General features: G+C 35.7%; 11 protein-coding genes, 2 long non-coding RNA genes and 3 other non-coding genes across 26 annotated transcripts; 8 read left to right on the forward strand and 8 right to left on the reverse strand.

The window, feature by feature from the left end:
• Positions 1-19,955: 19,955 nt before the first annotated feature.
• LOC112749864 (uncharacterized) lies at positions 19,956-24,433 on the forward strand. Of its 4 annotated transcripts, none has more exons than XM_025798281.3 (9): positions 19,956-20,408; positions 21,595-21,703; positions 21,922-22,025; positions 22,302-22,443; positions 22,586-22,688; positions 22,762-22,806; positions 22,889-22,997; positions 23,173-23,461; positions 23,909-24,433. In XM_025798281.3, the coding sequence occupies exons 4-9, from the start codon at positions 22,396-22,398 to the stop codon at positions 24,098-24,100; spliced, it is 786 nt and encodes a 261-aa protein (XP_025654066.1). In that variant the 5' UTR covers positions 19,956-20,408; positions 21,595-21,703; positions 21,922-22,025; positions 22,302-22,395; the 3' UTR covers positions 24,101-24,433. The 4 variants fall into 4 exon arrangements, with proteins under 4 accessions (XP_025654066.1, XP_025654069.1, XP_025654068.1 ...); XM_025798284.3 differs by having other exon boundaries at positions 19,987-20,408; positions 21,613-21,703; positions 22,268-22,443; XM_025798283.3 differs by having other exon boundaries at positions 19,987-20,408; positions 21,613-21,703.
• Positions 24,434-25,718: 1,285 nt separating this feature from the next.
• On the forward strand, positions 25,719-26,757 carry LOC112749867 (uncharacterized). Its single transcript, XM_025798285.3, has one exon. It carries the CDS (start codon positions 26,078-26,080, stop codon positions 26,576-26,578), a length of 501 nt encoding a protein of 166 aa, XP_025654070.1. The 5' UTR covers positions 25,719-26,077; the 3' UTR covers positions 26,579-26,757.
• Positions 26,758-27,730: 973 nt separating this feature from the next.
• Positions 27,731-30,282, reverse strand: LOC112749868 (uncharacterized). 4 transcript variants are annotated; one of them, XM_025798289.3, is made up of 4 exons: positions 29,667-30,282; positions 28,604-29,163; positions 28,443-28,509; positions 27,731-28,319 (listed from the first exon to the last, which is right to left on the reverse strand). In XM_025798289.3, exons 1-4 carry the CDS (start codon positions 30,016-30,018, stop codon positions 27,904-27,906), a joined length of 1,395 nt encoding a protein of 464 aa, XP_025654074.1. In that variant the 5' UTR covers positions 30,019-30,282; the 3' UTR covers positions 27,731-27,903. The 4 variants fall into 4 exon arrangements, with proteins under 4 accessions (XP_025654074.1, XP_025654072.1, XP_025654073.1 ...); XM_025798287.3 differs by having other exon boundaries at positions 27,731-28,328; XM_025798288.3 differs by having other exon boundaries at positions 28,443-28,518.
• A 968-nt stretch (positions 30,283-31,250) lies between these two features.
• LOC112749869 (uncharacterized) lies at positions 31,251-35,756 on the reverse strand. The gene is made up of 5 exons (XR_011873263.1): positions 35,359-35,756; positions 35,183-35,274; positions 34,892-35,015; positions 32,189-32,267; positions 31,251-31,853 (listed from the first exon to the last, which is right to left on the reverse strand). It is a non-coding gene; the product is annotated as an uncharacterized protein (transcript).
• Positions 35,757-37,080: 1,324 nt separating this feature from the next.
• Positions 37,081-37,953, forward strand: LOC112749870 (glyoxylase I 4). The gene is made up of 3 exons (XM_025798292.3): positions 37,081-37,327; positions 37,400-37,633; positions 37,706-37,953. Exons 1-3 carry the CDS (start codon positions 37,244-37,246, stop codon positions 37,820-37,822), a joined length of 435 nt encoding a protein of 144 aa, XP_025654077.1. The 5' UTR covers positions 37,081-37,243; the 3' UTR covers positions 37,823-37,953.
• A 197-nt stretch (positions 37,954-38,150) lies between these two features.
• Positions 38,151-39,649, reverse strand: LOC112749872 (uncharacterized). Its single transcript, XR_003175246.3, has 3 exons — positions 39,128-39,649; positions 38,502-38,590; positions 38,151-38,393 (listed from the first exon to the last, which is right to left on the reverse strand). It is a non-coding gene; the product is annotated as an uncharacterized lncRNA (long non-coding RNA).
• Positions 39,650-40,762: 1,113 nt separating this feature from the next.
• LOC112749871 (uncharacterized) lies at positions 40,763-43,559 on the reverse strand. Its single transcript, XR_003175244.2, has 3 exons — positions 43,469-43,559; positions 42,251-42,533; positions 40,763-41,456 (listed from the first exon to the last, which is right to left on the reverse strand). It is a non-coding gene; the product is annotated as an uncharacterized lncRNA (long non-coding RNA).
• A 9,479-nt stretch (positions 43,560-53,038) lies between these two features.
• On the reverse strand, positions 53,039-55,911 carry LOC112749873 (cysteine synthase). Of its 4 annotated transcripts, XM_025798295.3 has the most exons (12): positions 55,854-55,897; positions 55,693-55,762; positions 55,257-55,315; positions 55,046-55,155; positions 54,905-54,962; positions 54,456-54,719; positions 54,238-54,375; positions 54,090-54,141; positions 53,861-53,940; positions 53,648-53,707; positions 53,416-53,496; positions 53,039-53,301 (listed from the first exon to the last, which is right to left on the reverse strand). In XM_025798295.3, exons 3-12 carry the CDS (start codon positions 55,296-55,298, stop codon positions 53,209-53,211), a joined length of 978 nt encoding a protein of 325 aa, XP_025654080.1. In that variant the 5' UTR covers positions 55,299-55,315; positions 55,693-55,762; positions 55,854-55,897; the 3' UTR covers positions 53,039-53,208. The 4 variants fall into 4 exon arrangements, with proteins under 4 accessions (XP_025654080.1, XP_025654081.1, XP_025654079.1 ...); XM_025798296.2 differs by lacking the exon at positions 55,693-55,762 and having other exon boundaries at positions 55,854-55,911; XM_025798294.3 differs by lacking the exon at positions 55,854-55,897 and having other exon boundaries at positions 55,693-55,834.
• A 24,554-nt stretch (positions 55,912-80,465) lies between these two features.
• LOC112748062 (uncharacterized) lies at positions 80,466-81,281 on the reverse strand. The gene has a single exon (XM_025796264.1). The coding sequence runs from the start codon at positions 81,279-81,281 to the stop codon at positions 80,466-80,468; it is 816 nt and encodes a 271-aa protein (XP_025652049.1).
• Positions 81,282-82,588: 1,307 nt separating this feature from the next.
• Positions 82,589-82,692, forward strand: LOC112753572 (small nucleolar RNA R71). The gene has a single exon (XR_003177954.1). It is a non-coding gene; the product is annotated as a small nucleolar RNA R71 (small nucleolar RNA).
• Positions 82,693-87,339: 4,647 nt separating this feature from the next.
• On the forward strand, positions 87,340-87,861 carry LOC112749876 (ferredoxin C 1, chloroplastic). The gene has a single exon (XM_025798300.3). The coding sequence runs from the start codon at positions 87,340-87,342 to the stop codon at positions 87,781-87,783; it is 444 nt and encodes a 147-aa protein (XP_025654085.1). The 3' UTR covers positions 87,784-87,861.
• Positions 87,862-87,959: 98 nt separating this feature from the next.
• Positions 87,960-89,155, reverse strand: LOC112749874 (uncharacterized). Its single transcript, XM_025798298.3, has one exon. The coding sequence runs from the start codon at positions 89,153-89,155 to the stop codon at positions 88,106-88,108; it is 1,050 nt and encodes a 349-aa protein (XP_025654083.1). The 3' UTR covers positions 87,960-88,105.
• A 636-nt stretch (positions 89,156-89,791) lies between these two features.
• On the forward strand, positions 89,792-92,465 carry LOC112749875 (uncharacterized). Its single transcript, XM_025798299.3, has 9 exons — positions 89,792-89,933; positions 90,021-90,115; positions 90,197-90,261; positions 90,358-90,401; positions 90,746-90,823; positions 91,065-91,218; positions 91,607-91,780; positions 91,957-92,016; positions 92,106-92,465. Exons 1-9 carry the CDS (start codon positions 89,803-89,805, stop codon positions 92,214-92,216), a joined length of 912 nt encoding a protein of 303 aa, XP_025654084.1. The 5' UTR covers positions 89,792-89,802; the 3' UTR covers positions 92,217-92,465.
• Positions 92,466-106,858: 14,393 nt separating this feature from the next.
• On the forward strand, positions 106,859-109,661 carry LOC112749878 (uncharacterized). Of its 2 annotated transcripts, XM_025798301.3 has the most exons (9): positions 106,859-106,971; positions 107,063-107,165; positions 107,241-107,358; positions 107,624-107,712; positions 107,797-107,843; positions 107,932-108,020; positions 108,198-108,331; positions 108,600-109,369; positions 109,585-109,661. In XM_025798301.3, the coding sequence occupies exons 2-8, from the start codon at positions 107,067-107,069 to the stop codon at positions 109,299-109,301; spliced, it is 1,278 nt and encodes a 425-aa protein (XP_025654086.1). In that variant the 5' UTR covers positions 106,859-106,971; positions 107,063-107,066; the 3' UTR covers positions 109,302-109,369; positions 109,585-109,661. The 2 variants fall into 2 exon arrangements, with proteins under 2 accessions (XP_025654086.1, XP_072074928.1); XM_072218827.1 differs by having other exon boundaries at positions 106,881-107,165; positions 108,600-109,374; positions 109,592-109,661.
• A 2,680-nt stretch (positions 109,662-112,341) lies between these two features.
• On the reverse strand, positions 112,342-114,951 carry LOC112749879 (heat shock 70 kDa protein 8). Its single transcript, XM_025798302.3, has 2 exons — positions 114,811-114,951; positions 112,342-114,315 (listed from the first exon to the last, which is right to left on the reverse strand). The coding sequence occupies exon 2, from the start codon at positions 114,312-114,314 to the stop codon at positions 112,599-112,601; it is 1,716 nt and encodes a 571-aa protein (XP_025654087.1). The 5' UTR covers position 114,315; positions 114,811-114,951; the 3' UTR covers positions 112,342-112,598.
• A 25,204-nt stretch (positions 114,952-140,155) lies between these two features.
• Positions 140,156-140,262, forward strand: LOC112752659 (small nucleolar RNA R71). The gene has a single exon (XR_003177084.1). It is a non-coding gene; the product is annotated as a small nucleolar RNA R71 (small nucleolar RNA).
• The last annotated feature ends 2,963 nt before the right edge of the window (positions 140,263-143,225 follow it).

Genomic DNA, 143,225 nt, shown 5'->3' on the forward strand with positions numbered 1-143,225 from the left:
TATCTCATTAAATGAGAAATGAGTTTTATAAAAATAAAAATGTTAATATTACAAATTTATAAACTTGGTTTAGTGGCTATGAATTTTTTGCATATGCCAAAGGTCCTTGGTTCAACTCCATACGTAACATTTTTAAACATACACATAACACATATATACGGGGGGTGGGGGTAAGGTTTAAACATACACATAACACATATACATGGGGGTGCGGGTAAGGTTGAGGCTCAATCCGCAGCGGATCGGGTTGGGTACTAGCGGGTAGGGTCCATGCTGCCAGGCCTACCTTATAGCCTCAGCAACTGTGTCCAAGTCCAACTTGGAATGATCTTGTGAAATCGTTCCCATGGTGCACGTGGGTCTACCGTTGTATCTCTATATCTCCCAACAATCTTTTTTCTGTATCAAGCTGGCTCGGATAAACCAATTGCACCCACTCCCATATATCTTGCATTTTGCATAGAACGTTTGTGGCTCAGACTTATAAACATTATAGTCGACTCCTCTAGAGATAGTGTAACTTCTAATTGCTGTGACGACAGACTTTCTAGAACTATATTCTATTCCGATCCTGAACTCCTAGTCCTCAGGATCAGCAACATCTACACAAAACAGAAATCGTCACTCATTGATCCATCCAAAATATAAATTAAGAAAAACGTATTATTCACTCATCACATACTTATGTTTGCATATTCGGAGAATTTTGGTACATGCATGATGTCAAGATCTAAGTTACGCATAAAAAGTGAAACGTTCATCAGTTGACTAACTGCAGGTAAACCACTACATTCTCCACTGCTGCCTCACCTCCCATACCATTATCCTTGTCTTCGTCACCGGCTTCATAAGTAGCTTTGAAGTCCTTTTCGCTATCACTGTTCATTCATTCGTACACTTCAACTCTATCATCCTCTATATTTGAATCATGTTAGATCTCATCTTCTTCTACATTTTCAAACTCAACATATAGCTCAATATTTGGCTGTCGCACTTGAGTCTACCGGTGAATATGGAACATATTCTGCATACTTGTTTCGTCAATGATAGGCATAATATCAAACTGTATTAGACTACCAAAAACTATAATGGAATTCCAGTACAGAATATTGCTCACTCTCCTGAACATATCGTTCTCTATGCTTTGATAGAGACCGAGCTCTATGAATGTCATGGTACATGGAACCACAAACAAAAATAGACTCTCACACACAAAGCTCACTCCCTCATGAGTATTCCGAATAATCTCACCATTTTAATATATCACCAAATTTGCGGTACCCTCCATCACACCAGAAACACACTCAAATAACTCGCCTCTTCGCAATGAAATGGCACCGAACTTTGCCTTATATAAAGAGAGCACTCAACACGCAGATCATGTGTTGCATCACCAACGAATCAGAGTGCAACACGTGTCATCACGCCCCACGTGCTGACTCAGTACGCCCCCGTGTTGGCAGCACGCCCCACACATGTTGAAGCTGTTCTACTGACACGTCCATCAATTTGTAAATACATCAAATGCACCCATTTCTATTAAAAACACCAATAATGTTTCCATATTATAAAAAATGGCAACTACTCCCATGAAGATGGCAAAAACATCTTCTCATGATGATCCTTGTTCAAAAAGTGTAACTTATTTATTTAGCAACATTTTAAATAAAAGTAACACTTTTACTTCAAATCAAATCAAGCCCTACAATCTATCATCCAATGGTCAAAATGATGTATCTTCACATGATGATAATCATTAAATCTTCATTGGAGTAGCCACCATAAAAAATAGCCATCCATGAATAATGTAATAATAATCCATCTTCTGTGTGATTCTTGCATTGCAAACTTGATTGGCATATGTAGTAATAAGATCACTGTAGTAAAATTGAGATAATAAAGAGCACACATTCGTACATCATTGAAACATTTACATTCGCATATATAGTCATGATTAATGTCTTACATGGCTGATTATATGCTCGTGAACCATGCATCATGTGGCCATTACATTTATAGCAGATAGATAGCAGGCAAAATCATATGTCAAACCTCTTCTATGAACCATCATCAAACCCAAAAAAAAAAAAAAAAAAAAAAAAAAAAAAAAAAAAACTTACACTCTCTCTCAGTCCTGTTACCTCAAAGTTTTGCATTCTCATCCTTATAACACTTCTTTCCGGGGAAGCTACAAAAGATATAGAGATTGAATCAGCCAAGTGCGAATGCTGTGGCCTGAAAGAGGATTGCACCCAATATTATATCAACCAAGTGAAAGCCAAATTTGATGGGAAATGGCTGTGTGGATTGTGCTCAGAAGCAGTAAGAGATGAAGTGAGCAGAAGGAAAAAGCCCTCCCAGTCAGCCATGGAAGAAGCTGTGAAAGCTCACATGTCATTCTGTGGTAAGATCAAAGCCAATCCGGCAGTTTGCGTTGCCGATGGCATGAGGCAGATGCTGAGGAGAAGGTCAACTACTCCATTGCCGGTGGTAAGGTCAAGCAGCACTTCTCAAGTGGATGGTTCATGACAACAGAGGAAACAGGGCTCATAGCACACTCACTCTCTCTGCTTTGCTTGTAATAAAATTTTATAGATAGCTTCTTTTGTGTCACATTTTATCTTTGTCTTAGATAAACAAGTGTCTTGTCCATGTCGTCTTATTCTTTTGGTATCCATATTTTTCTCCACTCTCTTCGTTTTCCTTCCTTGGCAGTTGGCAGCATAGAATTAGCCATTATCTTCCAAAGGGACTAAAATCTGTTTTGCATGATGATAAAAGAATGAGTTTTAATGCTCTAGATTCAGTAGGCATAACTCCACCTACAGGCATTATAGAAACCATATCTTTGAAACCCTTCAAAGAAACGGAATCTTCTTTGAAATGGATCACATGCAAACAGGAAATTATGCATCCCTTGTTCTACTCGTGATTAAGATCTAGATGAAGATGACATTTTTGCATTAGAAGAAAGTTAACTATTCGATTTATGGTGCGGTTTTAGAGCTATTCTCAACTAAGTTATAATACTGAAATACATTTGGTCAACTTCTGACATCATCATAACTAGTCAGGCTTATGCCTTAACTCGCAATCTTCAAGCACAACTTGCCTTTGGGGTAATGATGATGATTCCAATTTCTCTTCCTTTCGATCCTAAAACAATGTGGCTAATGATCGTTTCCTTGAAGGTGGGGAATGATTAAAATTGAGATTTGTTTGACTTTGGTTTGCCTCGGATAATACTTTTTAGGTGTCATGCTGAATTATATCCTCCACTTCCATCAAATACTCCCATCTAAAAATTTTGGCATGATCAAAATATAATTTTATGCATAATCCAAGTTAGCACATGTTAATAAAGCATTTAATTTGTTCTCCTCTTTAAAATGCCCTTTAGGAATTAGGAATACTGTTGTTCAAAATTTTTAAAACTTAATATTTTACAAAGACATTCTCTACACCAAAATAGAGTGGAAGTATATCGCTGGAGCCTGGAGGCACAATGATTACATTAAAAGTTTTTAAAATATCAGTTTCTTAATTTAGCAAAATTTAGAGGGAAAAAAACAGGGGCAGCAATTAAGATAAATAATTCAAAATGACCAATAATTAAAGCATCATATTTATAAAGAATAAAAAATATTTTAACAATATTTTCTTATAAAAAATATTTTAACAATATTTTCTTATAAAAAATAAGATAACGCATTAGTGGCATTTTAAAAGAATTTTGGTCACGCTTTACGTGTTATAAGCTCATAAAAAGTAGTTATGAAATTCAAAATTTGTTTGGATATTATTAAGTTGTTAAAAAAATATTTTTTTTCGTTAACTCAAATATATGTTATTTGATTTAATTTATTGTCACGTTAATGTTTGAGCCGTTGTTTATCAAAAGTTTCTCCTTATTTTCTTTCTTGATCTTAAATATTTTGATTTTAAATTTTAAATTTTTATTTATTATTTATATTTTATTTTAATATTAAATCTAATATTTTTATTAATATTTTCTTGTAATTTTTTGTCTAATAATTATATGTCCACCATTAATTGTATAGTCGTTAATATTTCTTTAATTTATTAAAAAAAACTATTTTATTTATTCATTTTCTATTTTACTTGTTTATGTATTTCATAACTTATTTATGGTAAAAAATCATATATATTAGAAGAAAATCTCATTTTTTTACTAATTGTTCTTTCATTCGGGAATATTTTTTTTTTTCATATGATGCATTATTTTTACACTTTATTTTTATATAAATTATAAAATATTATTATTAACACATAACAAAGATTTGTTTTTTGGAAAAAAAAAATAGTTGTATTAGACGAGCAAATCGACTTTGATTATTGAATAAACAATATCACTTTTGTCTCTATTGTAATAAACGATTTCCTTTTTTGTGGAAAGGAACTGTATCAATAATTATTATTTTGCGTATGGATAATTCAAGACTTTAGACACAAATTCTTTGAGTAAAGTACCAATCCGATCCCTGTCCATTTCTTCGAATGACAACGCGATCCTTAACTAAAAATACGATCCATTTCGGTCCCTGACCCTGTGTTCCGTCTGCCAACGCAGTCCTTCTGTCACTTTCACGGTGAAAACTTGACAGAAATTGCTGACGTGTCAGGTTCAAAAATGGACAGGGACCTAATTGTCTCTAAATTTAAATTGGTTAGGGGTTTATTTGTCCTTATTATTCTTTAAGCAATATTTTTTAATTATTTTTTATTCATTATATTAATATTATTTTTTAATAAATTATTAAATATATGGTATAATAAGTACAAACTAATTAATAAATTATTCAAATTTAAAAATATCATTTATTATGAAACCAAATAAATAATTTTCAAATATAATTTTTAAATATATAAATAATAAACATTAAAATTCAGTTGATACATTAATAATAATAACCCTATGATATACTATTAGTATTATAACTAATGAACATATTATTTCATATATAGTAAATTTTTTTGGACTAATAACAAATTTAATTTTTTATCTCTTTAAACTAAATTAATAATTCTATTATGTTTTATTTTATTTAGTATTAATAACCTACTTATAGTGTATTTTAGTGCAAAGATATCAAATAGAATTATTAATTTAGTTTAAAGAGATAAAAAATTAAATTTGTTATTAGTCAAAAAAAATTTACTATATATCAAATAATGTGTTCATTTATTTTCACTTTATTCTGAAAATTAGCTAGATTATAATACTAATAGTATATCATAGGGTTATTATTATTAATGTATTAACTGAATTTTAATGTTTATTATTTATATATTTAAAAATTATATTTAAAAATTATTTATTTGGTTTCATAATAAATGATATTTTTAAATTTGAATAATTTATTAATTAGTTTGTACTTATTATACCATATATTTAATAATTTATTAAAAAAAGAATATTAATATAATGAATAAAAAATAATTAAAAATATTGTTTAAAAAATAATAAGGACAAATAAACTCCTAACCAATTTAAATTTAGAGACAATTAAGTCCCTGTCCATTTTTGAACCTGACACGTCAGCAATTTCCGTCGAGTTTTCGCCGTAAAATTGACAGAAAGACCACGTTGGCAGACGGGACACAAGGTCAAAGACCGAAATGGATCGTGTTTTTTGTTAAGGATTGCGTTGTCATTCGAAAAAATGGACAGAGACCGGATTGGTACTTTACTCCAAATTCTTTCTATCATTCTACAAGTGTTAAGATTATATATTATGTATTTAATTATGCATTCATTTTATCTTTAGCAGTTTTGATAGGTATTGAAACTAAAAAAAAAAAAAAGAATAAAATCATTTCTAGGTATAAATACAGTTACTTAAACTTAAGAATAGACAAAATATGTTGTTAAATTTTAACATATAATAACAGTAATCATATTATTTTAATTCCAAAAAAAATATAATACTAGAATATGAAACAATTTAAATAAATTTTAACAAAAATAAATCTCCATAATAATTTCTTTTTCTATGATAATAAAAAAAGTAATTTAGGGATAAAATTATTTCATATTAAATTGTACTTATACAAATCAGTATTAACATAAGAGTAAAAGTGTTTGAAAATTTTACTCATAAATCACCAGAAAATATCTATAAATTTAACTACTAATATTATTTAAAGAAAAACTTTTGAAAATAAAAGATTCTAATGTATTATTACAATTTAATCACAAACTATATATTACTATTAACGAGTAATTGTTATATTTTGAAAACAAGTAAAATTATTAATCATTGATTTTATTATTTTTAATATTGAAATAGTTAAAATTTAAATTTAATTAATTTATAAAATTTTTATAACAAAAATTATTACAATATTTTCATTTAAAAAATTTAAAATTTTTTTATATATTTTTATATATTATCTTATACAGAATATGAATACATATACTAATACATTTTAAGAATAGACTAATCAAACATATTTTTATTATTTTTAATATTTGAAAATGAATTTTATTTCACAAATCAATCGCATTTTTAAGATGTAAAACGTTAAAAAAATTACTTTTAAAAATAAAAATAAAAATAAAAAATATTTTTCACAAATTAATCAGTCCTTTTAAGTTTAGTTTGTATTTTTATTTTTATTTTTATTTTCAGTATTTTTATTATTAGACTTTTATTGTTTTTATATTTTTTCACAAAAATAAAATCACATATAATTTGTCTTTATATAAAGTTAAGAGTTGAGATCTATTTTAAATAATAATTTAATAAAAAATATCAAATTATTTAATAATTTTCAATGAGTAACTTTATATAAAAATAACTATATAAAGTTGTATTAATTTAAAAAACAAAAAATACTAAAAATAAAAATAAAAAATATAAACACAAACCAAAGCTAGGCAGTGTTTCTCACTATTTTTTTTATTAACACACTCAAAACTTAAAAAAATCAAAAATAAAGTGACAATTATATATTTATATCCTTAAGAATTTTAATTTTAGATTAATTAATCTTTAAAAGAAAAAAATATCAATTACGTTTTTTACGATAGTAAATAGTGAAAATATATGTCCTTTTATTAATAGATAATGCGAAATAAAATAAAATTGTTCATGTATTTATTTACATTTGTATATTTTGTTGTTGCCACATAAACATAGAAACGATATAATTTTGTATAGTAAAATATTCATTGTCTTTTGGATTTTTATATAATTTTTATCAATTATTCTTTATTTATCACGAATCCTACCAAAACAGGTAGAATTTTATTTCAAAAACTATTAAATAGATACGTCACCGTAGTTAATGCTATACATAAATATCATCTTTAATACTATACCTAAATATCATCTTTAAATTATATACGATGAATTGATAAAAATGTTGTAAAATAAATAAAAAAATGCACTAAATATAAAATAAAAATGTATAAATAGAAAAATCTAGTATTAAAATTCACCAATATTATTATCTCACTATAAGTAATTTATATATATATAATCTCACTATAAGTAATATATATATATATATATATATATATATATATATATATATAGAAAAATTCGTATATATAGTTGAAATGTTTATATCTTTTGTTAAGCTCTTTCTATATATACGAATTTTTCTTATTCATTTGAATATATGAATATAAATATATATTCAAGTGAATAAATAATTTAATTTCTAATAATTTTTCTAAAAAAAAAAACAAAGAAAAAAAAAGAAATAATTAGAATACAATTCTTTTGTTTTTTTAATATCTCTTTTATTTTGTGATTTTATTCTATAAATTTAATTATATTAAATTGATAAATTTTGAAAGTTGAATTCAATTTCTATTTTTAGATTTGTTTTTAAGTTTTACAATATACCATAACAATATACCCTTCCTATATATAAATATAAGATGATATAAATATTAAGTATAGAAGATTTAGCACTGATGGTACGTAAATGTAACTCGTTGTTCAAGTAACTATTCAGCGTTCCCGGAGCTCCTTGTAAGGCTTGTCGGAGGAACCCTTAGATTTTCGAGGCATTGAATTCTCACCAACGTTTGCGTTACTCAAGCCGACATTCTCGCTTCCACTTCGTCCACCACTGCTCGCGCGGGTCCTTTCCTCTAAGGCGGAACGCTCCCCTACCCCTAGCCTTCCAAGCTAACGATGCGGGTTCGATTCCCGCTACCCGCTTTTATCTTATTTCTATATTAGATTAGAATCTTTTTTTTTTTTTTAGATTAGAATAAAATGTGGAATAAAATAAATACATTTTTTTAGTAAATTTTTTATCATTTCTGTATTTTGTTTTTAGTTATTTTATTCAATTTTATCAATTAATACAATATTCAATTTTCCAATTTGAATATAAGATTTTTGAATATAATATTCATTATATTATATATATTTATATATATAGTATATATATCTATATATTATATATTAGTATTTGTAGATATTATTCCATTTTTTCTTCTAACTTTTCACTAAATTAAATAGAATAGTATTGAATAGTATTCAATTTGAGAAGAGAATCTTTATAGAGGATTTCGAATAGATTCGAAATTTAATAGATTAATAAAATCTATAAATCTGAATATATTACTCCTATTGAATATTCAAATTCATTTTTCTATTACTATCTCTTTTATTTTGTGATTTTATTCTATAAATTTAATTATATTAAATTGATAAATTTTGAAAGTTGAATTCAATTTCTATTTTTAGATTTGTTTTTAAGTTTTACAATATACCATAACAATATACCCTCCCTATATATAAATATAAGATGATATAAATATTAAGTATAGAAGATTTTTCCAATAGAAAAAAAAGTTTGACCCCTCCCTCCCTATAATGTCTTAGTTTTCTTTGTTTTTTTTTTTCAAACTTTTTTTTCTATTGGAAAAATCTTCTATACTTAATATTTATATCATCTTATATTTATATATAGGGAGGGTATATTGTTATGGTATATTGTAAAACTTAAAAACAAATCTAAAAATAGAAATTGAATTCAACTTTCAAAATTTATCAATTTAATATAATTAAATTTATAGAATAAAATCACAAAATAAAAGAGATAGTAATAGAAAAATGAATTTGAATATTCAATAGGAGTAATATATTCAGATTTATAGATTTTATTAATCTATTAAATTTCGAATCTATTCGAAATCCTCTATAAAGATTCTCTTCTCTTTGTCCAAGTTACTTCCTTTTTTGTCCAAGTTTCTTCTCTTTTTGTCTAACTCACTTCCTTTTTTCTTTGTGAGTTTCGGGAGTATCCCCATTCATAGGTCCGAGATCCACATCTATGAATTGAAAGGTCCGAATGATCATCCGCAGTTTTTTTGTCTTTCCATATCTTATTTAAAAAGAAAACTCTATCAACCGAAATGCATCAATCTGCAATATTAGTACCCGCTTTACAATCTCATTGGTTAATGATGCACGTAAGTATGATGATATTTGGCTATGCAGCTCTTTTATGTGGATCGTTATTATCTGTAGGAATCTTAGTTATTACATTTGGAGAAGTCATACAAATTTTGGGTAAAAGCAATAATTTGTATTTTTTAAATGAATCCTTTTTTTTTGTTGAGATCCAATACATGAATAGGAATGAAAGGAACAATGTTTTACAAAAAACTTTTTTTTCTTCTTCTAGAAATTATTACAGGTCTCAGTTTATTCAACAACTCGATCGTTGGAGTTATCGTATTATTAGTCTGGATTTTCTCTTTTTAAACTCATGTTTTTATAATCAATTCGATCCCCCGATTGGATCGAGGTATATATATATATATATATATATATATATATATATATATATATATATATATCAACTCAACAACTCACGAAGAGAAATAGAAAGAAAGAGACTTGTATATGCTATTGCAATATAAGTAAGACTAGAGAAAGAGATAGAGAAGTATTTTGTATTTGTATTGTTGTGTCCTTATTGCCTCAAGGTATACCCTTATTTATATATGTGCAATATTAATTTTTCAAATTTTGGAAAACTTGCACCATTTTCTATTCAATGTTTATACCGTCCAAAAAGCATTTGATTGGAAGGACAAAGTCATGCTGAGTAGATACTTAGTAGACATTTATATTGTAATTTATGATATCACGATCTAATGATCCGTATAAGTAGGCTGTTACCACATCCATTAGATGCATATGTAGTTTATGATATGCAGATAAACTGATCAAATAACGCAATGTTATTGCATCCACTGCAGGGGAATATGTTTCTTCATAATCTATACCGAACCTTTGTGAAAAACCTTGTGTCACAAGTCAAGCTTTGTAGCGTATAACTTCATTTTTCTCATTTCATTTTCTCACAAATATCCATCTGTATCCAACAGGTTTTACATCTTCTGGTGTACGGACTACAGGTCCAAAGACTTCACGTTTTGCAAGTGAGTCTAACTCATCCTTTATAGCTTCTTCTCATTTTGGTCAATCATTCTTTTGTCGACATTCTTCGACTGTTCGTGCCTCAAGATCCTTACTTTCATGCATGATATTTAATACCACATTATATGCAAATATTTTATTAAAAATTGTCTTATTTCGGACCCATTTTACTCATGTAAAGACATAATTTATTGAGATCTCGTCATTTTTACAATTTTCAAGTACCTGAACGTCTTCTAGCGTCAAAATTATATCAGAATTTTGGACAACTGCAGGTGTCTTTATTATATCTTTTTTAACAAGAATAGTATTTACCTCTTTCTTTTTTCGAGAATTTTTGTCTTTGGAACCAACCGGTCTACCACGCTTCTAGCGTGAATTTGTTTCAGTGGGCACTTGTCCTACTGGGACATCAATTCGAATTGGAGCATTTTTCGCTGGTATATAAGATTTGGTTATCCTCTTTGTATCATAAAATGTATCAGGCAATTCATTTGCTATTCTTTGCAAATGTATAATCTTTTGAACTTCTAGTTCACATTGCCTAATCGAGAATCTAAATGCATCAATGATGATGCATTCCAATTAAGTTCCTTTTTAGGAAGCTTATTCTCTCCCCCTAATGTTAGAAATTTTGATTCATCCTTTTTAGGAAGCTTATTCTCTCCCCCTAATGTTAGAAATTTTGATTCATCAAAATGACAATCCGCAAATCGGGCTTTAAATACATCTCCATTTTGTATCTCAAGATACCTCACTATAGAGGGAGAATCATATCCAACATATATCCCCAATCTTCTTTGGGATCCCATTTTGGTGCGAGAAAGTGGTGCAATGGGAATATATATTGCATATCTGAATATTCTTAAATAGGAAACATTTGACTGCTAGCCAAAAGCTAATTGCATAGGAGAGAACTGATGGTAACTTATTGGCTTCAAACGAATAAGTGTTGCGGCATGTAAAATAGCATGCCCAAAGCCGAGGTTGAGAGATTTGTTCTCATAAGTAAGGGTCTAGCAATTAATTGGAGGCGTTTAATAAGTGATTCTGCTAACCCATTTTGTGTGTGAACATGAGTTACTGAATGTTTAACGCTTATTCCGTTAGCCATACAATAAGCATCAAAAGCTTGGGAAGTAAATTTATCAGCATTATCAAGACGAATTGCTTTGATTGGATTTTTTGGAAACTGTACTTTTAATCAAATAATTTGAGCAAGTAATCTCGCAAATTTCAGGTTGCGAGAAAACAATAAGCACATATGTGACCATCTCGAAGATGCGTCTATTAGGACCATAATATATCTAAAAGATCCACATGGTGGATAAATAGGTCACATATATCGCCTTGAATCCTTTCTAGGAATTCAGGAGACTCAAATCCAATCTTTACTAGTGATAACCTTAAAATTAGCTTTCCTTGAGAACATGCATCATAACAAAATTTACTAAATTTAAAAATCTTCTGATTCTTTAGTGAATGTCAATGGGAGTTTTCAATAATTCTTCGCATCATGGTTGTTTTCGGATGACCCAATTGATCATGCCAAGTTATGAATTCATTTGGGCTAGTAAACTTCTGGTTTACAGTGACATGTGATTCAATTGCACTAATTCTAGTATAATACAACCCAGATGAGAGTGAGGGTAACTTTTCTAATATGACCTTTTTATTTAAATCATGAATTGTGATACATAAGTACTCATGATTTTTCTCATTCATTGTTTCAATATAATATCCATTTCGGCGAATATCTTTGAAGTTCAATAAGTTCCTTAGAGACTTAGTAGACAATAGTACATTATTTATTATGAATTTTGTTCCTCCAGAAAACAAAATTATAGTTCTTTCGGAGCCTTCTATCACATTGCCTGAGCCAATAATAGTATTAACATATTCTTCTTTTGGTACAAGATGAGTAAAATATATATTACTTTTGAGAATAATATGCAAACTTGCACTATCCGCAAGATAAATATCTTCATTATATGTCTTTGTCATTTTCTTCAAAGACAAATAATAATAATAATAATAATAATAATAATAATAATAATAATATGAGTAGAAGTATATGCGCAGTAAAATTATCTTGTTTTTCTAAGAAATATTGTATATAGTATCATATACTAAAAATTTTATTATTATTATTTTTGAACTTGGCATATTTAGTAATTTTGAAATTCATAAATATTTTGTTAAACATTATTTATATACATCATACTTAAAATTCAGATGCATAGAAAATAAAACTTAACAATAAGTTTCTTACATTATTTATTTACATGAATACTTAACAATCCCACATATTAAACTACTCCATCATTGATCAAATGACTAATATTTCCTTCAGGATCCTCAAAAAATCAGATACATCATAATGAGTGGTGGAATTTTTAGTATCATTTGAAACAAAATTTGTCTTCTTTCTTTTGTTGTCCTTTTTTAAATATACTTGATAAAGATCGACTAAGTGCCTTGGGGTATGACAGGTATGCGATCAATGGCTCTTTCCACCACAACGGAAATATTTATCCTCGATTGATTTATTTTGCCTAGTGTTTCTTTCTTTATCCCAGTTCTGATGAGATCCTTTCTTGTGAACATAATTCTTTTTCCTTCCATAATTTTTCTTGTTACTAAAACCTTGTCATTTACCTCTTCGGGGGTAATGATTTGCCGCATTTGCTTCAAAAAAGGGGCGGCGCCAGTTGGGCGCGCTTCATATTTTTTTAAAAGCAACTCATTGTTGTGTTCCGTCAGCAACAAAAAGGCAAGAAATTAACTCATAATATTTTTTAAATCATTTTTCTCGATACTACTGCTGCAGGAGAACATTCGAGGCATGGAAGATCAAGAAAATTTTCTCTAGCATGTAATTATCAGTTATCTTTTTCCCACATAATTTCATTCATGAGGTGATTCGAAACATTACTAAATTATATTCATTTTTGGATTTAAAATCCTGTAGACGCAAGTACGTCCATTCATATTGGGCTTGAGGAAGTATCACCGTCTTTTGATGATTATACCTTTTTTCAACGTCTTTCCACATATCTGCAAGATCTTTTAATGTGAGATATTCATTTTTCAATCCTTCGTCAAGATGATGACGAAGGAAGATCATGACTTTGGTTTTATCCTTTTGGGATGCATTATTTTCAGCCTTAATGGTATCTCCAAGATCCATTGAATCAAGATGGATTTCAGCATCTAGTATCCATGATAAATAGTTGTTTCTAAATATATCAAGAGCATTAAATTCAAGATGAAAAGTTTCGACATAATGAAAATTTGTTACTTGGGTCTTCCTAATTTGATCAAAGTCTCGTGCTGAAAACGTGTTGTAAAATAAATAAGAAAGATATACTAAATATAAAATAAAAATGTATAAATAGAAGACTCTAGTATTAAAGTTTACCAATATTATTATCTCACTATAAGTAATATATATATATTTGCCTCAATTTATACTCCTATTTATATATGTGCAATATTAACTTTTTCAAATTTTGAAAAACTTGCACCGTCTTCTATTCAATGTTTATACCGCCCAAAAAGCATTTGATTGGAGGGACAAAGTTATGCTGAGTAGATACTTAATAGACATTCATATTGTAACAAAACATACATAATGTGTATATTGTTTGTTATTTTAAAAAATCAAATTATTTTTTAAGACTAATTAATTAATCTGGAATCAAAATTTTTTTTTTTTGTGACTTAAAAGAAAATAAACAACAACTAAGAAAGAAAATATAAACAAGAAACTGCTTAAGAAAGACAGTTTCGCTGAATACTACTCTCAAACTCCTTCGAAGGCAACGGAAGCTCCACTTGGGGAAAAAGGGTCCTCATTGCAGTCTTTGCCATGATGTCTGCTACTGTATTTGCATCTCTCAAGATCAACCGAAGATTAGCATGCCATTTCCAAGACATGATATCTCAGATTTTTAATACCAAAGGATCAATAAACCCAGAGCAATCCTGTAGATTATTGATAATAGTAAAAACCTCCACACAGTCTGTCTCACATATAATGTCTCTTTGTCCCGAGTCCCATGCTAAAAGAAAGTCTCTCCGAATAGCAAACAACTCTCCTTGCAAAATGCTACGACTCTCAATTGTTCCCAGACAGCCTCGTTGCCATCTTCCCTTCCAATCTCTGCTAACACAAGTAAAACCAACTCGAGCACCATTACCAAGATAGCTAGCATCACAATTAATCTTAAAGGTACCCACTGAGGGGGGAATCCAAGAACCACTAATGGTAGAGGGGATAGACAGTCGTTGCAACTCAAAAATATTTCGGAGCTCCTTTTCCAAGGACAAAGCCATACCAATTACCTTGTCTGTGGTCCAATGCTCGTGAGGATAAAAGATCTCGTTATTCCTCGAACGCCAAATCCACCAGAGACCAGAAAAGAATCTAAAGGGGTGCTGTTTGCTGTTATGTAAGAACCAACTCATCAAATCCACTGGTTGATCGGAGATCCCTAAAGCTTGCCAAACTAGTTGGGCTTTTGGACAATACCGAATACAATGTAAAATCGATTCCTGACCTGAGAAACATCGTTGACAGCTATCCGTGTGCGAAATGCCACTCATAAAATGAAATGCAGCAGTAGGAAGAGCCTCCCGAAGACATAGCCAGGCAAAAAATTTGTGCTTTTCTAGAACATGTTGACGCCAAAGTCAAAGCCAATTACCCATATCCTCCCAACTAAACATCTTCTTACTGAGCCACAAATAACCACTACGAGCATCATAAATCTTTGAAGCCGCACCAGTCCAACACCAATCGACCTCTGAACCAGCTTGAACATCCGGATTGTAAGAGTTAATGTTGCTCTACAGAGACTGATTCAGAGGAGAATAGATATTCTCAAGGTTCCACTGTCCAGATGACCAAAGGTCCAAGATCCTGAGATCCGAATCAGAAATGTGAACATAATCCATCTCCTGATACAGTCGCCCCTCTCTTCTCCATTTAGAAAACTAAAAGTTTTGTTCCAAATCCCCAATGCACCAAATAAAATCTTCCTTCAGGATATCCCAGACTCGACATATACTCTTCCAAACATAAGATCCCCTTCCTCGAGACCGACTGAAATAATCATCCTGAGAAGAATGGTATTTCTCCGTCAACAGTTGAACTCATAGCTTGTTCAGATGGAGAAAAAGTTGCCAAACTAGCTTTCCAAGAATAGAAATATTAGCACAAAAAGGGTTTCTAATTCCCAGACCTCCAAACTTCTTAGGGGTGACCAGCACTTTCTAGTTAACTAGATTCAGGCCTCTACTATCAGCTTGACCCTTCCATAGAAAGTTTCGCATCATGGATTCTATCTTATTAGTTACCTCTTTAGGGAAGAGAGATACTTGCATGCGGTAAGTAGGAATCGCAGTCACTACCGAGTTGAGCAAACAGAGTCTTTCTGCCTTATTAAGCAATCTCCCTTTCCAGCTGGCTAGCCTTCCCCAAATTTTATCCAGAACATCGTTGAAAGTTGCACGTGTCACCCTAGAGTGATTAAGGTTCACCCCTAAATACTTGCCCAAGTTCTGGACGAATCTGATGGAGGACACTCCCGTGAAAATCTCTTTTCTTGTCGCTGAAACATCCCTGGAGCATAGCGCTTTAGATTTCTCCACATTAACCTTCATCCCAGAGGCTCTGCAGAAATTTTCCAAAGCTACCATTACAGTTTGAACTTGCCGTTTTTCGGCTTTACAGAAAAGAAGCAAATCATCGGCAAACATCAAATGAGAAATTCTTGGACCCCCTCTAGAAACCGCAACCGGCTTCCACAAGCCCTTATCAACTTGCTGATTAATAGAATAGGACAATCTCTCCATACACAACACAAACATATACGGTGATATAGGATCTCCTTGCCTAAGACCCCTGCTCGGAGTGAAGCTATTTAATCTATCCCCATTCCAGAGGATAGACAGTGAGGAAGCAGTGACACAACGCATAATCAGATTGACTGTCGGAGGAGGAAAGCCAAAACTCACAAGGGTTTGTTTCAGAAATTCCCAATCCACTCTATCGTATGCTTTCTCCAGATCAATCTTAAAGGCCAGGGTGCCTTTCTTTGACTTTGTCTTCTTCATAAAATGGAGAACCTCTTGTGCTACAATGATGTTGTCTGGAGTTCCTCTCCCCGGGATAAACTCTCCTTGAAGGGGCCCAACAATCTCTTTGAGATGGGGACGAAGTCTATTGACCAGGATGGACCTTCGTTATAACTTTGTAAACCACATTACAGAGACTAATAGGTCGAAAATCCTTCATGGAAACCGGGTTTTCTACCTTCGGAATAAGAACCACAAGAGTTTCCATCATCCTTGGATCCATATCCAAACCAGAGAACGCATGACGAACTATAGTCCAAACATCAAAACCAACAATCTCCTTCTTTAAAGAAGAAAGCTTGAAACCCATCAAGGACCGACGCCTTAAAAGAATGCAGACTGAAAACAGTCGACTTAACTTCTTCCAGGGTAACTGGCACTGTGAGGCTACAACAGGCTTCATCATTCAGGGAAGGCAGCGGCACATCACTGATGCGTGAGCATCTTTCCTATCTTTTCCTAGTGAATTTGCATCTAAATTGTTGAGTTTAATAAAGAATTAGTTATCTTTTAGCTAATATGGATGCTACTTTGAGTTTTGTACAATTCTATTTATTTTAGGTAGCATTCAGCTGGATTTAATGGAGTTTCTGCAGAAGAAGAGACGAAGGCGAATGATGCTGTCAATCCTGACCTCTCTGCACTCAAACCTGAATAACTCGAGCTACAAAGGTCCAATGGACGTGATTTCAGTGTCGTTGAAAAGCTAACTTCCAGAGCTTTCCAACGATATATAATAGTTCATACTTCTTCTCCGAACTCGCTGTCAAGGCTGCGCCTAACTTGAGATTTCTCAAGTTAGGCGCAAGACACAACAACAATACGCGAGATTGGTCCTGCCCACTTCAAGTTAGGCGCACTAAAGTCTAACTTGGGCTTTAGTGTGCCTAACTTGGGCTTTAGTGCGCCTAACTTGAAGTGGGCAGGACCAATCTCGCGTATTGTTGTTGTGTCTTGCGCCTAACTTGAGAAATCTCAAGTTAGGCGCAGCCTTGGCAGCGAGTTCGGAGAAGAAGTATGGACTATTATATTTCGTTGGAAAGATCTGTAAGTTAGCTTTCCAATGCCACTGGAATCATGTACATTGGACCTCTGTAGCTCGAGTTATTCAGGTTTGAGTGCAGAGAGGTCAGGATTGACAGCATCATTCGCCTTCATCTCTTCTTTTGCAGAAACTCCATCAAATCCAGCTGAATGCTACCTAAAATAAACAGAATTGCACAAGACTCAAAGTAGCATCCATATTGGCTAAAAGATAATTAATTCTTTATTAAAATCAACAATTTAGATGCAAATTCACTAGAAAAATATAGAAAAGATGTTCACGCATCACAACACCAAACTTGAACTGTTGCTTGTCCTCAAGCAACCAGAACTAATATAAGTTTGGGATGTGAATTTGCATGAGAATGAGAGTTCAATTAAGTTCATGTCTCTTCTTATAGTGGGGTTTACAACTGCAATCCTGAATAGTTTTGGTATCTCACTTTATCCTTTGAAGTTCAGAATGATTGGCATCCATAGGAACTCAGAATTCAGATAGTGTTATTGATTCTCCTATTTCAGTATGTTGATTCTTGAACACAGCTACTTTATGAGTCTTGGCCGTGACCCTAGGCATTTTGTTTTCCAGTATTACCACCGGATACATAAATGCCACAGACACATAATTGGGTGAACCTTTTTCAGATTGTGACTCAGCTTTGCTAGAGTCCCCAGTTAGAGGTGCCCAGAGTTCTTAAGCACACTCGTTTTGCTTTGGACCACGACTTTAACCGCTCAGTCTCAAGCTTTTCACTTGACACCTTCACGCCACAAACACATGGTTAAGGACAGCTTGATTTAGCCGCTAGGCCAGGATTTTATTCCTTTGGGCCCTCCTATCCATTAATGCTCAAAGTCTTGGATCCTTTTTACCATTTGTCTTTTAGTTTAAAAGATTATTGGTTTTTTCTGCTTGCCTTTTTTTTTTCTTTTTTAATTTTTTTCTCGCAAGCTTTGTGTTTTTCACTGCTTTTTCTTGCTTCAAGAATCAATTTTATGATTTTTCAGATTATCAATAACATTTCTCTTTTTTTCATCATTCTTTCAAAAGCCAACAATTTTAACATTCATAAACTTCAATATAAAAAATATGCACTATTCAAGCATTCATTCAGAAAACAAAAAATATTGCCACCACATCTAAGTAAATGAGACTACTCTTAAAATTAAACTCAAATTCTCATGCACTACATCTGTTCTTCTTTCTTTTTGATTTCAAGCTCAGTGGGCAATACATGAGACATCTTTCAGAATTAAAGCACTTAACAGAAAATTAAACTAGAACCTATGAATCTACTAATAAAGGATCATGCAATAAACCAAACAAAGTAGCAGGAAGCCAAAACATAACATAGTAAAAATGGGAAGGAATAAAAAATGAAAAGAACTCAACCACCTTAGTTATCCTAACGGTTGTTTTATTCTTCAGGTTGTGTTCCTCCGTGAAGATGATTCGCCTCCCTTTGGTGCCATTAAAAATAAACAGAAAATCCTTAAGCGAAGCGTCAATCACCAAGACAACCTAAGTCTACATCCTCCGACTGGCAGAATAGGCGTTTATAAAAGGATTCAGCTTCCCTTCTAAGGACCTCCGGGTCCGTTTCCCACACCCCATCTTGAAGAAAGAGACCATGAATCTTATTATGCTTTCTCCGCACAAGAGTCTGGACATGAAAGAACTTGGTATTTCTATCCCCAAATTTTACCTACTGCTCTCTGGATTTCTGAAACTATAGAAGTTCCTCTTGCACAAGCGTGTTATTAAATTCCTCAATCAGTTGTTGTTCTTTTTGCTGCATAGACAAATCTTCCATTACTTCTAGTCGCTTCTAAAGGAAATTAATCTGTCTCTCCAATTCGCATTTTCTAACGAAAATGTTACCGAACACTTTAGAATTAAACTCCAAAGAGTTTTTCTGCACTTCTAAAAGCTTGCCATGCATCTCTCTGTAGCCAACCTGCCATGACTGGTTCACAATATCTCTGTAACCCGGATGAGTTGCCCAAGCCGCAATAAACCGAAAATGTCTATTCTTTTTCGGTTGGGGACGACCTGTACAGCGCACTAGGATAGGACAATGATCAGATTGAAGTCTATTTAAAATTTCTACGTAAGTCTCTGGAAAGAGAGATAACCATCCACTGTTGATACAAACCCGGTCAAGTTTTTTTGCCACCTCAACACCATTTTTAACCCTTCTGTACCAAAAAAACCGTCTTCCAATAATTTTCAAGTCAAACAGATCACTATCTCCTAGAAAGGCAACAAGCTGATCTGTATGCGCGACTTGAGAAGAGGCAACCCTTAAATTCATGAGAGAATAGAACTTCATTAAAATCGCCAAAAATAAATCTGGAATCAAAATTTCTAGATACTTAATTGTCACTAAAGAAGAAAAAAAAAAAGAAAAAAAAAAAAACCTCAACAACGAATTAATCAACCTCGCCAAACTTTCCACGAAATTTTCCCAAAGCACTGTAACCCGCCGTAACCCCCTCGTCTCTACGATGACTACCCGAACCAATTCTTCTCACTACCACTCTTCGCTGGCTCTCCCTCTCTGAACCCTCACTGTCCCACGCAACCCCTTCCTCTCACTCTTCATCACTCGTCGCTGGCTCTGCCTCTCTCCCTCTCCGCCGTAATTGAAGCCTCGCTCTGTGATCTAGCACTCTCTCAACCCCCACTCTCCCAAACCCTCACTCATCGCTGCCTCTCCATCTCTCAACCCCTCACTGCCGCATCCCTCACCTCAATCGCGTTTAGCTCCCTCCCTGGAAAAAAAGGTTAAGCTCTTTTCACGGTTTTTTAATTGTTTCAGCATTTTTTTATATTAATAATAACTGTGTGGTTTTCTTTTGTTCAAATTCATGCGTGGTTTCACGATTTCATTGTTTTTTAGGGTTCAATTGTTAGTAGATAGTAGTTGTCTGTTGTTAACGTGTTATGGATTGGTGAGATTAGTACATTTTAGTGGGTCGGTTGAATTAGATTGTGGATGGGGCTTTGCTTCGGGTTGAATTTTTTGTGTTGTGTTTTTTTTTTTCGTTTTTTTCGTTTGTTTCGTCTTTTTTTTTTCTAAGTTAAATGCTGTGAATTTTGTTATTTGTTGAAAACTGCGTTTCCTGCTCTTGATTGTATATTGTGTGTCATTGGCATTAGTGGAGCATGGATACAAATACAATAGCTGTGAAGTTATTAAAATGTTTACAAGGATTGCTTTTAGAAATTGCTGATAGATTGCTTTTACAATATGTCAACGGGATAATGAGTGATGTCTTTTAGAATTTTGGTGTGATGGTTTTGTTGAATCATGTCATTTTAATGCCATGATCACTGCAAGGCTTGTGCATCTAGAATTTATGATGATCTGGTTGTTGATTACCTTATACTTTTTGTCCCTACAAATGCTATTAACTTATGACATATGTTGATGATATTTGGTATCTTGATTCTTGAATGAACTGATGGATAAATGTTAAAGTTACAATTGTAATTATATTGAGCACATGAACTTTAATTTTTGAATAGCTTCTATTGCAATGTTGGTTAGTAACTTGTACTGAAGTTTACTTTTGAATTTCTGAATTTTGATTTCCAAGTGTGTGCTGTACATACCTTGGACATTCTTTTGGAATATTGCAGTTTAGAACTGGATGAAGTTGAATACCTATAGTTTCTGTTTGGTAAAACTGGATGAAATTTAACACCTATAGTTTTTGTTTGGTTTGTGAAATTTTTCTGTGTTTTCATTTTCATAGATCTCTAATTTCAAAATTATGTGAAAGAAAAAGTAAAAATAAAATACATGAAAATTCTAAGATAAGATTGAAATTGAAAACACAAGCCATGCTTTTGATAAGCATAGATCACAGACTCACAGTAAAGCTTATTTTATTTCAGCTTTTGATAAGCATACATCATTCTACCCATAATATAAACTAACAATGATTTTATTTCATCTTTTGATAGTTCTTTGTTTACTTACAGCTCAGAACAAGTATAAGGCAAGGGATACACGAGACTGGTACTAGATTAGTAGATTTGGTGATCTTGCGGTTCCTCCAAATCATCCTGCTAGGTAAGATTTTATTGTTATTTTTGTTTTAATGGAGATTTTTTGAACTCAAAGTTTGCTATTCTATCTAGATGAAGTTTGTTGAACCCAAAAAGTTTGCTATTCATGCTAAGTCAAAGGATACCCAAAAAATTTCTTTGTTGTTGATTTTGTGTCTAATGTGAGTGTCTCTGGAAATTTGGTAATTGTTTAAACGGAATTGCATTCACTTATTTTGATAGTTCTTTGTTCGCTGCTGCCACCACACCTCTCATTCTGCTGCTGTGGTACTGCTCCGCTGCTACTCTGCCTAGCCATCTGCTGCATTCACTTATTTTCTCAGCAGGTTAATTACTCATCAGCTGCTTATTTTTATTTTTGTCCTTGTTTAGATTGAGCCTTGTACGTAAATTAAAGGAAATAATGTTACATCAAATATTATTGTGCTTGCTGGCTTAAAATATTCTGACAATACAAAATGTTCTTTTTTAACTTCTCTTTAACAAGTTGATCAAACCACTAATTATTTTTTTCTAAAAATTTAGATCACAAAATTGTTACTAATTTTTTATTTTTCTTTAATATCAGCTTATTGACAGTTCTCTGTTCACTTTCGCACCAGCTGATCCTCTTTGATTCTGCTGCTTTGCTGCTGAGACGCTGCTCTGCTGCTATACTTAGCCATTTGCCTAGAGTTATCAACCAATCTGTGGCTAATGCCGGACCCCTTAGTAGATCTCGAACAGGCTCTTCGCCTCAAAAGGGTACCTGTTTCTCTGTATCCCGTTTTGGCTTTGGTTGTGAAAAATGTAGTTAAATTAGGTTTTTTCTCTTAATTAGATCGCAGGGGGTATTCAGAATTCTTTGTTGTTGATGACATCTGCATTAATGCCTTGTTTCCACTAGGAAAAATTGACAGCTGAGGAGGCAAATTTTCTTGTATCATATAGATACAAAGCTCTGAATGAATTTGCTACTGCATTTGCTGGGGGTGCTGCTACCTGGGCAGGTCAGTCACACATGGGAATTTCTTCTTTCTCGAAGATGCATTCTTCCTCACTTTGTCTATTCCTTTATTGCAGCAACTTGGAAGCTCTGGAAACCATTTCGAGTCTACCTTTCAGCAGGTACAAGAAACCATCTCGTTGTAATTTTATCTAATAAGGCCTTTGTACCTTCTGCTTGTTTCATGTCTTGTAATCTTTGCAGGAGCAGGAGCTTTCTCAGGGATGTGGATGTTTTGGAGATCCTGGTATTCTTCTATAGATCAGATTCTTTCCATGGATGGCAGTATATTACAGAAGGAGTTAGCAAATATGTTGGTCTTCTCATCTCATTTAATGAACTATTTTTGTTTCTGCTATAAGCTTCTATTTGTATTACATTCTCTGGTATTCCTTAGTTGACATTATTGTTTTACATTCCTATTCTGTAGAGAAAAGGCATCCTGTGCGTTTTCCCATTCGTAAGTTGTGTTTGTTGCTTAATGACAGATTGCTAACAAAGTACCCGACTGATACTTATCCACTTCTAAAGCCAATTATGTCAAAGCACTTCTATGTAGAGAGGATTTTTGATGATTCAACCCCCAATACAGCCAAGTTAAGATGGCGATACCGGAATTTCTATAGTGATAATGCAGTCCATGGTCACAGGGCACACGATAATGATTCTAATGCTAAAACCGAAGGCAACTCTCCCAATGGTTCACATAATGATTCACGAGGAGATTCCAAAACTGTCAATGGCAGCAAAAGTCCAAATCTTGAGGCAAGATGTATTGTAAGTATTACTAGACTTCCTTGCCCCAGTTCTCGAATTAAATACTAGAGATACAACTTAACACTAAAGATTAAGGCCAAGGGTTGAATAATAAAGATGATGCCATAGCTTTGGAATGGTGGTCTTTACCATCAAATGTGCATCATATCCCTAAGCATAGTAATAAATATGTTGGTGAGGCCGAAATCGCTTTAACTCTGCTTCAAAAAGCTCGAGAAAGAAGCCAATGGAGACCAACTTCCTTTTTGCATTAGTAATGTGGTCCATGGAAAAACCTTTGAGCTTTTGTAATCTTTCAAACTTGATTAGTGCCTATTGCAAATATAGAGTTCAGAAATTAGTGTAAACAATAGTTGCTATATCAACGTATCATCTAGGCAATTATCAAAACTAGATTAGGATGAACCTTTTGGGTTTAAGATTAATTATTATTTTCACATATTGCAGGCAAAAGCTGTTCTTGATACCATGACAGAGCTAGACCCTCTTGATAGTCTTTTTGATGATGGTTCGCCCCAGGAGGAGATTCACCATCCCAACTCCCCCGACAAACCATCAGGAACACATAATCGAAGCCACAGAAGATCTCGCCGTAGGCGTCGTATGCGTAATCATGAAGACCTTTCAAAGATGGATTGATCGATATTTTCCTTTGCCTCTAGAATATTGCGTAGGGCTAAAGACAACAAAGATGGATTGTCTCTTTCATGGAACTAAGCCTCTAATTTTGCTGGTTCTTGTCACCTTTGGGACATAACTGTTTTCTATATAAAAATAAAATTTAACTCTTCATAACTGTTTCCTATATAAAAATAAAATTTAAGTCTTCAATATTGTGTCTGAGGAGACTTGATAACAAATTATCAGAGTTTGAGCATATTAATACTTATTGTTTTCTATGATACTACATAATCATGTAATAAATAAGGTGGATATTTCAATAAAATTTTTATAATTGTCTTTATATGAAAATACTTTCTTTGGACTATTGGATAATGAATTGTAGAATTTGATTTTGACGTATTATATAAGCGTCATTTTTATTTAAAAATGTTATTTTTTTTAAATCTTTAATTTTTCATATAAGTCACGGTTTAAAGTGTATCTTTAATTTTTCATATAAGTCACGTTTTAAAGTGTAGTTAAACAAATATATTTATGAGAAGATGTTTTGGACATCTTTATTGGAGTAGGTGTTAATAAATTATCATAATATTTTTTTTTAAAACTAAAGATAAAGAAATTCGAATCTGCAACTTTTAAGTGAGTATGAGAAGATTATGTTATTTGAGCTATAGCTCGTATTCAAATTATCAGAATGTTACTAAAATTAAAGATACACTTTTTATATGTTAAAAATAAATCCTCAGAATTTGTATGATGTTAATATAATCTGCTTACTCATATGAGCAACAATTTATATGGTATATATACAGATAAATTCTATAAGTTTTAACTAGATTTTTGTTTCGTATAATAGTATGTTATAATATATTTGTACTAGATATAAGTTTAATGTCCTCAACAGATTTAATTGAATTTTAAATAAATTTGGTAAAATATAGTTTCATTATCATTATATGTAAAAAGACATTGTTGGTGTTGGTAAAGAGAGTGTTACACGGACACCAGAGTTAGGCTGGATATGACACGGAAGGTAGTAAATTCTGTCCATTTCCCATTGATGAAGGGATGCCCTACAATCAGTGTGCCACACTAAGCGAAAATGAAAGATAAAATTACCTTCTTAATAATCTTTTGGAGGAAGGATCATGACACCTTCCCCCTCTGTCTTCATCTTATTGAATTTGCATGGGTTAAGAAGTAAAAAACCATCGTTTTCACTTTTAAACATCACTTGAACATAACTAGTGCAGGGGGTTCGACGCATGCATGAACTAATCTCATCATAAATATTAAATAATCATTCATGCATTGTTCGTCCTCATAAATCATGATTAATTTTTATTACTTGTTTGTGTAATCTATTTCTTCTACCATATAAATATGTAATGGTTGATATAGACAAGTTGGGTTTTATTCTACTGAGTAATTATTTATCACTTCAACAAAAACGTATTTTTCTATTTTAATTTCTAAAAACATAAATCGAAAAGAATGTCTCACCACTAGTGCATTTCATGGCCTGTATTGTTTTAAATTTAATTGGCTATGAATTTGCTTTTTCTCCTTAATTAATTTATTTTTATTTTTCAGTATTTATAGATACGTGGCCCCATTATTTAACACTAGACAAGAAAATGAAAACCAACATTTTAAATTTTTAATAATAGAAAAAAGATGAACCAAAACAGAAACAAAAATCTAAAATTAAATGACGAAAAAAATTAACTAGAACAAAAAGAAGGCATCATCTTTGTGTGTGTGAATCCGAACCCACTATATAACAGGAGAAAGAAAAGAAGAGAACTAGAAATAACAGAAAAGCATGGGAGTAAATAAGAACAAGTAGAAGGGCAATATGGAAAATGGTGGGAATGTTTATCTTATTCTTGGCAGCAAAAACACAAAATAAAGCAGAGATTCTCCATATCTACATACAAACAAATAAAAAAGGTAAATAAGAAGCAGCTTCTTCTTCATCAGACGAATACGATGACAAGGAAACGCAGCATCAGCATCCAATACGAAATCATGAACACGAACCCTCTCTCGGAAGCGGAGTTGCTCCTCGCTCTCACCCCCTCCGATTCCAAGAAGCTCAGGAGGCTCCCTCACGTGTTCAGCAAGGTGCTCCAGCTCCCACTCTGCTCCGATGCTGACGTGTCCGTTGAGGAATGGCCACACTGCTTCCGATTCGTGGCCGACGCACCGGCAGGCATCGCTACTGTTGAAGCTTCCACCTTCCGCCTGCACCCTGGGATTACCAAGCTTGTCGTCAGGGATTCTCAAACTGATTTCACGGAATTGTCCTTTGATGAGTTCGACCTCCACCTTGACGTGTGGCGGTTCCGACTACCAGAATCCACGTGTCCGGAGATGGCCACTGCTATCTTGCTTGATGGACAGCTCATCGTTACGGTGCCCAAACATCAACGTGGTGTTGATGACAATAGAGCCATGGTGGATGCTGGAACATTTGTGCTTGTAAACTGATTATTGGTACTTATTAGTTCGCTTTTTGTTGCTTTAAGACTCGACAACTGTTGTTGTTGTTGTTTTTTTTTTTTTTTTTTTTTTTTTCATTTTCGCATGCTGGAAAAATAAGAACCATATCTTTCTCCATTACTTTTTCTTATGTGATGTTTATTAGTTAACGATTGTGATTTTATGGAGATGGCTGGTACGTGAGAATTATGTGGTTTCATATTTTTATTGAAATTAGCATCTGCCTACACCTATTTGTTAGTTGCTGTGATTATCACATTAGCATTACTCCTTTGGAATTGTGCTGAAGCTAAAAGAACCCAATGTTCATTGGGAATAGCAATAAACATCGAATATGCTATAAAGACTCTCATAAAGACTCTAAAATCAGCCACTAAAATGGTGAATTCTACTATATTTTCTCTAAAATAAAGTGTAAATTATCTTTTGTGATATATACAGTGATAATTGATAATTATCTTTCTACCAGAATTTTAAGAAGATTCACGTTATCTTTTCTTTTCTTTTTCAATTGACACTGTTATTAAATTTCAAGAGAAAGAATAATTTATCAATAATTACTGTATATGTCACAAAGAATAATTTATCCTTTATTTTAGAGAGGATATAGTAGAATTCACCTTATAAAATAAATATTGAAATATAAATTCATATTGAAAATAAATTACTATACATATATTTATATATTAATATATAAATATATTAGTGACTAATTTTAGTATACGAATAACATTTTTTTATTAAACTATGAGAAATGCTAAGAGGGTCATCAGAATTCATTAGCCATCAGTTAGTCATCAATGTTTAAAAGTATGAGATAAAATATATTGTTAGAGTACTAGATTAAAAAAACTAAGTCAATGAGTTATAGCTCAAATGACATAGTCTCCCCATACTCAATTAAAAGGTTGCGGGTTCGAATCTCCTATGGTAAAAAAAAATTAAAAAACTAGATTAAAAGAATTAAGTTAATAACTAAATAAAGGCCTAAAACAATCAATTCAAGATATTAGTTATTGTTTTGATGAAAAAAAAAAAACATAAGGTATTGCTTGTGAAAATTTGTTTCCCGCAATACTAGAGTATGTGATCTTTTAATCTTAGGCTTCAACAATCTTCACAGAAAATAACATTGCTACATTATGGAGGAAAAGAGTATAACATTGCTATTTTATTTCAACAACACTTGAATTACAGATCTAATCTAACAAAGCATCCAAATGCCACCTGATTTTGCTCGGGAAAGTTAACCAGATTGGTGGCTCAATAAAATGAAGACTAATGGAAAAATTCAAATTAGAGAATTTACAAGTTTAATCTGTAATTTCTACATCAAAGTGTTCCTTTAAAATATCTTTGGATGTCTTACCAAAACCATTAGCTATCTTCTTCATAACTTTAAATTTGGCCACTTCCTCCCCAATTTGCTCCTTTCTTTTTCTGACAGTATGGGACAAGAGATACGAATTAGATGAATTCTTACATTCCAATTGAGACTTTTCGAGGTCTAATTGCTGATATAAATTTTGTAAATAAGTCTTGTGTGATTGGAGTCTCTCTTCTGCTAATTTGTACTCAAACTCTTGAGACTTTTTGAGAGCATAGAGAACTTGATCAACTTCCGCCTCAAATTTTAAAGACTGAGGTAGACAATCATAGGATTCCTCCCCTGTTGTAACATTTGATGGGCTTCCATGAACAGTAGCTTCCATTACATCACTGTCATGATCTGATAAGCCTGTTTATAGATTACCAAAAGAAAACATAGATGACACAACTACTGCTACGGTGGCAGGGAAAAGAAGCTGCCAGCCAGTGCTTTGACAATGAATTAATGGGAAACGATTCTTACCGGTAGAATAAGCAGTAAGAGAGTCATCAGGCATCCACGTATCTTCACGATTAGTCCCACACTTGAGCTGATGCAACTATTCAATTGGTCATGAGCTTTTACAAAGTGTTAAAGGATGACAAGGAAGATAATTAGTATCTCTTTCACCAAAGAGTCATTACCTTTGAGATGGCTAATTCAATATGTCTTAGCAATTCCTTTGCATCGGCCCTTTGTGAACCACGCAAGATACAAGCACCAAGATTCAAAATCTTTCTCTGAATTTCATCGTCCGAATCAATGGTGTCACACGTTTGGAGAAGCTTATTGACATAAGAAATTAGATCAGTCCTCACATCACACCTTCGGCAATGGTACTCTGCATCTAACCCAATACTTCTTCCAACAGTGCCAGCCAAGCGTGCTCGAAGAGCACATTCCATGTGAGCAACATGACCACAGACAGCCTCGTCGTTCTTTGCTTGGCACTTGATGAAACTATATCCACCATAAGCCGAACTAACCATTTTGCTACAAAGAATGCAGCAACAATCACGGCAAAAACCAGGTTCAGAACAGCAAATATCGCACGACATGGCTGGCGAATATTTTTCTACTTCTTCCAATATTAGGCTAGCACACTTCTTATTCCCAGCCTTACATCTAACAGCTTCAGTATCAGAATCTGACTGTTCAGCTGGGATCTGCTTAAGAGGCACAGCAGCTATAGGCAACATATTGCCTACAATGTAGAACATCAGGAGAAAAACATAGTAATTCACAGTATAAACTTTTTAACTGGCGCCAGTGCCAAAGGTAAGAAATAGAAAAGAAAAAAGAAAAGCATCATTTCATAACTAAGAGGAAATGGAATCCAATAGATTTTGTATAATTCTGGGGATTACCAATCAGTTTATCACACACAATGTTCCAATGATGTAGCAAAAATAGAACACCATTCATCACATGAAAAAGATAATCCACCTAATAAGGATGAAGAAATCCATCTTTGTTATTTAGTTTTTGCAATCTTACATCCTTTCTTCGTTCAAATTAAGAATCATCAGTTAAATGTGAGGAAGATAATTCAGCAAAGATCTGAATCCCGTTCACCTTTACACATACATGTTAATATTGCAGAATCACAAAACTTGATCCACTAGAGTCTTCGTGCATGAACTCAATAAAATGCAAAGCAATATATAAAAAACGAGAAAAAGTGAGCAGGAGAAAGGAAGAAGAGACCGTTTGTTGAAGGATAAGGAACGGCAGGGATTCTCCAGGTGAAGGAAGAGAAGAAGGCACCGAGATCAGCTTCGGGGAAATTAGCTTTGAGGTATCGCTCAACGGCAAGCTTGCTGGCGAAGATGTGCTGCTTGCGGGCGGATCCTGAATGGTTGTTGAGACGTTCCGGCAAATACAGGTAGCGATCCTGAAAGTATCCGGCGGGCGTGATCCTCCTCCCGGTCCTCCATCCCCAGTTGTCCCCTTTCTGCGGCCAGTTCTCTGGCGCATATGGCGCGCCTTCACCGGATTCTTCTGGCGCCACCGGCCGATTGTTGAAAGAACCATTCTCTGCTTTTCCATTCTCATTCATCTTACCCTCTTTCTTGCTCGTTAGGGTTTATGGTTTCAGTCAGCTGAGAATTCTATTAAAGGAATATGATTCAGTAAACGGATAAAGTTAGTAATTTGGAGTATTAATTAATAAAAGCGTTTGTTACTTGTTAGTTGAGAATGAGATGAGTGAGAGTGCAAAGTACAAAATTAAAATAGGGTTTTCTTTCCAAATCTTAACAGTAACATACGGAAAATGGTGCTGCCAAGGTCAAAACTCGAAACTAATTGCAAAACTCATGGCAAACAAAAGCAGTAAGTGTGTTTGGAAACTTTTTAATGGGATGAAGTTGAATTAAATTCCTGAAAGAATCTTAAATTTGGAATAAAAAGAATTAAATGAAAAAAAATAGTTGAAGTATATGTAATATTTATTACTATGTTATCCTTGATGAAAAAGAGAAATGAGTATATTTAAAAAATTAAATTATGTTAAGGTTAATTTAGATATTTTAATTTTAAATTCAAATTTTATTAGATTAGATTTGCAAATAAGACATATTTTGGTTTGATTTATTTTTTGACTTGAAAATGAGAATTAAAATTCTCAAAAGAGTTTAAATTGTAAAATTGATGTATTTTTGTGTTTTAAAGCAAGAAAAAAAATTTAATTCTAATGAGGGTTCTAATTCTAATTCTCAAGAAAATTGGACAAAGTGGATTTGAGTTTTTTAATTGAAAAAAAGGAGTATTTTATTTTATATCTTTTAACTAATAATCTAAATACAAAAAATATGAACATATTAGTGCTATTTTTTCCTCACCCACAATACACGATTAAAGGTTTTTTTAAAAATTCAATGCAAAATTTGTTTGCCACTCATGCAGAGTTTGTTACCATTGACAGGACAAAAATTACCAATAAGAGAAAAAACCAAACCATATCTGTAGGTAGAAAAGGAAAAAACCTCAATCACAAGTCACAACACAAGTACTGCTTTATTAAATACATATCTTATGCTCTCTATTCATTTGTGTAATTGTGTGTCAGGGTAGACAATTAGAAAATGCACAAAAGCAACAGAAGAAATTAAGAAAAAATTTAAATTTAACTTACTTATATTATGTAATATATTCTTTCGTTTTATGACGTCAATATGATATATGTTTATTTGAGCAAATGATTCCAGAATTTTTTGATTGACTCTAGAGTCATTCTTACATTGAATTTGGAAGATTATCTGTGTTACTTTTAGTATTTTGTAGCTGTAATTTATGCAGGGAAAGAACTTAATCCATAAAAGATATAGATAACAAAGTAACCACTCTTGCATATTCTTTTACATATATCAACTATAGCAGTCATCGGGATGGGAACCTCTAGAAGAGTATGATAAAATGTTAACCCCTTTATAAACTGATGAATCTTTCTTGTATCGCAGCTACACGCTTGGAACATTTGGCTTTCAACCTCTCCCATGTTGAACAATTGCTGGAATTGAGTTTGCAATCATTGCTTTAGCAGATTTCAGCTCCACTTTTCTAATGATGGATGGTTTCAAGGGCACGACAAATCTCTCTTCTTTTTAACTGAAGTTGCATGATTTGATCATCCATTGATTGTGTGTCTGAGCTACTTTGTCCTCCTTATGTTCTCTGTGATCTTTTTTGAGACAAGAAACCTTAAGCTTCTTTGCCTCAAGTTCTGCTAAGAAATTCTCTTCCACTTCAATGTTGACTATGGCCTCCTTGAAAACCTCACTCATTAATGAAATTTCCTTCACCAACTTCAACTTTATCAGGTGATCAGCACTGAATGCAGGGTTAAGTCCATAGCAAGAAGAGTGGAAAGCTTTGTTCTGCACTCCTTAGCCACTATCAATACCAAAAAAGAAAGCTAGTTAGCCACTGTAGTCCCCTGCAATTCACTAATTCAGCATCAAAGGTCTAAATCAACCATGTGAGATTCATTCCCCCTTTAAGACACTCCTTGTTGTAGAAACACTTCAGCAATAGAATAGTCAAATGAGAGTGACCATCCATTTCTTCCCATTCAAGTAACAAAATCTTACATGTGCATAAAAGAAAAAGTAATATGTTTGAGACTTTCCTGTTATTTTCACTGAAGTGAGAAAAAGTGAAGAATGATTTGCGACTGAATATTATATCTGAAACTGAAGAATGAAGAATGGATAAGGTGAAAGCTATACCTGGTGGGAATGTTGGAGGCGGTCTTGGAAGCCATGGATGTTAACAGCAAAGCACAAGTGACTGTATTGCTTGGTTGGACTTCACACAACAAGGAAAGGGATGAAATGAAACAGGCAAAGGTGGAGAAATGGATGAGATGAAAGAATAAAAATGGAGAGCGAGAATTTGTAACCAATTAAACAATGGTAAAGATTTCAATTCGCTGACAATCTTAAAGCATCCATTGTGCTTCTTTGCACAAGTTCTTTGAAGCTGCTCTCTTTCTAGTTCTCTAAAGTATTAAAACAAAAACAACCACACGCAATTTTGCAAGAAAAGGTTGGCAGTTTGCACAATCTGGATTCCATTTCACAAACCAAGATGATACGTGCTTCAAATGTTCGTGATATGAAGAGTTCAAGAGTTATTTAGAAGATATTTTAGTTTACATTTTTAGAATATTTTATTTAATGTATTTTGATTTTGTTTATTTAATTACTAGATTGGGCCTTATGTTTATGGGCTTTAGGGTTTTCTTTGTTTTAACCTAATAAGAGGTTATAAATACCTCCTTAGCTATTGTAGTCGTAGTATAGAATTTTTAGAGGTTTCAAAACCCCTTTTTGGTTTCGTGATGAAACCATGGTGTGGACAATTGAGGTTGATGAGTCCCTCTCTTGTTACATCGGGGAATTGAGTAGAAGGTTGAGGAGTCCCTTCGATTCAATTTCCAAATTATGGCGTTGGCAAGTTAGGTTGAGGAGTCCCTTTCTTGTTGCGTCAAGAAATTGGGTAGAAAGTAGAGTGATTCTCTTCGTATTCAATTTCAATCTATCAATTTTATTTCTATTTTCAATTTCAATGTATATTTTCTATTCAATTTCAATTCTTGTCTTGTTTATTTTATTATTTCTTTATCATTTGGTATCAGAGCTCAGGTATTAGATTAATTCTTATTAATCTATATTTGTTCTTCTTTTATCATAAAAAAAAAAGTCCAGTGTTTGTCGCGTCTTTCATTTTGTTCTTGTGTTCTTGTTTTCGTTTGCGTTTCATTATTAAAAAAAAAAGCATAAAGTGAAAAAAAAAACAAAAAAAGAAGAAAAAAACCAAAAAAAAAAAAAGAAATTATCTTTTTTATAATTATTGTCCTTTTCATATATTATTTTTTTTCCACCTACAAGATTCGAAGATGAATCTTTTTTGAAGAGGAGGAGAATGATACGTGCTTCAAATGTTCGTGATATGAAGAGTTCAAGAGTTATTTAGAAGATATTTTAGTTTACATTTTTAGAATATTTTATTTAATGTATTTTAATTTTTGTTTATTTAATTACTAGATTGGGCCTTATGTTTATGGGCTTTAGGGTTTTCTTTGTTTTAACCTAATAAGAGGTTATAAATACCTCCTTAGCTATTGTAGTCGTAGATAGAATTTTTAGAGGTTTCAAAACCCCTTTTTGGTTTCGTGATGAAACCATGGTGTGAACAATTGAGGTTGAGGAGTCCCTCTCTTGTTACATCGGGGAATTGAGTAGAAGGTTGAGGAGTCCCTTCGATTCAATTTCTAAACTATGGCGTTGACAAGTTAGGTTGAGGAGTCCCTTTCTTGTTGCGTCAAGAAATTGGGTAGAAAGTAGAGTGATTCTCTTTGTATTCAATTTCAACTTATCTTTTTTTGTTTCTATTTTAATTTCAATGTATCTTTTTATTCAGTTTGAATCCTTATTTTCTTATTTATCTTTTATTTCCGTATCATTGATAGTGATAAAGAAATAATAAAATAAACAAGACAAGAATTGAAATTGAATAGAAAATATACATTGAAATTGAAAATAGAAATAAAATTGATAGATTGAAATTGAATACGAAGAGAATCACTCTACTTTCTACCCAATTTCTTGACGCAACAAGAAAGGGACTCCTCAACCTAACTTGCCAACGCCATAATTTGGAAATTGAATCGAAGGGACTCCTCAACCTTCTACTCAATTCCCCGATGTAACAAGAGAGGGACTCATCAACCTCAATTGTCCACACCATGGTTTCATCACGAAACCAAAAAGGGGTTTTGAAACCTCTAAAAATTCTATACTACGACTACAATAGCTAATGAGGTATTTATAACCTCTTATTAGGTTAAAACAAAGAAAACCCTAAAGCCCATAAACATAAGGCCCAATCTAGTAATTAAATAAACAAAATCAAAATACATTAAATAAAATATTCTAAAAATGTAAACTAAAATATCTTCTAAATAACTCTTGAACTCTTCATATCACGAACATTTGAAGCACGTATCACAAGATAACTATGATTGCCTCTTAATTGGGCAGCATGACATAGTAAAATTATCTAGTAATTCCATTCAATTTCCTTAAATACTGCATGGTTCTTTTTCCAATAAGGTTAAACACTGCTCTCTCATATGAGAACTTTGATATCTATTCTACGATAGAATCCTATGACTAGACACAATTGCTATCTATCAACAGAGAAGCATATCCTGCAATGTGCAGAAATCATATGACCTGTTCTCTTGCAAAATTGAACGAAAGTAATATATATGTCACCTTGAAAGTCAATTTTCCCGTTTTAGTGAACATGGCAATAGATCAAACACCAAGACATGGAAATAAATGAAGAAACTTGTGCAAAATATTAAACTTTTCCCTTGTTTACCAGAAAAAGAGACTAATAGAACAATAAGACTTAGGATTTACCGTTTATAGCACAGAATAGCCACCTATGACTGCTGCTGCTTCTGAGTATAATGCTCTTTCAGATATGAAGAGATGACTGTCGTAACAAGTATTCTTCATGGATTCCCACCAACTGTTCTGCTACCTGGTTCCATCAATGAAAACAACAACACAGTTCCAAGGATGTCAATGAATCAAGAGTTGACAATATATGGGGTACATTTCTTAAAAACAGTTGTTTCCAATCTCAAAAATTAAGATACAAGCAGCAGGGAAATTAAAGCTGCAAATAGAAGAAATAAATATCCATACCTGTTCAATACTGCCATCTTCTATCTCTGTGTTAAATGTAAGCAACATGCATTCATGGAGCAGATTTTCCAAATCTTCAACAGGAACGGGTGCTGCAGAGCAATAGTGATTCAGAAAAAAATTATTAAAGGCATATAGTAAATCGAAAATTGAATGGATGAATGAAGAAATGATACCATAGGATTTGGATAAGGAAGAGAAAAGATGAGAAGCAAGGTGGTGGGATTTCTGGAGGGAGTCAGAGCCACCCCATTGGTTGTTGACGGCCATTTGAAGGGCATGCCAGCCAGAGAGAAGCATAAGGATACCCTCATTCAGGAAAGTAGTCGCACACTCTTGTTTCTGCTCTGTTCTTGTTTCTGTTCCCCCTTTCATGGAATCCATCATAACAAGCTCCTCTAATGTGTGTTGGAAGAAGGAAAGATCATTCAAACAACACACACAGAAGAAAGAGAAGGATGCGTGGGAGAACAAATTAAAAAGAGAGAGAAAGTCTTGTATAAATGTATGATGAAGGAAGGCCGAATATGTTGGTGACACTCCCTCGGATGCCATTGTTTCTTCCTTGTTAGCTATATGTGGAAGGGAAAAAAACAATTCATATATTTTTATTTTGTTTCTTCTGTTATAATATTTGTATGAGAAGTGCTACTGAGCCAGAAACTTTTGTATTTTGTAACCATTAATTGGCCATCAATAATTTTTTTAATAGTATGAGATTACATTTAATGATGGAAAATCACAAACTTTTCTTCTATAATTAAATACTGACCACAAAATACAAAAATTTTCTTCGTGAATCGAACAATAAGGAAAGCTTCGATTACTCCGATAAACATATGCGTATAATGCCATGAACTTTTAAGGATGAAAATTTAGAGATGAATGAAGGTAAAAATCATTATATTTTAAAATCTAAATTAAAACTCTGTATACAAATTCAAGAATCAAATTGAGTATTAACTTAATTATTTGCCTTATTTACAAGCTCTTACACCTCATGTTATAAGTTTCACTGTAGCAGAATATTATCTGATGTATTCCTGCAAATTTGAGATACAATTTTATGTTGCCCGTTATAATGCTCATTACATATCATGAATGGAATGAAATGAAATGAACCACCTCATGCAAAAATTTAACATAATCTGTGATCCAACAAATACTTCTAACTTCTGATCCTGAATGTATTGTTGGTTTGTTGTGGATGTGATTAGAAATATTGTGAGTTTGTGTTCAATACTTAGGTGTTGTTGATTAAAATTAATTAGAATTTTTTTTATTTTAAAAGTGAAACAATAAAAAGTACATTGTTTAGTTCAAAACTTCCTCGTTCATATATTTTGATGTTTTTGAATTTGTTTATAAATTTTTAATAATAAATTATAAATAAGCTATTAGGTGAAATTATAAAATTTTAGAATTTTATTAGTTTAAAAATTATTTAATTAAAATATTTAAAATTATATATTAAATTTTTAATAATTTTATTTTATATTTAATTAAACCAGTTCAATCACGATTCAATTTTTGTTGGATTATTAAACCAGTTTATAAAATCGATTCTACTCTCACAACTTTGATAAATGTTTTATCAAACCAAGTCTAACCATAGGGCTCCTAATTAAATTTACACAAAAAAATGAATAATTTTTTTTTTCAATCATGCTAAGTGTACACTAAAATCATTCATAAAAATTGACATTAGAGTAAAATACACATTAAAAATGAGTTAAATTATATATGTATTTCTACACAAATACTTGATAACTGATTTTAATATATAAATAGTATTTTTTATTTAACTTAACTTTTATTTTTTTACTAAAAAATCTTTGTGCATACTGCATAATATTTTCACTTTTATCAAATACAATTTTTTTATATTAAAATAAAGTTTTAATCTAACCTAATCTTTTGGATCTAGAAGGCGAGCGAATTGTCCATGCGGTGCATTTGTTAGCAATTGTAATTGTGTGGGAGTTAAGAAAGAAAACGGTACACGTATTTTAGTAAGTATAATCCGAAGCAGAAGCAGCGGCAGCAGCAGAAGAAGAAGAAATGGCGGCAGCTGAAGGAGTGAGCCTAAATCATATCTCTCGAGAGTCCTCTGACATTAGGCGCCTCGCCAATTTCTACCAACAGGTTAGCCGCTTCCTTCGTCTCTTCAATTACCAAGTAATTATATCAGCATCTGTAATTAACTTTACGGTGCAGATACTTGGGTTCGAGCAAGTGGAGACCCCCAACTTCGGAGACTTCGAGGTTATATGGCTCCGCCTCCCATCATCTTCTGTATACATCCATCTCATCGAGCGCGACCCAACCACCTCCCTCCCCGAGGGTCCATGGAGCGCCAGCTCTCCTGTCGCTGATCCCAAGAATCTCCCCAGAGGCCACCATATCTGCTTCTCCGTCTCCAACTTCGATTCCTTTGTCAACACCCTCAAGGTTTCCTTTTTACTTATTTATGTTATGCCTTTTGTTTCATTTTATTGAAACTTATCGTTTTGATATGTGCAGGACAAGGGTATCGAGACTTTTCAGAAATCCCTACCAAATGGCAAGATCAAGCAAGTTTTCTTTTTCGATCCAGATGGTAACGGTTTGGAGGTTGCAAGCCGGGAACAAGATTCCTAATTACTAGTATGTTTCTATGTATAACTATGAATCTATGACATGACGTATTGTGTTTGTGCCTTATCGTTTATCAACACTTGTAATCATGACCAATTTATATTATGCATGCTATCTTCGAGTTTCCAATCAAAGGCATTGATCAACACCCTAATACATCCTCTGCCAATGGCTAGCTTGAGTTCTTCTATCGCTTTTGTCATAACTTTTGGATTGCACAGTAATTCAATCGATGTAAATTTTAAACTCTAGTAAGAAATTTTACAAACCTTACTTAAACCCGGACAAGCGAATTAGCAAGTGAATTTTTACGAGTGTGATGGTGAATTGGTGATTATCAAAATAAGTCGAATATCGAAAGAATTGGTCACTGTCTCGGGTGATTTACAAATAATTTATAGATATAGTACAACTTTCTCGAGAATGAACATAACAAACAGGTTGCAGCAGTTACTGCTGCACTGCTGGTCACTTGGACTAGTGGCATCTGTTGAATACTTTATACAACAAATGCAGGTCCTCCAATACTTGAAGAGTGGTATCATAACATCTTAATAGCTTCGCTTCGCAGTACCTGGGCAGGAGAGGGGTAATGAAACTAAAAAGTTATAAGAAACTCAGCACAATGATATGATTAAATCATCTCTGCTCGTTAAAGACGACATCACTGATTCATTTCTACCTTGTGCAATTCAACCATACTGGTCCTCGCACTAAACAGATTCAAAAACTAATTAGTCTCGGGATCGGATATTGATTCCCATTCCACAACTGCAAACAAGCCACAAAAACAGTATTTAGAGGAAAACGGACAAAATCATGGAACTGCAATCTGAAAAGAAAGTTGAGAACTTGAGCAAAGGGTAATGGTTGAAGAATAATAAGAAAGACAGGGTAACCATTCACGAAACAAGAAGTGTGAAATAAATAAATAAATATAGGAATGTTTCCGTGTGGGTGTCCATGATTAATAAGAATGAAAGGTAGAAAGGTAAAGGAAAAGCGAAGAAGAATGAACTAGTGTTGGAATTGAAGGAGGAGGCTCAGATTCGCCTTTTGTCAGACAAGAATTGGGGGAAGGCATGCATGCATGGCTGCATCAACAGGCAGACAAACACTACACTGAGTCACCTTGCCACCACACACACCTGTCAACCCCCCAACTCATATGTCTGTTCCAATTGAAGAGATCATCATCACTGCCCCGTCATAATAAGAAGAAGAAGAAGAAAAAGAAGTAGTACTATATATATATATATGTATGATATGATTCCAAGCAGAAGCAGAAGCACATGCAATAACACTAACGTTGAACGGAAAGAGAGAGAGAGAGAAAGAGCGAGGAAATCATTGCGTGTGAATTTTGTTCTTCTTGTTGTTCTTTGTTGTTGCTGCTGCTTGTGGGTTGGGAAACGAGAGAGGGAAAGTAATCATAGGCATTGAGAAGTCAAGCCTCATACTTAAACTAATGATAGGAGTCAAAGGAGGCTCAGGTTGGCATTCACACTCAGAGGAGCAATACGACGAACAAGATGGCTGCGTCAACAAAAACAACGCCTCGCCACCATGCTCATCCTCGCTCGCCAATGCTCAAATGCACAACACCATCATCACTGCCTCATTCTGCGACAACATAGCATCAGATCACAATCAAATCAAAAGGAGATGTATACGTGCTTTCCGTTTACTCACTGGCCACCGCCCCATAAGTCACAGGGCACCTTTCAACCCTAATTAGCTTCACATTTCGCCTTCTCTTCTAGTTCCAGTTCACCTTTTAACCCCTTTTTTCTTTTCGGGTCAATGCTAACCAATTCTGTGTACTGGCCCAAAAATCATGGACCCTGTTTTCTATCCATCTAAATTTTGGGTTTTCTGAAAAAAATTCAAAGCAAACCATGAAAAGTCGATTTTTTTTAACTTGACGAATCGAACAATGTTACATGATTAATAAAAGAGTTAACCATCAAAAATGCCTTCGAATTATTTAAGTGCGAATAAAAATGCACTTGAATTTTACTATCAATAAAAATGTCTTTAAATAATTTAAAAACACAATAACAACACTCAATAGTAAATATATATTTTCAAAAAATATTTTAGAGATTGAATTTTAATGTGATTTTTTACAAGAATAATTAAAAAAATGAGATATTTTTATTCTTAAAATTTGGTAATTTTTTTAAGTATATATTTTTTATTAACAAAAAATTACAAGAAAAATATATGCTCAACGAAAAATTACCAAATTTTAAAAATAAGAATATCTCATTTTTTTAATTATGCTTGTAAAAAATTATATCAAAATTCAATCTCTAATATATCTTTTGAGAAATACATATTTAATGTTAGATAATTTTGCAAAAAAAACTAACATTAAATGTATTTCTCAAAAAATATACTAGAGATTGAATTTTGATGTAATGTTTTGCAAGCATGATTTAAAAAATGAGATGTTATTATTGTTAAAATTTGGTAATTTTTTGTTAAGTATATATTGTTTTGTGATTTTTTAAAAGTATTATTGGTTGTTAACAAAAAAAATTATAAAAAAATATATACTTAATAAAAAATTACCAATTTTTATGTATTATAATATTTTATTTTTATAATCATATTTGCAAAAAATTGCATCAAAATTCAATCTTAAGATATTTTTTTAAAAATATATATTTCCTGTTGGGTATTGTTGTTGTATTTTTAAATTATTTGAAGGCATTTTTGTCAATAGTAAAATTTAGGTGTATTTTTGTCAACGTTTAAATAATTCGGGGATATTTTTGGTGGTTAACCCTTAATAAAAGTTAGATTTAATTATTTTGCAGATCTTTATAGTTTTATCAAATTTTTAATTAAATCTTTATACTTTTTTTTCTTTTCAATTGGGTTCCTATATCATGTAATTTTTTTTCAATTTAGTCCTTATCTTGACGAAAAATTTGAGATAACAAAATATTATGTTAAAAAATGAATATTCTCACTATTAGGGTTGGAGACCTAATTAAGGACATCTTTATATTTCAAAAATTCTAAAATAACCCTTGACATTTTATTCCACACTCACACCTTGCCCTAAGTTCTTCAATGAGCTCCCGTTCACTACGTCTCCCCCAGTCGGTCTCCGTCGCGTTCTCGTCGTCCCTCGTAGGCTCGTCGGCCCTTGCCTTGTCCGTCGTAACCCTGGTGTGCTCCACTGCTCGCGTCTCGCTACGCCGCTCTTCCGTTTCTTCTTGTTTTATGAACTGTTGCTCGTCGTCCACGCTCTGCCTCTACAACATGTGATATTTTTTTTTTCATTTTTTTTAAGGTTAATTCTTTGATGTTATTGATGTGAATTTTATTGTTGATTAGTTTATGAGCTAATTATAAATAAATATGGTAGCGATTAAATTGAAATGTTGAATTGGCATATAAATTAGTTTCGCATATTATGAATTTTGTTGATTATTGATTGTTGTTGTTATAATGATGTTGGTTTACTAGATTTTTTTTTTCTTTCTTTTGGTATAGTAATAGAAATTTGGATTTAACCATAAACCTACATTATGGTGAAAATTTTCATGATACAGGGCAAGGTCTAGAGTATTTGGGGGGAAGGGTGTTGGAAGACTTGCAGCTTGAGCTCGATGAATAGAATCTGCAAGAAATAGTTATTGAGTTAAAGAAGTTAGGGTACAAAAGTTATGGTAAGATATAGTACAGTAAACTAGACTGCCAATTGAACTCAGGTCTTAGAGAATTGATGAGTGATGAAAATACAATGAGAAAGGATAAGTTATTAGTGACACAAACTGTTAAGCATTGCTATGATTATGTGCCAACTGAAGATGAGAATAGTAGCAGTAGTTTAATAGAAGTAGAGGTTGAAGGTGAGGATAAATTTGATGATAGTATTGATGATGGAGATCATGAGGACCATTTTGATTTTGAAGATGAAAATGATGATATAGCTTCAAATTCTTGGGGTGGGGGAGGGGAGGATTAATAGCTCATTAAATCAAGATGATAATAGCTCAAATTTTTAGCCCAATCTCACTTTTTTTTGGCAAGTTACGCCAATCGATTAAGCAAATTTTAAGTCTGTTTGCCAATCAATCCAGCAGATTTTAGATCTGTTTGTCACTCCTAGTTATAACACTCCTAGTTATAACAAGTTAATCCAATACAAAATTAATATATACAAATTTATAAATATTATATACTAAAATAATAAAATTTTATTTCTAAAAATTAAATTTAATAAATGTTATATAAAAATAATACTATGTAATATAAAAAATATTAATTAAAATATAAAAATATAATATAATATTACTAATTTCACTTTAAAAAATTATTTCGATTCAGATAAGTTAACCCAAGACATAACCTAAACCTAATCTAAAAATAATATCAAATAAAAATAACAAACCAAAAACAGGTCAAATATACCTTGAATCTGGGTGGGCCGGTCTTGAACATTAAATTAGTTGAACTTTATTTTATAGTTAAATTCATTAATAAATATTATAAACTCATCATGCTATATATATTTTATACATATTTTTCAACTAGTAGTTAGAAAATATGTATAGCATGATGTTTTTAAAATGTATATTGATGAATATTAACTATAAAATTGTCTTTTTGTGCAATCTAACCATACTGGTTCTCGCACTAAACAAATTCAAAAACTAATTAGTCTCAGGATCGGATATTTATTCCCATTCCACAACTGCAAACAAGCCACAAAAAAATATTTAGAGGAAAACGGAAAAATCAAAATCATGGAACTACACTGCAATCTGAAGAAAGTTGAGAACTTAAGCAAAGAGTAATAGTTGAAGAATAATAAGAAAGACAGAGTAACCATTCACGAAACAAGTAGTGTGAAATAAATAAATAAATATAGAAATGTTTCTGGGTGGGTGTCCATGATTAATAAGAATGAAAGGGAAAAAGGAAAAGAAAAAGCGCTGAAGAATGAACTAGTGTTGGAATTGAAGGAGGAGGCTCAGATTCGCCTTTTGTCAGACAAGAAATGGGGGAAGGCATGCATGCATGGCTGCATCAACAGGCAGACAGACACTACATTGAGTCACCTTGCCACAACACACACCTCTCAACCCCCAACTCATATGTCTGTTGCAATTGAAGAGATCATCATCACTGCCCCGCCGTCATAATAAGAAGAAGAAGAAGAAGTACTATATATATATATATGATATGATTCCAAGTAGAAGAAGCAGAAGCACTTGCAATAACACTAACATGCAATAACACTAAGGTTGAACGGAAAGAGAGAGAGAGACAGAAAGAGAAAAAGAGCAAGGAAATTATTGCATGTGAATTTTGTTTTTGTTGTTGTTTGTTGTTGCTAATGTTTGTAGGCTGCGAAACGGAGAGAGGGGAAGTAATAGTAATCATAGGCATTGAGAAGTCAAGCCTCATACTTAAACTAATGATAGGAGTCAAAGGAGGCTCAGGTTGGCATTCACACTGAGAGGGGCAATCCGACGAATAAGATGGCTGCGTCAACAGAAACAACGCCTCGCCACCATGCTCGTCCTCACTCACCACTCAATGCTCAAATGCACAACACCATCATCATTGCCTCATTCTATCAGAACATATCATCAGATCACAATCAAATCAAAAGGAGATGTATACCTGCACTGCGTTTACTCACTCGCCACGGCCCCATAAGTCGCAGGACGCAGGGCACTTTTCAACCCTAATTAGCTTCATTGTTCGCCTACTCTTCCAATTGCAGTTCCAGCTCACCTTTTAACTCCTTTTTCTTTTTGGGCCAATGCTAACCAATTCTGTGTACCGGCCCAAAAATCATGGACCCTGTTTTTTATCCAGTTAATTTTGGGTTTTTGGAAAAAAATTTCAAAGCAAACCATGGAAAGTCGTTTTTTTTTACTTGACAAAACGAACAATATTACATGATTAATAAAATTTAGGTTTAATTGTTCTGCAGATATTTATAGTTTTACGAATTTTTAATTAAGTTACTATATTTTTTTCTTTTTAATTGGGTTCTTAAATCATATAATTATTTTCAATTTAGTTTTTATGTTAACAAAATTGTTTGAAATAACAGAATATTTTGTTTAAAAAGATGAATATTCTCACTATTAGGGTTGGAGACCTAATTAAAGAGGAAAAAAATCCTCTAAAGTGATAATATTAGTAAAGTGATAAAGTGATACTTTAATATTAGTAAAGTGCCAAGGAGGGTTTTTCACGAGGGGATTTTTCAAATCCTACAAAGATCTCCTTTAGAGATAAAGTCATTGGGTCAGAGAAATCGAATGCGTTTGCACTTGCAGGATCTATATCTGGGGATAGTATAGCCACAGTGGTGGGCAAGCAGGGCGATTCCCAACCTCCATGTGTAAACTTCACTGAAGAAGCCAAGCTTTGTTTGACAGAGCCTTATCGAGAAGCTTTAGTGATTAAGGTTCTTGATAAAAATTATAGTTACACAGCTCTTTCACACAAGCTTCGGATGGTTTGGCGCATCAAAGGTGGCTTTGATCTGCTTGATGTGGGGTTTGGGTACTTCATGGTAAAATTCGATGCATGTGAAGATCGTGAGAAGGTCATGCTTGGTGGCTCGTGGTTGATTGAGGGGCACTATGTTGCTGTAAAACCGTGGGATATAGATTTTCGGCCATGTGAGCAATCCTTCGGGTCTACGCTTGTATGGGTTCAGATTTCGGGGCTCCCAATCTGGTGCTATCAAGAACAGGCCATGATGCGTATTGCTTCTGCAATAGGAGTTCCCATCAAAGTGGACTTAGCCACTAAGTTGGCTGAGAGGGGACGATATGCCCGAGTATGTGTTCAAATAAATTTAGGACTGCCAGTGATCAAGCATATCATTGTGGAAGGCGTAACTCATGTAGTGGAGTATGAAAGTTTAAATTTAATTTGTAACTCTTGTGCACGTTATGGTCACGATATGGCACAGTGCTTGGGTAGAGACTCTAGGGAAGGAAAGAGTGCTGATTCCGATGCCACCAAGCCATGGGACGGTATAAAGGCAGTGCCACATCCTGAGACCAAAATTCACAATTCAAATGAAGTAGAACCTAATGTGGTAGGTGGCGTTACTGGCAAGAATCCTGCATCGAATTTGCAAGAAGATTTGGAGGCTAATAATTTGGAAGGAAATAATGTTGAGGAGGCTTGCATGCATGATGAACCAGGCTGGGAGCAAGTTGTGAGGAAAGGTAAAACCAAGCTGGGTCAGAAGCAATTTAACAAGGTCCAAAGAGGCATTCAATCCAAAATCGATTCGAGTAGAGTAATCAGGCCCACCATTCACTTCTCTCACACGAATGGATCCAGCTCCTATCGCGCTAGGGTCGGGTCACGAGTCAAGGTCGGACACAGCGCTTCCCGTGTTGGTGAGACGTCGATCTCCTCAACCCGACACACCCCAGTGCCTTGCGGGTCCTCTCTCCGGAAACGACCAAGGCCGGGGTCCCTACAGAGCTCGCCAGTTGAGAAGAATGGAGGCACGGTGGTGGAAGCATCGTCATGTCTTCCTGCAACCGTGAAGGAAGGTGTTACCGTGGCGGTTCCATTGGAGAAGGAAGGCGCATTGCCGGCTGTTACTGCGTCGGTAGGCGGGATTAAGGAGATATTCCAGGGAGATTCGGCAAACCTGAAGGTCACGGGAGTCACTTCCGCTGGGCAAGCCTCGGTTTGAGGTTGGTGAAGCACTTTGATTTCCTTGTTTTATATTTTTATATTTTTATATTATGGATAGTTTAAATATAATAGCTTGGAATATTAGGGGTGCTTCTAATAAGTTAGCCCGGGTGAATTGTAAAGAGCTGGTTAGGAAATTTAAACCTGTAATTTTTATTGTGGTTGAAACTCACTGTCCTTTTCAACACTTGAAACTGTTCTGGGAAAGACTTGGTTATCACCCTATTGGTATAGTGGAGGCGTCAGGACACAAGGGGGGTATTTGGTTCCTTTCTGCAATACAGGGTGTTCACTGCAAATGGGTTGATGCTTTCGATCAGTGTGTTACAGTTGAGGTTCAGGTAAATACTGTGATTTGGAGGTGCAGTGGTATCTATGGTAGTCTTCAATTTAATACCAGAGTTCTGCTATGGGATTATCTTGTTACTCAGTCTTCGTCTTTCTGCGGGCCATGGATTGTTCTTGGTGATTTTAATGAAGTACTATTCTCTCATGAATCTAAGGGTTGCCTCTTCTCGAGTCGTCATGCAGATCGGCTTGCAGCCTCTCTAGGGAATAGTAATCTGTTTGACTTGAAGACTATTGGAAGACAGTTTCCTTGGTACAGAAGGGTTAAAAATGGTGTTGAGGTGGCGAAAAAACTTGACCGGGTTTGTATCAATAGTGGCTGGTTATCTCTCTTTCCAGAGGCTTACGCAGAAATTTTAAATAGGCTTCAGTCTGATCATTGTCCTATCCTAGTACGCTGTACAGGTCGTCCCCAACCGAAAAAGAATAGACCTTTTCGGTTTATTGTAGCTTGGACAACTCATCCGGGGTACATAAATATTGTGAACCAGTCATGGCAGGCTGGCTACAGAGAGATGCATGGCAAGCTTTCAGAAGTGCAGAAGAACTCTTTGGAGTTTAATTCTAAAGTGTTCGGCAACATTTTCGTTAGGAAATGCAAATTGGAGAGACAGATTAATTTCCTTCAGAAGCGACTTGAAGTAATGGAAGATTTGTCTATGCGGCAAAAAGAAAAACAGCTGATTGAGGAATTTAATAACACGCTTGTGCAGGAGGAACTTCTATGGTTTCAAAAATCCAGAGAGCAGTGGGTAAAATTTGGGGATAGAAATACCAAGTTCTTTCATGTCCAGACTCTTGTGCGGAGAAAGCATAATAAGATTCATGGTCTCTTTCTTCAAGATGGGGTGTGGGAAACGGACCCGGATGTCCTTAGAAAGGAAGCTGAATCCTTCTATAAATGCCTATTCTGCCAGTCGGAGGATGTAGACTTAGGTTGTCTTGGTGATGTGCCGCTGCCTTCCCTGAATGATGAAGCATGTTGTAGCCTCACAGCACCAGTTACTCTGGAAGAAGTTAAGTCGGCTGTTTTCAGTATGCATTCTTTTAAGGTGCCGGGCCCTGATGGGTTTCAGGCTTTCTTCTTTAAAGAATACTGGAAGATTGTTGGTTTTGATGTTTGGACTATGGTTCGTCATGCGTTCTCTGGTTTGGATATGGATCCAAGGATGATGGAAACTCTTGTGGTTCTTATTCCGAAGGTAGAAAACCCGGTTTCCATGAAGGATTTCCGACCAATTAGTCTATGTAATGTGGTTTACAAAGTTATAACGAAGGTCCTGGTCAATAGACTTCGTCCCCATCTCAAAGAGATTATTGGGCCCCTTCAAGGAGGGTTTATCCCGGGGAGAGGAACCCCTGACAACATCATTGTAGCACAAGAGGTTCTCCATTTTATGAAGAAGACAAAGTCAAAGAAAGGCACCCTGGCCTTTAAGATTGATTTGGAGAAAGCGTACGATAGAGTGGATTGGGGATTTCTGAAACAAACCCTGGTGAGTTTTGGCTTTCCTCCTCCGACAGTCAATCTGATTATGCGTTGTCTCACTGCTTCCTCACTATCTATCCTCTGGAATGGGGATAGATTAAATAGCTTTACTCCGAGCAGGGGTCTTAGGCAAGGAGATCCTATATCACCGTATCTGTTTGTATTGTGTATGGAGAGATTATCCTGTTCTATTAATCAGCAAGTTGATAAGGGCTTGTGGAAGCCAGTTGCGGTTTCTAGAGGGGGTCCAAGAATTTCTCATTTGATGTTTGCCGATGATTTGCTTCTTTTCTGTAAAGCTGAAAAACAACAAGTTCAAACTGTAATGGTAGCTTTGGAAAATTTCTGCAGAGCCTCTGGAATGAAGGTTAATGTGAAAAAATCTAAAGCGCTATGCTCCAGGAATGTTTCAGCGACAAGAAAAGAGATTTTCACTGGAGTCTCCTCCATCAGATTCGTCCAGAACTTGGGCAAGTATTTAGGGGTGAACCTTAATCACTCTCGGGTGACACGCGCAACTTTCAACGATGTTTTGGACAAGATTCGGGGAAGGCTAGCCAGCTGGAAAGGGAGATTGCTTAATAAGGCAGGCAGACTCTGTTTGCTCAACTCGGTAGTGACTGCGATTCCTACTTATCGCATGCAAGTATCTCTCTTCCCTAAAGGGGTAACTAATAAGATAGAATCCATGATGCGAAACTTTCTATGGAAGGGTCAAGCTGATGGTAGAGGCCTGAATCTAGTTAACTGGAAAGTGTTGGTCACTCCTAAGAAGTTTGGAGGTCTGGGAATTAGAGATCCTTTTTGTGCCAATATTGCTCTTCTTGGAAAACTAGTTTGGCAACTTTTTCACCATCCCGACAAGCTATGGGTTCAACTGTTGACGGAGAAATACCATTCTTCTAAGGCTGATTGTTTTAGTCGGTCTCGAGGAAGGGGATCTTATGTTTGGAAGAGTATATGTCGAGCTTGGGATATCCTGAAGGAAGGTTTTAGTTGGTGCATTGGGGATTTGGAACAGAACTTTTGGTTTTCTAAATGGAGAAGAGAGGGGCGACTATGTCAGGAGATGGATTATGTTCACATTTCTGATTCGGATCTCAGGATCTTGGACCTTTGGTCATCTGGACAGTGGAACCTTGAGAATATCTATTCTCATATGAATCAGTCTCTGCAGAGCAACATTAACTCTTACAACCCAGATGTTCAAGCTGGTTCAGAGGTCGGTTGGTGTTGGACTGGTGCGGCCTCAAAGGTTTATGATGCTCATAGTGGTTATTTGTGGCTCAGTAAGAAGATGTTTAGTTGGGAGGATAGGGGTAATTGGCTTTGGCTTTGGCGTCAACATGTTCCAGAAAAGCACAAATTTTTTGCCTGGCTATGTCTTCGGGAGGCTCTTCCTACTGCTGCATTTCATTTTAGGAGGGGCATTTCGCACACGGATAGTTGTCCACGATGTTTCTCAGGTCAGGAATCGGTTTTACATTGTATTCGGGATTGTCCAAAAGCCCAACTTGTTTGGCAAGCTTTAGGGATCTCCGATCAACCAGTGGATTTGATGAGTTGGTTCTTATATAATAGCAAACAGCGCCCTTTTAGATTCTTTTCTGGTCTCTGGTGGATTTGGTGTTCGAGAAATAACGAGATCTTTCATCCTCACGAGCATTGGACCACAGACAAGGTGATTGGTATGGCTTTGTCCTTAGAAAAGGAGCTCCGAAATATTTTTGAGTTGCAACGACTATCTATCCCCTCAACCATTAGTGGCTCTTGGATTCCCCCCTCAGTGGGTACCTTTAAGATTAATTGTGATGCTAGCTATCCTGGCAGTGGTTCTCGAGTTAGTTTTGCTTGTGTTAGCAGAGATTGGAAGGGAAGGTGGCAACGAGGCTGTCTGGGAACAATTGAGAGTCGTAGCATTTTGCAAGGAGAGTTGTTTGCTATTTGGAGAGGCTTTCTTTTAGCATGGGACTCGGGACAAAGAGACATTATATGTGAGACAGACTGTGTGGAGGCATTTACTATTGTCAATAATTTACAAAATTGCTCTGGGTTTATTAATCCTTTGGTGTTAAAAATCCGAGATATCATGTCTTGGAAATGGCGTGCTGATCTTCGGTTGATCTTGAGAGATGCAAATACAGTAGCAGACATCATGGCAAAGACTGCAATGAGGACTATTTCTCCCCAAGTGGAGCTTCCATTGCCTTGGAAGGAGTTTGAGAGTAGTATTCAGCGAGACTGCCTTTCTTAAGCAGTTTCTTGTTTTTTTTTCTTTCTTGGTTTTTGTTTATTTTCTTTTAAGTCACCAAAAAAAATCACCTTTAAATTTTTAACATTTATTATCTGTGACAATCTTAATTCAATAGTAATTAATAGTATACTTTTTCTCTAAAGTGACAATACAACTTTAGAGGAGTCCAATCCAATTGAGGACATCTGCATATTTTAAAAATTCTAAAATAACCCTTGTCATTTTATCCCACACTCACACATTGCCCTAAGTTCTTCAACGAGCTCCTGTTCGTGGCGTCTCCCCCAGTCGACCTCCGTCGCGTTCTCGTCTTCCCTCGCGTTCTTGTCGTCCCTGTCATTTTCGTCGTCCCTCGCGTGCTCGTCGCCCTTTGCCTCGTCCGCCATCCCTGCTCATCTGCCTTCATTGCTCGTCCGCCGTCATTGCTCGTAACCCTAGTGTGCTCCACTGCTCGCGTCTCGCTGCACCGGTCCTCCGTCCCTTTCTTGTTTTTTGAACTGCTGCTCGTTGTCCACGTTCTGCCTCTACAACAACAGGTGATAATTTATTTTTTTTTTTAGTTTTCTTTTCAAGGTTGATTCTTTTATGTTATTGATGTGGATTTTATTTTAATTAGTTTATGAGCTTATTATAAATAGATATAATATTGATTAAATTGAAATGTTGAATTGGTTTATGAATTGGTTTCGCAGATTATGAATTTTGTTTATTGTTGATTGTTGTTGCTGTAATGATGCTGGTTTATTAGTTTTTTTTTCTTTCTTTTTGGTGTAGTGATGGAAATTTGGATTTCACCATAAACCTACATCACGGTGAAAATTTCATGATACAGGACACGGTCTAGAATATTTGAAGGGAAAAGTGTTGGAAGACTTGCAATTTAAGCTTGATGAATAGAGTCTGCAAAAAATAGTTATTGAGCTGAAGAAGTTAGGGTACAAAGGTTATGCCAAGATATACTATAGTAAACCAAACTGCCAATTGAACTCAAATCTTAGAGTTGATGAGTGATGAAAATGCCATGAGAACAGCGGATAGATTACTAGTGTCACAAATTGTTAAGCACTGCTTGATGTATGTTGTTGATGGATGTCAAGAAGGTAATGGTGTTGAGATAACTTCAAACCGTAAGATTATATGTCAACTGAAAATGAGTAGAGTGGCAGTAGTCTAATAGAAGTAGAGGTTGAAGGTGAATTAGAACCATCTAGTGAGAAAGATAGATTTGATGATAATGTTGATAATGGAGATTACGAGGATCATTTTGGTTTTGAGGTTGAAGATGAAAATGATGGTGGAGCTTCAAATGCTTTGGAGGGGGAGGGTTAATGGCTCATTAAATCAAGATGATAATGGACAAGCTGTTGGTGAGGATGCTACTATTGGTGAGGATGTTGAAGTTTGAAAAATTTATGAGGATTTCAAAATGAAGATATTGATAACTACGAGGGAGATTCAGATGATATGATTATAAAGAGAAGGTACCTTAAATATAATGAGACTGAGATGAGCAAGGACTATGAGTTTAAGGTGGAGTTAGAGTTCAAATTACTCGCTCAATTTGAAGATGCTATTAGAGAACATGCTTTATTAAATAGAAAGTTAGGTATGTCAAGAATGATAAAGTTGGTGAGATATAGAGTGGGTTGCAGAAGAAAGAAAGAAAAGTATAAATGGATGACATTTGCATCCCAGGTTAGTGATTCTGATTGCTTTTGGCTGAAAACTCAAAATGTGAAGCGCACTTGTAGACCGAAGTAAAGAATATCTAATTTCACCGATATTTAAATAAACATAATTTCTAAAGACATAAAATAAATTATAATTTTTAAATTCACAAACGATAAAGTCTTTATAATTCTAAATATCTAATAAACATAATCATCAATTAAGTTTTTTGAAACAAAATAATAAAACTAAAATTGTCTAAAGGAAAACAATTATTTTTCATAACATATAATTAAATATTATCCAAGTCTCTAATCAATTAAGTATAGTCTAAATTATAGCTTAAAGTAAAGCGAACAAATATTCTAAATACAGGCACAAAAATAAGGTTTCAAATTTTTTTTGATAAAGTGAATTGGACAGCCTCCAATCCTAGGCATTACACCCGTGCAGCTCTATGTTTTTTGGTAAAGTGAATTGGACAGCCTCCAATCCTAGGCATTACACCCGTGCAGCTCTATGTGAGGCAAATAAAGTTGCCATCTGACCCAGGCCTCGACTACAATAACGTTTCAAATTCAATTATCATCTTAAACCCAAGACCCGTGGATTAGGCCGTATAGATTAGGTGGACTTTTTTTATTATGGCTGTCTCAAATTTTTAACTTGGCTCCGTCTTTTTTTAACAAGTTACCTAAGCTGGTCCAGCGAATTTTAGTCTATTTGTCACTCTTAGTTATAACAGGTCAACTCGATGCAAAATTAATATATACAAATTTATAAATTTTATATATTAAAGTAAAAAAAATTATTTTTCAAAATTAAATTTAATAAATATTATATCATATTTATACTAAAATAAATTATTTTAAAAATAAAAATAATACTATATAATATAAAAAATATTAATTAAAATATAAAAATAATATAATATTACTAATTTTATTTTAAAAAATAATTTTGAGATAAGTTGACCCAAAATATAACTTAAATCCAATCCAAAAATAGTATCGAATAAAAATGACAAACAAAAAACAGACAAAATATACCTCGAGTCCGGGTGGGCCGGTCTTGAACATGCCTAAGATGTACTACTACTTTTAAAGCAACTCAAGGAAGATGCTTGCAGCCGAGGCCTTGGATCAATGGCAGCATTACCTGCCTCGCTGGGAGCTGCACCCAGGCCTAGGATCCAATCCATCGACTTAAAAAAAAAAAAGGAAGATGCTTATTGCCTTATTCCCTCTACAAATCAGAAATGTGGAAGCTTTTCTCTTTCTCTAGACGCTTTCGCCTCTGCTTCACCAACATTCCTCAATGCCCATCAAGCATGGAGGTAGACGACGATGACTTGTTCTTATTCGTCTTTAGCAGACTCTGACACGTGTGATGATGAGTTACCACCTCACTTACCATCCGTGATCTCCACAAAGCGCTTCTTCTTCTCTTCAACACATGACCTCCTACTACCACTCTGTGGTCTCAATAATTGAGGGAGGAGTGGGAGTCTTCATGGATTTCCGACGTCCCATGAAGGAAATGAAGATTGGGATTTAGAAATGCTGACAAAAGGTAGGTGTTGGTGATCACAAAATCAAGAAAGACGTGCACGCATAAGAGAGGGACGCTGCTGTTCTACTGTCTCTATGCAATATGCATGCATGCTTCATCAATACAATATTACTTTTTATTTCTTAGCTTAGCTTGTTCCTTCTTATTTTTACTTATTTAATGAAAAATGAAAAACGACAGCTTAAAATAATAGTTCAAGATTCAAAATTTCCTTATTCAAGAATTTTGAAGCAAAATTTATTGCAGAATCACAGAAAATAGTTTTCTAGGATCACTAGCTACGTCTATTTGATCACTTGAAAATCTCCATCTGAAGACTGAAGCAACTTAAGAGCTTAGGCTGGATGGAATTCAGGGCTCAAAAGTCATGCTTTCAGCTTGCCGTTTAACCGATTCAAATAGAACAGAGGACAGGTACCTCTCTCCAAAGCTAGGGAAAACAACCTGCATCATAGAACCCCAATTCAGAAATGCCACAAACATGTCCCATCATCTCAGTCTTTCAAATAGAGATTTCTAAATACTTTCACCAAAACTTTAGGGGTACAATCAACTCACCACAATAAGCTTTCCAGCATATTCTGCCCTTTTTGCTATCTTCATGGCAGCAGCTGCTGCTGCTCCAGAAGATATTCCCACCTGCAACAACATCCAGAAAATTGGGAAAAAGAACAAATTTATAACCTGCTTCCACTTTAACTTCCGAAATTCGCTCAACATAGATTGATTCTAGTACAATAGACATTTTCAAGCTCGATCTTCTCAGTTTCAACAGATTTGGGGAACTTACAAATAGGCCTTCTTTAAGCATAAGTTGCTTTGCAGTTTCTATAGCTTCTTCACTTGATATCTGCCAATTTAAAAATATCTCAAGTGTTAACAAAACATAAAATGCATCATTTTTTTAGTCTTATTCCCAATTCGAACATATTGAATGCTCGTGTAACTTTCTAAAAGGTATTCATGAATCACAACATTTTATCAACTCTTGAATAAAGCTTACTTGAATGATTTCATCCAGAAGATTGACTTCCAATACACCGGGGACAAAGCCTGCACCAATCCCCTGAATCTTGTGTGGACCTACACATTAATAATGACAAATTGCAACTCACTGGGTACTACAAATGAAGTTGTGGACCTTAACCCCGAGGACTTCTAATAAATAAATAACTTTTTTTTAAAAACAAAAATACAAGAAAGTCATTGTCACAGAAGAGGTTGTAACTCACCAGGTTTTCCTCCTGAGAGCACTGGACTTTCAGTTGGTTCCACACCAATCAACTACAAAAAGTCAAAAGAAAAATGATAACATAAGAAAATAACACCATGATTATAGCAGAAATTATCTTCTGCAAATGTATCTAAAGAACAGCTAACCTTTAAGTTGGAATTCTGCTCTTTCAGATATTTCCCTGCACCAGTGATGGTACCACCAGTACCTATCCCGCATACAAGCATGTCGATTTTTCCTTCCGAACCTTTCCATATCTCTGGGCCAGTGGTTTCATAATGTATCTGCCACAAGAACAAAATTGATCACCCAAAGTTGGCAAGAATCAGTTGTACTAATTATAGAATAGATGTGTTTCTGGTACCTTGGGGTTGGCTGGGTTTTCAAATTGCTGAAGCATGTAGGAATTGGGAGTCTTAGCCACAATCTCTTCAGCCTTCTGAAGGGCTCCTTTCATTCCCTTTGCAGGGTCTGTCAGAACCAGCTCAGCCCCGAAAGCCAACAGAGTGATTCTTCTTTCGAGACTCATCGAAGCAGGCATTGTAATTATGAGCTTGTAACCCTTGGCTGCAGCCATGAAAGCTAATCCGATGCCAGTATTTCCACTTGTTGGTTCAATCAGAACACTCTTCAGCAAAATATGAGAAGAGCCACATGCAGATAAGAAACAAATCAGATCATACATCTAAATAACCAACACTATCTTCCATCAATCCACATTCTAGCTAGTTCTGCATCTCAGTTTTAACAGAAAGTAATAAACAGTAACACCATTCAACCAAAGTGTAAAATAACTTCCAAGAGTAAACCAACCTTTCCAGGTGATATTAGCCCCTTCTCTTCTGCATCAGCAATCATACTGTAGCCAATCCTGCATGCCACACACATATATTAAGAACTGAGACTCGTGACAATTAGAGAAAACAAAGAAAAGAAAAGAAAATGAGTATGTACCTGTCTTTGACACTAGAACATGGCTCCATCAATTCTAGTTTGGCAGCAATGCGGGCAACACAACCATCGGTAACTTTATTAAGATATACAAGTGGGGTTTTGCCAATCAACTATACAAAAGTTAGAATCTAATGAGAAAAACTACCAAGTGGGGCAAAGCAAAACCTTTAAGAACTTAGAAACATTAAACGGAAATGGACATCAAACTCACTTGTGTAACATCATTGGCGATTCCAGCCTTTTCGACAGCCATTATATCAGCTTATAACACTGAGAATCAAAGACACAACTATGAGCACATCGACAACAAATTCCATTAACCACAAATTTTTCTTAACAAAGAAAAAGCCAAATACGTATCTGGCTTTCGTGGGAGATAATAACAGAGAAGAATAATATTTAAAGAAAATTTTTGCATTGAAAACTCAGATCAGCAAAATACCAAAACCGAAAATTCAGCTATGGAAAAGTGTTATATCTCATTCTCAAAGTTTTGTCAACACCACTTGTATTGGAACCAAACATCACGATGAGGATCACAAGAATGAAAAGAAATCTAGAGACTTTTAGCATGAACACCAAACCAAGGATAACAGATTTACATTATAAAACTGCGATTAAAAAAACATGATAAGAAGGAACTTAACAAATAGTAGCAACTGATATGGATGCAGTGGCCAGGGACAGAGTCAGATCGGTAATAATGCGCAATGAAAGCTGATTAACAATATCGTGATTTGGAAAATTGATTAGAGAGGAAACATAGAATGTAATCTTTATTAATGAAATCTGTCAGTGTCAAACTTACGCATCACACAAGGGAAGCCAAGTACAAAGGACGTATCTGAAACACTCGCACTTCTTACACATTAATAAATATATATATATATATATATATATATATATATATATATATTGGATGTCTCTTTTTTTTATGAATTATTAAATTTTATTAAATAAAAATAAAAAATATTATAAAAAAAGAGTATTGATAAATTTTATAAATATAGAATTTATCAATGTATACATACATAAATATATTTTAATATATAATATTTTAAAATTAATAAATGTGACCTTTTGTTTTAAAATAAGTAAATATAAAAATGTGTAAATACATACAAAAATAACTTTTATTTATTAAGATTAATTATTATATAGTATTATTTTTAATTAAAAAATATTAAACAATTTAATTATTTTATATTACTTGAAAATAATTAAATTATTCATTAAAAAAATAAAAAATATTGTAATAGTTAATTTTGTTAAAATATATTGTTATATAATATATTTTTTTCAAATATGTATAAGCATGCATTTTATTCAAAATATTATATATTATATTATTTAAGAAAATTAACTATTATATAATAATATATTTTTTAATGTGCATACAGTTATCCTTTGAAATTAATAATGTTTTAAAATATTATATATAATACATAAAATTGTTGATTTTTTTAAATATAGGTTAGAAACAAAAATAGAAAATTAACAATGTGAATTTAAAAACAAACACATCAATTTTCTGGCCAAAAAATTATTTTAGTGTTATTTTTAAAGATAAAGATATATGGAGTTGAACTTTAGGATAGTGAACTTACCCTTCTCGCAATGTACAAGAGACCTTTTTTATTTTTCTTTTAAATTATTCTAAAAGTAACTGACTTATAGCGAGAATAATTTTTTCGATATTTTAAAAAATTCAAAAAAACATCTCGCTTTCACCGAGCATTTAATATATATATATATATATATATATATATATATATATATATATCCAATTCTTAATATTATATTTAATATTAATATATTTAGTTATGTAACTATATATAACAACGTATAATAATAAAATATACATTTAATAAAGATCGAGTTAAGCCCCATTTTGGTCCCTGAGATTGACGAGTTGTACTGATTTAGTCTTTCAGATCCCAATTGCACCAAATTAGTCCCCCAGATTCGAAAAAATGCATCACGTTAGTCCTTACCCTATTTTCCGTCACTGGAGGTCATATGCCATTAGTGACTTGGCAAATATTGCCACGCTGGACACACTAACGGTTATATGACGTGGCCTAATGTTTGAATTGCTCCAATTTAGTCCTTATCCCCCTTTTAAAACCTAAGTTCATCCTATGACCCCATCATCTTCTTCTTCTTTCCGTTTCTCTCTGGTTCTTCGTCTCCTGCTCCCTTCCGAGTTAACCAGCATGATTGCAAGTGGGAGCCAGAGTTCCATCCGGTCCAACAGTAGGAGTTCCAGTCGAAGTAGAGCGTCGGGTGTTCCGCAGTGGTGTGAGTGTGGGTGCCGCCCTGTTCTTTGGTGGTCCACAACAGAGGCTAACCCTAACAAGCCATTCTTTGGGTGCCCTAACTACAATGTTAATGGTAAGAAGTGGTGTGGTTTGTTTGTCTAGGCTGACATTGGAGAAGAAGACCTGAGAGGAAGGGTAATGTCTACTGTGGATGGTGACCAAGTTAGGGTGGATTTGGCTTGGAGAATTGGGAAGATAGAAGCTGAAGTTAGAACCCAAAAAATATACATTTTAGGTTTGGCTTTGTTTGTAGTTTTTGTTGTTGGTTTTATGTTGGTAGTTAAAGCTTCAAGATGAGTTTGTGTTACTGTATTCAGGGTGGAAGTGTATTAGAAGAAAGAAAAATTTTTCTTCTCAAATGTCATAGTTGTTTTCTGTCATTCAATGAAATTGCTGAAAGAAATTGCAAAAACAATGCATCTGAAGTAGCATAATTGAAGCTGGAAGAAATTGTAACAATAATAATATCCATATCAATAAGTTTTAACAAAAGTAACAATAATCCTGCCATACTAATGACAACTCTTAAGACAAAATACACCTTAGCCAAAGGACACAGAGTGCCATCATTGTCATATTCTATTCAAATATACTAAAAGTCTACTGCCATAAATTCAGGCCACAAAACAAAAAGCATCATTTACAAAAAGCTGCCAAGTTTCATCCAAAATAGGCAAAAACAAGATCAGGTACATCTTCATTTCTTCTTTCTTGGTGGCTTGAAGCCAGGTGTTGGGACAAATTTTAGGAAGTTGGCCAGTCTTGAAGATGTGGCTGAGCTTGCTCCTTGTAGTGGATCCACAGTAATCGATCCTGATGGTGGTGTGGAGGACCTCCTTCTTGTCTGCAACTTGGATGGTCTCGCAAGTGGATTCTGTTTCAGTAGGACATAAATTCAGTTGAACGTGGACAACAATTTTGAGTATGAGTTGTGAAACTAAATGCAACTACCTCTTGACTATGTTGGGACTGTTGTGCATCGGAGTAGTTTGGCTGGGAGAGGTCGATCTCAACTGGTGCAGGTGGCTGAGCAAGGGCTTCTGGAGCAGCTTGAGATGGTGCTTCTGGAGGAGCCTGAGCAGGTGCATCTGGAGGAGCTTGAGTAGGTGCTTGTTCAGTGGGCTTTGTCTTAGCAGCAGCTGCATCTGCAGCTGCAGTTGCATCAGCAAGAGCTTGAGCAACATCAGCTGCTCTCTTTTTTGGACAACCCCTCTTTGTGTGCCTCTTTTGTAGACAGTATTTGCAGGTAAACGGTTTTAGTTGTCTCTTTAGAGTCCCAGTTACCTTAGACTTCTTGCTTCCCTCATTACCCTCATCTGCATCATTTCTCCTTTTCTTTGTTACTGGTCCTGGCTTCTTCTTTTTCTTTGGAGCTTGTGATCTATTCTGGTCAAATTTTTTCCAAAGAGATTGTCCAGGCCATGGATTTATGTAATGTGCATAGGTGTCTCTATATGCGTCCATGGTAAGCCACTTATGACAGAAATCTTCAGGCCTCTTATTCACCCTTGCGAGGGCTGCACACGCATGCACACAGGACATTCCTAACCTTCTTCACTAACTTGCTAGTCAACTAGTTCCTATTTGCAGCTCGGTTGGTGGCCTCTCTAGCACATGTGTGGTCGTCATTGAAGGTTTTTATCTGCCAACATGTCTCCTCGTGATCTCGTGATGCATATACCACCCACTTGCACTCCTCAGCCTTACAAACAGCCCTGCATATCACAACATCGTTCTTAATAAACTGAATCATCCTACCTTCTTGAATTGTAAACTCTCTCACTGCCTCTCTAAACTCCCACTTTGTATTAAATTTCATCCCCACCTCAAGTTTTAAATCACCGAATCGAATACCATCTCTAAATACTGGGAATACATCATCTGACTCTTCTTCAGAAAATTCATCTTCCGAAGGAGGATGAGTCTTCATTTCCTCGGAGTGCCAAGAGTTTGCACCATCAGACTCTGCTCCAGGATCATATGAGTTGTCCAAATTTTCATCTCCTGTCACAGGGACTTCTAAGAAACTTAAGTCCACATCACACTCCTCATCACCCACCACCAATGCATCATCATCGTTAAGAAACTTCCTCTTAGACTTTGCTAGTCCATCAGCAGGTGCATGCTTCGACCCAGGCTCTCTCCTCTTGGTCTCACATTTTTTAACAACATCATCATCAGTTGAGCTATCATCTCTCCGAGGATCATATGAACTGTTCTCTGTGGTGTGTTCATCTTCAGAAGAAGACAACATTAGCACTTGTTTTTTCTTCTCATGTTGCTTCCTAGTCCTCACTTGTGAAGCAGACCTTGTGCAATAGGCTTTAGTTCTGATTTTGGGCTTTGGCTTTGGTTTGGGCTTAGACACAGAATTCTGGTTGGGCTTGGGCTTGGGCTTAGAGGCATTCTTCGGGTTGACAGTGGCCTTATGTGATGATGTAGTATTGAATTTCATATTTGGGTTGACATTTGAATTGGGTTTCATTTTTGGGAGAACTGGAGGAGTAGTGGTAACAGGCTTTGTAGTAGTAGCTTGGCTAGGATTAGAGTTGGGTGTGGTAGTAGGATTACTGTTTTGGGTTGTTGGGTTATTAGCACCAGGATCTGTTGGTTCTATGGTCTTGGGTGGTGAGGTATTATGCATTGGTTCAGTGTTCTTGGTGAATGGAGTCTCATCAGCAGGGGTAGTGGGTTTATTAGCTTGGTTTGGGGTTTTATCTTGTAGAGGTTCATTGTCAGCTTCATCACTAACCTCTCTCAAATCATCATGGTCACCCTCAACATACTCCACAATCTCATTTCCCTCAAGAATTTTTGGTGTTGAAACTGCATGCTCAAAGTAAACATCAACCAGCCCCTCATTCTTTTCACCCATGAAACACATCTCTCTCAACTCATCATCACAATTCAGAGCTCTTAACCCAATGTCTAAACTCCTCCCAGGCACATGCCACCAACATTCTCCTATCCTATCATATCCTAGTTCCTTATAATAATTTCTCACCCAAAAAACATCTAAAGTATCTACATCAATGTATCCAACGCATGCCTTCTTATCAGGAGAATATATGGTCATCCCGTTTTCATCTTTCTGAAACTTTCTCCCATAGTGGAACATTATATCTAAGTGCACATCCATCTGCATGATTCACAAAAATTTCTTTTCAGCACCAGTTCCACACAATGATCCCTTTAACATAGTTTTCATCAACTACATTCATACATTATAGAAACATATATCAAAATAAAACAAATTTATCCACCACCAGAACAGAGCATGAAGACAAACCCCAAAAAAATAGTTGCAGACAACATCCAAATAAAATCCTAGCCCAAATTTCATTACAAACCTTAGGAAAAAACAATATACAAAGCAATAAACTATGATCAACAACCATCAACGCATTCCCTAAAATTTGAAAATATAAATTTTTAAATTCTTCACTAACCTCGGTGACGGAACAGAAGCTCCTTGTTGCAGCAAAGTACCTCCTCAGACAACTGTTTAGTGTTCACTTGTGATCAAGCAGTCTCCGGAATCCTATTGCTTACTCGTTCCTGATTTCAGTGAGTAACGAAAGAGAGACGTTTTTCCTCTGTGTCAGTCATGGAGGGGTTGAAGACGAAGAGTGAAGACAAAAGAGGGAGAGGCTAACGTTTAGTTTTCCATCGCATAGAAACGACGTCGCTCAAAGGGGGATTTTAGCGCCAATCTAGAAATGACGCCGTTTTCACCGTGTCCAGTGTGGCAATATTTGCCAAGTCACTAATGGCGTCAGACCTCCGGTGACGGAAAATAGGGTAAGGACTAACGTGGTGCATTTTTTCGAATCTGGGGGACTAATTTGGTGCAATTAGAATCTGGAGGACTAAATCAGTGCAACTCGTCAATCTCAGGGACCAAAGTGGGGTTTAACTCAATAAAGATCATAACACACAAATAAATACATATACAACAAACAAATAAATGATTATAAGTAAATTAATAATTAAATTATAACGATAAAATTAATTATATTCAATGTTAATTATATACAACAAAAATAATAACATTAAAATATATCAAAAAATAATTCTTAAATTTATAAAAATTATAGGATAAATAACATTAATAAACTAAGTGGGATTTAATATTACATAAAAGCTTCAAATAAAAAAACCTTACGTGCATGTCTCTATGGGCCAATTTATGTAAATTGAATTGACCAAAATCGATTTAATTTTTCTGGTACTAAATCGAATCAGTATGATTCGAATTAGTAGGAATAAAGTCAAATCGAAATGGGTAATTTCGATTTATAAATGAATGAAATTTGATACGATGTAAATCGAATTAAGTTGTTTTAATTTAGCTTGGTCACTTAGCAAATTAAATTAATCTAATTCGATTTAGTACTATACAGCATACACATAGTAAATCGAATCAGTTTAATTTGATTTACTACTTATACAGCCTATTGACATTTACTACTTTTAAGTTAATATATTAATTTTAAAACATAAATGTTAATAAGAAAATACTCCCATTTGCCAATGAGTTATAACTCAAATGACATAGTCTCCCCATACTCAATTAAGAGGTTGCGGGTTCGAATCTCCTATCTTTGAAAAAAAAAAAAGAAAATACTCCCATTTGAATTCAAATAAAATATATAAAAAAATCAAAACGAAAAATAATAGAAATTCAAATTTTGTATTTTAGTTCAAATTCCAGAAAATTTACATTTTTACAAACTTATAAATTTAAAACGGAATCATAAACGATTTCTAAAAATTCGTTAGAAATAACAGATAGTTATACAATATAAAATGACCAACTATATTTATATAATATGTAATTTATGAAATAATTAAAATTATATACTAATTAAATTAAATCGAATGAAGCTGATTCGATTTACTATGTGTATATTGTATAATACTAAATCAAATCAGATTAATTCGTTTTACTAGGTGACCAAGCTAAATCAAAACAATCTAATTCGATTTATATTGTATCGAATTTTATTCGTTTATAGATCGAAGCTATCCGTTTCGATTTGACTTTATTTCTACTAACTCGAATTATACTGATTCGATTTAGTACCAAAAGCTAAATCGAATTTGATCAATTCAATTTAGATAAATTTATGCATAAAAATATGTACGTAACATTTTTTTATTTGAGACTTTTATGTAATATTGAATCTCACTTGATTTATTAATATTATTTACCCATAATTATAAAAAGTTATATTGTTATAAATACTATCTATGTCATAATATAATCATCTCTTCTTAAGATTTATTTTGACGTTATTATTAAATTTGTGTTAAAAAAAAACAATTTTATAGTTAATATCATCGATAAACACTACAAATACATCATGTTATACATATGTTCCAACTACTATAAATTTGTGTGGATATAGTAGTTGAAATATATATATATATATATATATATATATATATATATATATATAATGATGAGTTTATATACTATATTGTTTATTAATAAAATATTAACTATAAAATAAAGTTCAATTAACTTAATGTGAGATAAAAAATAAATTTTTTAAGTAATATCAATCAATTGAATAAAGTGGGATAACAAAATTACATACTATTTATCTTTTAATTTAAAATTTTATATTTTTAAATGAGAAAATGATAAATTGATTTCTGATTTTTTGGTTCGCGGATATTTAAGTCATTGACGATTTTAAAATATATTTAAGTCTCTGACCTTTTTAAAATCTAGACATATTGATTCCTGAGTCTAATTTGACCAATTTTAAAAACTCTCTCACGTGTGCGTCCGTATCAACGAGGTCAGTACAACGGAAGTCACGTTTGATTTTTCCGTTGAGTCTGGCAGACCCAAGTGAAGATGAGAGATCAATATGTCTAAGTTTTAAAAAGATTAGAAACTTAAATGTATTTTCAAATCATCGAGTATTTAAATGTCTATGGATCAAATGGTCAATGACCTATTTATTCTTTTCTCTTTTTAAAATTTAAAAATATTTTTTCTAATATTTAGATTTTAATATTTGAAATTATTTTCTTAATTTAGGTTTGTATTTAAATCTGGATAAAAAATTTAAATATTTTCGTAAGATTTACGTGTGAAAGTTATTTTTTTATAGACTGCTACAACCTATCAAGGATCTTCTCCTTCACATAAACCGCTACATACATGACTAGTTTACGTGATCATGATCTTTCGGTAGAGTTATATTTTGTACTATTTTAAAATTCTTTTTAAAAATATTTTTTTTATCCTTACTTCAAATATTTACACTTCACGAGTCTTTAAAATTAACACTAAATACGAGAAAGTATAGGAAAATAATGCTAATTGTGAACAATATAAATAATGAAGTAAAAAAGAAAGGTAAATTAAAATTAAAAATTAAATCATTAATTAATTATTTAATTTCAAATTTTAAAATTTGAAAAATTAGGATTAGTATTTAAACTCATTCACATTACGTACGATTATTCATAATCTCACCATAACCTTCAATATACGTCTAAAACTCGTCGTCATCTTCTCTGGTCCTCACATTGTGCCGCTGCACTCCCCGTCGACCATACCGACACTGCCGCAACCTCTCACCGACACTGCCTCCACCTCCGCCGGTCAGCCCGACGTGCCTTACCCTCCAGTGCTTAGCCCAATGCTGCTACCGCTGTTTTTGTGCCACTCTCCCGACAGCCATCATCGCGGACGACAAGTCCTTCCCATCACGCGTCCGTTGTGCTAGGCTCGTCTCTCTCTCCTGCGCCGGAAGCCAATCTCGGAGTCATTTTCAACCACCGCCGTCTCTCTCTTTTCTTACAGTCGTACTCCTCGCCGCTGAATTCATCGGCCCTCACACTGCTACGCCATGCCACCTATCTGTCGTCGTTGACAAAGGCGTGAAAATTTTTTTGAGAAATGTAGGACCCTTTAACTAAACTCTTTCGTGTATATATATATTTACGGTAGAGGTTCAATTTGCATGCTTCCTTCATTATCATTGCATGGAGGATATTTGGACTTTGGGATACTCAAAAGGCCACAGTCACAACTGAGCATATTATAGAATGGTCATTTCAGTAGGTATGCGGATGGTTATTTTAATTGTTATGTGGATGATTATTTTGATTGGATTGGGTTTAGTTATATATAATTAAAATATGTTGGATGTTCAATTTAGTAGGTATGCGAATGATTATTTTTATCCTTAAGTAGATGGTTATTTTCACTATGGGTGAACAATGCCAACGACAGCATGTGGCAAGCCAAGCAGCGACGGTGAAGCGGGATGATTATTGATAAAGGTGGGGATGGTAGCCGATTGGGAGAGAAGAGGGTATTAGAGTGAAATGTTTTGATAAATTAAGATTTGAGATTGTTATTTTTTTTAGAATAATTGAGCGAGTTTTTTTATTTAGGTAATTTGTGGAGTATTTTTTATTTTTTATATGTATTTGGGCTAAATTTGCATCCTATTGTTTATAGTGTTTAGATTCTGACGCGAGGATAAATGTTGGTATAGAATTTACTAAAAGAATTTCATTGTAAGCATAGTCTAAACCAACAATCTATCCTCTAATCAAAGTTAGAAAGTGTGTCACAACAATAAAATCAATAACCGGGAGTGGAATCCCAGATCATTTTTTCTAGGAGTTGTCATAGTATGCACATCATTGGTTAGGGTTCCTTGGGATGTTTCGAGTTGAAGGCAAGAGAAGTAAACAACTAGAAATCAAAGTAATTAACAATTAACAATCAAACAATGTAAAAACCTTGGCTAGGAGTGAGAATTGGAATTTTTATTCTCATTATCATCATCAATTGTGACAAGAATTGTCCATTACTCCCACTTAGTTAACCTCTAACAATGAAGGAAAGTCAAGTGGTATAATTCATAGTTGTCAGAACCGAACTGGTGATCGAACCGGTCAAGCTACTGGGTTATTGAGTCATTGGTTCAACCGGTGGGTCACTGGTTGAATCGATTAACCCGATCCTATGTAAATAAAAAATAAAAAATAGTCAAAATTTAAAATTAAAATTTAAAATACATATTTTTACTAACATTTTAAGAATATCCAGTTATTCTAAAATAATATGAAACAGGAATAATAAGTATTTTGTTAATTTTACTCTATCATAAATATTTTATTTTATTTTATTTTTATATTAAAATAATAATTATTTTCAAATTTTAATAATTTATTAATAAATTTATATCTATTATACTATTATATACTACAAGTATTTATTAAAAAATAATATTAATAGATATTATATAATTATAAAAAAATAAATGAATTTATAATTATTGTTAAATAAAATTATAATTAATTTAAAAATAAGTGAGTTTATAATTAAAATTAAAATAAATTAAATAAAAATAAATTATTTGATTATTTGATAAGATATATATATATATATATATATATATATATATATATATATATATATATATATATATATATTGTGACAGCCTGGTGGTTAGGACTTGTTACTTCCTCACTAAGGACAGGGTTCAAAACCCACCCCACACATTTTGACAAATTTTAACTTTTAGCAGTTCGATTGAACCGATTTTATCGAATTTGACCGATTTTTACCGGTTCACTCCGGGTTTGACCGATTCACACCGGTTCTCTACCTTGTTCGGTTCAATTAGCAGACTGGACCGTTTTAGGGTTCGGTTCACCGATTTTTCGATCGAGCCGGTCGATTCGGTCCGGTTTTAACAACACTGGTATAATTGACTCTAATCCACACATCTTAGTCAAATCCTAGTGAAAGACTAGCTTTGGTGGAACTCAAGTCAACTAGCAACTTCTAATTATCAACTAACAAAAGACTTTGACAATTCAAGAGTCTCCAATTGCTCAACCTCCAAGCCAAGAGTGGAAATCCACTCCATAGCCATAAGTGACATTTCCTCAAACACTTGGTGAGCAAGAATAAAAGACATTATAAAATTGAGAAAGCAATTCAAATTAAAGCTATCCACTACAAACAACTAACAATAACAAAGCAATTAACAACAATGAATATGAAATTCCTTAATGCATTAATAGAAGTCAATCTCAACAAGATCCAAATTCAAGATCCAAAATAACTAGAATAACAAGAACACTAAATGAAATTAGAGGATGGAAACTACAAATGAAAGCAATCTAAAATTGGAATTAACACAGATCTAACTAAAGGATCCAAGTAAAATTGAATTGAGAACACTAAAATCTAGAGAGTAGTGAGAGTTTCTCTCTCTAGAATTCAAACTAAAACTAAAACTAAAGTGTGTGGTGATTCATGCCATTCTCTTTCACTTCCAGCCTCTTATCCTCAAATTGGGCTTGAAAGTGGGCCAAAAATCAGCTCAGAAATCGCCCCCAGCGTTTTCTCTTTAATGAGGCACGTGACACTTGTCACACGTACGTGTCGCTTGGATAATGCACTGGCCACGAGTACGCATCAGTCATGTGTACGCGTCGGGTGGACGCTGCACTTAGTCACGCGCACGCGTTAGCCACGCATACGCGTCGTCACCAGCTTCTCAAATCTTTAATTCTTTGTGTTTCTTCCACTTTTGCACGCTTCCTTTCCATCCTCTAAGTCATTCCTGCCCTATAAATCTGAGATCACTCAACAAACACATCACGGCATCGAATGATAATAAGAGAGGATTAAGAATTAACATTTTTAAGGCCTAGGAAACATGTTTTCATTCTTAAGAACAAATTAGGAAGGAATCTCAAAACATGCAATTTACATGAATAAGTGTAAGAATAGTTGACAAAATCCACTCAATTCAATTCAAAATATACCATAAGATAGTGGTTTTTCAAGAGTTGTAATGGGGTTAGGGTTAATGTAGGATTGTATTTGGTCAAGTGGACTAAAGTTTGAATCCTTGATTAACCTAAACTTCCCATCTAACCTAAGACAATCCATGTAATCAAAATACAAAACCTAACTACCCATTGACTATTGACGTTGGGATTTTTGCTAGTAAAGAATATCATAAAAATAGTCGTGTTGTAGATATAGTCTCTAAACCAACAAAAATCCCTTCGTACAAACGTTTTGGGTGTCACAAGTAACAAACCCCTTTAGAAATTGTTAACCGAGTATTCAAACCTCGGGTCGTCTTCTCAAGGAACTGCGAGGAAGTGTGTTCTTATTATTGGCTATAAAGGTTGTAATCGGGGTTTAGAAGATGAGAAGCAAGTAATTTAAATGACAAGTAAAGTAAATGGCAATTAAAATAAATAAATACTATAAAGTAAACTTTTGGCAAGGTAAGAGAAGTCGGAGGTCCAACGTAGTTATCTCTCTCAACTATAATGAAAGTTGAATCTAAACTCCACTTGGTCAACCTTTACTAGGGCAAAGGAAAGTCAGGGGACTAATTAAATTGACCTTTGAATCCTATTTATTTCCTTAAGAAAAGGTTGGGATTGCTTAAGTTCAGCTCAATTAGCAAGATAACGATTATCAATTATGTTGAGTTTAATAACTGTTGAGTTACTAAATTCTTAACCAGAACCAAAAGGAGAAAAAGTAAAATTGCTGGAATAATAAAAATATCCTTAGATAGGAAGCAATGGTGACTTAAATAAAAGAGAACAATCATAAACTGAAAATACCTCAATTATCATTAATTCAAATAACTGTCTGTAACATGGAATAATTCGTAAATCAAATTATAATAATCAATTCAAATGTTGGAATAAATAAATAAAAGTAAAACTAAATTAAAAGAACATTAAACCTGAGATCCAGAGTTACTCTTAAAACAAGAAGAAATCCTAAATCCTAAAAGAGAGAGAGAAGATCTCCCTCTCAACTAAATCTAAATCATTGAAAGGTAAAATATGCGAGCTCTCCCTGAATGGATGCATTCCCACACTTTATAACCTCTGGTCTATGCTGTCTGTACTTGGATCTGGGCCAAAAAGGGCTTCAGAATTCGCTGGGGGCGTATTCTGTAATTTCTGGTGCGTGGCCTCTGTCACGCGTCCGCGTGGGTCACGCGTCCGCGTGGGTCACGCGGTCGCGTCATTTAGAGCTTTTCCTTTCCACGCGGTCGCGTCAGTCATGCGACCGCATCATGTGCGTTCTGCTTAAGGCGCGCGGTCGCGTCAGTCATGCGGTCGCGTCACTGCTGATTCGTGCTTGACACGCGATCGCGTCATCCATGCGATCGCGTGAATACCAGTTTCCTTCAAAGCTCCGTTTTGCTTTCTCCTTCCATTTTTGTATGTTTCCTTTTCCATCCTTTAAGTCATTCTGCCTTAGAAAATCTGAAACTACTCAACACACTAATCACGGCATTGAATGGAAACAAAAGTAATTAAAATAATTAATTTTTAAAGCTTAGGAAACATGTTTTTCACAATATGACATAATAAGGAAGGGAAGGTAAAACCATGCAATTAATGTGAATAAGTAGGTGAAGAGTTGAATAAATCACTTTAATTAAGCACAAAAGAACTCATGAAATATGGGTTTATCAACCTCCCCACACTTAAACACTAGCATGTCCTCATGCTAAATCCAAGGTAAATAATTAAGGTTAAAGTGATGGAATGTTATGAAATGCAACCTATGCTAAATGCATATACCTAATGAGTCATGCAATTCTAATTCATCCACTCATATATAAAGCCTATATGTAGTCAAATTATTTCACATTCTCAAGGAGATATATATACATATATAGCTAACCCTCAAATAATAAAGCACTTTTTGCAAATGAGATGAGAGAAAAAAACTTGCAAGACAATCAGAGATAAATGTTAATGAGCTTTTGAACCCTCACTGGATTTTGTGTTTTCTCTCTAATCACTCAGTGTTTATTGGGTTAATCACTCTATTCTTATTTTTATTCTTCCTTTCTATAACCTTGTTTTTCGTCTAACCAATCAACAATTATAGAACATAGTCATATCAAAACTCATGAGGTCTTTAATTAAGGTTGTAATGGGGTCAAGGCAAAGGGTAAGGATATATGTATAAGGCTAAGTGAGCTAATAAGTGAATCCTTAATTAGACTAAGATCTCACCTAACATACATACTTAGTAAAACAATGCTTCTTTACCTATTCTCCTTATTTTCTCGCTTTTGATGTCACATGCTCATGTTTCAATTCTTGTTTTTATCCCATGTGCATTGCTTTTTATTTTGCATTGGGGAGTTCTTTTTTTTTTTTTTTGTATCCCTTTATTTACATGCTTGAAAACTAACTTTTTTTTAACTGAATACACATGGTAATTTTAATTAATTTGAATTTTCATGAGCCTGTTTCCCAAAATTTTGAGTTGCTTTATTCTTTTTAATTTTTCTACATTTTGTCTTTATCAACTATGTTCCCAATAAGTTTCCCACATTTTACTCTATTTATAATTTTCTATCTTAAGCTAACCAAGGATTCACTTGGGATTTTCTTTTGTTTTTCTGCTTAAGGCTAGTAATTTGGTTAAAATAGAATAAGGGGGTTTTAAAAAGCTCAAAGGGGGCTAAAAAGGTGATGTAAAAGGTAGGCTAATTTGGGATAAGTGAGCTAAAATCAAATGATGGCCTCAATCATTATTTTGAGATGTACCTATATTCTATAATCGGACATATAGACTAAAACAAAGTAAAGAATACCAGAATAAGAAAGAAGGTTGGAACACACAAGGATAAAATTATGGTTTGAATGTAGCCATACAGTTAAACTCAAAACTCACAGGCTATGTGTTCTCTAGCTGAAAAATCATTTATTACTTATGTATGTCATGCAGGTTTAGTTAAAAATTCTCATTATTCTCTTAAAAAGTAATTTAGGGTAGCCTTTGAAGTTTTAATGTTTCTCCTTGATAAAATGTTGTCAGTTTAACTACATCATGTAATGCTATATATACAAGGTTTTATGGATCTAAATCTATTATGTTCAAGTTCCTAGCTTACTCTTTTTATATTTGTCAATTTAAACTAAGCTATAATTAAGCTATCTTATGTAAAAAGGGTAAACTATACTAATTGATCCACTAATAAGTTAGAATTGCAAACTAAACTAAATAACTAAAATGAACTAAATAACTAAAATATGAACAAAAAATGAAAAATGCAGAAAATAGAGTAAAATACACAAGTAGCAATGTATAAGTACTCAGAAAATAACAATAAAAGAAAAAGAAAAAAATACAGAAAAATATCCAAAATAAAAGAAAAAGTATGTACTAGTTCACCAAAATAAACGCCAGAGATGGCGACCTCCCCACACTTAAAATGAAGCATCGTCCCCGATGCTCAATCAAGCCGGGTGTGAAGGAGTGTCATCACTGGTAGGGATGGTAGCTGGGGTCTCTGTGGCGGTAGTGGGCTGAGAGTCTGGCTGTTGTAGAGGGGGGACTGACTGGAGCGGGATCTCCGGATCTACAGCCTCAAGCTGATGTGGGGCCTCCTGCTGTGGTGTAGCGTGCTCTGTGCCTGCCTGCTGATGAGGCTCCTTCTCGTGCTCATCCTCCTCCTCCTCTGATGGCTCTGATGGTGTGTCGGGCTCGGAGGGGATGTCGGCGCCCTGTCTGATCATCAGCTTCAGATGGGAATAGCGTCGCCTGCTGCGGCGCTCCAATCTCTCATACCGGCGCCTGTTACGGTGCTCCATCTGATCAAGCTGGCGGAATAGACGGTGCACGAGGCGATAAACCGGCTCAGAGGCGGGTGGAGGTGCAGTGGTGGTAGCAGGGGCCGCTGGGGCAGCTGTGGATGAAGAGGGTCCAGCAGACGGAGGGGCTGTCTCATCAGTAGCAGTGACAGGTGGTGGTCTGTAGCCCAAAGCAAGGAAGTTCCTGCTGTGAGGGATGATCTTCCTGCAGTCCGCTGCTGGTGGTCGCTCATCGGCATCCTCCCAAGGCACATCAGCCTGATGGCCTAGCCGTGTAACCAGGTAAGGAAAGGGGAGGGTGCCTCGGACGTGGACCCTGGCCATATAATGCCGGATAAAACGAGGCAAGTACAGGTCCTTACCCTCCAGCACACACCAGAGGAGGGTGATCATGGCAACCGGGATCTCAGTCTCATGAGTACTCGGCATCACATAGTTGCTCAAGATCTGATGCCATAGCCGAGCCTCATCATTCAAGTGTACTCTCTTGATCCCTCTAGGCATAGTGGTGTCCTGACCCATCTCCCAAGGAACAGCAGGGTCGAGAGCTATCCGTGCCTTCACAGCATCCCAATCAAACCGCATCTGGCCCATGTCCTCCTCAGCCTGTGCATAACCATATGGCTGATCGGGCTTGGCTGGGAGCTGGAGAATGGTCTCTATGGCCTCCTCAGTGACCAGAATTTGCTTTCCCCTCAGGTTCACTGCATCTAGGGTAGTAAGGTAGTAGTTGCAATAGAATTCCTGGACCCAAGATGCATTGACCTCTGTCAGTGGTCTCTCCAGAAAGAACCAGCCCCTTTGCTTGATTTGCTCAGTGGTGTATTGCTGGAGGGCTTCTGGAATCTTCAAGGTACGTTCCAGGTATAGATTTCTGGAGTTTGCAAAAGTCGGGTACTTCAGCTCACAATACCGATTTGCAAATTTTATAGGATCAGTCGAAGGGAGCAGCTGGTCAGCTTTTTCCTGCTGTGTGAAGTTCTTCTCCCGCCATGAGGAATCGTGCATTAGAGCAATGATGGACTGGGAGGAATCTCTTCGCTTGCGCTTGCCAGTAGCCTTGCCTTTGCCTTTTCTTTGTGAGGCAGACATCCTGAAAAATAGAAAATCAGGAAATGGAAAAAATAGGAAAGCAAATAGGCAATTTAAATAAAGGAAACTCAAAACGGTAAGGGAGAAATAGAATAAGGAAAATGAGTAATTGAAATGTGATTGAATGAATATTAAATGGAAAGAAAAAAATCAATATGCCATAGTGAGAAAGTTAGAGGAAGTGAAAGTGATAAAAAAAAGATCAAGATGGTTAGTATGGTAAAAAGAAATTAGTAAATTAAAATTAGTGAGTTAGGAAAGTAAGTGGCATAGAAAAAATTCCATATAACAAGGATTCACAGGTAAGAATAGAAGTACTCATAATTGAATAAAGAAAACAGGGTGATGTTAATTTGAATAGAAATAAAGAAATCAGAAATTGGAATCAGTGAATCACAAATGCAGGTTATGAACCAGGAAATCAAAGAGGATAAGAAAGTGGCCCTAGCATTCATGAAATGGTTTGGAAAAAGCAGAGTAAAATAGAGTTGCCAAACCAAAACAAGAATGAAAACAATTTTCAAAAAAAAAAAAAAATTTGGGCAGCATTCCGGCTAAAATTGGATTGTCCCGGGAAATAAACAGCAATCATATCAGTTCATATGAATTAAAAAAATCAAGCTGCATGTACATAGATATAAAATAAACATACAAACTCAATGTAAACAGCAGCAACATACAAGAAAGCAGCATATGAATCATGATTATAGCAGCAACAGATTTGCACATAGGATAAAACAGAAGTAAGAACAGTGCAAGTAAACAGACCTAGATCCACTAACCACAGCCTAAGCTACCTAACAACCTAAAAATCCACTACAGCATGCATATCTATCTATCCTAATGATGAACAGAAATGGAAAAAAAAAGAGTACAGAAAAAAACGACGAACGGATAAAAGGGGGTTGCGTTTTGCGGAACCTGGTAGGCGGAAGGGGTGGAACGGGGAAGAAGGTGGCTGCGGCGGTGTCCGGCGCGGTGGCGGGGCACGGTGTCGCGGTGGCTGCTGATGGGGGCAGTGGCGGCGAGGATTTTGGGTTGGTGATAGAAGAAGGGGGGTGCGGTTGGGTGGCGGAAAGAGAGGGGGGCGCGGCTGGGTGGCCGGCGGTGGTCGCGGAGGCAGTGGTGGAGAGGGGAGGAGAGAGGAGGAAGGGAGAAGAAGGGAGGGGAGGGGGTTGGGGCGGCGGCGTACGGGGTGGCGGCGGCGTCTGGGTGGCCGGCGGTGGCGGCTGGGTGGTGCTGGGTGGTGGTTGGAGGGAGAGGGAGCAGAGAGGGAGAAGAGGGTTGGGGGTGGGAGGGCTCGCGACTGATAGGGTTCGCGGGCTGGGGGGTTATATTTTCGAATCCACGCGGCCGCGTGGGGCACGCGGTCCCGTGGTTGGGACGAAAATGGGACTGACACGATCGCGTGGGTCGCGCGATCGTGTCGCTGAAATTTGTGCTAAACGCACGACTCCAACGCCGTTTTAGCGCAACTCTCTGTCTCCTTTTGGGGTGATGTGCAATCCATGCAACGCGATCGCGTCGCTCACGCGGTCGCGTGGGATTGGTATTGTGCAAGTGACGCGGTCGCATGGGGCATGCGATCGCGTGGGCCAATTTGTGCGAAATGCACAGGGGCCGCACGATTCCAGCTTAACTTTCTGTTTGTTGGATCCTTACGCCGATATATATATATCACGCGGCCGCGTGGGTCACGCGGTCGCGCGGGTGGTGTTTTCCGCGATATGACGCGATCGCATGGGGCATGCAGTCGCGTCGTGCATCCCTTTTTTTTTGTGCATGAAAAATGCAGAATGCAATGATTAATAAGAATGTTATGCATGATTCCAGGTTTAATAAATTAAAATGAAAAAGGAAAAATGAAAGCAATTAACAAGAAATAAATTGAAAAAGAAGCGACCATACCCTGGTGGGTTGTCTCCCACCTAGCACTTTTAGTTAAAGTCCTTAAGTTGGACATTGGAGGAGTATCCTGTTATGGTGGCTTATGTTTAAATTTGTCCAAAAATCTCCACCAGTGCTTGGAATGCCAATGGCCTCCGGGGTCCCAAACTAAGCACGCAAAGCTTCCGAACAACTTTAAATATATTGTTAGGCTCCTGGGATGACAAATGTCAGAATAAACTCCAGGATTCCAAGCCTTGCTTTTAAATCCGCCTCCGTCTTGATCTACATGTCTCCATTCGGGCGGGTTAAAAAGTAGAATCTCACCTTGGTGACCAAACGTTTTCCGTGATCCATGTGATTGAGCATGATACCAATCCGTGTACTTTGAAGTGAAGCGTGGAACCTTATTGAACCTTGTGCACCAGCTCTGAGTACGAGCCATTTCCCTTTTACTCTTAAAGCCGCAGAGAGCTCTAAGCTGGCCATCTGTTTCAAGTAAACCATATTCAAGTGAATAAGTAAAGTTATAAGTTAAGGATTGTACCCACTTGAAGCTTGTATTAGGTGGTAATAGCCTTGGGACAGGTGTTTTTGGTGGTTCTACAAGTTCCGTTTCCTTGTGCTCTTCTGTGAATTCTCCCACTTCCTTGCAAAGATCTTCAATTGTATCTGTATCCTGGTCAAAATCTTCTATGTCTTCCTCATCACTCGAGTCATAGATTGGAGGTTGAGAGAAATCTACCTCCGCATCATCTTCATATTCACTTGGGAAAAATTCTTCGATCTCAGAGAATTCACTTGCGGACGCAAGTTCATCACTAGGAGAACTAGACTTGTGACTATCATCATCAAGGAAATTTGCTTCTTGGATTATTCCGTCTGATTCTTTGTAAACGACTTGCCTTGGAGATTGTACGGTATCCTCCTTAGCATCAACTGTAGCATCTTGGACGGAGTTTTCCTCAATTCTGGATTCCCAAGGAAGTTCAGAATCTCCTAGATCTTCAACCAAACTCTTCTTCTTGAACAATGACAGCTTCTTCCACTTGTTCTAGTACGAATTCATTCTCTATCTTGTCCACTGGAGTCTCTAGTATTTCTTTCATGCTACGCTCTTCATCGGGCTGTCCACATGGAGCTGTGGTTGATCCTTGTATATTTGAGCGCCTAGTGGCCCATTGAATTAGTGCTTGCTCCAGTTGTTGAATGATTGTTTGAAATTTAATTACTGTTTCTTTTAGGCGATCCTCTGCTTCGCGGTTTGCCAGACTTGGACATGATACAAAGGAAAGTGGTGATGATTGGGAACGATTGGATTGGTATTGGGGTAAGGAAGGATCATATGATGGCGAATGGTGAAGAGAAGCTTGTGAGTGTGGTGGTTCGAGGTTATGTTGAAAGGATGGTTCATATGCACGGGGTGGGGCTTGTTGGTAGTTACAAGGTTGTCCACCATGTCTTTCAGCTGGGTATGCACGGTAGAATGGTCTTTGTCCAGGATATCTCGGAGGGTGTTGCTGCCAAAAGGGTTGATTAGATCCTCTTGGTTCCATCCATCCTTGATTGGTCTGACCTTGATGCACATTCCTGCTGTAACTTCTATTTCCTTTAACAATATTAGAACCAAACTCAAAGCGAGAGGGGTGAGAGTTCATAGTAGCAAATAAAGATAAAAAGGAAAAACAAAAATAAATAAACAAGCAAAAGAAAAATATTTACAATAACCAATAATAAGGCACACGTTAGCAGTTCCTCGGCAACGGCGCCATTTTGACGTTGAGATTTTTGCCAGTAAAGAATGTCATAAAAACAGTCGCGTTGTAGATATAGTCTCTAAACCAACAAAAATCCCTTCGTACAAACGTTTTGGGTGTCACAAGTAACAAACCCCTTTAGAAATTGTTAACCGAGTATTCAAACCTCGGGTCGTCTTCTTAAGGAACTGCGAGGAAGTGTGTTCTTATTATTGGCTATAAAGGTTGTAATCGGGGTTTAGAAGATGAGAAGCAAGTAATTTAAATGATAAGTAAAGTAAATGGCAATTAAAATAAATAAATACTGTAAAGCAAACTTTTGGCAAGGTAAGAGAAGTCGGAGGTCCAACGTAGTTATCTCTCTCAACTATAATGAAAGTTGAATCTAAACTCCACTTGGTCAACCTTTACTAGGGCAAAGGAAAGTCAGGGGACTAATTAAATTGACCTTTGAATCCTATTTATTTCCTTAAGAAAAGGTTGGGATTGCTTAAGTTCAGCTCAATTAGCAAGATAACGATTATCAATTATGTTGAGTTACTAAATTCTTAACCAGAACCAAAAGGGGAAAAAGTAAAATTGCTGGAATAATAAAAATATCCTTAGATAGGAAGCAATGGTGACTTAAATCAAAGAGAACAATCATAAACTGAAAATACCTCAATTATAATTAATTCAAATAATTGTCTGTAACATGGAATAATTCGTAAATCAAATTATAATAATCAATTCAAATGTTGGAATAAATAAATAAAAGTAAAACTAAATTAAAAGAACATTAAACCTGGGATCCAGAGTTACTCTTAAAACAAGAAGAAATCCTAAATCCTAAAAGAGAAAGAGAGAAGATCTCCCTCTCAACTAAATCTAAATCATTGAAAGGTAAAATATGCGAGCTCTCCCTGAATGGATGCATTCCCACACTTTATAACCTCTGGTCTATGCTGTCTGTACTTGGATCTGGGCCAAAAAGGGCTTCAGAATTCGCTGGGGGCGTATTCTGTAATTTCTGGTGCGTGGCCTCTGTCACGCGTCCGCGTGGGTCACGCGGTCGCGTCATTTGGAGCTTTTCCTTTCCACGCGGTCGCGTCAGTCATGCGACCGCGTCATGTGCGTTCTGCTTAAGGCGCGCGGTCGCGTCAGTCATGCGGGCGCGTCGCTGCTGATTCGTGCTTGACACGCGATCGCGTCATCCATGCGATCGCGTGAATACCAGTTTCCTTCAAAGCTCCGTTTTGCTTTCTCCTTCCATTTTTGTATGTTTCCTTTTCCATCCTTTAAGTCATTCTGCCTTAGAAAATCTGAAACTACTCAACACACTAATCACGGCATCGAATGGAAACAAAAGTAATTAAAATAATTAATTTTTAAAGCTTAGGAAACATGTTTTTCACAATATGACATAATAAGGAAGGGAAGGTAAAACCATGCAATTAATGTGAATAAGTAGGTGAAGAGTTGAATAAATCACTCTAATTAAGCACAAAAGAACTCATGAAATATGGGTTTATCAACTATCTTTTGCCACATATTCATGCATCCCGAATTTGGGTACAATACATATGTATTGCTATCACCACTTACTTTGGGGCATTTTTCTCCCTTTTTTATTGCTTTTTTTTCTTTTATTTTAGTTTTTTTTCTTTTGTTTTTCTTATTTTTCTTTTTATTCTTTTTATATATGTGGTGGATAACATATATACGAGAGATCAATGCATATGATTAAGGTATTAAATGCACGAACATGTGCTCAACTATCTTTTTCACATTTTTACAAAGATATACAATACCTAATTCTCAAATCAAACGTTCCCATACCCAATTTCTCCACACTTAAATTATACACACTCTCACTAGTCTAAGCTAACCAAAGATTCAAATTAAGAAAATTTTTTCCCATTTAGAGTTAGTGATGTGCTAAAATAGAGAAAAAATGGGGTAAAATAGACTCAACATTGGGTTGCAAAGGATGATGAAAGGGTAAGGCCATTTGGGTATGTGAGCTTAGTGAAATAAAGGCCTCAATCACATAAATGCATTCATACATCAAACAATGGAAATATAGAATCAAGCAAGACAAAGATCACAGTCTTAGAGAAAACACACACCGAAACAAAATATATTAGTTGATAAAATGCAACCAATCAAATAGGTTCAAAATCTCACTAGGCTTGTCTGTTCTAGCTCTAAAATCATGTTCCAAAATAAATTTCTTCAAGCAAGTTCAACAAAAATTTTGATTCAAATTAGTGAAATGCCCTAAAACAGTTTTCTTGGAAAGGAATTCATCACTTCAACCAAGTAGTCTAAACAAGAAGGAAGTAGTAGATTATGCACAAATTCTAACTATAATGCGATCTATCATGCAAATGACTAACTATAAAAGGTAAATTATACTAACTAACAAAGAAAATTAAAGATTGGGTGTTGGAGAAAGGAATTGTTACCCACAAAAGTCGGTCCTTGACCTCCCACACTTAAAGATTACACCGTCCTTGGTGCATGTAAAGATGTGCAAGTGGATCTGAAATTGCCACTTTCAATGGTCTAAGGATGGTGTGACAGGGGCGCCTCCATGTCCACCTCTCGATTGCATTTTTTGCCAAAATTTGAAGGGGCCTCCGGGGTATCGGTCTCCGGCCTCCATGGATGGGATAGACAACTAAGGTGCATCCTCTCTCGGCGATTGTCCTGAAAATGAGGGAAATGGGGAAATTTGAAGCTTAGAGAGAAGGACAAAATATTAAGAAAGTGCTAGCAAAGAATAAAGCCAAACAAGAATAGGATCTCTCCATTACATGGTAGCTACAATATGTAAGGGAGAAAGCAATAAAAGCATTAAGGCATATCACTAGCACTTGATGCATGTGTCAAGAGGCACACAAGTATAAAACAAGAAAAGAGCAACTCAAATTGAAATTAATAAAGATAAACACGTGCAAGAATAGTGAAGACATGAGAAAAGCACTAACCCACTCTAACTCGAAAGCAATGGGCACAAAGATAAACGAATATGGAGTTAGAGAGGAATAAACCAACACTTCATGCATGATGTTACAAGAATAGCAAGATTAGAATGCACAAGGTATGCATCACCAAGCAATAAGAGCCACCAAAGCAATCTATTGGATTCACAAAAATTAAGTACGAAATAACCAACACTAAGGAGAAAAAAATAACAAGTATAGAAAATAAGGATGAAGAACTAATTACATATAGCAAAATAAAATCTCAAACAACAAGAACAAAGGTGATCAAGTATCACAAGCAAATGAAAATTAGAAAGAGAGAAGTGGAGAAGTAAATTTTTTAAAAAAAAAAGAAAGGTAAAAAAATGGAGACATGTAAGTGAGTAATGGTGAAAAATGGAAAATTGAAGAAGAAGAAAGAAAGAAAGAAGAAGAAGTAGGAAAGAAATAAAGAAGGAAGAAGTAAAGAGAAGGAAACAGGGCAGCGCGCCCTTTATTTGAATTCAGAAAGCGACGCGTACGCGTCAGTCACGCGTACGTGTGGGAGGGAGAAAACGCTTATGACGCGCGTGAGAAGCAGAAAAGAGAAGGTGACGCGTATGCGTAAGTCGTGCTTACGCGTGGAGACTTTTCGTGCTCTTTGCACAACACTCGCATGGTTTCAGCACAACTCTCTGCTTTTTGAACGATGCAGCAGCAGCATTTCAGCATAAAAAATTCACAATTCATGAAACAAGTGTAACGCATACGCGTCGGTCACACACACGCGTGGGTAGGAGAAAAAATAGATGACGCGTACGCGTCAGCCACACGTACGCGTGGCATTGGTTGTGCGCCTAGCACCCCACCCGCATGATTCCAGCACAACTCTCTGTTTTGGAACTATGCAGCAGCACCCTCCCCGCACTATTCTGGTATGGTGGTGTTTTCAGGGTCACGCGTACGCGCCAGGCACACGCACATGTGAGGTGCCCCTTTTTTTTTCATAATATAGGGGAAGTGTAATTAAGCACACTTTAGGCACCTAGATAAGCAAAATACTCCAAAAACACTTAAAAATTCAAGGCAACCACAAAATTGCCAACATATCTAATCAAATTCAAGAAACTCCTACTATATCTAATCAAACATTTCTACTAAAAAAGATGAAAATAAAGTTAAAGAAGATGCAAACTAGGAAGATCATACCATGTTGAGGTGTCTCCCACCTAACACTTTTCTTTAACGTCCTTAAGTTGGACGGTCAATGAGCTCTTGTTATGACGGTCTATGCTTCCATTCCTTCTTGAGTCTCCACCGATGTTTGGCCTTCACAAGTTCTTTGGGATCCAAAGTGAGGTCCGCTAAGTCTTCAAGAACTTCTTCTTGGTGATCCTTATGATTCCGTGTGGATGGCATAATTCTTGAATTCCTATTGAGATACCCTACTACACCTTGGAATCCCCTCATCTTTTCGTTGCACCATGCTTAGACCTCAAATGTTGATTTGGTTTCTTTGATGGACTTTGATCTCTTTGCCACTCAACATTCATTTGCTCACCATTTAGCATTCCAAGAAGGATTTGAAGTTGAGAATCTGTTTCCAAGATAGCATATTGATGTGGGCCTATGAAGCTCCTTGGTGAAATTGTCATATACTCAATTTGCTCATGCATGAGCACCTTCACTTCTTGGTGTTTTGACTCTTCTTCATCAACATGTTGTAGATTTTTCCCATCCACTGTCTTTAAATATTCCTCATTATCAATCAAATCAAATTTGGGGAGTTGGGTAAAGTCCACTTCAACATTTTGTAGTACCCTTCATCAACCTCCTCTAAGCCTTCTTCATTATAAAACACATCAAATTTAGGAGGTTGGGTGAAATATACATTAGTATTCACTTCTTCCGACTCAATTACCTCATCTTCCTCTAAGAAGGCACACTTTGATTGGAGAGCGAAAGATTGCAACTCCTCATTAGAGTCTTCTTGCAATAGTGGAGGTGGTGGGAAGTCCACATCATAGTCACAATTCTTCCCCACATTTAGACTTTTACTCATACTCATCTCATGAGGAGTCTCATGGTGGATCTCAACTACAACTTCATCAATCAAATCACACCGGAAGATAGAACGGTCCACCGGCAGATGCTTCATAGTCTCATCCAAATTAAAGCTCACGGATTTACCAGCAATCTCAAAAGAATAAGTGCCCGAAAATGCATCCAGCTTAAACCTAGAAGTCTTCAAGAAAGGCCTCCCTAATAGAATGGATGACGGCTTCCCGGAGTCATTAGGAAGCATCTCTAGGATGTAAAAATCAATTGGGAAGATTAATCCCTTGATGCTCACTAAGACATCCTCAGCAATACCGGCCACAGATATAATGCTCTTGTCGACTAAAACAAAACGAGCTGCCGATATTTTCAATGGTGAAAGGTCCAATTCATTGTAAACAAACAAAGGCATAATGCTCACACAAGCACCAAGATCACACATACAATCTACAAATTCAACATCATCTATAGTGTAAGAAACTAAGCAAGGACTGGGATCGCCACATCTCTCTGGTATAGCACCCATCAAAGTAGAAATTGAGCTACCCAAAGGAATAGTTTCTAATTCATTAATCTTTCCTTGTTCATGCACAAATCTTTTAAAAACTTAGCTTAGGAACTTGGCGAATAGCATCCAAAAGGGGAATGGTTACCTCAACCTTTTTGAAGATATCTACCATTTTGGGATCTAGCTCCACTTGCTTTTTAGTCCTCTTTGTCAAAATGGAAAATGGGATTGGCATGGCTTCTTTAAAGATATCTTCTTCCTTGGAGCCACTTTTCCTGGCTTGAGCAACTTCCTCTTCAACAATTTCTTGTACCTCTTCCTCATCTTCTACATCCTCTACCTCAACAATGTCTTCATCAATTGTAGCCTCCTTCGCCTTTGATTCCTTGGAGCTCCTCTCTTGTAGTATGGTGCCGGACCGAAATAAGATAGCATTGATACTACCCTTTGGGTTGGGCAATGGTTGAGAGGGAAGTGCACTTGAGCTTGAAGGTTGGAAGGCGCTTTGGTTATTGTTGGAGGGTAAAGGTAAGCGGGATATAAGCTCTTAGAGAGTAGAGGTGAGTGTGGTTTGAAGCTCTCTTTGCCCTTGAAGAATAATGCGAAGGGTATCATCTGTTGGAGCTTGATTGGAGGAAGAAGAATGGTAGGTGATTTGAGGAACTTGTGGTTGGGTAATTTGAGGCACTTGAGCTTGCCTTTGGTGAGGTGGTTGGTATCTTTGACCTTGGTTTTGTTGTTGGTAGGGAGGATTTTGTTGATAGCGATTTTGTTGAAAATTATTGTTTTCCCTTTGACTTGCACCATTGTCTCTCCCTCCTTGGTTGTAATTGTATTGATACCCTTGGTTTTGCCACCCTTGGTTATAATTTTTCCCTTGTTGATAGTTACCTCCTTGATTTAGACGGTTGAAGTAAGCGTTGGTGGCTGCCACGGTATTCTCCTCTTAGAGTTGTGGACATTCATCAGTATAGTGAGAGTTAAAAGCACAAACTTCACACATTTTTTGTGGGACTACCATTTGGTATTGTTGTTGTGGAGGAGGTTGTTGTTGATTTTGATGGATTTGCTTGAGGATGGTGGTCATCTCCCATAAGGTCTTGGTGAGGGCAGACTCATTAGAGGAAACTTCATTGATGGCCCTTGGATGATTGTTTCTTTGTCTTGCATGTTGGGTAGATTCGGCTAGATCGGCAATGAGTTGCCATGCTTCTTCCGCCGTTTTGTACTTCGTTAAAGAGCCGTTACTCGAAACATCCAAAAGGATCTTATCTTGAGGTTTCATGCCTTGGCAAAAGTACCTAATCAACACCAAATCGTCAATCATGTGATGAGGACATGAATCAAGGAGTTTTCTAAAGCGTTCCCAATACTCATAGAGAATTTCCGAGTCACCTTGAATGATACATGAAATCTCTTTTCTCAACCTATCCGTCACTTCCGGTGGGAATAATTTATCCAAAAACTCCCTTCTAAGCAAATTCCAATTAGTGACAACCTCCTCGGATTAAGTATAGAACCATTCTTTAGCTCTTCTCTCAAGAGAAAATGGGAAGGCATATAACCAAATGGCAACCCCATTCGCACCATACCGCCTAGTAGTTGAACAAGCTGCTTGAAAGTCTCTAAGGTGCTTGATGGGATCTTGAGCGGGTAGACCATGGAACTTAGGAAGTAGATTAATCAACCCGGTCTTTAGCTCAAAATCGGCATTCAAATTCGGATTACGCATTTGAAATGGTTGGAGGATGAAGTCCGGAGCTCTCGCCTCCTTGAGAGTGATTCTTCTAGGAGCGGCCATAGTATCGGTACCTAAATCAATGGAAGAGATATTAATAGTATCAATGGAAGAGTAGATAGTTCCTTCCTCAAATGATGCTTTTGATTCAACCTCGGATAAGGTTGGTGAATTGGTAGAAACCCCTTCACCACCTCCAAAGGCTAACCGACGCCGAGTTTGCCTAATGTGAGATAAAGTCCTTTCAATTTTGGGATCAAATGAGGCTAAGTTCAGATCCAGTAGTGAACACGTCATTCAATGATAGAAACATAGAGTTAATGACAACAAAATACACTAAGCAAAGTAACTACTAAATGCTATTAAAAATGAATCCTAACTAATAACCAAACTAGCAAACAATCAAGGAAAGTACAAATATTCACATATGAACATATTTACACCAACCAATAACATGGCACACATATGCAACTCCCCAGCAATGGTGCCAAAACTTGACGCGAAGATAAATGTCGGTATAGAATTTACTAAAAGAATTCCGTTGTAAGCATAGTATAAACCAACAATATATCCTCTAATCAAAGTTAGAAAGTGTGTCACAACAATAAAATCAATAACCAGGAGTGGAATCCCGGGTCGTTTTTCCTAGGAGTTGCCATAGTATGCACATCATTGGTTAGGGGTTCCTTGGGGATGTTTGGAGTTGAAGGCAAGAGAAGTAAACAACTAGAAATCAAAGCAATTAACAATTAACAATCAAACAACGTAAAAACCCTGGCTAGGAGTGAGAATTGGAATTCCTATCCTCATTATCATCATTAATTGTGACAAGAATTGTCCATTGCTCCCACTTAGTTAACTTCTAACAATGAAGGAAAGTCAAGTGGTATAATTGACTCTAATCCACACATCTTAGTCAAATCCTAGTGAAAGACTAGCTTTAGCTTTGGTAGAATTCAAGTCAACTAGCAACTTTTAATTATCAATCAACAAAAGACTTTGACAATTCAAGAGTCTCTAATTGCTCAACCCCCAAGCCAAGAGTGGAAATCTACTCCATAGCTATAAGTGACATTTTCTCAAACACTTGGTGAGTAAGAATAAAAGACATTATTGAGAAAGCAATTCAAATTAAAGCTATCCACTACAAACAACTAACAATAACAAAGCAATTAACAACAATGAACATGAAATTCCTCAATGCATTAATAGAAATCAATCTCAACAAGATCCAAATTCAAGATCCAAAATAACTAGAATAACAAGAACACTAAATGAAATTAGAGGATGGAAACTACAAATTAAAGCAATCTAAAATTGGAATTAGCACAGATCTAACCAAAGGATCCAAGTGAAATTGAATTGATAACACTAAAACTTAGAGAGTAGTGAGAGTTTCTCTCTCTAGAATTCAAACTAAAACTAAAACTAAAGTGTGTGGTGATTCATGCCATTCTCTTTCACTCCGAGCCTCTTATCCTCAAATTAGGCTCAAAACTGGGCAAAAAATCAGCTCAAAAATCGCCCCAAGCATTTTCTATTTAATGAGGCACGTGATGCTTGTCGCGCGTACGCGTCGCTTGGATAATGCACTGGCCACGCGTACGCGTCGGGTGGACGCTGTACTTAGTCACGCGCACGCGTCAGCCACGCATACGCGTCGTCACCAGCTTCTCAAATATTGTATTCTTTCTGTTCCTTCCACTTTTGCATGCTTCATTTCCATCCTCTAAGACATTCCTGCCCTATAAACTTGAGATCACTCAACAAACACATCATGGCATTGAATGGTAATAAGAGAAGATTAAGAATTAACATTTTTAAGGCTTAGAAAGCATGTTTTCATTCTTAAGCACAAATTAGGAAGGAATTTCAAAAACATGCAATTTACATGAATATATGTGAGAATAGTTGACAAAATCCACTCAATTCAATCCAAAATATACCATAAAATAGTGGTTTATCAGATTTCTTATTGTCTCTCTAGCAGAGTTCAAAACATAATACTTTCCATCACGCTCTAATTCACTTTTGTATAAAAAAATTATTCTGGTAGCATCTTCATTAACTTGTTGTATCAAATCACCAAACTTTTTATCTACAGCACTCATACTCTGTCATATAAAAAAATATTACGAGAAGAAGAGAGGGGGTATTTCTTATATGAGAGGAGAAGGAAATAGAGTGCAGAACATGAACATCTCAAAATACACAAAAAAATATTACAGAACATGAACCATCCCGAAATCCACAGTATAGCAGTGTTGCAAAAATATAGGTGCTTGATCAGGTGTTGTTTAAAATTGCAGTATCAATTTTGTGGCCAAAAACACAGAATTTATCTCACCCCTGTCTCACAGACACAACATCAATAATAAACCAACAACATAAATAATTTCTGTAATTTTATTCCATTATTTTTGTGTCAAATTTATCTAATGTAGTATTTTTAAAAAAAAAGTAATCTGTTAATAAAGATAACAAATAAATTAACAAAATTTTTATATTTTATTCCTTGAATAATTTTATCTAAAAAGTTATTAAAATGATTAGTATATTATTTTTTAAATTTAATTCATTAATATAAAATATCATATATATATATAAAAAAGTTTTTCTTAAAATATAAGATAAAGTGAAGAGGTTGAAATTTAAGGATGGTTAGTTAGCTGTTTAAAATAAAATAAAAAATTGAAAAAAAATCACTGCACATCTTTTTTTTTTCTCTTCCAATTTCCACTTGTTCTTATTATTATACCTAGCAAGCAAACTTAATCATTATCATCATCATCAACACGGTGTCGTATAGAGAGGGACAGTAAGAGCAAGAGAGCGAGAGCGAGAACAAGAGCAAGATGATAGAATAATCGAGAGGTTGATTAATTCTATCTGACTCTGGAATTATGCTAAGAAGGTTCTACAACTTAGCCAAAAGACTCAATTTGATTTTTTTTTTAAATATAGGTAAAAAAACAAAAATAAAAATAAGTCATGTAAATTGTTTACTTTTTTATTTTTATTTAATATAAATAAAGAAATTAAAAAAAATTTAAATGTGTAAAAAAATAAAAAAGCAACATTTTAATATCAGAGAATAATTTTGTTCACATTAAAAAATATATTATTATATAAGTAGTTAATTTTATTAAAATAATATTATATATAATATTTTGCATAAAATACATGTTTACAAATATTTGGAGAAAAATTATATTATATAATACTATATTTTTAACAAAATTAATTATTATTATATTTTTTATTTTTTAACAAATAACCTAATTATTTTTAAGCAATATAAAATAATTTAGTTATTTTATATTTTTTAATTAAAAATAACATTGTATAGTAATTAATCTTAATAAATAAAAAATATTTTATATGTATTTACATATTTTATATTTATACATTTTATATATATATGTATTAATATGTTCTATATATATAAAATCTATCAATAATTTAATATATTTTTTATAATATCTTTTAATTTTTATTTAATAAAATTTATTAATTCATAAAAGATGATGTGTCTAATACATACAAATTATAGAGCTAGTTTTAAATTCACCCCTTTTAATTTAGGATAAAATAGGAAATTATTACCATGCCCTTTTTGGTAACTTAAAAATAGGGGTCACACCTTGCTTTTTTTGGTTTAATTATTCATTATAATTTTATTAAATTTTTAATTAAATTCTTATATTTTTTAATTAAATTTTTATATTATTTTTAATTTTTTAATTAAATTTTTTATATATAAAAAATATTAAAATTAATAGAATATTTTTCTTAAAATATATACGATTAAAAATTTAATTATGTTTTTAATTATAAATATTTTTAATTTACAAAAAAATATTTAATTAACTTTAATATATTTTATATTAAAAAAATTTAATTATAAAATTAAAAATAATACAAAAATTTAATTAAAAAAATAAAAATTTAATTATAAATTTAATAAAATTATAAAAATTAACAAAAATAATTAAATGGTCGATTTTTTTAGTGACTTCCCTGATATTTTGTTTTCAGCATATATAATCAATCAATATTCTTACTACTATAGTTATATACAAAAAATATCATTTATATACTAAAATTAATTACTAAAATCAATCATTAATATATATAAATATATATGTAATTTAATTTATTTTTAATATATATTTATATTTTAAGTTTTTAACATATATTTTATATTTTTTATTTTATATTGGGTATAGAATATAAAATATAGAATATAATTAACAACGGGAAAGAAGCGCACAAGCAGCAGAAGCCTTATCCTTTTCAGCACCACACGCTTCGCCCCATCGGTCTAAAGCGCAAACCATGGCAGCTCTTCACTTCACTCCAACTCCGCTCAAACCATCCTTTGCTCTTCTGAAACAAAACCACCCTACCACCACCAAGCTCAACAGTGTGCGGCCACGCCTTGCTTCACGTTCATCATTCATTGTGCGGTCCTATAAAGTGTTGATTGAGCATCAGGGGCAGTCCACCCATCTTGAAGTGGAACCTGATGAGACCATACTCTCGAAGGCAATCGACTCTGGCTTGGATGTCCCCTATGATTGCAAGCTTGGTGTCTGCATGACTTGCCCTGCTCGTCTTCTTAGTGGCTCTGTTGATCAGAGCGATGGTATGCTCAGCGATGATGTCGTCGACCGCGGCTATGCCCTCTTGTGTGCTGCCTACCCTCGCTCCGATTGCCATATTAGGATTATCCCGGAGGATGAGCTCCTCTCCCTCCAATTGGCCACCTCAAATGACTAATCTACTTTTCACTTTTCTAGATGTAATTCCATCCTGCTAATGGGTTTTCTTCAATGCCATTGAGTTTTCTTCCTTTAATGTATATTTCAATTGTTCGGCATTTTCTTTGATGCATGAAACAGATATATCTGACTCTAGTCAAATGTTGAAACAATGTTTATGGTTTACCTAGGATCAAGACTGAAGTGCAGTTTTATTTAAATACTAAACTTTGTTCACATGTTACAAGGGTGGAATAAAAAATGGCGCTTCACAGTTTCCAAATGCTTAAAATCCATCCACCAATAGTCCAATAGATAATGCTAATAGAACTAGCATACTCCTAGGTAGAATGGGGTTTAATTGATCTCCTGAATCTTTGCTTGATCTTTACCTTCACATTAATGCCATTGTCAATGATAGACTTGAGAACAATATGAAGCTTTCCCTCGAGCTTTTCTCCTTTTCTTGGAGTGTAAATCACGTCATGAATATCATCAGCCAGTGCTCTCTGAGCCAGAATGGCACCCACAGCAGCACAGGTGGTCTTGTTCTTGGTAGAAGCCAGGTCAAACTTCATATCCTTAGAAATGGAATGTGCCACTGCAACAACCTTGCTAGTTATCCTATGAACAATGCTAGCACGAACAGAGCCTTTAGATATGTAAATGTCCAAGCAAAATGGTTCATGATAAGGACCCGTAAGCTGGTTAAAAGTGGGAGTCCTTTGCCTCTTGTTCTCAGGAGAAACATCTTTAATTTCATCCAACCGGACCATAACAATTCTGCTTCTTGTTGCGATATGATCTTTCGGAAGCTTATCTTTGGAATTGGAAGTCACATTTGGATTTGGACACTCCTTAGCTTTCTTTGCTTCCTTAGTGTTTTCCTTCTTTTCGTCTTTCTTCTTGGAAGATTTCTTGCGTTGAAAATCTAAATTATACTCTTCAAACTCCTTGGAACTGCGCTCGAGCTTATAGAACAGATTCCCACGAACCCTCATGTTATCTATATCTTCCAAATCCATGTCATCCTCAACACGAGAGGGGTTACAATCAACAGGTTCATCAATACCATGGTGTGCAAATGTAGTAGCTGCTGATCTAGCTGAATGCCTTCCTGGCCAGGCTTGTGCCACCCCAGATGAGACACCCCAAGCATCACCATCTACAAGCTCTATGTTATATCCACTTGGAGGGTGATCAAAATTGGATAAAAATGGTGAAAGATGAAGGGTAGGGGAGCTCTCAGAAGGTGGCACAGATGCAGTTCCATGGCCATCATCCTTATTGGGAATGGCGGTGAGATACTTGAACCAGAAACTGGATTTTCTCAACAGAAAACGTTGGTTGTATAAGGAAGCAGCTCTTGTTGCGAGGAAGAACACCATCATCGGAGTTTTGGATACAGAACTGGATGGCTCCGTTTACATGAGAATAGTGCGACCCAAAATGTTAAAGCTCTCAAAGAAGCAAAACACCGAACAGTTGGCGTGCAGGGACAGAAATTGCGCGAAACTGAAACTCGAGATTGTGAAACCTCAAACTTTCGCCTTCCTTTCTTTGTCTGAGATGTAGTGCAAACTCGAAAAATGGAGGCAATACCTTACACTGCTTGATTAATGTCCTCAGTCGTCTTTGATATGGCAGCACTCTGGATTAGCGATCCCCAACTTGAACCAAGGCACAAACCCATGGAGATGGTGGTTGGCCTTAACTGAAATTTTCAAACTTCAGAGACATGGAGGAAAGATGATTCTGCAAGCAGCCTACCTTTTGTGGCACATATGGAAAGCTAGAAACGCTCATATTTTTGAAGGCAAGGCTGAGCTCCCTATGAAGATTTTCGAAGAAGGGAAAGATAAGAGGAAAGTTATGTTCTGGTTCTTGTCTTGGCTGTGTGTTCATTTGGTGGGGTATCCCATAGACATTGCTGATGTATGAGGCTCATATTTGGACCCAATATTTTCATATCAATCAAATTTCCTATCTTAGTTAAAAAAAAAAACGGAGGCAGCTAAAACCTAAAAGTAGAAGAGAGATGGAAGAGGATAAGCGAGCAACAATTCTGGTGACGAACGACGACGGAATCGATGCTCCTGGCTTGCGAGCTTTGGTTCACTCTCTTGTCGCCACCAATCTCTTCAAAATTCAAGTTTGCGCTCCTGATAGGTTCGTTCAATCAATTGTTTAATTCATTTCATACTAACTTAGAATTAGAATTAGATGATGATGATGATGATGATGTTGATTTTGCAGTGAGAAGTCAGCAGTTAGCCACAGCATCACTTGGCTCCACCCGATAGCTGCAAAGCAAGTACACATTGACGGAACCACCGCCTTCGCCGTCTCCGGTTCCAATATTCCGTTCCTTTGAATCAGAATACACATCTCTCCTTTCTTCTCATAACCGTCTCTCTTTACGCAACGTGCAGGGACTCCTGCTGATTGTACTTCGCTCGGAGTTTCAAAAGCACTCTTTCCTACGGTACCTGATCTGGTTGGTTACCCTCTCCCTTCTCATTTCAGACCTTTGTTGTTGTTTATAAGCTATCATCATCGTCCATATTTTTCTTTATTGTATCCATTTGCACAGGTAGTCAGTGGCATAAACAAGGGTAGCAACTGTGGCTATCACATGTATGTAACACTCTTGTCTTCCTAAACTGCACACTTTTATTCAATCTAATGGGCTCTCAGCTGCAAATCATTCATCTTTGCCAACCAAGTGAGGATGACTCGGAGGCAGTTTTCAAATCCCTTCTTAAAATTGGCATTTTCCATTTGATAGCAATTGATCTAACTGAAAGATGCCTAGTAGATGTAATTTACTCCATATGACGATGTAATCATCATTAACTCCCTGCAATTTGAGATGCACAAAATTATAATTTGCAAAGCAACTAGAAAACAACCATTGTTGCTTAAAAACTCCGTTAAGAAAGTGTTTTTCCCATGGCTGTACTAAGTATTTCCCTTTCTAGTGTTTACTCGGGCACTGTAGCAGGAGCTCGCGAGGCTTTTTTCAATGGTATACCTGCTATCTCTGTTTCATATGACTGGTATGTACGCTTCTGTGGCTAAATTGCTTTATTTATCCTGGATATTTATTTCTGGGTGAAGTTTGCAACCATTTTGTTAGCTTATAATTGTAACGAGCTGCAGAATCAATGTCTAAACGTAATATCATTAAGGGTCAAGCATATTATGAGCTATTCCAATAATCTATGTTCTAACTTCTATGTCCTACTAAAATGAGCAACAACTTTTCATTTGATCATTTGGAGTCTGTGGTACGGGCAGGGTTAAGGGAAAGAGTAATGTACATGACTTCACTCTTGCTGCACAAGCATGCATACCTATCATAAGTGCTGTACTGGTTGAGATAAAGAACCAAAGTTTCCCTCAAAGATGTTTCTTGAATATAGATGTGCCAAACAATGCTGCTAATCATAAGGTTTGTTATGACAATCTTTGCAATATGTGTTTCATATGCGACAAATGGTTAACATGTTATACTCTGCTAGTCTTGTTTTTCTAGAAAGTTATATTTTTCCATAGTATCACAAATTTGATTTGTTGTCCCTACAATTAAGTATGGTCCTTATTATTTTAGCACTTTTAGGGTTTTAGTTATGTAGTTGCTGATAGAAATTGTCCCTATTTCATAAAGGATTGGACTCTGTAGTATAATTTATCTTGATTTTGATCCATGAATGTCAGAATCTATATGGTAAGAAATTATAGGAACCTATACTAAAATTGATATTATATGGACCAATATTTTATTAAACTTCTATCATAGAATCACTAATAACTAATTTGTGTTTTGTGCCTCTGAAAAGGGTTACAAGCTGACTAAGCAGGGTAATAGTATTGTAAGAATGGGATGGAAGCAGGTCACCTCTGAGACAGAAGAACGAAAAATGTCATCTGATATGACCAATATAGATACAGAAACACCTAAGGATACTTGCACATCATCTGTATCATCAGAACAACTTTTGTTTGCGAGAGAGGTGGGTTCTTTTCATTCTTTTCTCTCTTTTTATTTACTTCAAACTCTTGCTATTCACTTGTGGGTAGGTTATCATCAAATACCTCTTGATGAACTCCTCCCGTTGTTACAAGTTCTACACACCTTAGTGTTGTGCTTGAACATGATGTAATACTCTTAAGATTTTAACTATTTTAGGTAAGAGGTTATGTACTTGATCATGAGGATACAGATCACAAATCTCTACAGGAAGGATATGTAAGTATATAATAATAAATATAACTATATATCACATTTGTTGAATACAAAATTGTGGCTGACATAGAAAGCAATTTCATTCTTTTTAGATTACTGTGACTCCCCTTGCTGCTCTCTCACCAGCAGAGGTCGATTGTCAGGCCTATTTTAGAGAATGGCTACAAAGTGTCACTGAACTCCCCTCTTCATCAGCTTTATAATCCTGTAAGATCTGTCATGTATTTGTAGTGTATATGACAGCTTCTATTGAAATTATACCTAGCAATTGTTGCATTTACATTTTCAGCATCCTCGCTGGTTAAGAATGAAGATGATTCTTCTGATTTGAATGGAAAATTTAGTCAGTGTTATGTAATGTGTTTAATAAAATAACTGAAAGTGGCATTTGAGAATGCCGTGCCAAGCTATTAAAAGTGATAAAAACTTCTAAGCCAGCATTTACTTGATAATCTCTAATTTGCAATCCTATATTACCCTTTATATTAGTCCATGGTGTCAGTTTGATTTCTCAATATGCTGCTAAATCAATTATTTAGATGCGAAGCAGTCCGGTTGCTCCAGTATTATTTTTTGTCATTTGACAATGAAGGCATTTCATCACATTTTGTTGCATGATTGAATGAATGTGGAAGCCCATTTTCGATAAGCTAAATTAGCCCATGAATCAATCATTATTCATGAACGAATATAAAAATCCCTCAATATATTGCCTTCTCATTTATAGAGATGTCTTGTCACTGAAGATTTTGTATTTTGGCCAGTCATTGCAGTGTATTTAACCTTTTATTAGTGTTTCGTTAAGAGAGTTTATGCTAATTTTTTTCATTATGTTCGTCTTGTTCTAGATATTCCTTTCTTCCCTTACCCTGGCATAGTTTTCTATCGATCCTTATCACATTAAAAAAGGAGCTTGTTTCCATATTTTCATCTAATGTAGCATAACACATAAATTGCTAATATGGGACAATTCTTAAACTCAGTTGAACACCATTGTCAACTTATATTATATTGATATAATTGTAGATTGTGGATGACGACCTCCCCAACCTAACACTTAATAATAGGGTTGAATATATGCATGTGTGAATTCCATAATGCACGGCTGAATCCTCAAGTACATTTATGTTCTCCCCCCCTAAATCTTAAAAGTTAAGTTATGTCTGTTATGGTGCCATAGCCCTACTATTTTATTCTTGTGAACTAAATCTGCGAATCCTGTGTTAAGTATTGAAATTTTGAAAAGAACTTGTAATTTAGCGAGGTCAATTGAGAATTTTTTGTGTGCTCTACGAACAAATGAATGCTCTTATTATGCGCCATTTATTTTGTTCCATTTCAATCATGTGGAACATTTTGAGATTAATTTTCATTTTATTAATTTTTAAAATTTAAATTGAAAAAAGATAAACCTTTTAGAACAAGGATATTATCTTACTCTTTAAGCACTTAAGAATTTCGCTCGCCAATGACCTTTCATTCTTAAGCACGGGCATGCGGAATATTTCTGCTTAAAATATAAAACCAGTCCTAGATTCAGTATTGGTGTTTCCAGGTTTATCAGTGCCCACAATGGATTTGATTCAAAACAAGTGTGGGAAATAAATGTTGTCCTCCCCTTTTTTGGTTATTAAAGCTAGTTAGATGAGTTTGATCCCCATTAGTTTTCCATTCTACGTTTTATTTTAAAAAAATAAGATAAAACTTTCGTACAGATATAATTTTCTGTCTAGAAGAATATTGCATTCTACATTTAATTAATCACAACTTATTGTAGAATGAGTAGAACACTTTTCAGTATCTGCCTTCTTTTATTATCAGTTTATTCCAAGTTCAACACAACTTTGTACACTGTTGTTCTTGTAAAATATATATTTAATATTTTGGTTGAGCTATCCATTCCTTGGCTTTCATAAGTCAACTTTAATAAGGAAAAATGGGAAATGAAGGAACAAATGACCATCTCAACTGTTCCACGTAGACAGCTTACCAATAAATAAAATTAAAAAGAAAACTTATTGATGATCTTTTTCTTTTAAAGTAAAAGGAGGGGAAGAGAGAGGAATTCAATTCCTCTTACCCACCCTCAAAGTTTATGCACCATTAAAAATATGCGAGAAAAAAAAAAGTGTTGGACTGTTGATAAGCACTTAGAAATTAGAATGCTTTAAAAAAGATGGAAAAAAAAAAGTAAAAGAAAAGAAAGAAAAGAGTGTGTATGAACATTGATAAATACTTTATGTACATTATTATTACGATCCTCTTCTAAGTTCCATTTCGTTCATAGCCTTTATTTTTTGGATGGCAAAGAAGCTGAATTTGATTCCACCAGTATAGACCAGAGGACGTGCACGTCTTCATAGGGGCAAGATTTGACATCTTCATACAGAATGTATATCCCTCTTCCTGAAATAATAATAATGTTCACCAAAAATGTTTGAGGAAATGGGAATTAAGTACACATATGCAGCTGAGTGTGTTGAGATTTGAGAAACACTTTTTCCAGAATTCAGATGCATGCAGCTATGCATTTTCTTGCTGCATATCATTGAGTGTTTGAATAATAGCAACTTATTATGCAAAAAAGCACAGGTACAAAGAATGTGAAAACATGGATAATAATGCAGATATGGAAAGTGAAAATGGATAGCGTACTCTTGTTTTGAGTGGTGGAATGCATCCTGAACCAAAGCTTCTTGAGTGGAGAGAAGAGGGAGTGGAGCCACCCCATTTGGTGAAGAGGGTGTGTGGCTCATGCAAATGAGAGGAATAACCTCTATAATAATACCCTTTGCTTAAACAAGGGTGGAGATAGATAAATTGATTTACCTTTAATGTTTTGGGACAGTTTGACAATCTCATGAAACTCACATTTGTTGCTGGTACATTGTCACTTTCAAAGCTTTTAATCCTTATAGTAGAAGAAGAAAGCACTCCACCAATGAGCTCTGCCTCTCACACTTTAAAAAACAAAAAAGAAAAGAAGCTTCTCTTGGCATCCATTTTCCTCCTTTACCTAAAGAGTGGCTTCTGGCTGAAGACAATGTCTTATGTTTTCACCATCATTTGGCGCATATGTTGCACAAACTAGGAAGGTTTCCTATTTCCTAATTGACACATGGATTGGATTGGATCCTCTTCTCCCCTCTTGCATTTCAAGCAAGTACAATCTCCCTTTTTAGGAGTCTCCGAGAAGCTTCACAACCCTATTTGTCCACCTGTTCCACTAGGGTGCCTTCCAAGAGTAGACACATTTTGTGGAGCTATTCTTTGGCTGACTCAGATTTCACACGTCACTCCCATCCATGTACCTTTTTTCTCTCTTTCTTCCTCTTCACTAAATCTAAGCATGTTAAAATGGTTGGTATGCTCCAATTATCATGCTAAGGCAATGGGTGGACTTTTTGCTCTACCCGATTCCGTCCCGCCGTACAACAATCCGTATAGAACCCGCCCCGTCCTTACCCGCTCCTATAATTATTAAAATCTAATAAATAAAATTAAATTTCAAAATTTATATAACCATCATCACATACATAACATAAATTAAAGTAAAAATTTAAATATGATACAATATTATTAATCATTTACTAATTATTTTACATATATTATACATATTATATATTAAAATTATATATATTTTATATATATCGGGGACGGTAGGGGCGGGTATTACCTAAATCCGACCCCGCCCCGCCCCGAGCGGATAGAGGCGGAATGGGTATCCGCGGGTTCGAGTGGTATTACCATCCCTAAACACACAACACTCTCGTCAATATCAGATCTCATATCTTCAAATATATTTTTTTTAATTATTGAATTATATATATATATATATTTTATTATGTCATATAAAATACAACTTTATAGAATAAAACTAAACCTATATATTCGGTAATTTATAATAATTTAACTATTTCAATTTAATTAATTATATTAATATTGATGGCGTAAGAAACTATTAATCTCCGGTAATTACTAATTAGTTTGGAGTGAATCCATATAACAATTTGGGCTTACATGTATAACCATTTGGGCTCGATTATCAGTCCAAATACCCATTGACTCGAGCTTTTTGTAGTTCATTAAGAAGTGGGTTAACGTGGAAGCTTATTAAGCCCAATTATGCCTTTTTTGTTCATTAGTAAATGAACATGTTTGTCGTCACTATGTTTTCTAATTATTATTAAGAGTAAAAGTGTAAGAGTACTAGTACTAGTGGACAATGGGAAGAAAATGGTGGGTGTGTCAGGGTGGAAAGAAGAAGCGCACGGAGAAGCAATGAAGAAGGATTAAGAAATGGAGGATCGGAGGGTGAAGAGTGTAGAGCATTGAATAGGGGGTGGTCAAATGAATAAAAAGCTGCACTTTAAAGTTGCAACAAATTAAAGAAATTGTGGTACCACATACAAAACGGAACTTCGATAATAACAGCTTCCTCAGATTTCCCTTTCATGTTCTGATCTGCCTCGCAGTCCCATGATTCATTTAATTTGATTATGTAATATCTATTTGTTGTGTTCCAATTAATTGCTCTTGCAATGTCTGACTTTTTTTTATTTTTCATTCTTGTTTTATGTTCAATATTCTCTTCATCTCTTGAAAGGTAAAACTAAACCCAACAACTCCTAGGAACTGTGATTAGTGTAGGTGAATTAACTCTAGTTAGCTATCATCAAAGATAAATGAAAACTCACTCCTGTTATCTTTATATAAAATTGTTAGTTGAGACTGTTAAATGATTTAATATATTTAATTAAATTATTATTTAACGATTTTTAACTATCGATAACAAATATTATCATTGTTTTAATGTGTCCGTTTATGGATAAAGCAGAAAAAGAAAAAGGGAGGCGGCGGGGTCCATGGAAGGAGATCGATCACTTGCTCTCTGAAATGTGAACACATAAACACAAATTACAGTTAAAAGGGAAAAAGAGTATTGGGGTGGGATCTAATAATAGAACGAATAACGTGCTTTCTTTTCTAACGGTTGGTTTAGAACACACCTCTTTTGCCTCTGCACTTCACTTGAGTCCCCCCAAAATAAAGTCAAAAGTGTTTTCTTCTTCTTTTTTTTTTTTTTTTTTTTGTCAATTTAAAACATTAAACTGATATCAATTTGACAATTTTGGTCATCCATCATCATCATCAGTTGTTTCATGCGCCACTTAAGTCCAATTTCCAGTTCATACATCAACCACCGTGTTACTTTATTATGCAAAACGTTTGTCATCACCCTCACAACATCTATCCCCTTTAATTTTTTTTCTTTTCTTTTTTTTTTCCCTAAAAAAAAAGCATTGCTATTAAACAAATCCATATGTGTGTGTGTGTGTGTGAGGGGGCTGTATGCCATTAAAATAATCTTGCCATATGTATGCATGCAAAATTAGAGTAAATAAGTTTCAAGAATTTAATTCTTTTCTGGAATATTGAAACTTTTTATATGAATAAAAAAGCCTATCTTTGATGGACATACATGAATTATTTCACCGTTAAAATGTGACACTTATAAATAATGCAGTTTAGCATTTTGGAAATAAAAAAGCCATCCATCACAAAGTTTAGAGTTAGTAAACCCGAGAGATGTATATGTTCATGGAGATTTTTTCTTTCTTCCAAAGGTATTATTACTTTCTTATTAATTCGTTCTTTCAGTTAACATAAACTAGTTGCATAAGAAATTATTGTAGTTAAGTTAATATCTATTCCCTTTTTTTTTTCGTGAAAAATCTTGATGGCATCGTGCTTTACATTCAAAATTGTAGGAATGGAAATGATTGACGAAGTTTTAGCTTAGACAAGACATGAACGACCTTTTAAGCTTTAATAATTAATTAGTTACCGTTTCATATATTATAACGTGCTTTACGGCTGTTCTTTGAGTTTGAAACTTCCTTTTTGGAGTTCTTAATACTCAGTTTATATATAATAGTTTTACTCTCTGTTTTTAGACATTCAACGGGAGAAGTGTCCATGTATCCCTAGAAAAAAAAAATGGTTATTTATACACTAAAATTAATCACTAAAGTTAATTATTAATATATTTATGTATAAATATATTTATAATTTAATTTATTTTTAATGTGTATTTATATTTTAATATGTATATTATACTGATGATTGATTTTGGTGATTGATTTTGATATATACATAGCATAATCAAAAAATAAAACCTTGATTATTTACATTTTATCAATTGAAAATCATCGAATAGCAATCAGACCATTATTAATGAACAGTAAATATTTAATTTGATATTTTTTTATTTTTTTAAACAATAAGGCGATTTTTATGTAAAAAGGTGAAATATTTTGGCTTCTAACAAAATTATTTTATAATAATACGATTCTTTATTAAAAATTTATTAAATAAAAATAAAAATCAACGTTGTAGAGAGTTTTATTTGTAGTTTATGAAATTTTAAATCTCATAAAATTATTTTCAACAATAAAATCAACTATTATCATTACAATCACCATCTTTTTCATCATCGTTATAATTTCTATCTCAACCACTTCAATTGTAAAATTATATCGTGTTATTATCATTATCTCATCTACTACCATCAACACTAATAACAACACCATCAACATCACCAACATCACTACTATTCTCTTTTCTCATTTTTTATGCAACATTATTTTTTCTTTTTGAAATGTTTTTGTATTGTAATTATTTTTTTGTAATATTATTTTTTATAATGTTTTTTTTCTTTAACTACCATTAATAAAGAAATTTTTTAAAAATAAATTTATTAATAGTTTATAAAAATTTAAAATTTCTATAAATTATAAATAAAATTTTCACATAATTATTTTTTATTATTATTTAATAAATTTTTTAATAGAAGAATCATATTATCTAAAAAAATAATTTTATTAAGGACCAATATATCTTTTTTTTTTTTTACAGAAATCATTTGTCCTTAAAAAAAAGAAAAAACTGGGTTAGATGTTTACTTATAAAAGTAGTGTTCATATATTAAAAACAAAACACAAAGATATATTATTATGGTAATATTAGAAAGACAAAAAAAAATCTAAATTTATTTTATGTAATATTTATTAATTATTATAATTAATAAATATTAAATAAAATAAATTTGGGTTGTTTTGGTTTTTTTTTTTCTTTTTTTTTTGCCTCTTAAATATTATTGACGCATGGAACGGAGCTAGGTTAGAGATATTGGGGCCTAAAAGTAAATTTATTAGGTATATAAAGTTAATTTCATAAAAGATAAGGGAGAACTAAAATTAGAAGTTAGGGGAGGCTAAACTTAAAATTAGATATAACTTGAAAGATCATTGCACAAGTATCTGACAAATTATATATATACTGGCGTTATCACCTATATCTATATTATATTTTACGATGTGTTTATAATAACATTATCACGTTCAATTTCTAAATCATTGACGATTGGTTGTAACCACTTTTAGTTAAATTATACAGATTATCTATATAATAAATTTCGATAAGTTTTTCAACCAAAACCTTTCTTTCAAATATCATCGAAATATTGATTGATTTATATTTATTATCCGATGAATAGCCAAGTGAGTGTTAATTAAATTTCAAAATTTTCTTTGTTATTTGTGGGGTATGATTTATCACTTTGCAGGTGGGGGAACATGCACCATAACATGCATATGTTGTCCCAGAATGCGTCCTATAATAATATTCCTCCACCGAACATATATCAACTCTAAAATTTGTGTGTGTCGATTTCAATCTTTCAGACAATAAAAACTAGTCCTTCACCCTATACACTCATCCAGAGCATTTGGAAAGTTACTTATTATGTATGTGTGAGCCTCAGCACAAAAGCGAATTTAAAAAGTGTAATGATTCAATCATGATGTGGGTGTTCTAGCTAAAAGGGTGGCGTTAATGTAATGTTATATGCATTGGCCTAAGCCCAAGGAGGGAAGCAGAGACCGTGCATGCTCTTTCAAAATTTGAAATCATATAATATGATATATATGTAACATATTATCATTTTATTTTATTTTATTTTCCTTTAAGTTGGGGTTGTGCTTGATAGGGTGTGTAACAAGGGAAACCAAGTTTAGTACAATTGGGCCACGTGGCTGAATTTGAAGCCAAAAGTCGCCCCTTTTAGCTCAACTAAGCCAACCTGACCCAAAAGCATATTGTTGTGATAAATTTTATACTTAATCAGGACTTAAATACAAATGAGTAATAAGGTCTCAACTTGACTATTTGTTTCAACAAAACAATGATAATCTTATGAGAGACAAGAGTACAGAATCTATTTAATGTTTGAATGAGGACAAATGAAACCGCATTCACACTAAATTCCAACTCCAGCATTAATTTCTATAATTTAACCATATAAGGACGATGAATAATTAGCCTTGGGAGACCCAACTTAATTAGAACCCTAAATACCGTTTTAGCTTGGTTAATAGCTTTGCTTCAACCCTATAAAACTCACTGTTTCCTTTTATTAACCTGTTTCTAATTGGTTTTCTTTTAACTTTTTCTGCTTCTTAATTATTTAATTGACTTATATTATATATATTGACTTAGGTTCTCGAAAGTAGGAATCCGGCTTCACACTTCCAGACTTTTGCTACAGTATTAAACAAATGCAAAAGGTTGAGATGTATATAGAGAAGTGAAAGTTTAAAAGAAGAGGTTAATTAAGAAGATCGAGGTAAGAAAGATTTGTTACTCAATTTGACATGTAGAGAATGTCTTAAGCATGCATCATTTATATATTTCTCTTTCTTTAGTTGACCTCTCTTGTGGGTCGTTGCCGTAAAGACAACGGAGCTTGGACTTCTATAAATTATAAATGGACTTCAATGTGCTTCATTATTACTACTATGGGGAATTATTATGTTATTATTTTTAATATGGAATTTAACCGTTGAAACACCAGGGTTTGGGGGTTTTTATGGTGAGTTGACCATCCTGCTTGAAATAGAATAACCGAGTCCTATATAAACTGTGAATGCTAATCATCATTGTATTAATAGATTTGGAGAATATATCAAGGTTAAGATTTATACATGCAATACACAACCTTGATAGTACAAGATTTTTTTTTTTCGTTTCGCATATCATATGTATATTTTACTATTATATTATTATACGGTAAAAATTTATATGCAGTTATTTTTATGTGAAGTTGATAATTAAAAATTATTAGATAATGATTTAGTCAAATTTATCAAATTATTAAACAATTCTCAAAGATAATTACCTGTAAATTTTTATTTTATTATATTTAAAAATATTTACTAATAAACAATTCTGCCTATGTTACACTTGCGGTAGATAGCCGGTTCCAAACTAGAATAAAGGAAAAGGGTTGTGTTAGACTTTCGACTGCCAACATAAAAACTTAGTCGAATCTTCATGACATGGAACAAAGACGTTATTGCGCTAAAGCTAGATCGTTGCCCGGAAGTAGCATGCTGTATAGCTCGTGTACAGTGTCAAATGAGTAAGAGTCGCTGCATCGGTGTCCATATATAGTGTTAAATGAGCAAGGATTTCCGCATTTTCGTGAACGGACGGGAGTAAATAAGCTAGTTCACAAAAAAAAGGTAAAGGTAAAGGTCGGAGCGACAGAAAGTTGAGATTTGGGACATAAAACATAGGCACTCTAACAGAAAAATCCACGGAGGTGGTGGATACCATGAAAATGAGGAAGATTAACATCATGTGCCTACAAGAAACAAAATGGGTCGGCGCGAAGAATAGGGAGTTAGATACCTCCGAATTCAAACTTTAGTATACTTGAAAGGTGAAGAAAGGAATGGGATAGGTATTATTGTAGATAAGAAGTGGAAGAAGGATGTCAAGAGAGTAGGTGATTGGATCAGATCATTTCTTTTAAACTTGTGGTGGAAGGAGGTACTTTTCATGTGATTAACGCCTATGCACTGCAAATGGGTTCGGACGAGCAACACAATAAAAGATTTTGGGAGGATCTAGAGAGTTTGGTCCAAAACATACCTTCGAGAGATAATATTTTTTTAGGAGGAGATTTAAATTGCTATGTTGGAAGAGAAGTGACTGAGTATGGAAGTATTCACAGAGGCCATGGTTTTGGGATGGTCAATACCGATAGTAAAATTATTTTAGATTTTTCCTCAACCTTTGACCTTCTCATTGCAAATACATATTTTAAAAAGAGAGATGAACATCTTATAACCTATAGGAGTGGCATGATAAGCTCTCAAATTGACTTCTTCTTATTGAGGAGAGTCTACTGAAACTTTTGCACTAATTGTAAAATTATTTCGGGAGAGAGTTTAACACAATATAGGATGCTTGTCATGAATTTTCAGGTTGAGAAAAGTTGAGGAAAAGACATCATACAAAGAACTCAAGGACGAGGTGGTGGTGGATGAAAGGTGAGGAACAAAAAAGCTTTCTAAGACGGATAGGAAAAGAGAGCAAAGTGGAAAGGGAATGAAAGCGCGAAGGAGATGCGGAAAGAGATAGCAGAAGTTATTAGAAGAACAATAAAAGAAAGTTTTAGTGAATCTAAAGGAATATGACCAAGAGACAAGGAGTCCTAGTGGTGGAATGCAAGTGTACAAGAAAGGATAAAGGCAAAAAGAGAGTGATTTAAAGAGTGGTTTTTGGGCCGAAATGCAGATAATTAGAAAAAATATTAGGCAGCTAAAAAAGAGACAAAAGTGGCTGTAAGTGAAGCAAGAACAAGAGCACATGAGGGTCTCTACCAATCTTTAGACCCGAAGGAAGGAGAAAAATATATATATAAAATTGCAAAAAGTCGTAAAAGATGAGAAGATTAATAAAAGGTGGAAGAGCTACTTCTAGGGATGGCAAAACTCTCCGAGACGCGTGGATCCCTGCGAGAACTATCCCGAATAAGGATCCGATTGTGGAGAATTTTTTTCGTGGGAATGGGGATGGAGGACACAATTTCCTCGAGGCAGGCGTGGGGACTCGAGCGGGGATCGCCGCCCCGTTCCCGTTAATCCCCGAAATTCATAAATTTATTGAATTGCCCTTAATAGTTGAATTATCCTAATCCTCATTTGCATAACCCTTCTTCAATTCAGAGATCCCTAACGCTATTCATACTCCATCCAACCTCTCTGCAGCCACCCCCTCGCCACTCTCTCTTCTCGCCGCATTGTCACACCTCACCGTGCCATCATCCTCACCGTGCCATCATTCTCACTGCGTCGTGCTCTCTATTTGCAGTGTTCCTTTTCGTAACTCTGCCGTCGTGACCATTCTCTTCTCTATTTTCGCGTCTCCCACCTCATCCATTGCTTTGTCCTCTGACTCGCCGTTGCGTCCCCCATTGCGTCATTTCGAAAGAAGTCACCATCTTGTCGTTTAGACTTTTTGCATAAAATCTTGTTGTTTTTGTATAGGATGGATACTTGCAGCTCTATTCATATGGAAATTAATAATTAGGTAGAGCTATCAGATAGATGGGGACTGGGGTCCCGCAGAGAATGGGGCTCTGTGGGGAATAGAGATGGGAGCAATATTCCCCACGGCAGGGAACGGGAGCGGGGATGGGGAGCAAATCTGGGGGGGGGATAGGGAGCAGGGAGGCATCCCCCGTCCCCGCCCTACCCGTTGACATCCCTAGCTACTTCTACGAGTTATTTAATGAATGATAGAAGACTCTTCCAAGTCTTGGTCAGTTATGCACGAGGGAAGAAGATCAAAACTTCGGCTATTATCGAAGGATTCGAGACTTCGAGGTAAAAGAGGCTCTAAAGCGGATGAAAAATGGTAAGATAGTAGGACCCGATAATATTCCAATTGAAGTTTGGAAGGGCCATAGAGAGAAAGGAATCAGTTGGTTAACAAGAATTTTGATGAGCTTTTAAGGTCAAAGAAGATGTCAAATGAGTGGAGAAAGAGCACATTGGTACCTATCTAGAAGAATAAAAGGGATATACAGAGTTGCAGAAATTATAGAGGGATGAAGCTCATGAGCAATATCATAAAGTTATAGGAAAGGATGATAAAATGGAGGCTAAGACAAGAGATATAAGTAACAGAAAACTAATTTGGTTTTATGCTAGGCAGATCCACCACTAAAATTACATACCTGCTAAGAAGGATGATGGAGAGGTATCGTAGTAATAAAAAGGATCTACATATGGTGTTTATTGATTTGGAAAAAGTATACGATAGAGTGTCAAGGGAGGTCTTATCGAAGGTTTTAGAAAGGAAGAGAGTAAGGATCGCATATATTCGTGCAATTAAAAATATGTATGATGTGGCTATAACTAGTGTGAAGATTTAAGGTGGTGTGACAGAGAAATTTTTTATTGGTATAGGATTACACCAGGGATTATCTTTAAGTCCATATGATCTTTTCACATCAGTCTTGGAAGTACTCACAGAGCATATCCAAGAGCCTGTGCCATAGTGCATGCTTTTTGCCAATGATATCGTCCTTATGAGAGAGTCAAATGAAGACCTAAATAAGAAATTGAATTTATGGAGAAAAACTCTAAAAGTGTATAGTCTGCGCATAAGCTGTAGCATGACGGAATATATGGAATGTAAGTTCGGCTGTCGAAGGGAAAACTCTAATATAGATGTGAAGATTGGAGAAAACATCCTACCAAAAGTTAAAAGTTTTAAATATCTTAGATGCATCATACAGGATAATGGAGAGATTGAACATGATGTAAATAATAGGATCCAAACAGGTTGGTCAAAATGGCGGAGTGCGTTTGGTTTTATATGTGACAAAAAAATGCCTTTAAAACTTATAAGTAAATTTAATCGCACTACTATCAGATCGGCTATACTTTATAGTATAGAGTGTTGGGCAGCCAAAAGGGAGCACAAACATAAGTTAAATGTTATAGAGATGATAGATGGATGAGTGGTCATACGCGATTGGATAGAATAAGGAACGAAAATATAAGAGAGAGAGAGTTGGAGTAGCACCTATTATGTAAAAGATGGTAGAATTGCGTCTTAGGTGAGTTGGACATGTGAGAAGAAGACCGACAGTGCATCCAATCAGGAAGGTAGATGAGATGAAAGATGGATAAGGAATGAAAGACAAGGGAAAATCTAAGAAGATCATCCATGAGGTGGTCAAACGAAATTTACATGTAAACGGTTTCTCTATACATATGATACAAGATAAAGTTTAATATGGTCATTTGATTCATATAACCGAACCCACCTAATAGAACAAGATTTTATTGTTGTTGTTGTAATAAACAAAATTTATTAAATTAGATAAATTTTAACTGTTTTTTTTTTTTAATTTTTAACATATATATATATATATATTATATATATTGGCTCAGTTCCAATGCATGTCCCTGTGGCAAAATGGTATGGCGGTATAGAAATGAATCTTGCAACGTGTGAACAAATGTGAGCTTGGATACGGAAAAATAACTAGCTAGATATATATAAATTGTCCCACCAATAATTGATAGATGCAAGTGGACATTAATAACATTGGAGAAGTTTACCATTCATGAACGAACCTAGCTAGTTATACATAGCAAACCTCCTATTCATTATTCTTAATAATTAAAAGAATCAAATATGTGTCTCACCTCAAATTCAGAAAAAGCTAATGAAAGAAACCGGTCAAATGAATAATAATCCGAATCTCAGTTGTATGTACGTAGATAGCTCTCTCCGATCCATATATAATTGCTTATCATCTTATGCATGACTTTGGAGACAAGAGAAACTATATTAAGGAACTTGACTAACACCATATATAGATAGAGATATAAGAATAAAACAAAAACTGAGGCTGATCAAGATAATAAGCATGACATTCACACTAATACTACTGTTCAATTAGGTGTTTAAACAGTTGAATAATGCAGAAAAGCGAAGAAGGTGAAAAGTGAATATTATTTGTTTGTGGAAATTTACGAGAAACAAACAAATCAAGCAAGAGCGTACATGCATGCATGGGTGATGAAACATGAACATTGAATTTCGTAGCACGGTAAGCAAAACCAAATAGAGGGTTTGGCTGTTTTCCATTTATAAACAAACAACATTAGTCACTGTTGTTTCAGAGGCTAAGGAAAATCAAAATGTGTTTGTAAATCAAAATAGGTTAGTGGTTATCCCGCAAAATCCGTTCACGTGCTGATTATTACTGATCTCATGAGTAACATACACCTCTACATACTACGTACATACATATACATATACATATACATACCAGATGGATTCATGATATATATTTAGAAAGAAAGAAGAGAGCATGGCATGCAATGGATGTGGCCATGTCACTGTGCGCAGCATTTCCCACATGATGCATAGCAACACAGTTGACAGTTCCCCTCTTTCGTGCATAATAATTGAACTGTCAATATGAAAAGTCAATGCCACTTTGCCATACATACATTATTCATGTTTCCAAATCTTATACACCAACTTCTTATTGTGTCAACTATATATCAATTGCGCATGTTTACAGACTAAACGATTATTCAAAGTCACCCTGTATCAATTCCCTTTTAAATAATTATTGTTATAAAAACATACATGAATTAATATTATTTAATTTTTAAAAATTAAACATTAATTTAGAGTAAAAAAAAAGAGAGAATAAATTAGAAGAAAAGAAGTGTGATTAAGTAGGCGTTTTCCGTTAAGAAAAGGTGTCGGGGCATGATTGCAGTGGTGACCCATATATTTCATGAGATTGACCAAAAAAAGCAGTGTTTTTGAACAGAGAGAGAGAGAGAGAGTAGTTGGTTTCAATTTCTCGATATTTTGCATGCGGAAGCAATTAAGCCCTCTCCTTTTGCTTGATATATAACGCCGTTACATACCGTCGTTTTCCTATATATACACTACACACTCCCTCCACTTCCTTTAGCTTTGCTTTATTTATTCATTCATTCATTCAACTTTCTCTTTCTTTCTCTCTCTCTCTCTCTGCTTTAATTTGTGTTGGCGTGAAGCAGAAGTCTGGTATTTTAGCTCTCTCTCTTTCTCTGTCTCTGTTGTTGGAGATCCGTAGCTTCATTATAATCATTGTATTGTATGATCTTCTCTGGAAAAGATACATGGGGAAGAAAGAGCAGCAGCAGAAGCAGAGAGACACAGCAAAAGTTGAAGCGGTTCTTGAGCTCATCAGAAAACAAACCCAACTCACTGTTAAGCAGGTACCTATATACCAACCAACTCTAATTTATAAAATCTTCATCGAAATGCATGATTCATTTAACTAATTAATACAGGAGAAGTTCTGCAACTATGCTTGTGTGGAACGCTTTCTCAAACAAAAGGGTGATAATGTCAAACGAGCTGCCAAGCAACTCAAGTCTTGCCTTTCTTGGAGAGACTCCATAGGCACCGGTACATATATATTATTCTCTTCTTTCTGCAAATTACAAAGCTTCTTAACCATTATCATCAACAAATTAAACTAATGGACTCTTTTCTATTGTTTGAAATTTTAATATCTGTTTCCTTGAATTAAGGCTTAAAAGTAAAATGCAGGGCCATTTCTCCCAATCATTAAAGTCACCCTCTTCTTCCATACCCATCTCTTTCTTTTTCAACTTATTCATTGATTTAGTTTTTCCCTTTTTTTTTTCTGTGGCTTTTCTATTGGAAACAGAGAATTTGATAGCAGATGAATTCTCAGCTGAACTGGCTGATGGTTTGGCTTATGTGGCTGGCCATGACGACCAATCCAGGCCAGTTATGGTAATTGATTTCAGCACCGTTGTTGGTTCGGTTCGGTTAGGTTCTTTGATTTTTCTGAGTTAATGACTTGAGTTGGTATAACAGATTTTTCGGATAAAGCAAGACTACCAAAAGATACATTCTCAAAAATGGTAAGACACGAGACTTCCAAAAAACCAAGAAAAATGAGGCTCTTTTGATGAGTTAGTTTCTAACACGATTTGTTTTGAAATTTTGAAGGCTTACTCGATTGTTGGTGTTCACAATAGAGGTAGCCATTTCGGTGATGCCTAAAAACGCAGAACAATTTGTGATTTTGTTGGATGCAAGTAAGTCCAGCCAGAAATAACATATAATTGAACTAAATAATAGTATCCGGAGTGAGGATCTAGGGTCCTATTATATATCGGGAATTGCACTAATATTCTGTCTCACAATTGGTTCTCCTGAAATGTAATTAAGATTTGTCAAGTAAAAGAGTTAGTAGTTGATGGATGGTTGCGCAGGCTTTTACAGGTCCGCATCTGCTTTTATGAACTTGCTGCTGGCAGCGCTGAAAATAGTGGGCGACTACTACCCAGGCAGACTCTATAAAGCATTTGTCATAGACCCTCCTTCTCTCTTTGCTTACATCTGGAAGGTAACTAACATTCGTATCACCATTTTTCCAATTTCAAAATATATAATCTTCATGCATTATGCTTTATGCTTTATGCATACTCCTCTATTGTGTTTGACCATTTACGATCAATGTCAATGGACCACCATCCTGCTCTGTTTTTAAGGATTCCCCACACCCAATCCAAATCCACATGTCTTCCTTTTCAAACCCAATTAATAATTGAAATAGTATCCTTTTTTCAACATGACAAACATTTATTGTATGATTCCTGTGATTGCGGGTGCAGGGTGTTCGTGCCTTCGTGGAGCTATCAGCAGCGACCACGGTGGTATCATCGTTGGATTACGAAGAGTCGCTGGAATACAACGACTTCGCAGCATATCACCCGCGAGCCTCGTCCCTCCGATTCGACCATTCCACGATCCAATCAACGGCCAAGGTTGGCTCATGCTCCTCCTCGCGCTTCGCCTTCACCGTCTCCCAATCATTTGACTCGCTCAAGCCGTGGTACCTCAGCATGGCAGACACGTCAGCATCCAAAGTTGGGCCCACCAGCCCATCTCCTATGATGGGCCAGGCCCGCATCTCCCCACTCAATGCTCGCTCCTTCTCATTTGCATCTCCAGCTTCCAGGACGCCACGTGGCGACGCCACCATCAATGCCGCCAGGCTCGCCAGGAAGTCGCTGTTCCCGTCGACGCCTCTGCCGCAGCGCGTGACGCCGAGAGATCCGAGCGTGAAGGCGGCGATGCCACGAACTCCGCGGGCGTCGTTTCTGCAGTCGCCGGCGACGTTCTTCCGGAGAGAGGGACACGTGAGCAGAGGAGAGAAGTGCCGGGAATCGTTCGTGGCTTACTTGAAGTTCTACCGTAGACCCTACGACGAGATGGTGTACAGGTCAAAGATGCGACCCCCACTGGGTGGACTCATCTCCATCGTCTCTCCTCACATCAGGCGCCGCCACGTGTCACTCTCTCAACGATACTGACCTCAATCAAACAGAGTTTCACATCGTTGCTCTCTTCTTTTTCTTTTTTCTTTCGCGAAAGTAAAAAAGTATGGTGGATACTACAATGAAGATGGCATAATTGTCTTCATATGAGTATATTTCTTTTTGACCTTTGGATGATGGATTGTATGGTTAGATTTTGATATTTATAAAAGTGTTGTTTTTGTTTAAAGTGTGGCTAAATAAATAAACCACACTTTTAACCAAAGCATCTTCATGAGAAGATATTTTTGCCATCTTCATTGTAGTATCCACCAAAAAGTATATAGTGTATTTCGATGAATTGAATTAGTAGCTAATAATTCATTAATTAAATTTGCGCAATTCCATGTGTGCGTACGTGTGTGTGTTCTTCTTCATGCATTGCATTCAATTAAATGAAACGACCAAGTGCTTAGTGGAGTGTGAAATAGTAATTAAGAGTTGGTGTGTGTATGCCTGGGAAGAAGGTAACGTGGTCGAAACGCCGAACCCTCCCTGCTTTGGAAATCTTACGGTGGGAAATGCAAGTACAACTAAGTAGGTTAAGATAATTACCGAATCGTTGAAAATGAGCAGCGTTGATGTTTGTAAATAATTTTAAATTGATGCTTTATTTGGTGTTGTGATAACGAGGGTTATTGTATTTAGAATCGTTGGAGGAGTTATTCGTTGAACAATCCAACAAAAGCAAAGAACAAATTTGAAAACTTTGATATTGTATCGTTGTGGTTGTTTTATGTTACTCGTCGACTCACACGGGAGTTGGTACTTGGTTGGAATATGTGTCTGGTTTTGCTGTCTGAGAAGTCAAAGAGAAAGAGGGTGAGGTAACTTGGAACTTCTTCGTGACTTCGTATTATTGAGAAGTGGGAAATCGCAGTGTGCAAGGAAATTTTGATGCACTTGTCGTATAGCAATCAAGGCTTGCGTTACTCCAACTGGGACTAGATTATAGTATTAGAACACTCGCCTATTCTGAGAAGGCCTTTGCAGGTTTGCTCAATAGCGCTCATCAATATGGACAAATCCTATTTTAGTCCCATTATCGGAACTTGGATTATGATGTTTTTTGCTTATGGATTTCCAAGTGATAAGTGTTTTTTTTTCCCTTTGCTTTTTTCAGAGTACGAAGTGGTGATGACTTGGAAACTGATAATAGATAAGGTGAAAGAGAAACTCAGTCTGTGGAAAGCAAAGGTTCTAAACAAAGCGGGTAAGTTTGTTCTCATCAAATCAGCGATAAATAGCCTACTGATATATTACCTTAGTCTGTACAAAATGCCAAAGGCGGTTGCGGATAAGATAATTGCATTGCAAAGGAGATTTATGTGGTGTAAGGGGATAGTAATAATGGTATCCCGTTAGTTAAGAGGGAGTTGATTCAGGCACCGAAAAAGGCTGGGGGCTTGGGGATTGGGGATGCAATACTTCGAAACACAGCGCTCTTGTTTAAGTGGTGGTGGCAGTTTTCAAAAGAGGATTGCTCCTTGTGGAAGAAGATTGTATGCTCGTGTAACAACCTGAACCCTGGTGTCATGCTAGTAAATTAGTAGCTACCGATTAAAGGAGGGTCCTAGAAAGACATCTGTCAATTAAACATAAAAGAGCATAGGATAAAAAATAAAGTGCTTACTGGCCTGGCGATGGAGGTAAGGAATGGAAGGAGCACCCTGTTTTGGGAAGATAATTGGCTGCAAGGTGGGTCTCTGAAAGTGACTTTTCCAATACTCTTTTCTGTTTCAAACCAACAAGGATATATGATAGGGGATTGTGGATTTTGGGACAGACTCGAGTGGATATAGAATTTCCAGTGAAAAAGATAGTTGTTCCAATGGGAGTTGGAACTTGTCCACCAGTTTCATGAGAGGCTAAGGCCAGTAAAGTTGTCAGATGGTAAAGAGGATAATATGGTGTGAAGGTTTAATAGTAAAAGGGTATTTTCTACCAAATCTGTTATGCAGGTCCTACAATCGAAAACTCTGTCAGATGAGATAACGAGTTACAGTTTTACAAGTTCAGTCTGGAGAGGAGTGGTACCTCCTAGAATTGAGCTTTTTGGATGATTTGTACTTGTTGGTAGAGTTAATACCAAGGAGAGGTTGAGTAGGCTAGGTGTTATTATGCCCAGTGATAATATTTGTGTATTTTGTAAGAAGGAGATAGAATCGGTCAAGCATTTATTTCTTCTATGTGAACTAACATGGCAGATGTGGTGTAGTTGGTTGAGATATTTTGGTGTAGTTTGGGCTATTCCTGGTACCATAAGAAAACTGTTTGAGAGTTGGACTGATAGACATAAGCAAAAACAAGAACAGAAGAGATGACTGACTGGGTTCTTTGCAGTGATTTAGAACATTTGGGTGGAACGTAATGCTAGGATCTTCAATAATAAGGAAGCAGGTGTTGAGTTCGTAATAAGGAGGACGTTTCTGAGCTACAAAAAATGGACGGATAGTGATTCTTTTGATTATTGATGGCAATGTTAAAAATGACAAAAATTTTATGTATTTCTATGTAATACTTATTGTTTGGTTCGTTTGTTCTACTTTACTGTGTTGAGTTTCCTTTGTTTTAAAAAAAAAAAAAAGCTATGAGAGTTCTAGATTATATATATGTAGTGCTAATAAGAACCATATGAGAAAGTGTTCCTGCTAAAATTATGTAGTCCAAACAGTAAGTAGAGGAAAAGATCGTCCAATCAAATAACTAAGTTAAAGGTCTCGAGTGCTCTACTGCTAAAATTCAGATTGGAGAATGCTGCGTCTAGCTTTTTTGTAAGAGTAGTCCACCAGAGACATCGGTAGCTTTGAAACCATTCTATATTAAAAATATAAATTACTATACTTAGTTAAAACTTACTCATTTGTTTAACAATAGAAAATATTATATATACATAAAAAATTAATCATCATATATTTTGTATTTTAATATATACACAAATAACTGATTACTGACTAATTTGTTTGGCCGATTAATTAAGGAGTTCAGAGAAGGATAAAGGAACTTGGATGAAAACTCAGCACATCACAACAGGGACTAAGACAAGGATGGCGTGTGGTCACTAAACCATGCAACTTAATTTGTATTTACATACACAACTAGGTGATCCTTATTTCCAAAGGAACCAGTCCAGAACTAAAGGCTTATATATGACACGTATTATGGGGATTATTGTTGATTTTATTTACATAACTTTTCAAGTACCAACCACATACACTATGGAGTTACATAACTTGTATCGCCTGAAACACATGAAAACAACGCAGCTAAAATGGTACAAGGATGTTTATCATTTTATGCCTTCTTCTGGATAGTAACCAAATCCAATGTAGCACCGTAGTTTCTATTCAGGGCCTCAGCACACCAACCATGTCCATCTTCCACTGTAGGCATCCTCACTTCCATAACAGGAATTGCAGGCTGGCGTGATCCAGGCATCACAACACCGGCTAAAACTCGCAGCACATTCGCCGCATCAATGTCCATGCACACATTGATTTCAGGCACTCCTTTCGGCGCAGCCGGTATTCCCATTATCTTGAAATACCCCAACAAGTGATTTTCTTCTGCCTTATTCCCCTCACCTTCATACACAAGAATCAATGCCTCAGTTTGATTGTCATGAACAGTAGTGAAAACAAGCTCCTTCCTTGCAGGCATTGTAGTATTCCTGGGGATTACAGGGACAAAATTGTTTCCATCAGCTCGAATTCCGATTGCCAGAGGTGTGGCCTGAATGGTTAACAAGTCTAAGTTCCCAAAGGGATCATTGATGCCTGAAGCAACCGCTCCTTCCACCGCTGCACCACAAACTGCAGCTTCCAAAGGATTCATATCTTTGTAAAGTTCCTTTACCTTACAGATGTTAGTAACAAGATTCTTCACCCTTGGGATATAAGAACATCCACCAACTATGATCACATCATTTACATCCTCAACTTCTACTCTTGCATCCTGCAAACACTGAATAATTAAGCTTTCGCACTTCTCGAACACGCTCCTATTTACTTCCTCAAACTCCTCCCTATCAACAACCTTGTTTATCTTCACCCCATTTCCCAAGTCTACATCAACCTGGACATTGTTGTCGGAGGAAAGCCGGTGAATTGCGTCCTGGGTTGCAACCCGAAGCAATGCCATTGATTCAATTTCTTTGACCCCGTGACTCTTGAATATGTTTTCAGAATCAGGCAAGAGATGACGCATCATATTTTGAAGCAAGTCTTCTCCACCAATTGTACTTCCAGCCAAGGCTTTTATCTGAGAAACTCCTCCAGCAGTAGCTGTCACAGCAACATCACAATAACCAGCACCCATGTTGAAAATGAGAGCAATTTTCTCACTTCCACTGCCCATATTCTCATGAGAAGCCTGCTGTTGGTGCTGCGCATATAGCAAAGCCACGGCTGTCGGTTCGGGCATCAGCCTGAGCACATGAAGGCCAGCCATTGCGCAAGCACGCTCGATGCGCGTAAGCTGAAATCGACTGAATGAAACAGGAATTGTAAGAACCACATTCCTTATTGGCCTTTTCACCTGAGCTTCAGCCAGTGCTCTTAGTTCCACCAGAAATATTGCCAGCACTTCTTCCGGAGTGGTGGATCTCCACATATCGTTCACCAATGCAGCAATAAACGGGCGAACACCAATGTCCAATGTCTGCACCAGAAATGGGAGATTCTTGCTTGCATGGACAACAGGGTCAGTGTCAACTCTGCCGATCAAGCGTTTCATGTTAAAAACTGTGGCTCCGGACAACAACTCACCCTCGTGGGAGAGTTGACTGCTGACTCCACCGGAAGGGATGTCATCTTTGAAGGTTACATATGATCTCATAATCTTCTGGTTCCTTGTGTTCTTCAAAAGCTCCACTCGGGAACCATTCCACACTGCAATACTGCATTGTGATGTGCCAATGTCAATTCCAATTGCTATTTCGGGTAAAGTATATGTTCTTTCCTCTCCGGTGGTCTCGCTGTCGGATGCGACGGTATATGCAGGTTCTGCCATCCTGCAATTAACAATGTTGATGGAGTTAGCAGACAAATTTACATAACTAACAACACTCTATGTCTCTATGACACCCTGCACTTTCTGCAGCTATCATCAATTTGATTGCATCTAAAGTTGAGCACTCCCAGTCATTCAATTAACTTGATCGATCCTTAGGGAGGAAACAACACAGAGCTATCACTATTCGTTGACATTTACTTGTGTAATTATTGACTATGTTAGCAGAGATCACTAGTTATTAGACACGAATAACTCGCCATTCTTGAGAACAATTACGGACCCGAGTTTAGTTGAATCAAGTGAAAACAAAGGCACATAGCATGCACCATGGAAATTAAATGTTGCATATGGATTTTATTAACGCAGGTCATTATCTAATTTGCTTTGTTTTGGAGCTCAGTGCCTTACATAGAAGAAAAATGAAAAGAAAACGAAAATGTACTAGAACTGGAGCCGTGAATGATAACAAATAAGAATAAGGAGTAGAGAGTACCTTGATTCAGAAAAATGATGAGAGGGAGTAGGGAGGTGAATGAAGCCAATGAAGCCAACCTGAAGCTGAGTGAAGAGAAGTATGTGTCCCAAAAAGAATTAAGCAAATGCGAGAAAGAACCAGAAGCTGCGAGAAATGGTGTCATGGCCAACACAGGTGCTCCACTTCTAGACCTTACTGGAACACTCAAGTTTCCAGTTTTGGTGCTTTATGCCATTATTATTCAAATTATTTTTAAATTCCCCTAAAATTTTTATTTATTTTGGGCTTTGTTTATCCTAAACAAAGAAGCCCATCAACACGGTAAGTAGTAATCAGGCCAGAAGCCCAGAAGTTTCCAGATAACGTGGCAACTGGCAGCTACGCAAATTTGGTGTTTCATGGTTCTGGATACTTGTCTTTCATCTCCCCAAGTAACTAACAAAACAAAGAATAACAGCGGGTTTCGACTTTCAAGTTTCAACCGCACTTCTAAGTAACACACTAATATGAATTTTTTGTTTAATTAAAATAAAACAAAAGAATTCGTGTTTTATTGGATTATCTCAATTATCAATTTATACAAATCCCTATAAATGTTCATACTTCATAAAGCTGATTTAATAAAATAATAATTATACAATCTTTTAATACGTAAAAATGGTATTAAGATAGTTTATTTTACAATAAAGATCCTGCCACAATTTACCAGATACATTGTACAAAACATATTTTTATTCTTGAATCGGTGAAGCCTCGAACGATTTATCGGTGGTTATTGTTCTGTTTTCTGAGCTGCCACAAGTTAAGCTAGTTGCATACTTGCGTCGATTAAATTGTATAATGTTAACAACTAACTAGGAGGAATTTGGGTTGCATTATTATTATTATTTTTTAAAGTATAAAGAACTCAACACAATAAAGTAGATTATTGAAAACATAAAAAATAGCACAACACTAACTGACATTTCAAAATATCTAATAATTTTTAGTTATTTTTGATATTGTCATCAATAATTAAAAGGTTCATTGTTAAACTAGTTATCGAAAAAATTAAAAGACCTGTTCATAATTTTTACTACACTTGAGACTTTATTTTTGAAGATTCTGTCATTCCGTTCTTATCAAATTGTTCAAATAACAGTAAAAATCCAATGAACCACCGCTTTTTTTCAACCTTTTTTGTTAAAATATTTGTCTAACTTTCAAAGTGTTGCTTTAGTGAATCTGACATAGTCTAAATTTTTCCAAAAACGAACAGTCAAATACACCACGCCTGCCAAATGAGCTCACAACCAATAAACAGATGAAAAGTAGACTCTACAGTCTTATAACATAACACACACCTATTATCATTCTTGTCAATAATACCTAATTTACACATTCTATTCTTAGTATTCACTCTATCAAATAATACAAACTAAGAAAAAAAATTTAATTATTGGTAGGACTCCAAATAGCACTAGTAAAACTATAGCTTGTGATTTTTTTCTGAAAAACTTTCGCTTGCAACACCTGAATAAAAAAATTAGTTAAAAAAATACCACCTCTATCAAATTTCACTTGGGTTGCATTATGTTTATCGATTGACTTAGAATGTTGCTATTGGTTCAATTTGATGATCGCCTTTATTTCCTCTTCCCTCATTTCTTGCTAGGACCCAAACATGCATTCAAGTCTATCTCTGTTAATCTGCTTCGTTGATTTTAGTCTATTTATTCTTTTCTTTGAAAAGAAAAAATCAAAGCATTATTGAGAATGAGAATAATGATGGAGATGGGAGTGAAGACAATGATTCAGTTCTTTCAAATTGGGTGTTAAGGTGTATGTTGGTTAAAAAGCTAGGACGATTGGTGTGACATTATTCGATGAATGATTTCAAGAGGTTTGAGCAAATTATATTGGTTGGGTTGTGATGTGTTTAAGTAAGGTTGATAATAAATAAGATAAGATTTAGATTCAATCTTTAACTCTACTTAAATTAATTTTATTCTCAATCGTAATCTTATCTACATTTTAAAATTGAATTCCGCTAAGAAAACAATGAGAAATCTTGACAATGTGTATAATGAACTTTGCATTTGGTCCAATACAAGGGAAAAAAAACTTAAATAGTTATTTCAAAAAATTAACCATCTCAACCCTAATTTTCCAAAGAAATTTATCCAAATACCCTTTCCTTTCTCCAAATCGTCTGCTACCCCACCTTTATCAATCATCCCACCTCTCCGGCGTTAGAAGCTCCCTCACCGGCCATCAAACAACCATCCACGTAGTTATTAATAAAATAATCATCCAACTATCTAGTTAAATGATCATCCATCATTTGTTAATTGTATATACCTAAACTGAATCAAACAAAATAACCATCCAATTAAAAATTAAAATAACCATCTACATACATAGTGAATTAAACATCTAGTGTATGTCGCGAATGAAAACGCTGGGACGATGAAACCCACCGACTGCAGGAGGGGGCTGCACGACCGAGTCATGATTTATTAGCGTGGGTTGATGGGAGCGATTATTAGCGTGGGTCATCATCATCATCAAGATGGCTGAAGTCGGGTTCTCGAGGCTTTTGGAGGGGAAGGCTGATGCCATCCGAACTGGAAGAACGGGGCGTCTGCCCACGCAGATTAGTTGCAAACCGGGAAGCTTACATAGCCGAATCTAACCCAATAAGCCTAGTAGAAGTAGCAGCAACAGCAACGCCGCATTGGGCTGGATGGATCCGTCCCGCTACAGATGAACAAGTGCATGAGGGCTGACATCGGTGGTGTCGGCAGTCTCCTTCGGCGGCAACGGCACGGTCTGCGTGGAAGGGGTGGAATGGCAAAGGTGAGGGTGCGGTAGTACGAGAGGGAGGGGATATCTGGCGGTTATTATGATATTAGAGTTACCATATGTGTTGTGAATGAATTTAACTACTAGTCCTAATTTTTTAAATTTTAAAATTCGAATTTAAATAATTATTAAATAATTAATTAAAAATCTAATTTTTTATTTTTAAAATACTTTTCTTTTTAATCCCATTATACACATTGTACACTAAAACCATTAGCTCCCCATACTTTCTCTTTAAAATTTTTAACTCACTTTATCCAACTCTATCAACCAGTCTCACTTTACCTCTCATATTCCTTTTCACTCACCACTCTCAAATCATCGTCGCCAGTTTTTTCATATTGTTGTCCCTTTCTCTTACTCTGATAAACCATAGGCGTTCAGTTCAAGTTTTGCTGCTTCTTCTGTTCTAGTCTCTCGGATCTCGACCTGAAAATGTTTGAGATCCGACCCGAAGAAGTCGTTGTGGTTAAATCCATTTTCGAGTTGCATCTCATGCTGGCCTGCCCCGATTCCGTCGAAAAAGTTCTTGCCACAGTTAAGAAGATCAAGTCGAAGATCTTCACGATGGTGGAGTAGGAAGCTTCTTCTTCTCTTCTTCTTTACAAAATTAAAACCCTAAGCCCCAATTAACAAATTTAATATCATTCTACAATAAACTTCACAAAAATAAAATACCATGAATAGAGGAATCTGTTTGAACTTTGAAAATGATAGAAACCATAACAAACATTAAAGAAATCAATCAACCACACAAAAATCTATCAAACTACCTGCACAACGGCAATGGTCATAGAAGGGGTGGGAAGATTGGAAAATTTATTTTTTGAGGGTGTAGAGAGGTGCCATGACGTTGGTCTTATCACTGAGCAAAAGGGTGCACCAAAGTGGGTTGTTCTGAAAGACGTACTTCTCGATCTTCGCACACTCTCAGAAATGATCTGACGTTGTCGCGGAAGGCGGTGGAGGGAGCGATGGGGCAGCCGGGATCGGCAAAGGATTGGAAGCTGAAGATCTTTGGGCGCCACCTTCTCTTCTTGCATGTTTCCATCAGAGAGAAAGACATTGTTAACGACCTCTTTCCCTCTCCCTCTCCCTCTCCCTCTCCCTGTCTCTGCTGTGAATGTGAGTGGAGTGGCGAGTGAGGGCATAGACCTGGTGGAACGGCACGAGACACTGACGCAGTGGCAGTCCAGGATGGGTTCGGCTGGGTTCGAGGCGATCCATTTCGGGTTGAACACATTCAAGCAGGCGAGCATATTGCATTTTGAGTGATTGTAAAAGGGAGAGAAGGGGGCAATGATCTGGGAAAATTGGTGGGGATGGTGGTTAGTGAAGAAGAATGAGGGAGGTGAAGTGGAGCTAGTTGATTCTGTTAGGGTAAAAGTCGGCATAGGATTCGACGATTCCAGAACGTTTAGGCCATTAAATAGTCCCATAATAAACATATTTTTTAAAATTTTTTAATAATTGCTAAATAGTTTTTGTTTAATTTTAACTTCAACTTAATCCTTTATAAATTATTTAATTATTAAATCTACCCTCTATTTTATAAATTATTATTTCATTATTCATCTATTAGACCTATGCCTCCTTACTCCTTTTCCTCTTCAACTCTATTCCTTCTCCCACAGTCAGTCCTTTTTCGTCCTCCTTCTACTCCGCTCCTCCACCATGGCCGCCGTCTGATAGAACCAACCCGGTTGCGTGTGACTAAAACTTGACAATTTGTCACTAGCCCACTGTCAACACCACCATGAACACTTAAAAACAAAAAGGGAAGAAAAACGGTGAATTGAAACCTGAAAACAGGTTCTTCTCTCCATTTATTTTAGAAGATGTTATAGTAAATCTTATTTGCTATTATAAAGAAGTTTAGAACTAAATTGATATTTTGTATTGTTTTTGTTTTTCAATATAAATAATGGATTGTTTTAGTATTGCATCTTTTTTCTTGAAATGTTATAATCATGCAAAAATAATGTATCCAATTTGTATATATAAAATTTTGTTTTATTAGTTATGTAGTCTTCGTCATATATTAAAAATGAATTTGGATCCTCTAAATTTTGAATTTTCACTTTAGAATGTAAAGTGTGATCTCTCACCCTTGAATGGTTTCTCTCTCATATTTTCTCTTGATCCCACTTATAAAATAAATTATGAGAGATCACATTTTTTTCTCTAAAGTAAAATTCAAAATTTAGAGGATCCAAATCTATTAAAAGTATATAGATATTATTTGAAGTATAATTTTTAATATATTAAAACTGTTCAATTAGCCACGATTAAATAATAGTAAAAGTTACAAATTTCTTAAACAAAAATTAAAAAATTTCATGTTAGCCATGGCAAGAAGACATTCAAATAGTGCTTGTTTGCTCTTCTTTCTTGTTGGCTCATTGTTCACTCCGCTGTGAATTCTCCTCCTCTGTTTTATTCTCTGTTCTTGTTTTTCCTCCAATTTTTTTAAAGAATTCCCTTTTCTTTTTTTATTTTGTTAAAGTATGGGTGCTTGAAATAGAATTTTATTTCTCTAGAGAATTTTATTCTAAGGGTTAATCAATACAAAATACGTTACTCTAAAGAATGGTAAAAAATTAAAAAAAAAAATCTAAGTAAAGATTAAAAAATTATCAATTTATGTCACAAACATCTAAAAAATAGAAATAACATTAATATAGATAAACATATAAATAGAATGCAAACAAATAAAAAAATATTTTTTATAAACAAATTAATTGTATAAAATAAAATATAATTAACAAGACATAGTATTTGTATAACATGGTTATCGAAATAATAAATGAAAATGACATTACTTTATCATAAAAATATGAGTTTTTTTAAACTATATATATATATATATATATATATATATATATATATATATATATATATATATATATATATCATACCAATTGTAAACCTCGCTAAATTAGCAAATAATTAGTCAATAAATTAATTTTAATAAAAAAAATTATAAATGCGAATTTAATAGTAAAATAGTATAGAGCTAATTAAAACGAGAATTTTGACACCAATTTTAAAGAATTTGACCCAAGATTGGGCCGAATGGGCCAAACCGGTCAAACCAGACCCATAATGGGTTCAAGTCAAACCCAACGGCCCAAATTCACTTTAGAAGAAGCATTCTTCTTCCTTCCATTCAGCATAAACGCTGAAGCAACACCAAGGAAGGGGAAGAACACATGCAAACTCACAAACCCTCACCACAAATTCATATCTACATAACTTTTGATCCGGAACTCTGATTGCTGTACCGTTTGCGGCCACGCGACCGCAGTGACGAGCTCTACAAAGTCCAGTACCATTCAAGGTGAAAAAAAAATTAAAATTCTAGCTTCTATTCTCTCTTCTTCAATTCGAGAATAGTAAGATTTTTGGGTGTTAAGATTTTGAATAAATTGATGTTATAGGATCAAATTGAGTTGAGGAATGAGTGAGATTTGGTTCGATTGAGACACATACAAAGTAAGGTTCATAAATCCTAGCCAATTTCAGTTCTAGTATGTTAAATGTGAATTTTGAGTATGTATGGTGATATATGTGAAATTAGGTGTATAAGTGTATATGTTGGAGGCTTAGTGGTGATTGGAGCTAAGATTTTGGTGGGTTTCTCTAAGCTTGAGGGGTTGTGTGGTGACTGGGGGGCTGCCTTGGACTAAATATAGTAATCGGCTAAGGTATGGTTTAGATTTCGCATGTTTAATATGTAAGGTTTTGCGAAAACTTGGACTAGAGCACTATAGGATAAGTTGAAATAATTAATTGTGTTAAATTATTAGTCTTTATGGTATTGATGGACAAGTTGATGTGAGCATGTGTTGAGTAATTGATAATGTGGGTTGAATGCAAATATATATATATATTGTATGTATGTTAGTATAATGATGATGGATGAAGGATTGATGATTATGGAAATTTAATGATATGGTTGAGATTGAGTGGTGTTTATGTGGAATTGTTGGTATGGTTATTTTGATTAATATTGTGGTGATGAGTTAATAAGATTGTTGTTGTTGCTGAAATTCTGTTGATTGGTTGGTTTATTATTATTAAAAGAAGTGCAGAATTTTAATGCTTTAAAGTGAGCTTGTATGATATAAATCATGGTGATTTCTGATAGGTACATGGAACTGAGGTTTCGGGGTAGGGTTGTGATATAATTTAAGTAGATAAGGTGATGAATAAGAGGAATGGTGGATTAGCATAAGTTGGAAGCCTAGAGGACTAAATTTGGTTAGTGAAATTGAGAAGTCTTGCTGCAGAAATTTCTAAACTGTTTGGATAGCAACTTAAAATTAAAACTGGGAATAATCTGGGCATGATTTTCAAACCAATCCATTTTTCTAACAAATTTCTATAAGTCAAGATTACCCCATAAGAATTTCATGGAATTTAGCCAAGTGGTTTGGAAGATATGTATTTTTGAAGTTTAATGGTTGCTGCAGAATTTTCTGATTTTCTGGTTCTGCAGTACCAACTTCCAGACGCTATAACTTTTGATTTAAATAGAATTTTGAGTTGCTTTCAAATGTATTTTGAATCTCTGTGAGTTTACTTTAATTGAGTACCAATTTCATGTCCATAGCTACTTTGTAGAGTTAGTTATGTCCCTTGGAAGCTGGGCTGTTCACAGAAAATTCAGAACCAATTACTAGAAGCAGGGCAGCAATTCCAATTGACATTTAATTAACCAAACAAAGTGATATGAACCTGAAACTTATTTTTCCTAAAACTTAGGGGTGTAAAATATATCCTCACAAAAATCTAGGAGTAACGAATTAGAATTGAATTTGTTATAGATTTTGCAAAATAGAGCTGCTTGCTGTATTTTTCTGAATCTTCTTAAGTGCAGCAGCAGATTTTTATTGAATTTGTTATAAAATTCAATTCTAATCCAAAGGCGGTAAAACTTTGATTTAGATCCAAAGGGTATGTCCAAATTTGACTGTATGCATGAACGTAGGTAAGTAAAACTGTGTAAGTTATTGGTGCGGAAATTCTAACCACAAACTAACCGGCAAGTGCACCGGGTCGTACCAAGTAATACCTCAGGTGAGTGAGGGTCGATCCCATGAGGATTGAAGGACTAAGCAATAATGGTTACTTGATTCACTTAGTTAGGCAAACAGAAAGTAATGTTTGAGAGTTCAAAGACGTTAAACAATATAAAGAATATTAAAGAAATGCAAGTAAATAAGTTGGGAATAAAATATGAAGAAACAGTTAAGGCTTCAGAGTTATCTATTTTTCAGATTGATTTTTCTTATTAATTTATTTTAATCATGCAAGATTTAATTCATGGCAAACTATATGTGACTAGACCCTAATTCCTTAGACTTTCCTAGTCTCCTCTAAAATTCATCAACTGCCAATTCCTTGGTCACTTAATTCCAATTAGAGGGTGAAGTTCAATTCTAGTTTATATGCCACAGAAACTCTAACTACCCAAATATAAAAGGATTATATATCACGTATCCCGTTAAATCCAGATAATTAAAATTTAGGAGAATTTATTTTCAAGTTGTTGTTCAAGTAAAGAGCTTTTCCAAGTTATACAAGAACTCGATTAAAACATGGGTCATACTTTCGTTCCACCCAAGTTCATAGAATAAAGAACAAAAACAATTCTTGAAATATAAATCAATACATGAATTAAAATAGAAAAGTAATAAAATCAATCCATACAATAGACAGAGCTCCTAACCTTAACAGTGGAGGTTTAGTTGCTCATGGTTCAAAGAGAAAATAAGGATTCTGATGAAATGTATTTTGGTAGTCTGGAATGGAATCCTCTCCTCTGGAATAATTTCAATCTCCTTTTATATCTAATCCTAATTAATTTAAAAATCTATCTTCTAAAACTAAAATAATATCTTTTCCTATTTTAAAATAAAAATTAAAGTTTAAATCAGAATTAATTAAAGCAATCAGCATGTCTTCAATTGATAGATGGGGACCACTTGCTTCGTAGGGTCCACGCCGAACTTGGAGTGGGCATAACCATTCTTGTGTGAATCTCCATTGAGTCTCTGCTATCCCCTGGCTCTAGTCTATGTTTCTGGGCCGAAAACTGGGTCGAAACTTGGCCTGAAATCACCCCCAGCATTTTCTGCGAATTCTGCACGTGACGCATGTCACGCGTACGCGTCAGGTACGCGCACGCGTTGCTGTGCGACTTTCGCTTTTCACGCGTACGCATCAGGTACGTACACGCGTTGCCATGGACAGCTCCGAATCACGCGTACGCGTTAGGCACGCGCACGCGTCGCTCCTCGCTGGTCAGCTCCTTGGTTTCTTCTCTTTCTCTGCTAAAACTCCATCAAATCCAACCAAATCCTACGTAAAATAAACAGAATTGCACAAGACTCAAAGTAGCATCCATAGTGGCTAAAAGATAATTAATTCTTGATAAAACTTAACAAATTAAATGCAAATTTACTAGGAAAAGGTAAGAAAGATGCTCACGCATCACAACACCAAAATTGAATTGTTGCTTGTTCTCAAGCAACCAAACTGATATAACCTTAGGATGTGAATTTTCATGAGAATGAGAGTTCGATTAAGCTCGTGTCTCTTCTTATAGTGGGGTTTATAACTGCAATCTTGAATAGTTTTGGCATCTCACTCTCCTTTGAATCAAAAGGATGTCAGTGTCATTCGGAATTAGAATCTGGATAATATTATGAATTCTCTGATCTTTTGTAACTCAATTTAACCCTTGAACACAGCGATTTTTCTTTTCTTTGGTGCTTTGCACCTTGAGCCTAGCTGTGACTTTAAATGTTTTGTCTCAAACTTCACTTGACACAAAAATATCACAAGCACTTAACTGGAGAACTCTCTTTAAGTTCTGATTTTCCTTTCAGTTACTCCCAGACAGTGGTGCTCAACGCCTTTGGTATACTCTGCTAATTGCAATTGATCTCGACTCTAAATGTTTTGTCTCAAGGATTACTTGACACAAGAACACCACAAGCATGTGACTAGAAAAACAACTCTTTGAGCTTTTAATCATGTCTGACCTCCCTAGTCATTAATGCTCACAGCCTTGGACCTTGCTTCTCTTTTTTTTCTTTTTTTTTGGATATCTCTTTTGCTTCAAGGATTAAATTTTTGTTTATTTCAGAAGTCATAATAATTTTCTAAATTCCTGTTTCTTGTACATCAACATTCTTTGATTCAAATTTAAATATGCATTGTTCATGTCATTCATTCAGAGTTACAGAAAATACCACCACATGTAAGTGAATAAGACTACTCTTCAATATAAACTCAATTCTCATGCAATACATCACTTCTTTTTCTTTTTATTTTTAAATTCAAGTTCAATGAGCGGTACATGAGACAAATAATAGAATGAAACTAATTCTAAAAACTAAAAGTACTAAAGACCATGTAGGCAATCAAAGCAACATAAAACAGAAAACAACCAAATAAGAACGGAAGAGAAATAGAATGAAAGGAACTCAACCACATCAGTTATGATAGTGGCCATCTCATTCCTCGATGAAGAACATTCATCTCCCTTTGGTGCTATTAAAATAAACCGAAAAGCCATAACCGAAGCGAAAACACCAAACTTAAAGGTTTGCTTGTCCTCAAGCAAAGAAGACTGAAAACAAAGAAAAACAATTATTATGATGAAAGAAGAATAAAAGGATAAAAGAACAAGAGAGAATTAGGATTGGGGGGTAGAGGATTTGAAATCAGGCGGTGAGGGGTTTAATTTGGGCGTCGCATGCGACGCGTACGCGTGGATCGCGCTAATTTCAAGCGAGGATGCGTACGCGTGGATTTGGTTTGTGCAAATCGCGCAAAGGTGGCCACGCGCATACACAACTCTCTGCTCGTGTGGCCTGGGAATCAAAATTTTCAGATGACGCGTGCATGTCATGCACGCGCACGCGTGGATGGCCATTTGGCGAAAGGGCGCACACGCATCAGGGACGCGTACGCGTGATCAACTTTGTGCGTCTAGTACACTTCCAGCCCCAAGCCATCACAACTCTCTGCCCAAACAATCATTGACTCCGATTTTTAGGGTCACGCATACGCGTCAGGGACGCGGATGCGTGGGTGGCCATTTGCGCAAACGACGCGCACGCATGGGGTACGCGTACACGTGATGCGGCTTATGCGCCCAGCACAGTTCCAGCCCCACTCCTGCTCAACTCTCTGTCCAATTTTATTTTTCACGCACACATATATGACGCGTACGCGTCAGTGACGCTTGCGCGTCGTGTGCTCTTTTTTTTTTGCTGAAATATTCGGTTCATGTTCTAAAGTAGCTGCATGATCAGAAAACAGTAAAAACTCAATAAAAGGTAAATAAGTAAGAAAATTACTACTACGAAAAATAACTAAGGATACGAAATCATCGGGTTGCCTCCTGACAAGCGCTTCTTTACCGTCACTAGCTTGACGGTCAGCTCCTCTAAGGAGGAGGATCATAGGGGCTCAGCTCTTCACCCCTTACTTTGAACTTCTTTCCTGTGTCTCCATAAATTAGCTCAATATGCTCCAGAGAAAGGATTCTGTTTACTGTGTAAATCCATACTGGATTTCTAGTCAACGCCACCTTCATTTTTGGGGAGAAACCTTCAGTGGAGATCTTTTTGTTTCTCCATCCCCTGGGTAATTTCTTCTTTTTTGGGACCTCCTCCTTGGTGGATAATGCATTCCCGACACCAAACTTAGGTTTGATGTCAGGAAGAATTTTATTGGTTGTCACTAAAGGAGGTTTGAATTGCAGATTCTGCTGTCCGTCATCAGGGGGTTTTTGAAGGTTTGGAGTAATAAGCTCAGTCTGCATGCATCTTTCTTCTCTATCTGCTGAATGTATATCTTTGAAGACATGAAAGACCAGTTGCTCATTATGCACTCTGAGCACTAACTCACCCACTTCCACATCAATTAGAGCTCTTCCAGTGCCTAGGAATGGTCTTCCTAGAATTATAGAGGCATTCTCATCCTCCTCCGTGTCAAAAATCACAAAATCTGCTGGGAGGAAGAACTTACCCACTTTGACCAAGATATTCTCCACTAATCCATATGCAGGCTTCATAGATTTGTCTGCCATCTATAATGCTACCCCTGTGGGTTGTGCCTCTTGGATTTGCAACTTCTTCGTCACAGACAAGGGCGTTAAATTGATGCTTGCTCCCAGATCACATAATGCTTTCTCAAAGGTTGTGCTCCCAATGGTGCATGGAATTTGGAAGCTCCCTGGATCTGGCATCTTTCTTGGTTAGTTATTCTGAATGATGGCACTATATTCCTTAGTCAGGACCACTGTCTCATCTCCCTTTAAAGGCTTCTTCTTTGACAACAACTCCTTCATGAATTTGACATAAAGAGACATTTGCTCCAAAACTTCAGCAAAAGGAATATTAATTTGCAACTTTCTAAACACTTCCAAGAACTTTGAAAACTGCTTGTCCTTGGTCTCCTTTTGAAGTCTCTGAGGATATGGCATTTTAGGCTTGTACTCAGGAGCTTTTGGCAATGTAGGATAAGTGTCAAGAGAGTATGGGAATGGGTTGTCCGCACGCTTTGGAGGGACGTGCTCTACTTCTTCCTTCTTCTCATCTGAAGCTTCTTTTTCAACTAACTCTCCATTGACCTTGGTCTCAGAGCCAGCTACTTTACCAATTCTCAATTGAATAACCTTGCAATCTTCTTTTTCAACTGGCTCCTCATTAACTTGTGCTTCTGTACTTGCCACTTGTCCACTTATCAAGGTGATAGCCTTGCATTCCTCTCTTGGATTTGGAATTGTGTTACCAGGAAGGCTATTAGTGGTCCTCTGATCAATTTCATTAACTTTTGTGGCTAGTTGACCCATCTGAATCTCCAAGTTCTTGATGAATGCTCTGGTTTCCTGTCTAAAGCTTGCCAATATTGCTTCTAAATCATTGTTCTGCTTGGGTTGAGAAGTTGCTTGTTGAGATGACTGGAACTGGTGGTTATTAAAATTTTTCTGTTGAAAACCACTGAAGATTGATGGTTTAGAAGTTATAGTAAACTCTCGTTGCAAGTATAGTTACTAAACCAAGCAATCAACCTTTCTTACAAATGTTTTGGCTGTCACAAGTAACAAACCCCTTAAAAATTGATAACCGAAGTATTTAAACCTCGGGTCGTCTTCTCAAGGAACTGCAGAGAAGTATGTTCTTATTATTGGTTATGAAGATTGTAAATTGGGGTTTTAAAGATGGGGAACAAGTAATTTAAATGGCAAGTAAAATAAATAAATAACTGTAAAATAAACTTTTGGCAAGGTATGAGAAATTGGAAGTCCTATCCTAGTTATCCTTATCAATGATGATGAAAATTGAATCTTAATTCTACTTAGTTAACCTTTACTTAAAGCAAAGGAAGGTCAAGTGACTAATTAGTTTGATCTTCAGATCCTAGTTACTTCCAAAGAAAAGATTGGGATTATTGAAGTTCAATTCAATTAGCAAAGGTAACAATTATCAATCATGTTGAGTTTGATAACTCCTGAGTTACTGATTTCTTAACCAAGACCGAAAGGGAAAAAGTAGATCTATTCGAATAAAAATGTCTTCAGATTGGAAGCAACGGTAACATAAATAAAAGAGAGCAATAATAAATTGAAATACCTCAAATAACATTAATTAAAAGAATCATCTGTAACATAGAAAAGTTCATAAGTCAAATTGAGAAAATAAGTAATTAAAAAGGAATATTGAACCTGATAAAAAGGGGCAATCATGAAAGCAAGAAAAATCCTAAATCCTAATCCTAAGAGAGAGAGGAGAGAACCTCTCCCTAAAAACTACATCTAAATCATGAATAGTGAATAATTGGAGACTTTCCTCGAATGGATGCATTCTCCCACTTCATAACCTCTGATCTGTGCCTTCTGGACTTGGATTTGGGCCAAAAAGGGCTTCAGAAATTGCTAGGAGTGTTTTCTGTAATTTTTGGTGCGTGGCCTCTGTCACGCGTCCGCGTGGGTCACGTGTCCGCGTGGGTCACGCGGTCGCGTCATCTGGAGTTTTCCTTATCACGCGGTCGCTTCAGTCATGCGTCCGCGTCATATGCGTTTCGCTTAAGGCGCGCGATCGCGTCAATCACGCAGTCGCGTCACTGCCATTTCGCGCTGGCATGCGGCCGCGTCGTCCATGCGATCGCGTCACTGTCAGTTTCTCCAAAAACTCCATTTTGTGCTTTCCTTTCATTTTTGTATGTTTCCTTTCCATCTTTTAAGTCATTCCTGCCTTAGAAAATCTGAAACTACTCAACACACGAATCACGGCATCGAATGGAAATAAAGGGTAATTAAAATAATTATTTTTAAAGCATAGGAAACATGTTTTTTTCACATACATCACATAATAAGGAAGGGAAAGTAAAACCATGCAATTTTCATGAATAAGTGAGTGAAGGATTGAATAAATCACCTAAATTGAGCACAAAATATATCATAAAATATGGGTTTATCAACCTCCCCACACTTAAACAATAGCATGTCCTCATGCTAAATCCAAGATAAAGAGTAAGGTAAGGTTGAAGTGGTAGAATCTCATGCAATGCAATCTATTCTAAATGTAACTACCTAAATGAATCATGCAATTCTAATTGTTATTCACTTGTATATAAAATTTACATGTAGTTAAATTAATTCACATTCTCAGGGAATCATATATGCATAGCCAAACCTTAGATAATGATAAATCACTTTTACAATTGAGATGGGAAAGAAAAATATTTTACAAACTTTCAAGACAATTAACAATTTAAGCAGAGATATATGTTGATGAGCTATTGAACCCTCACTGGATTTTGTATTTACTCTCTAGTCACTTAGTGTTTATTGGGTTAATCACTCTATTCTTCTTTTTATCCTTACTTTCTATAACTTTGTTCTTCATCTAATCAATCAACAATTATAGAATATAGGCATACAAAAATTATGAGGTCTTTAATTAAGGTTGTAATGGGGCCAAGGTAAAGGTAAGGGTATATGTATAAGGCTAAGTGAGCTAATAAGTGAATCCTTAATTAGTCTAAGATCTCACCTAACATACATACTTTGTAAGGCAAGAATTTCTTTACCTATTCACCCAAATTTTCCCACTTTTGATGTTACATGCTCATGCATTAGTTTTAATTTTGTCCCATGTGCATTGCTTTATTTTGCATTTGGGAAATTCTTTTGTATCCCCTTTATTCAAATACTGAAAAATAATTTTTTTTAATGCACATGGTAATTCAATTATTTTGATTTCACATGAGCATGTTTCCCAAAAATTTTTATTTTGAATTATTTTATTCTTTTTAACTTTCTACCCTTTGTTTTTATCATCCATGTTCCCAATAGGTTTCCCACACTTAAACAATACACACTTTCTATCTTAATCTAACCAAGGATTCAACTTGGAATTTTTATTTTGTTTTTCTGCTTAAGGCTAGTATTGTGGTTTATAGAATAAGAGGGGATTTAAAGGCTCAAGGGGGCTAACAAGGGTGATGTAAAAGGTAGGCTAATTTGGGATAAGTGAGCTAGAATCAAACAGTGGCCTCAATCACTTTCTTGGTATGTATCTATATTCTATAATCGGACATATAGATTAAAACAAAGTAAAGAACACCAGAATAAAAAGAAGGGCGGAACACACAGGAATAAAAATTATGGTTTGAATGTAACCATACAATTAAGCTCAAAACTCACAGGCTGTGTGTTCTCTAACTCAAAAATCATATATCAGTTATATATGTCATACAAGTAAAAATTAAGAGTTCCCATTATTCTCAATGTAAATCTTAAGGTGGCTTTAAAGTTTTAGTGTTTCTCCTTGATGAAATGTTGTTAACTAACTAACATGTAATGCTATATACAAGGTGTGTGGATTGTTTTTATTATGTTAAAGTCTCTAGTTTACTTCCTTTTTATATTTTCAATTTAAACTAAGTTATCTTATGCTAAAAAGGGTAAACTATACTAATTAATCCACATTTTCTATAACTAATAAGTTAGAATTGCAACTAAACTAAATGGCTAAAATATGAACTAAAGTGAAACATGCAGAAATATAGTAAAAATACATGAAAATAGTAATGTATAAGTACTGAAAAAATAAAAAATAAAAAGAAAAATACAGAAAAGTAGCAAAATAAAGTAAAAGATTCTGTAGTGGTTCACCAAAAAATACGCCAGAGATGGTGACCTCCCCACACTTAAAATGAAGCATCGTCCCTGATGTTCACTCAAGCAGAGTGTGAAGGGGTGTCATCACTGGAAGGATGGGTAGCTGGAGTCTCTGTGGGGGTGGTCTGAGGATCTGCCTGCTGCAGAGGGGGTGCTGACTGAATAGGGATCTCTAGGTCTGCAGCCTGAATCTGAGGCGGGACCTCCTGCTGTGATGTAGCCTGCTCCATGCCTGCTTGTGCAGCCTCTTTCTGTGGATGGGTCTCCGCCTCGTGATCATCCGCCTCCTCCTCAGATGGCTCTGATGGTATGTCAGGCTCGGAGGGGATGTCGCTGCCAGAACGGATCATCAGCTTCAGGTGCTCATAGCGTCGCTTGCTGCGACGCTCAGATCTCTCATATCAGCGTCGGTTGCGGCGCTTCATCTGGTCTAGCTGCTGAAACAGGCAGTGTACTAGGTGATAAACTGGCTCTGAGGTAGGTGGAGGTGCAATGGTGGTAGCAGGGGTAGCTGGGGTAGCTGTAGAGGAAGAGGGGCCAGCAGACGGTGTGGCTGTCTCACCAGGAACTGTGAGGAATGGAGGTCTGTAGCCCAAAGCCAGAAAGTTTCTGCTGTGAGGGATAATTTTCTTGCATTCTGCAGCAGGTGGCTTCTCATCAGCATCCTCCCAAGGCACGTCAGCTCGACGGCCTAGCTGTGTAATCAGATATGGAAAGGGGAAAGTGCCTCGGATGTGGACCCTGGCCATGTAGTACCGGATGAAGCGTGACAGGTACAGGTCCTTACCCTCCATCACACACCATAGGAGGGTGATCATAGCGGCAGGTAGCTCCGTCTCATGGGTACTCGGCATAACAAAGTTGCTCAGGATCTGATGCCATAGCCGAGCCTCATCATTTAAGTAAATCCGCTTGATTCCCTTAGGCATGGTGGTGTTCTGACCCATGACCCATGGAAAAGTCGGGTCAAGGGCTATCCTTGCCTTGACGGCATCCCAGTCAAACCTCATGAAGCGCATGTCCTCCTCAGCCTTTTGATAACCATCTGGCTGATCAGATTTAGGCAGAAGCTTCAGAATATCCTCAATGGCCTCTTCAGTGACCAGTATCTACTTCCCTCTTAGGGTCACTGCATCTAGGGAAGTTTTGAAGTAATTGTAGTAAAACTCTCTTACCCAAGAAGCATTGACCTTAGTCAGGTTTCTCTCCAGGAAGAACCAGCCTCTTTGTTTGATCTGATCACAGGTGTATTGCTGGAGTTCTTCCAGAATTTTCAGAGTCCGCTCCAGGTACAGGTTTCTGGAGGTTGTAAACACCGGATACTTTAACTCGCAGTATTTGTTTGCAAACTTGATAGGATCAGTAGCAGGGAGTAGCTGGTCAGCCTTCTCCTGCGGGGTAAAGTGTTTCTCCTGCCAGGAGTCATCATGCATGATGTCCAGGATGGACATAGAGGATTCTCCTCTTTTACATTTACCAGTTGTTGCCTTACCTTTTCCTTTTCTTTGGGTGTCAGACATCTTGAAAAACAGAAATCAAGGATATAATATAAATAGGAAGACAAGGAGGCAAATAACAAAAGAAACACATAATGGCAAAGGATCAGTAGAATGATGAAAATGAGTTAAGTAAATGTGCATTAAGGATTGTATAGGAGTTAGAAAACTGAGAAGAAAAATTCGCAATCCAAAATGTAAGATCCATAGAATTCATGTTAATTAGGAAAACCACAAACATGCCTTGAGTTAAAATAAAAGTAAAGAGTGAGTCAAAAAGCAGAGGGGGTTGTTAGAAAGTTAAAAGTGGTGTAAAATTGAAAAAGAGGTTAGAAAAAAAAATCAGTGAGTTAGTAAAAAGAAAGTTAAGGTAGGTGGCATGATGATTGGTATCTAAGTAACAAGGATTCACAATTATAAGCTACAGGCAACTCATATTCAAACAAGGAAGTTGATGATGATTCATATGGATATAGAAATAGCATAAATTGGAATCTAAACATCATAAATGCAGATTATTATCCAGGAAATTAAAAAGAGTAAGAAAGCTTGCCCTGGCATTCATGCAATGGTTTGGTAAAAGCAGAGTAAAGCAGAGTGCAAATTGCCAAAACCAAGACATGAATGAAAATCAAAACGGTTTACAGGAATTTGGGCAGCATTCCGGCTAAAATTGGATGTTCTCAGAAAATAAACAGCAACAGAATAGTTCATATAAGTTAAAATAAACTGCAAATAGATATAAATAAGATGAACATGAAGGAACATTCGCAGTAGCATCATGAAAAGTAAGAACATCATATGAACAATACGTAGAGCACAGCAACAGCAGAATTACGAAAAGTATAAAGCAAGTAGCATGAACAGCGCAATTAATCAGGCCTAAATTCACTAACCACATCCTAGGCTACCTAACCACCTAGAATCCACTACAACATGCATATCTAACTAGCCTAATTATGAACATAAACAAAAAATTATGGCATTAACTATGAATTGAAAGAAGGGTGGCGTTCGGCGGAACCTGGTAGGTGTATGAATGAAAGTGGGGCAGAGAAATGGTAGGGGGTGGCTGCGGTGGTGGCTGACGCGGCGGTTGAGGGTGGTTGGCGCGGCAGTGGTGGCTGTTCGGAGGCAGGGGGTTTCAGGTAGGGTAATCGGGGTAGGGTTTAAGGGGGAAGGAAGGGAAGGGAGGCGTGGGTGGTGGGTGGAGGCGCGGCGGTGACGGCGCAGTGGGCAGTGGTTGTTGCGGAGGGGGTAGCGGTGGTGGAGGGAAGAAGAGGAAAGAAGAAGAAGAAAGAGAGGGAAGGAAGAAGGGGGTGGCGTTGCGGTGGGGTCTGGGTGGTCGACGGTGGGGCGGTGGTCGGTGGTGGTGGCTGGAAGTTGGTGGTGGTTGGTTGCATAGAAGAGAGGAAGGAGAAGGGGGTTAGGGGGCGTGAATGGGTAGGGTTTCGCGTGTCTGGGTGTTATCGAATTTGAATCCACGCAATCGCGTGGGGCACGCGGTCGCGTGGCTGGGGTGGAATGGGGGTTGACGCGATCGCGTGAGTGATGCGATCAGCGCAACTCTTTGTCTCCTTTGGGGTGTTGTGCAATCCACGCGACGCGATCGCATCACTCACGCTTTCGCGTGGGAGGGTGTTGTGCAAGTGACGCGATCGCGTCAGGGACGCGACCGCGTGGGTCGTTTTGTGCGGAACGCACAACAGCCGCACAATTCCAGCCCAACTTTCTGGGCGTTGGATCCTTACGCCGATTTCCAGATCACGCGGCCGCGTGAATGACGCGGACGCGTGGGAAGTGTTTTTCACAACTGACGCGATCGCATGAGTGATGCGATCGCGTCGCACGCCCTTTCTTCTTTTTTTTTTTATGCAGGTATGCAATTATGCAGTATGCAATGCGAGTGAATAATATTCAGGTTCAATTGAAAAGGAAATAAAAATAAATAACACGAAATAAAACTGAAAAAGGAACGACTATACCATGGTGGGTTGTCTCCCACCTAGCACTTTTAGTTAAAGTCCTTAAGTTGGACATTGGATGAGCTTCCTGTTATGGCGGCTTATGCTTAAATTCATCCAGAAATTTTCACCAATGTTTGGAATGCCAATGGCCTCCGGGGTCCCAAACTAGGCATGTAAAGCTTCTGAGCAGCTTCAAACATATTCTCAGGTTCCCGGGGTGGCGAATGTCAGAATAGATTCCAGGATCCCAAATTTTGCTTTTAAATCCACCTCCGTCTTGATCTATATTTTTCCATCCGGGCGGTTTAGAAAGTAGATTCTCACCATGGTGACCAAACGTTTTCCGAGATCCATTTGATTGATCACGATGCCAATCCGTGCGCTTCGAGTTGAAGCGTGGAACCTTATTGAACCTTGTGCACCAGCTCTGAGTACGAGCCATTTCCTTCTTACTCTTAAAGCCGCAGAGAGCTCTAAGCTGGCCATCTGTTTCAAGCAACCCATATTCAAGTGGAAAAATAAAGCTAAAGGTTAAGGATTGTACCCACTTGAAGCTTGTATTGGGTGGTAATGGCCTTGGGATAGGTGTTTCCAGTGGTTCTGTAAGTTCTACTCCCTTGTGCTCTTCTGTGAATTTCTTCACTTCCTTGCAGACTTCTTCAAATGCATCCATGTCCTGATCAAAGCCTTCTATGTCTTCCTCGTCACTTAAGTCATAAACGGGAGGTTGAGAGAAATCTACCTCCACATCATCTTCGTATTCACTTGGGGAAGATTCTTCGATCTCAGAGAATTCACTTGCGGATGCAAGTTTATTACTAGGAGAACTTGACTTGAGATTATCATCATCAAGGAAACTTGCTTCTTGGATTATTCCGTCTAGTTCTTCATAAAAGACTTGCTTTGGGAGTTGTGCACTATCCTCCTTAGCATCAATTGTAACGTCCTTGACAGAATTTTCCACAATTCTGGATTCCCATGGAAGTTCAGCTTCTCCTAAGTCTTCAACCAACTCTTCTTTTTTTACAATGATAGCTTCCTCTACTTGTTCCAGTACGAAGGCATGCCCTGTTCTGTCCACTGGAGTTTCTAGTATCTCCTTCATACTACGCTCTTCATTAGATTGTCCACATGGGGCTGTGGAAGGTCCTTGAATGTTCGAACGTCTAGAAGATAATTGACTTACTGCTTGCTCCAGTTGATGAAGGGTTGTTTGAAGTTGATCTACTGTTTCCTTGAGGCGAACCTCTGATTCTCGGGGTGATGGATTTAGACGTGGTATATGGGGAAGTGGTGGTGTTTGGGAGTAATTGGATTGGAATTGGGGTAAATGAGGATCATATGGTAGTGAATGGTGAAAAAAAGCTTGTGAGTATGGTGGTTCGAAGTTATGTTAAGAGGATGGCCTATAAGCACAGGGTGGGGCTTGTTGGTAACTACAAGGTTGTCCACCATGTCTATTGGCTTGGTATGCATTGTAGAATGGTCTTTGTCCATGATATCTTGGAGGGTGTTGTTGCCTAAAAAGTTGATCAGATCCTCTTGGCTCCATCCATCTTTGATTGCTCTGACCTTGATGCATGTTCTTGTTATAACTTTCACTCCTTTCAACAATATTAGAACCTAACTCAAAGCGAGAGGGGTGAGAATTCATAGTAGCTAATAAAAAATAAAAATAAAAAAAGGGAAATAAAGACAAATAAACAAGCAAAAGAAAAGTATTTACAATAACCAATAATAAAGGCACATGATTGCAGTTCCCCGGCAACGGCGTCATTTTGAAGAACTGAAGATTGATGGTTTAGAAGTTATAGTAAACTCTCGTTGCAAGTATAGTTACTAAACCAAGCAATCAACCTTTCTTACAAACGTTTTGGTTGTCACAAGTAACAAACCCCTTAAAAATTGATAATCGAAGTATTTAAACCTCGGGTCGTCTTCTCAAGGAACTGCAAGGAAGTATGTTCTTATTATTGGTTATGAAGATTGTAAATTGGGGTTTTGAAGATGAGGAACAAGTAATTTAAATGGCAAGTAAAATAAATAAATAACTGTAAAATAAACTTTTGGCAAGGTATGAGAAATTGGAAGTCCTATCCTAGTTATCCTTATCAATGATGATGAAAATTGAATCTTAATTCCACTTAGTTAACCTTTACTTAAAGTAAAGGAAGGTCAAGCGACTAATTAGTTTGATCTTCAGATCCTAGTTACTTCCTAAGAAAAGATTAGGATTATTGAAGTTCAATTCAATTAGCAAAGGTAACAATTATCAATCATGTTGAGTTTGATAATGAGTTTCTGATTTCTTAACCAAGACCGAAAGGGAAAAAGTAGATCTATTCGAATAAAAATGTCTTCAGATTGGAAGCAACGGTAACATAAATAAAAGAGAGCAATAATAAACTGAAATACCTCAAATAACATTAATTAAAAGAATCATCTGTAACATAGAAAAGTTCATAAGTCAAATTGAGAAAATAAGTAATTAAAAAAGAATATTGAACCTGATAAAAAGGGGCAATCATGAAAGCAAGAAAAATCCTAAATCCTAATCCTAAGAGAGAGAGGAGAGAACCTCTCCCTAAAAACTACATCTAAATCATGAATAGTGAATAATTGGAGACTCTCCTCGAATGGATGCATTCCCCCACTTCATAACCTCTTATCTATGCCTTCTAGACTTGGATTTGGGCCAAAAAGGGCTTCAGAAATCGCTAGGAGCGTTTTCTGTAATTTCTGGTGCGTGGCCTCTGTCACGCGTCCACGTGGGTCACACGGTTGCGTCATCTGGAGTTTTCCTTATCACACGGTCGCTTCAGTCATGCGTCCGCGTCAATCACGCGGTCGCATCACTGCCAGTTTCTCCAAAAACTCCGTTTTGTGCTTTCCTTCCATTTTTGTATGTTTCCTTTCCATCCTTTAAGTCATTCCTGCCTTAGAAGATCTAAAACTACTCAACATACGAATCACGACATCGAATGGAAATAAAGGGTAATTAAAATAATTATTTTTAAAGCATAGGAAACATGTTTTTTTCACATACATCACATAATAAGGAAGGGAAAGTAAAACCATGAAATTTTCATGAATAAGTGAGTGAATGATTGAATAAATCACCTAAATTGAGCACAAAATATATCATAAAATATGGGTTTATCAACCATCCTGAGAATTATTATTAAAATTCTGTGGCCTTTGAGGTTGCTCTCTCCACCCAAAATTTGGGTGATTTCTCCACCCCTGATTGTAGGTCTGAGAATAGGGATCATTATTGGGGTTTCTAGGAGCACTCCCCATGTAATTGACCTGTTCAGAAGAGGATTGAGCATAACCATAATTATCATTTTGCACAAAATTACCTGTCATATCCAAGGTTCGGAAAACCGGACCGGTCATCAAACCGCTCTAGCTACTGGTTCACTGGTTTACTGGTTCAACCGGTCTAACCAGTGGTTCAACCGGAAAAACTATTTTAAAATAAAATAATAAATAAATTATAAATAAACATCCTAAAATATAATTATAGTATAATATTATAGTATAATATAAATATTAAAATAGTTTTCAAATTTAAAAAACTACATTTAATGTCATCAATCAAATTCATATAATCTTATTAATATACAAATTCAAGTTAAATATTATAAAGAAATATCAAATATTAAATGTCAACATAAAGAGTTATCAATCATCAAAACCTCAAGATGTCTTCTGAGGCATCAATGTCTCCTCATCTAGCCCCTCCAATTTTTTCAGCTAAAGCCATAACAAAAGGAATGGTACGAGAAAATGAGGTAGTTAATAGATCATCAAATGAGAATCTTTTTGTTATTGCAAAGTGAAGATGAACATGCCAATGTAGAAGAATAAGTAAACAGTTAAATTCCTATGCTGAATAAGAAGAATAAGTAGACAACCAAATTGATAGAATCATAAAACTAAAATGAATAATATATAAATTAATTAATGGTTTTTGATTCCTCTGACTCTGAGGATGCAATGTAGTTTCTCTTTCATTCCATGAAGTTAAGAAGGAATAACATTCTGATCACTAAACAACTAGACTAGAATATTCCATTAGCAAGAAAACATAGATAGAAACAGAATAAGATTACCCCAGATAACAAAATCAGTTTTTTTCATCAACTTTGTGTGGAATCAAAAGAGTATCATGCAGAAGTATACAAGTTACACACCAGAAATAGTGAAAAGCAGCATAAGCAGTTTGAAGTATGAGGAATTTTCAAATTCAAAAAGAATGAAAACCAGATAACCCCAATCATAAACACCATTATCAAATCAAATAAAAAATCAACCAAAAATAACCTTGCAAATGAATAAAACATATATAAAATTAAAAACAGCCACAGCAATGAATCCTAACAATTCTGCCTACACAATGAACATTAACAGAAATTTGAGCAGAAATTGAGCAACAAATTTTTGCCTACACAATTCTGCCTACACTATGAACAGCCACACAATTCTGCCTACACAATGAACATTACCAATTCTGCCTACACAATTCTACCTACACAATGAATATTAACAAATTTCAGCTTATTTAGCAAAGGAACGAACAGAAATTGAGCAACAAATTACAGCTTATTTACAAAACAGAGTAACAAATTTGAGCAGAGGAACGAACAGAAATTGAGCAACAAATTACAGCTTATTTACAAAACAGATTATTTATTTCTCATGCTATTGAGCAGAGGAACGAAGAAGGAAGAAGATGAGCAGAGGAAGTTCACAGAGGAAGTTCACAGATACTCGAAGTTCACATAGGAAGTTCACAGAAAATTAAACAGAAATCTAAGTTCAGTAGTTCACAGAGGAAGTTCAGAGTATCAATTTGATGTTTCTTATACTAGAGAAGATGAGCAGAGGCGAAGAACAAAGAAGATGAGCAGAGGACGAGTCACTCACCTGGCGTCGATGGAGGGCTACTGGTGTTGACTGTTGAGGACCGCGCGACGATGAAGACGATGCGAGCTACTGCCTGCTGGTGTTCAGAAGATGAAGACGATGGAGATGGAGGGCTACTGGGCAGGGAACCAGGCGACGATGGAAGGTTACTGGGGCTGAGAACCAGGCGACGGCGGTGGCTGACGACCCGAGACCGCGGCGACGAAGGAGGGCGACTGGGCGGCTAGGGTTCACGGCGGCTAGGGTTCACTGATTCACTCACTGTGAGATGAATCATGAATGAATGCGTGAATGGGGGAAGGGGGGATGGGGTGCTCCGTGCTCCACGAGCGGGTCGGGTCGGGTGAGTTTTTTATTTTTTTTAATTTTTACAATAAAACGGCGTCGTTTAGCAGAATCGGCCGGTCACTGGTTCGGTCCAACCGGCCGGTTTTTGGCCGGTTTGCCGGTTCTTCAGCGATTCTTTCTGGCGCAGTTTTAAGAGGGGGACTGGACCGTTTGCATTACCGGTTCGCGATTAAACCGGTCGAACCGGCCGATCCGGTCCGATTTTCAGAACCTTGGTCATATCATAAGAGACCTCTTGAGGTGGATTTTGGGTGTTGATAGCTGAGACTTGCATGCCACCCATCTGCTGAGTAAGTAAATTTATTTGCTGAGACATAAGCTTGTTCTGAGCAAGAATAGCATTAACAGCTTTCATTTCCAACACACCCTTCTTCTGAGGAGCCTCAGAGTTCACAGGATTCCTATTAGATGAGTATAAATATTGGTTGCTAGCAACCAATTCAATCAGCTCAATAGTCTCCTCCGGTGTCTTCTTCTTGTACAACGAACCACCTGCAAAATTATCTAAGCACATCTTGGACATTTCACCCAAGCCTTCATAAAAGATATCTAGTTGGGTCCATTTGGAGAACATGTCCAGAGGGCATTGCCTAGTCAGTAGCTTGTATCTCTCCCAAGCTTCATAAAGAGTTTCACCATCCTTCTGCCTAAAAGTCTGAACCTCCACCCTAAGCTTAGTCAGCTTCTTTGGTGGGAAAATTTTAGTAAGAAACTCAGTAACAACCTTGTCCCAAGTATCCAAACTCTCCTTGGGTTAGAAATCTAGCTATAGCTTTGCTCTATCCCTCAGAAAAAATGGGAAGAGCATAAGTTTGTACATCTCTGGGTTCACTCCATTCGTCTTTACAGTATCACAAATCTGTAGAAAGTTAGAAATAAATTGATTTGGGTCTTCGTGGGTAAGACCATGATACTGGCAGTTTTGTTGCACCAGGGTGACCAATTGTAGCTTCAACTCAAAGTTGTTCGCAGCTATAGGAGGCACCACAATGCTTTTTCCATAAAGATCTGCAGTAGGAGCAGAGTAAGAGCCAAGCACTCTCCTTTGTTGTTCATCCACATTCAGATTTGCCACATTGGCATTAACAGCATTATTAGGATCCATATTGGACTATGTAGCTTTGTAAAGTCTTGCTTGTTGCAAACGCCGCCTGAGAGTCTTTTCAGGTTCAAGATCAAAGTCTAAGAGAGGTTCCTTGTCTCTGTTCCTCGCATAAACAAACAAAAAAACAAGAAAAAATGGGAATCTCTACGTCATAGTGCAGATAATTCCCAATGAGGTAATCTGTGTAAAATAATAAAATAGAAATAATAAATAAATAAAAAAATTTCAAAAATAGACAGGGAAAATAAACAAGAAAATTAAAATGGAATTAACTAGGTGACACCAAACTTAATTTCAGAAATTAAGGAAAAAATATTAGTGCTATTTATTTATATTTTTTTTCCGAAAATACTAAAGCAAAATTTAAATAAAATTAAAACTAAAGCGCCTAATCTAAGCAATCAAACAACTGATAATTATTAATCACTATCAATCCCCGGCAACGACGCCAAAAACTTGGTGCAGAAATTCTAACCACAAACTAACCGGAAAGTGCACCGGGTCGTACCAAGTAATACCTCAGGTGAGTGAGGTTCGATCCCACGAGAATTGAAGGACTAAGCAACAATGGTTACTTGATTCACTTAGTTAGGCAAATAGAAAGTAATGTTTGAGAGTTCAAAGATGTTAAACAATATAAAGAATATTAAAGAAAGGCAAGTAAATAAGTTGGGAATAAAATATGGAGAAACAATTAAGGTTTCAGAGTTATCTATTTTTTGGATTGATTTTTCTTATTAATTTATTTTAATCATGCAAGATTTAATTCATGGCAAACTATATGTGACTAGACCCTAATTCCTTAGACCTTCCTAGTTTCCTCTAAAATTCATCAACCGCCAATTCCTTGGTCACTTAATTCCAATTAGAGGGTGAAGTTCAATTCTAGTTTATATGCCACATAAACTCTAATTATCCAAATATAAAAGGATTATATGTCACGTATCCCGTTAAATCCATATAATTAAAATTTAGGAGAATTTATTTTCAAGCTGTTGTTCAAGTAAAGAGCTTTTCCAAGTTATATAAGAACTCAATTAAAACATGGGTCATACTTCTGTTCCACCCAAGTTAATAGAATAAAGAACGAAAACAATTCTTGAAATATAAATCAATACATGAATTAAAATAGAAAAGCAATAAAATCAATCCATACAATAAACAAAGCTCCTAACCTTAACAGTGGGGGTTTAGTTGCTCATGGTTCAAAGAGAAAATAAGGATTCTGATAAAATATATTTTGGTAGTCTGGAATGGAATCCTCTCTTCTGGAATAATTCCAATCCCCTTTTATATATAATCCTAATTAATTTAAAAATCTATCTTCTAAAACTAAAATAATATCTTTTCCTATTTTAAAATAAAAATTAAAGTTTAAATTAGAATTAATTAAAGCAATCAGCATGTCTTCAATTGATGGATGGGGACCACTTGCTTCGTAGGGTCCATGCCTAACTTGGAGTGGGCATAACCATTCTTGTGTGAATCTCCATTGAGTCTCTGCTATGCCCTGGCTCTAGTCTGTGTTTCTGGGCTGAAAACTGGATCGAAACTCGGCCTGAAATCCCCCCAGCGTTTTCTGCAAATTCTGCACGTGGCGCATGTCACGCGTACGCGTCTGTCACGCGTACGCGTCTGTCACGCGTACGCATCGATGATCTTCTTCGCATGTCACGCGTACGCTTCAGGTACGCGCACGCGTCGCTCCTCGCTGGTCAGCTCCTTGGTTTCTTCTCTTTCTCTGCAGAAACTCCATCAAATCCAACCAAATTCTACCTAAAATAAATAGAATTGCACAAGACTCAAAGTAGCATCCATAGTGGCTAAAAGATAATTAATTCTTGATAAAACTTAACAAATTAAATGCAAATCCACTAGGAAAAGGTAAGAAAGATGCTCACGCATCAGTTATCTCTAGAACACATTTAAAGTTAAACGGTGGTAACTTAGAGATGAAGAAAGATAACTAATAGTTGGAGAAGATAGTATTTGATTTAATAAGATGAAGAAAGAGAGTAATGTAAGAAATTGAGAATTGATGATATTAATTAGTTAAGAATAATAAAAATGTATGATCAGTGAGTTGAGTGAAATGGAGAATGACGAGATTGAGACATGAATTAGTATTGAGAATGAAAATCATAAATTGTAAGATATGATTGAATAACCTGAGCTTGGGGCGTTGTCTTCCCCATGTCAACCGGGATTTTCCCTTGGTATTTATTGAGAAAGTGCAGTAATGTCGCGAGTATGCCAGAGTTGCATATGTATGCTAATGATTGAACATTATTGAGCTTGGGGTACTATCTTCCCCATGTCAGCTTGGGGTATTCTTTCCCCATGTCAGCTTGGGGTGTTGTCTCTTCTCCCCATGTCAGCTTGGGATTCGTCCCATGGATATTATTGAGCTTGGGGCATTCTTTTCCCCATGTCAGCTTGGGGGTCCTTCCCATGGTGTATTTTGAGCTTGAGAACATGTCGGGATGGCTACGTAACTGACAGTTGATTTCAACAGCCATAGGACAAGATGCATC

This window comes from Arachis hypogaea, chromosome 15, assembly GCF_003086295.3.
Source record: "Arachis hypogaea cultivar Tifrunner chromosome 15, arahy.Tifrunner.gnm2.J5K5, whole genome shotgun sequence".
Taxonomy (NCBI): domain Eukaryota; kingdom Viridiplantae; phylum Streptophyta; class Magnoliopsida; order Fabales; family Fabaceae; genus Arachis; species Arachis hypogaea.

What these genes read in the sequence shown, in the direction of transcription:
- LOC112748062 (XM_025796264.1), bottom strand. Translation starts at nt 81,281, where the DNA reads ATGGGTGCTATACCAGAGAGATGTGGCGATCCCAGTCCTTGCTTAGTT.
- LOC112749875 (XM_025798299.3), top strand. Translation starts at nt 89,803, where the DNA reads ATGGAAGAGGATAAGCGAGCAACAATTCTGGTGACGAACGACGACGGA. An exon ending in CACCGCCTTCGCCGTCTCCG is followed by an intron (nt 90,116 to 90,196) that starts GTTCCAATATTC and finishes CGCAACGTGCAG; the next exon opens with GGACTCCTGCTGATTGTACT. An exon ending in ATCTCTGTTTCATATGACTG is followed by an intron (nt 90,824 to 91,064) that starts GTATGTACGCTT and finishes TGGTACGGGCAG; the next exon opens with GGTTAAGGGAAAGAGTAATG.
- LOC112749873 (XM_025798296.2), bottom strand. Translation starts at nt 55,298, where the DNA reads ATGGCTGTCGAAAAGGCTGGAATCGCCAATGATGTTACACAA. An exon ending in GCTCTCAGGAGGAAAACCTG is followed by an intron (nt 53,941 to 54,089) that starts GTGAGTTACAAC and finishes ATTAATGTGTAG; the next exon opens with GTCCACACAAGATTCAGGGG. An exon ending in TTCTGGATGAAATCATTCAA is followed by an intron (nt 53,708 to 53,860) that starts GTAAGCTTTATT and finishes TTAAATTGGCAG; the next exon opens with ATATCAAGTGAAGAAGCTAT.
- LOC112749864 (XM_025798281.3), top strand. Translation starts at nt 22,396, where the DNA reads ATGCCGGACCCCTTAGTAGATCTCGAACAGGCTCTTCGCCTCAAAAGG. An exon ending in AGGCTCTTCGCCTCAAAAGG is followed by an intron (nt 22,444 to 22,585) that starts GTACCTGTTTCT and finishes TGTTTCCACTAG; the next exon opens with GAAAAATTGACAGCTGAGGA. An exon ending in GGGTGCTGCTACCTGGGCAG is followed by an intron (nt 22,689 to 22,761) that starts GTCAGTCACACA and finishes CCTTTATTGCAG; the next exon opens with CAACTTGGAAGCTCTGGAAA.
- LOC112749870 (XM_025798292.3), top strand. Translation starts at nt 37,244, where the DNA reads ATGGCGGCAGCTGAAGGAGTGAGCCTAAATCATATCTCTCGAGAGTCC. An exon ending in TCGCCAATTTCTACCAACAG is followed by an intron (nt 37,328 to 37,399) that starts GTTAGCCGCTTC and finishes TTTACGGTGCAG; the next exon opens with ATACTTGGGTTCGAGCAAGT. An exon ending in CCTTTGTCAACACCCTCAAG is followed by an intron (nt 37,634 to 37,705) that starts GTTTCCTTTTTA and finishes TGATATGTGCAG; the next exon opens with GACAAGGGTATCGAGACTTT.
- LOC112749874 (XM_025798298.3), bottom strand. Translation starts at nt 89,155, where the DNA reads ATGATGGTGTTCTTCCTCGCAACAAGAGCTGCTTCCTTATACAACCAA.
- LOC112749867 (XM_025798285.3), top strand. Translation starts at nt 26,078, where the DNA reads ATGACAAGGAAACGCAGCATCAGCATCCAATACGAAATCATGAACACG.
- LOC112749868 (XM_025798286.3), bottom strand. Translation starts at nt 30,018, where the DNA reads ATGAATGAGAATGGAAAAGCAGAGAATGGTTCTTTCAACAATCGGCCG. An exon ending in TCCTTATCCTTCAACAAACG is followed by an intron (nt 29,164 to 29,666) that starts GTCTCTTCTTCC and finishes TCTACATTGTAG; the next exon opens with GCAATATGTTGCCTATAGCT. An exon ending in TTGAATTAGCCATCTCAAAG is followed by an intron (nt 28,519 to 28,603) that starts GTAATGACTCTT and finishes CCAATTGAATAG; the next exon opens with TTGCATCAGCTCAAGTGTGG.
- LOC112749878 (XM_025798301.3), top strand. Translation starts at nt 107,067, where the DNA reads ATGGGGAAGAAAGAGCAGCAGCAGAAGCAGAGAGACACAGCAAAAGTT. An exon ending in TGTGATTTTGTTGGATGCAA is followed by an intron (nt 108,021 to 108,197) that starts GTAAGTCCAGCC and finishes ATGGTTGCGCAG; the next exon opens with GCTTTTACAGGTCCGCATCT. An exon ending in TCTTTGCTTACATCTGGAAG is followed by an intron (nt 108,332 to 108,599) that starts GTAACTAACATT and finishes TTGCGGGTGCAG; the next exon opens with GGTGTTCGTGCCTTCGTGGA.
- LOC112749876 (XM_025798300.3), top strand. Translation starts at nt 87,340, where the DNA reads ATGGCAGCTCTTCACTTCACTCCAACTCCGCTCAAACCATCCTTTGCT.
- LOC112749879 (XM_025798302.3), bottom strand. Translation starts at nt 114,314, where the DNA reads ATGGCAGAACCTGCATATACCGTCGCATCCGACAGCGAGACCACCGGA.